Source organism: Macrobrachium rosenbergii, chromosome 19, assembly GCF_040412425.1.
Source record: "Macrobrachium rosenbergii isolate ZJJX-2024 chromosome 19, ASM4041242v1, whole genome shotgun sequence".
In the NCBI taxonomy this organism is placed as follows: domain Eukaryota; kingdom Metazoa; phylum Arthropoda; class Malacostraca; order Decapoda; family Palaemonidae; genus Macrobrachium; species Macrobrachium rosenbergii.
In genome coordinates, this window is record NC_089759.1 from 25690388 (window position 1) to 25834566 (window position 144179).

The following is a 144179-nucleotide window of genomic DNA, read 5'->3' on the forward strand; positions in this document are numbered from 1 at the left end:
TTGGATAAAGGCATCTCCAGATTTCTTTACACAAAAATTAGAAAATCTAACTGTATCCATTCCTTCTTTACAGTTAAGGTTGTCTAGAATCATCCTCACATACCTTGAACGTAAATCAGCTTTTAGTGAGAAGTGTACAAGAGTTCCGGTATCACAAGCGGTCATTGGCTTCCACAGAAATCAGGAATTTCTGTGGGAAGTTAAATGACTGAAGTAGTCGAATCTAGTCGTAAATTTTGTATATAACTCTGGACAAATATTTCTAGATCATACGCTTATAGATAACGTATAAGTGAATGTAGGTTCTTGTGTAAAGAAAATAGCCTACTTGTCTCAGAGAGCTTTCTTGGGCGTGAAGTGACCAAACAGAAATCGAGGCGAAACTTACGTTTTACTTTTGCGACAAAATGAATGCAGAGGAAAATTTCCAACAGCAAACAGGGGTGATGATGACATTATGATAATTACTTCATTTATGCCAGCGCTTGCCATTCTGTGACTGTTGAGGATATTGTTTAGCAAGTTGATGGTCAACTGGCCTTTTTGTAAGAACGGTAAAAAGGTACTTTCCAGGTTATACAGATGTTTTAATATTCTGAATAATAAGAGGTCATTTTACTCCATGTAGTTATTACTTCTCATTTTGGAACACCGTAAAGCGAAATACTACTACTGTTACTGTACAGTATCATCTGTCATCGAACCAACATCGGGCAATTTCGAAATGGAAACAGCTTTACTCGGTACGTCTTTTATGCGTTCTCCGGTTCCCATGTTTACCCATCTCCACTGCTAGTGGTAACTATCAGTTACTTTATTTATGGCTTCAAACATTTACAAGGCCAATCCTTATCAGAATAGATAAAAGGAAATAGGTTAATTATGAGTTATTCGAGAAAGCTTAGCCTTTAGAATCCTTGGAAATGGGTCGCTAAAGTTGGTGGTATTAGTGTGAATTGTGTGATTGTAGTCATGTAGTGCACTTCTCATCGTGGTGTGGCTGGATGAATCAAACTGTAAACAAACTAACCAAATAGGCCAAGCAGTGTCGGCTACCAAGCTACTGAGATGTCTATAGCCTAAGGTAAAAGGAAATAGGTTGTATGATCATTGATAGGCAAAGCCTACCTCCCTTCGGGCTTGCGGAAAATTGAACTCGTGGCTTAGTTAGGTAATTTTAGTGTAACGCAGCACGAATGTAAAACGGTGTTTTTTTCGTAGATTATGCAACGTTGACGGATTCAGCATTGGTTCAGCTCATCCCATCCTCCAAAATTAGCCTAATGAGGTACGGCCTTTGGGAACCAGTGTTTTTGAGTCGGGATTTTAAGAATGAAAGGGATAACCTGCTTCCTAACCTACCCCTTAGGCTAAGTTGGCAGAGGAGTTCCACACTTTTTTTGTGAATCAAAGCATGCCTAAAAGCAGATTAAAGGCATTTCAACAGGGGTGGAATCAAACCAACTGAATCCAGGCCTCTGCCTCAATGGCTCAAGCAAGCGCTTAGAAAGGTGCAATAAATCTGTGGTGGATGCTTTTGTCCATCGTGCTCTCACGCAATGTTCCACTTGGAAGGCACTACAAAGGAGATCGAGACGCCAACACACAAATATCTTAACAGCCTTTCAAACAAAATTTTCAAACAATAAACCAGAATTAAAACAATGGCATACCAATGAAAATAACCAACGAAGATGTTAAAAAGGGCATGAAGTATATTTCTAGAACCATATGCATGCAAAATGCCTGGAAGATGAGCAGGCAATAAAAAAGTTATTATACAACAGCTCCAACTTATTCTATAATAATTCCAGTATTAGATGTATTTAGCATAAAAAATAATTAAACTTTGTCTCAGAACATTTTTTGGGGAAATTCACCATATACAAGATATGAGTGTATATAGCGTATATAATCACCATCCTCAAAAAATTTGTTTTTGTTTACTTTAACACTGACACAGTCTGTGCTCTGATGTGAGTTTGTTTTTCTTAAAATTGCGTTGTGGTTAGTTACGTCTTAGGTCACGTGAGCATGGGAAAATCTTACAGGTGTCTGACATTTTCTCTTGTCATTTGGTGAAAGTCTTTCATGGAGTGGAGGAATGTCCAGTCTGTGTTCTTCCTGTAACTTCGAATATTTCCGGTAATTCATAATTTTCATGAAAATTAATCACAAAGCGTCAATTTTTTAAGGCAACACGGTGTGTAACCTGCAACAGAGTGATGTATAAAGTGTAGTAAGCAATATAATTTGTGCCGATTATGTTTATGATAAAAGACAGAAAAACAAGTTTAATTGTCAACATGGAAATTATTGATTTTCCTTTGCCAATTTTTAAGTGTAATTTGGAAACGTCGCCCTGAATATTTTTAATATTTCACCTTAGACAGGTGTTGATTGGAGAAGTATTTGTTGTGAGGTGACTCAGTTTTGGTACAGCAATCAGGACCCCATCAGTGGCGTTGACGTGGAAGTAGAAATAGATGAAACTCATTACTCAGAGTAGATACCATAAAGGTCGCCCTTTTACCCATTGTTGGTTGTTTGGTGGCATTGAGAGAACTCGAAAAAATTCCTTGTCGAGGCATTAATTGATCCTGGTACGGACAGTCATAAAGGTGAAACTTTAATTCGTTTAATTAATTGTTACATTAAACCAGGCTCTATTATTTATAGTGATTTAAGGCATGGTTATAGTCAAATAAGTGAGTATGGATGCACTCACTTTCTAGCTAACCACACTCACATAATTTTGTAGATCCAAATAGTCCTAACTTTCACACACAAAATATTGAACAGTTATAGCGAGATATTAAAGAGTTGATTAAAAAGTTTTCTTGAAACAATATCTTGCTAGAATTTTAATTGTTATACACTACAAAGATTCAGTTTTACACGAGTTTTTACTTCAATCTGCTAAATTATATCCACCTTTAAGTAACACTCAGCCACCATCATCACCTAGGGAATAATTTTCTGATGACAGTGGCAACGACGACGACACTGTAGAGGAGCCACAACCATCTTGTTCTGGATATAAGCCCTCAAAATGTTTTTGTCAATAATTAAGGTAAATTTATAATTTTCTTTTAAAGTGACAGCAGGAAGCATAGAAAATAAAGGGGGGGGTTTGTCCCAGGGGGAGCCCCCTGCTAAGCAACACAGCCTACAAGGTTATGTTAGGTTAGGATGGTGTCCTTTGTAATTGGTTGGTCTATCAGGGTGTTTGGGCGGGGAGACCCCCCCCCCCAGCCAAGTAACGCGGCCTACTAGGTTAGGTTAGGATGGTGTCCTTTGTAACCAGTTCGCCTATCCTGGGGGTCCGGGTCCCTCCATCCCCTGCCCAAGTAATGCATTCTACTAGTTTAGGTTAGGCTACCTTAGGGTAGGTTAGGTTAGGTTAGGTTAGGTGATGTTAGGCTACGTTGCCTAACCGTGGCATGGTGGCAAAACCCCAAATGGCCCCCAACCTTGTTGGATGTAGTAGGTGCGTATAATAACTCAAAAACAACTCGTTTCCCACATGTATTACCATCATAATTATTCAAAACACATTAAAATACATAATTACTTCAGAAAAATGGGGTTGCAACTCTTGTAAAAATTTACCAAAAAGTTTGAAGAAAATAACATTCCCAAAATAGTGTATGTGAGAGTCCAAGTGATATTTACCATAAAAATGTGAGAACCAGCCACCGCCTAGTGAAAAATAACTAGCACCCCCTGAGACAAATTTTAAAAGTAACATCAACTTGTTCACATTCCCAGTGAATGGATTCTGCAACTCAAATTAGGGCGATGACTTGCTATCAGAGCATCTGTCATGTCATCAACAGGAAGGTGACATAATTAATCACTAGAGTAGAACATAAAGAGAAGAATTGAGGGCATAAAGATTATAGACACAAAAATAGACCATCGACACCTTCACCTTCTCGAAGCCTTGCGTGTCCTTGAAAAAAAAAAAGCCCAGCATAAATACTGTTAAACAGAATTTCTCTTGATCATTAGGAGAAACCTAAGAAATTAGTAGAAGCCAAATACCACCAAGGCTGAGAGAGGGCGAGAGAGAGAGAAACAAACACATGGCTATCCTACCACCTGGTGTCAGGTAAACAATAATTAACATGGGAAAGTGGCCAGTGGTAAACACCAATGTAAGGAGAAAGTAAAGTAACCAACCAGCCCAAGAGCCAGTGAGGGAGAAAGAGAAAGCTTAAGGTGAACAAACACCCCTGCACGGGAGCAAACCGTTACACCAGTCACATCCGTGGGGGATACACCAGCAGGAGTCCCCTAACCTCCCTGATCACTACAGCCAAGTAGGCCTGAATGTCTGCAAGCATTACAGAAAAGACCCCCACTGCAATAAGTGATAAAAGCAGAATCTTGACATGTCCTTTGGATTATTATTAACCAGTCTGCTTGCTGACGAGAAGAATATAATTGAATAGAGATGACTTTACAGGCAAAATGCTCTTGAAACTGCAGTTGTTTTGATAGAATATACTGTAGGGTATTCACTAGTCAAAATATGCTTAAATAACAATATAGTATAATATCTGTTGTTTTTGTCTTGTCAGGACCAGGTCACTATGTATAACTAAAAAACAATGTCAGTATTTAAAACTTAATGTTAGTTACAGGCGGTCCCCGGTTTACGACGGGGGTTCCGTTCTTGCGCCGCGTCGTAACCCGAAAATCGTCGTAAGCCGGAACATCGTCGAAAATCGTCAAAAATCATAAGAAAACCTTACTTTTAATGCTCTGGGTGCATTGAAAACGATGTAAACTGCATTATTATTGAGTTTTACATCAAAAAAACCTTCAAATTATGATTATTCTGCCATTTTGGGGCCATATTTCTTCCGTCGGATCGCGACGACGCCGTCGTAACCCGAACATGCGTCGTAAGCCAGGAAATAATTTCTGATGAATATATTTGAAAAGCGCCGTAACCTCGAACGTCGTAAGTCGGAACCGTCGTAAACCGGGGACTGCCTGTATTTGTATGTTTCATCTGATCGAAAGACCTTTGTTTTGGGATTTTGACAGACCCAGCCCTAACCTCCATTCTCTCCCATTTTAGCAGTTGTCTTTGCCAGGTTGCATCATAACCTAATCTAACTTAGTGTGCCACTTCCTGCTTAACCAGTGGACCTACCTAATGACTTCCTATGGAAGCAGAATGCTAGTTTCAGCATTAGATTTTGTAAAAGAAAAAATTTTTAATCTTATTCACAATGAGAGGACTCTGAATCTGCATTGGAGTATTCAAGTCTCATAAATCTTTACAGTTTGAAAGTGGCAAATCATCTCCCTCTCTTCACAGTGACTTAGCAACAATGGGTTACAAATTGCAGTGTAAATTCAGACAAGTGACCGAAAAATGACTTGAAGATTTTTTTTCTTTATCCACAGCCATTCCTATTATTAGCTGACAGAATTTGAGTAAATGTAAACTTTGCTTCCCATAGCGGGGTAGGGCCATCAGTACACTTTGGCCCCTAGCTGCAACCCTCTTTCAATCCGCTTACTGTACCTCCATTCATACTCTTTCTTCCATCTTACTTTCCACCCTCTTGTAACATTGTTTGATAGTGCAACTGCAAGGTTTTCCTCATGTTAGCCTACACCTTTGTAACTTCTTATTCTCAATTTTTCCTTCAGCACTGAATGACCTCATAGGTCCCAGCGCTTGGCCTTTGGCCTAAATTTTATATTCTATCTAAACTTAACACTTTCTCCATCACTAGATTTTCCCCTCTTGCATAATGCGTAAAGTATGTGTCCGTACACTTGCTTAAGGATCCAGAAATCTTGCTTATATCCATGGACATCATATGCAAAATAGCCTAGAATATATAAGGTGTAAAGGTACTCATAATGTAATTTTTATGGACAGAACTAATCTTCATGTGATATAAGATTTGTTGCAACGCGGCAGCTCAAAATTTAAAATTTGCGGTAGCGCTCATTTGTTTAAGGTGTAGTTATACTGCCCCGCCCACTTTCAGGGAAGAATAGGTACAACACAGCTAAAGGGCTCGGTTCGTTTCTGCCGGTCAATGACTGAACTCTTGGTAATTGGCAGCTCTGATTTTTTTAATTTTCACCAGATGGTTGCTGTTACCCTTCATTTGGTGAAGTACTGCACTTGGTTCTTTTTGGGAAAGCAGTCTGTTAATTAGCTTAGCTAATTCAGACTTCTCTTTTTGTGACTTCCCAACTTTGACTTATTAATCATGTCAGATTCTAGCCTTTCTAGTACAGTATAAGGTATTGTAGTAAGGGCTGTAAGAATAGGTTGACTTCAGCCAAATACGACAATCATACTGTTTGTAGTTCGTGCAGGGAAAAGTTTGCTCTCCTGAACTTTGCTGTGACGAGTGTAAAGACTGGGATAAGGGGATGTGGAAGACACTTAATGCATACTTAGACAAATTACAGCGTGGCAGACCTAAGAAAGCTATGCTAGGGCGGAAGCGAAGGCTTCCGCTAGTCAGGCTTCCGCTAGTCAGGCTTCCGCTAGTCAGGCTTCCGCTAGTCAGGCTTTGTCTCCAGAGGTTGATGTGACTCATTTACCTATTCCTGCAACACCTGGAATCTCTTGTTTCCCTATCTCTAGTCCTCCAGCATTCCATGCAACTCCGATCCTTGGCTCTCATTCCTCCTATCCCGACGCCATTGCCAGCTTAGAAGCGCGTGTTGACAAGAAATTTTATTAGTGAACACCATTTCCCAAATTGAGAATTCTGTGTATGTCTTCATGGACACATTCAACAGTATGAGTGCAGTGTCAGTGAAGGGAGCAGCTACTCTCCCAACTGATGCTCCTAGACCAGGGTTCTGCTAAACTCCCCTTGCTCACCTGGGAGGAAGCAAACTGGCAATCCAAGGTAGGTCATTGGGGTTTTTCCATGAGTAGTCGTCACCTCATCTGAGTCTTTTGTCCGCCCATCTCAGGACTCGGAGGATTGCCGTTGGAAAGGCATCCAAATGGACATACTGTACATGCTTTATCTTCTAGTGACTTGGACTCTGGCGCTCATAAACACAGTCGGTGATTTGCCTGTTTCAAGACTGTTGAAAATGTCTGGCGCCCCAATGGATGAGGACGCTCCCTCGTCTCGTAAGTGAGAGTGTAGGATAGGGCTTGTAGTCCTCTGCCCTCCTGTAGTTTTTGGGAGTCTCCTCAAGCTTCTCACTCCCTTTCGATGGACACAGAGCACCACAAAGTGTGTAAGAAAGTGCCTGTTAGCCCAACGTATGGACATAAAGTGTCCAAACGCCCGGAGTCCGAGAGTTTAGGGCCCGATTGTGAGAAATCAGTGTCCAAGCGACATTCATTGGAGCGTCCATTGTCTGAGCTTCCAACAAGTGGACGTCCATTGTCCATGCATTCGAGAGTGATTATGTTTTGTCGGAACGTTCTGCGCTTGGACTTCAAGTGTCTGAGCATCCGTCTTTTGGATGCCCAGCTCCTGAGCATCCTCCTTTTAGGCGCATAGTGTCCAAATTGCAGACTTCTGATCTGTCCGCCAGATCAGTGAGTGGACAGCCAGGGACCAAGTGTCCAATGTTATCGGATGCCAATGTTGATGTTTGTCTGCCTTCCAGGGTTCGTCCGGCACCACAGGTGGGACTTTCGGTTTCTGGTGTGTCTTGTGCTGATCCTCTTGTGGTTCAGGATCCTTCCCTAGTCCCTATTCAACGACTCAAGCTCCTTCGGATCCTCCAATGTCCCCCATTTCCTCCTCCGAGGAACCTGTAGAGGACAACGTTTCTACATCGAACTACGCTGCTCTGTTGCAGTTCTTCCTGGTACTGCATGCTACCCGGACTTCTTTTCTTCAGCTGCTCCTCCTCCTCCAGGTTCGGTGTTTATGATGCGACAGCTGATAGGAGCGGCTAAGTTGCCGCGTATGGTTCTGTGCTCCTCCTCCAGGAAAGCGTTTGCACTTATCAATGTATGGTTGTCAGAGAAGAGAGACGTAGTTAAAGCGATAATCTGTTCGCCTCCTTCTCATCTGATATGACGGAAGTATCTGTTCTGTTCTACTGGGAAAGTTCCATCCTTGGGCGTTTCTGCCTCCTCTCAAGGGGACTTTTCCAGTCTCATTGGCGCTACTCGTCGATCAGCTTTCTCTTCCGCCAGGATTTTGTTTACCTCATTGGAGCTGGACCATGGGTGCACTAGCAAAGAAGATCGAGGACTGCGCATCACTTCAAGACAGTTTTGTCTCAGTCTGGTTGGGAGTTCTGGCCTGTGCAGATCATGCAGTGAGGGACAACGCCCATGAACTAGCCACCATTTTCACAACTGGTGTACTGAAGAAACAAGACTTATGGTGCTCATTCATCTCTAAGGGAGTCACTCCTTCTCAGTGTTCTTCTCTTCTGTTGGCTCCCTTGGACAGCAATAGCTTACTCCCTCAAGAGACTTTAGAACGGGTGGCAAGAGAGTTGCAGAAGAATTCCACCCAAGGTTTACTTGCTCAGGCCACCAAGAGGACTAGGATCTTGACTTGTCCTTCTTCCACTGCAGTTCCTTTGACCAGGACTACTTCTCCGTTCCCTCAGCAACCCTTTCGAGGAAGTAGAGGTCACGTCCAGTCCCATTCGAGAGCCAATTTGTGTCCAGTGCAACCCAACAAACAACCCTCTAACAAAACCACCTCGTGCAAGTGAGCTACCTGTCCTCCGTGCCCCAGTGGGAGCAAGACTACATTTTTGGAACAGATGGGAACCAAGAAAAGTAGGTCCTTGGGTGCTTCAAGTACTGTATTGAAAGAGGGCTACACTATCCCCTCCAGGGAGAAACCTTCCCTAGTAATCTCTCCCATCAAATTGACAGCCTACTCTGTAGGCTCAGAGAGGTTTTCAGCCCTGTCTCAAGAAGTTTCGGCTCTGCTTGAGAAACAGGCAGTGGAGGAAGTCAAAGACACGAGCACAGAGGGATTTTACAATCGCCTCTTCATAGTCCCCAAGTCATCGAGGATGGAGACCTATCCTGGACATCAGTGCTCTGAACTTCTTTGTCCAAACTACGAAGTTAAAGATGGAAACAAATCAATCGGTCCTGTCAACCATCCATGCATTGGGCTTCTGATGGGGAGCAAAGGAAGAGAAGATGGTCGTGACAGCCGGGGACAGTGCTCCAGGCTCCCAGGAGCACCCTTCAGCCCGAGTCTTTACCTCGTCTGACTTCCAACTTGCCTGGTGCCAGCTATGCCCCGAGCACCTAGGAATGCCCTCTAGCTCCCAACCAATTAGTCATCTTGTGTCCAGCTCAGCTAAGTCCACCACTTACAACCTTGGTGCCAGCCTCTGATCGTCTGGTGTCAAATCTCCCCACATCCTTGGCTCTGGGGAAGAGTAGGAAGCTCTCTTTTATGTTGAAACTTTCAGGTATTACCTGAGCAGGATTGGAAGCATAGGGGGCCATTCATAACCTATACAGCAGTGCTCTGACAAGGACCCTTTCTTTGCCCAATAAGAACGCATTGATCTTCTTCATATATAGAATTGGTTTGAGACCATTCTTAGTTTCATGAGAGCTTTGGGCCTACTTTTAAGTGAAAGCTAAAGATTTCAGAACAACTTCTACCTCATTAGCCTTCGTGCATATAGCCTATGCCCCTTACGTCCATCCTGCAATCGACCTACTGGAAGTGTAATCGATTTTTGCTTCTCACCTTTTCAGGGAAGTTTAAACAGTGTTAAAAATTTTTTTGCAGTACCTTGTGATTATTAGTAACTGGCTTGGCATCGCAGAAGGAAGCATAGGATGTTCTCCTATCTCTTCACCTTGTAGTAAGGTGCCAAGTTTTGTGAGAGCCGGGAGGTAAAATGTACCTGGAGCATCCACCACTCTCATTGGACAGGTCGTGGTCTTTATTTCACAGGTGACAGTGTTATCTGGTGGTTTATTGTGTTACTGCACCCAGGGCAAGGGCACTTTCAGAAAATTTGCTAGCCTTCAGTTAACTCCTTAGCTGCAAAGCTCCCACTTAAGTAGCAGACACTCCTGGCTATACTTCCACGTCGCTACAGGTCAAGTACCAACCAGAGGTAGTTTTTTACTGCAGGCTTTCTTAACTAATAAGGAACAACAAGCATTGTTTTCAGTGCTAGCAACTTTTTCTATTTCAAATTCATTACATGTCTTAATGTTTTGGAGTAGAGTACAGTATGTCCATGTATCCCACCACCTGTCAGTGTGGGAATCAGCTATGTAATTAATGGTAAGATGCTTATTTAAAAAGGACATTTTTATGATAAAATAAAGTTTTATATATACTTGCCAAGTAATTACATGATTGGAGCCCTCCCACCTTCCCTCCAATGGACATATGGCATAAACAGAATGAGATTGTCTGCCAAGTCGTTCCTGGTATAGTACTTTATTCCCGTTAGTGGGTGGGATCACTTGTCTGCACTGAACTTTGAAGCGTTACCCATGGATTTTTTCATTTAAACTGCCATGCAAGAGGAAGCTATAGCTATGTAATTACTTTTTAAGTATATATAAAACTTCATTTTATCATAAAAATTTCATGTTTACTACACTAGTTTTTAATTTACAGTTGTTTGATGATTTCTTATTAGCACCTACAGCTGTTGTGTGGTTTTCATGGTTTAGTAATTACTGACATTTTTATGATTGTTAAGTGCCTTCAGTGCAGAAATAGAAATTTTCCTGTGACAAAGGTCTTTGGCAGCTGGGTGAATTTCATGGTTTAGTTAGTTACTGACATTTTATGATTATTAAGTGCCTTCAATGCAGAAATAGAAATTTTCCTGTGACAAAGGTCTTTGGCAGCTGTGTGAATTTCATGGTTTAGTTAGTTACTGACATTTTTATGATTATTAAGTGCCTTCAATGCAGAAATAGAAATTTTCCTGTGACAAAGGTCTTTGGCAGCTGTGTGAATTTCATGGTTTAGTTAGTTACTGACATTTTTATGATTATTAAGTGCCTTCAATGCAGAAATAGAAATTTTCCTGTGACAAAGGTCTTTGGCAGCTGTGTGAATTTCATGGTTTAGTTAGTTACTGACATTTTTATGATTATTAAGTGCCTTCAATGCAGAAATAGAAATTTTCCTGTGACAAAGGTCTTTGGCAGCTGTGTGAATTTCATGGTTTAGTTAGTTACTGACATTTTTATGATTATTAAGTGCCTTCAATGCAGAAATAGAAATTTTCCTGTGACAAAGGTCTTTGGCAGCTGTGTGAATTTCATGGTTTAGTTAGTTACTGACATTTTTATGATAAGTGCCTTCAATGCAGAAATAGAAATTTTCCTGTGACAAAGGTCTTTGGCAGTTGTGTGAATTTCATGGTTTAGTTAGTTACTGACATTTTTATGATTATTAAAGTGCCTTCAATGCAGAAATAGAAATTTTCCTGTGACAAAGGTCTTTGGCAGCTGTGTATTGTGATCTTTTATCTTCATCATTACAGCTCTTAGTTGTCTGATTTTGCCCTTGAACTTGGAGATTTGCCACCATCTGCATAAGTATATAAGTGAATTGAAGATATCGCTGAATACTGTATATGTTAATTATGCTGAACTTCAATTCTTTTTATAATTTTGTATATCTAAGATTTGAATTCCACTTTAGATTTTAATATTAAAATTTAAGTATTCAGTAAACAAGGAGAGATAGTGCAATTGCTTTCTTTCCTACTCCTTTTTGTTGAGTTCTACATTATCATAACCTTCTTTCTCCTGTAGGAGGATGAAAAAGTCCAAGAAGACCTCTCACAAGAAGGTCTTCCAGTGAGCACTCTTCCCAGTCCCTGAAGGCGACAGTGTTCAGCCTTCCAGAGATGACCCATCCATTGTTGGCCAGGCTTGAATGGGTCTCATTCCATCCTGGTCCACTCCATCTTGGACACAAGGACTGCTCCTAATTCTTTGTTTCAATAGAAATGCCCTGAACTCTCCATCTACTGAAAAGTGTGTGTGATTGGGGGCACACTTGTGCAGCTATTTTGTCTAGTGTATTGGCTGATGGCAATACTTTTCTTCAAATTAGCATTTTGAAAAGGCAAGTGGCACTGCAAGCCTTGCAAGATTCCTAGACTGTTTGGTGAGCCACTCCATACGGTTGTTGAGAGACATTCCCATAGTGACTGACGTCAAGAAGCAGAGGGAAAGGACAGTTTCTACTCACCCATGTCAGATGGTGAAGCAGCTGCATGAGTGGATGGTTTGCCAGATACATTCTGTAATGGAGGAATGTTTTTGTAGACCAGCTCACTTACTAGAGGCATGTAGTAGAGACCTGGTGATCTTTACATTTTTGCAGGGGGTGGCTTTTTAAGCTCTCAGAATGGGCAGTTATCAACTTTTTTTGCCGTGCTACCAACGGGGAGCTCCCAGTGTTCTGTTCTCCAGTTTCATTATAATGCCTTACCAATCCAAGAATACTTAAAGCCCCTCTAAAAACACTTAGAACTGCCTATTTTGATAGTTTAAACACAAAAAAAGACCTCTAAAAATGCTTATACCGAGGTCTATTGGACAAAGACCTGTGATAGTGGAGTCCACTCACCCCTAGTGCATACCGACACCGTTATGGTGGCGATCCGGGGTAGTAACCCGGCATTATGGATAGCTTTTTCTCTGGTATATTTAGCAATAGTTATACCTAGAAATGAGTGTTATTGGAACCATTTCACTGGGTGACACAGGTCTTCCCCCAGAAATAGATTTTTCCTTTGTCAAAATCCCTTTAGTCATGTTATCACAAAAAGTGCATTTAGTCATGAAAATATGATAATACAGCAATTAGTGAATATTTCTCAGTGAAAAATACTGCGAATCGGCGAATTTTCCGCGAATAATGGGTAGATACGTTCCACAGAGAAATCCACGAATACGTGAGTCCACGAATAGTGAGACCGCGAATATGGGGGGTTTACTGTAGAATGTTTGCTCATTATTTTTCAATCATGAACTCTTGAGCACAAGTTAAAAATTCATAGATGACAATTTTTTCAGGGGATTAGGAGGATATACAAGATTTATAAAACTGAGGTGACAACTCTTACAAGAGTATTAACAAGACATTCAAGATATATAAAATAGAAACTAGTAATGTAGAGCAAAGCTAATGAAATATCTGGATCAAACTTTTTTTTTAATGAAATTATCTTGGCAAATATGAATTATTTTTTTTATAGTATTATGAAATATGAATTGAAATAATGAGGCCATAGAAATTGTGCTAACAATGTCATATTCACAGGTGACAATCCTATGAGTACAGAGGACAATCTTAGAAGGACCAAGAGGATATTCACCTTCATAAAACTGAGGTGACAGGATGGATGACAATCCAAGGTGAGGTTTAAGATTATACTAAAGTGACAATCCTGCAAGGACCAAGAGGACATTACAGCTGGTAATCTTGGACAAAGCCAATGTATGTCTGTACCCAGCCAGTTTTTTTTTTTTTATTATTTTCTGTATTATAATAGAAATTAAACTTAAAATTATTTTTATCATAGGAAATTTGCCTCTGTAGGGCCTAGTGCCATCAGTGCACCTCATGTTGTGCACCACAGGCATTACAGTGTACTTAACTTCTTTGCAGCACCCCTATGGGTCCTAGCTACCACCTCTTTCATTCATTTTTTTGTACCTCCAGGTTCATACTCTCTTTCTTCATCTGACTTACCACCTTCTGTAACAATTGTTTCACAGTGCAACTGCAAGGTTTTCCTCCTGCTACACCTTTCAAACTTTACTGTCAATTTCCATTCCAGCGCTGAATTACCTCATAGGTCCCAGTGCTTGGCCTTTGGCCAAAATTCTATAATCCAATCCAAAGGAAATTTGCTGATAATTGTCTTTATGTACAGATGATAATCCTAGGACGACCATGAAGATATTAAAAAACTGAGGTGAATTCCTGTGAGGACTAAAGATGATGTTCAAGATCCATGAAAGTTGAAGTAACAGTCCTGGAAGGGTCTGGAAGGGTCAAGAGGAAATTAAAAACTTTTGCCAAGGTGGCAATCATACAAGGGTAAGAGAGTAAGTTAAGGATTTTTTAATTGAGAGTAATATCCTAGGAGGACCAAGAGGATTTTAAAAATATATTCAGGTAATAGGACAGGGCAAGCTAATAATGAAAGTTGGGACCAAACCAATTTTTCTCTCAGAAAGTATCCAGGCAAATTTTAATTGGTATTGAAAAATAATTTTTGTACTATGATATGATAGGAATTTCTAGTTTAACACAAATTTTGCTGATAATTTTGTATTAATTGTTCATATATGGAACCAACCTTGGTCTTAACGCAAAGATAAATTATCTGGCGCTAGTCGGATATGGTTAAAAATAACACAAGGGATTGGTGGCAGCAGGCACCAGCCAGTAGGGAAGTAGGAGGAGTGTGCGTGACCTGTTTTATCCCTCCCCATGCTTTCATATTAAGAAGGTTCAGTGCCCGTCTTTCACAAGAAGCTGATTATTTCATACTTTCTGCCTGCATACGCCTATGCCGTTCTGTTTTTTTTTGTGTGTGTGTGTGTTTTACTTGCATTTCCCAAAATGCAAGCCTGCGTTGCAGCTAAGCCTCCCAGATGTCAGAGACAATGTCCTGGAGATGGTGGCAACCTTTGTTCCTGTTACTTGTCATCTTTGTTTACAGACCCACATCCTACTTGTAGTAGGTGCAGATCTAACATTTGCAGCATAAGTAACCCTTGTTCTGTGTTTTGTTTTTGGTCTCCTGAGCAATGGAAGAGATTTGCTATAAGAGGCAGTACTGTATAAGAGGAAACCAACGGCGCCATCTTAGGAAGGCTTCTCATCTCCTTTGATGGCAGGCATTCCAATTCCTTGTTGAGCATCTTCCTTACCACTCTCTCCTCTCACTGCTTATTCTTCTTTTGTTTCATCCTTAGAAGATTTAAGGGGGGAGGGTTTGGGAGGTCTTGTTTACAATGTTGCTGCCCCTGTTCTTTCGGGGGCGAGGCCCCCCCCACCATGAGGGAGGTGGCAGCTCCCTCTAATACAGTTTATTCAGGAGATAGGCAGAGAATGTCTGAGTGTTGGGCATCGCTAGGCCTATGAGGGGTACCAACTCTTTCTGGCCTTTTGTCTCGCTGCATGTCGTCTCACATCCCAGTGACTTCTGCCATGACAGTTTCCAGATCTACAGTTTCAGTGACATCATTTCAGCTTAAACAGCTCTCCCTGGGGCTGTTTCCAAGGCTAGTTTCCATGACATCATCCTATCTGTCAAGGGTTCTCTCCACTCCTATCCCTGTGCCGTTTCCTTCCAGGCAGGGTCCGTCGACATCCTCCCTTACGTCTCCTATGTCGCTTCCTCCAACTCTCATCTAGGCTCTTTTTGACAGAGTTGAACGTGTGTTTTTCAAGAAGTACAGCTGTGTTGAGCTTCCGATATCCAAGTAGAGACGTCGCAGATCGCCTTCCTTGTCTTAGTCTTCTCCTGCCTCTTCTTCATCATCCTCTTCATCTTCTCCTGCCTCTGCTTTTGTCGTCCTCCTCTTCTGTTTCACCCATCCCTGTCAGATGTTAGAGGAAGAACGATTTCATTGTCTCTCCTAAGTAGTAGTTTCACAGGCAGCCTTCGGACCATCGCTCCTCTCCTCCTTCACCCAATACTCAGTCATCCAAGCACATCCGTGTTGTTCCCGCTCCTTTTTCTTCACACAGCCATGCTGCCAGAGTAGTGCATGTACATGTCTCTCCTGCCTTAGAACCAGATTCTCGGCCTACTCGGTATACTGAACAGGAATCGATTGTTTAACAAGTCCTTAAGAAGGATGTTAATGCTTCAGTTAAGAAGTCGATTATGTAGCAACTTTCTCAGGACAGACCTTCCTCACTCTCCTGTAAGTTCATGTCCTCTCAGGAGGCATAGTGAGCAGAGCTCTCGCTCACATGGTTGTGACTCTAGGTCTCACAGCCGTGGCCATCCTTCATGTCACAACAGCCCAACACATGACCATGATCATCCATGCTCTCAATCTCTCATCGTCTGCATTCGACGTGTCAATCAAGACATTGCTCTATCAACTTATGCTCCTTCATGATTCTGTGTAAACAAGCATTCTTTGATGGCTCTTCATTCAGTCATTACAGTATTATGAAAACATCTAAATATGCAAATGATCACCAAAGCCTCTAGCTCTCTGAGACGAAGTGAAGAAAATGATGGTAAAGGGGGGCTGTGGAGGTAGTTCAAGACCCTCCTTCAGGTTTCTACAGTCGCATCTTTCCAGTTCCCAAAGCAACAGGTGATTGGAGACCAGTAATAGACCTGTCGACTCTCAGCCTTTTCATCAGAAAGATGAGAGTCAAGATGGAAACCCCAAGCACAGTCCTTGCAACTGTCTGGAAGAACAAATTTATGCTGACAATAGACCTGAAGGATGCATACTTCCAGATTCCAATCCCCCAATCATCTAGGAAGTTTCTTCGCTTCAGCCTTGGAGAGACAGTCTACCAATTCAGGGTTCTTTGCTTCGGCCTATCAACAGCCCCACAGGTGTTTACAAGAGTGTTACCCTAGTCTCAACTTGAGTTCATTCTCATGGGGTACTCATCTTGAGATGCCTCGATGACTGACTAGTCCTAGCAAGTTCTCGGGTAAAGCTAATCCAAGACAGAGATTGTCTACTCCAATTTTGTCGTGGCTTAGGCATTGTGATAAATCTGGAGAAGTCGAATCTTTTGTCCAGTCAGAGCATCCTTGACCAGGGCATGATCATAGACACGATAGCGGTGGATGTCTTTCCATCAGACAAGTGAATAGACTAGTTCAGGAGCATAGCCTGTCCTTCTTGTCCAAACAGAAGCATCCAGCTTGTCAGTGGCAGGTTATCCTAGGTTAATTGTCATTCCTAGAAAAGCTGGTTCCTCACAGTCATCTTCACCTTCTCTGTCTTCAACGGAGGCAGAAGGAATTTTGGTCTGCTTCGAGGGATTCCCCCATGCTTCTGGTTCCTCTCTCAAAACAGGTCAGGCAGGACTTAGCATGGTGGCAAGATGACAAGAACCTGACCATAGGAGTGCCCCTTCACTCTCCCCCTCAGGAAATCCTACTGTTTAGGATGCTTTGTACAAAGGTTGGGGAGCGCACTTGGAAGATTTCCTAACATCAGAACTGTGTGATCTCTGAGAGAAACTACTTCATATCAACATCCTGGAGCTAAAGGCAGCCTTCCTATCACTTCAGGAATTTAAAGAAGGGGGGAGAGGGCATTCCTTGGCCTTAATGTCTGATAACACTACAGTGGTAGTTTACGTCAACAAACTGCTAGTATCCCGTCAACTCCACGAATTGACTGTACAGTTACACCAGTGGGCAGTCTCCCATTCAGTAGATCTCTCAGCCAGATACATTCCTGGCAAGAGGAACGTTGTGGCAGAAACTGAGCCGTCAGGGTCATGTAATGGGAATGGAATGGTCTCTTCATCAAGAGGTAGCAGAAAGGCTATTCCATCTGTGGGAAGGCCTACAGTAGATCTTTTTCTAACAAGGTTCAACAGAAAGCTAAAGGTTTATGGTTCGGTTGTTCCAGATCTCTGGGCCATGGCAGACGATTCCCTTCAACATCCCTGGGACAGCCTGGAAGCTTATGCCTTTCCCTCCGTTAGCCTAATCCATCAAGTGATCAACAGTGTGATGATCTCCCAGAACCTCAGGATGACCTTAGTGGCTCCCTTTTGGCCACACGTAGAATGGTTTCCTAATCATCTAACTTTGTTGACTGAAGCTCCAAGGGAGATCCCCCCATAGCATAACCTTATTTGCCAACCACACAAAGAAGTTTCATCAATCTGTGGGGCCCTATCTTTTCACAGCTGGGGACTATCAAGCATCTCTTGCGAGTGAAAGGCTTTTCTCGCAGAGCAGCAACAGAGATGTCAGGTTACCTCAGAAGGTCATCTACAGCTGTGTATCAAGGAAAATGGCAGGCTACTGTGATTAGTGTTGTGAATGGGGTTTCTCTCCTGTTGGAACTTCTATTCAACAAGTAGTGGACTTCATCTCTCTCCACAGAGAAACTACTATCAATTTCAGCCATCAAGGGTTATAGAGCTGCTCTAGGACTGGTGGTTTGTTTAAAGGACGTGGATCTCTCTTCACCAAGGGAAGTTTCTATGCTTCTCAAGAGTTCTGAGCAGTCCTGTTTTCCAAGAGATCTCAAACCTCCAAACTGGGACCTGATCGTGGTGCTCAGCAGTCTCACTTGCCCTCTATATGAACCCTCAAGACAGTTTTCTTACTGGCATTAGCCTCTTCAAAGATTGTTGGTGAATTACATTGACTCTCTTTTAATGTTAAACATGTGAGGAGTTGGAGTTCCATAGCCTTCAAATTTGTCCTAGTATTTGTAGCCAAGACTAAAAATCCCTCTATGCATGATGACAGATTAGGATCTGAGTCTTTATCGATCCCTTCTCTCTCCAGAATTTTGTTGGTGATGACCCAGATGGATTGCTGTAATGCCCTAAAGCTATCTAAAAAGGACTCGGCCTCTCAGACCTGATAGCAGAAGACTTTTTGTTTGTTAGCACAGGCCAGAACAAGAAAGAAGTGTCCAAGAATACCGTCTCCTATTTGGTTAAGTGAAGTGATTAAACAAACTTACACCTCTCTGCTTCACATTCAGATGCTGATACAATGCATGCAAGAGCACATGATGCTAGGGGTCTAGGCCCTACTATCACTTTCAGGAACTGGTAGATTCACAGGATTTTGGAGGCAGGTACATGGCTTTGCCAGACCACCTTCACATCCATCTATCTGTGGGACATTGCCCACAGGTCCTTGGACATTTTTTTCCTTGGGTCCGTTTATGGCTGCTGAACAAGTTGTGTAGCTCATCCAGTGCCCCTGGCAGGTCAGTTTAGTATCATACCTATGGTGTTGGATGTGCGAGTGAGAGTGAACGAGATGACTGGTCTTCCTCCTTTCTCTTTCTTTATGGCAGGCAGGAGAGAGAATATTCCATCATATGCTGGAACTGGGTAGATGCAGGTGAGCGAGCTTCCATTCTATAAAGTTTTATGTTTCCTCCTACACAATACAAGTTCTTTATAGAAGCAAGTCCCATTCCTCTCTCTTACAAGGGGAGAGGGGAAATAGCAACAAACAAAATTGGTGGCTAATGTAAGTTTTGTTGTCTCCAACAGTTCTTTACCATTGCGCAAGACAATGTATAGACGTGTATTTCATAGTCTATTAGCGCAGATGTCCGACTGTTCAGTAACTTATTGCTCAACAGATCAGAGGCTTGTGACTCTTCCCTCTGTCCTTCAAGTGAACCCAGGTGGTCCAAACCTCCAGTCGGTTCTAAGACTTTATCCTCCCTCCAAGAGTAAGTCATCCTTAGATTAAAACCAAGGTTTGTTTCATATAAGAACAAATGACAAAATTTAAATCAATTTGTATTATTTGTAACACAAACCTTTGGTCTTAAATGTATAGGCCCACGTCTTCTTTCCCAGCCCGAGAAGAACCCTAAAAGAGTTCAGCCCGAGAAGAACCCTAAAAGAGTTCAGAGGTCTGGTTAAACAAATCATTTATAACTAACTAACTAAGCCACCTCTTATTTTCTCTTGGGCTAGGAGGAAATTGATATGTTGGTGTGTAGCAGGGGTAAAAAGCAGGTCATTTAGCTTCCTCCTACTCCCCTATTGGTTGACACAGGTTGCCACCAATTCCTTGTGTTATTTAACTGGACTCCGGCTAGTACTAGAGAATTTATCCTTACGTTAAGACCGAAGGTATGGTAGTTATGAAAAATAAAAAACTATTTTTAAACATATCCTAGGAGGAGCAAGATATTAATTTATAAAACCAATTTAAAAAATAGAAATCCAAGCAATTAGGATTTTGGAATTGAAAGTTTTAATTGCAAAATTTTAGCTGATAATTTTTGTTTATTACAGATAATGGCTTAGGAGAGAAGATGACAATCCTGTGAGGGCTTATGTGGGGTTTTTATAGAACAGAGGTGACAAATCCTACAAGAGAACCGAGAGATCCAAGATTTTTATAGCCCAGTAATCCAGGGCAAAGTTAGTAAAATGTCTCTGGTGGCCCAAAACAGTTCACACAATACTTGTAAAATGAATTTTTTTATCCAGACATATAGGGAGTGGAATCTACATTATTTTGTTCAATAAAAGAATCAAGCTTAAAGCTTGAGATTATAAACTTACAGGTTGACAGTACAAGGAGGCAAATTGTTTATTCATTAATAAAACAAAACTTTTATGGTAAGGTAAGAATTGGTGAAATTAGTAAAATTAATAAATATATATATTGAAAAGGTTTTTATTTGTAAAGAATTATAAAAAATATGCTGCAAATACCTTTTGATTACTACTGTATATAGGCTTAGTGAGATGGGAATTAAAGACCCATTTATGATGTTTATAGTAGTTACAAAAAAAAAAGCTAAGATATGAGAATTGAGTAGGAACCAGTAATGAGAGATATGCTAAAGACACAGTAGAAGGAATTTTTCAGCAGCAAGTAGTAATTAAAGGTATTTACAGAACTGAAGTGCAGGAGAAAAAAGAATTAGCATCTTGTCATTCACATGCAGGTTTGCTATCGTTCCTGTACTATTCAGCTTATTGCTGAAATATTGCTTGCAGTATAGAGCTCCCATCTGCTCTCGTCCCTTGCTCTTGCATTTTAGTTCTGTCTTCTCTGTAGTTGAAATATTCCTTGTACTGCCACAACTCAAGGTACTTGCTAGAAGTGGCATCTGGCCAGTCTTGCACAATCAGTCCGATAAGGAATAGATGTGGCGAAGTTTTCTGCTATAGACTTCTGCACTGCCGATGTTCTACTTAGTGTCTTCATAAAAATACAGTACAGTATTCTTTTGCACTGCTATATAATAACACTGAAGATGTTCAGCTTCATAAAAATACAGTACAGTATTCTTTTGCACTGCTATTATAACAATGCGGAAGATGTTCAACCATTTATTCCAATTTGTTGGTAGTAGCATCTCTAGTGCCGTTCAACCATTTATTCCAATTTGTTGGTCGTAGCATCTCTAGTGCCGTAGAATTAAAAGCTATGGAACAATTGCAACACCATGTCTCCTCTCATTTGCAGAATGGTGCAGTTAAAAACATCACACAACTGATGCATTGACAGGTCCTGAAAAAAAAAAAAATGTATATTCGCTGTGTGCAAAGAAACAATACTCCTGTAATAAGTTAAACCTATAATTAACAGGATACAGTACCAAATAATGAAAAGTAACATGCCATTAACATTTGTCACCAAAATTTTAATGTTTGTTGCAAGAACTTGAAAAGCTTTAGTTAAAGGTTTTATTTATTATAAAAGGTACCCTAAATACAGTTGAATGAAAACAATTTATTGTGTTTATAATCACTCTGGCAAAGTTTATGCACATTAAACAAGTTTCTGAAAAAAATAATCTGGCAAAAAATTCATAGAACAAAGTCTCTTCCTCAAAATGTCAAGAATTTGTGCAAACTGTTAAGATAATTTGTTCGTACACCTGTAGCATATATATGGTCATCCCACCAATTTAGTAGAAGAGTGATCCAAGACATACGTTGGGTGAATGAAATGACCAGTAAAGTACAGTATACGGAACCGTAAAATGCACCGACCATGGTCAAAACCACCGTGCCCTATGTAAATCACGTGTATGTGTATGTGCGACACAGACCTGAAGATATCAGAAGTATGGAATGACAAATTATCCAACAAAGAATTCAACATACAGAAAACTGTGACTCAATAAAAAGCACAGGGACCAGTGCAGACAAGACTGAATGAGTAATTAACCTTTCACAAGACAAATGACTGTTGCTTAAGTCGAGGGAAGAAGCCTTCACTTACACTAGGTAGGTTAGCAGTTCTTAATACCTGTACTGTAACCACATCAGGAACATAACCCTGAACAAAGTAGTCTCGAGAATAGAGTTGAACGGAGTTAGTAACCCTTTTAGGGAGATGGTGCACTTGACACTGTTGGTTGTAGGGATTACTTATTACTTAAGGTCCATTGCAGTGTCTCTTCAGCCCCTAGCTGCAACCTCTTTTGTTCATTTTATACCTCTATTCATATTCGCTTTCTTCCGTCTAACTTTCCAACCTCTCCTAACAGCTTTTTCAACATTATTTTCTAGGCTTAATGACCACGTTATGTATTCCAATTCCAGAATTAGTACAGTAATAAAATAAGTAAAAGAGCACGATAGGACCTCCACAAAAAATTATGATCTAGATTTATCTGAGAGACTAAAATGAAAGAAACTGACGAATCACGCCATCCCAGACATATGAAACACTTGATGGAAAAGGCTCTACAAAAGATTTAGAAAAAAAAGGATCTCGTCCTCAAAAAACCAGGACAGTAAATTGTTAAATTGCTAATACGTACCTGAAAGTTTCCAACCTCGACCATGCCAAGCCTCAGAGACTACAAAGTTATAACAGAGCAAGTCTACAAGTGCAAATTAGATAAATCCTATAATCTTTCAAATTATTGAAGACAATTATTGCTTGTTACCTATCAAAGACAAACAGTCCTGGAGATGCCAAAAATCTTTCTGAAAACACTATACATTACCAAAACATCTTCCACACATTACATTTAATGAGGTTACGGACTTCATTACCTCAAACCAGAATGCTAATGTGCACAGCACTTAATTTTTTGGTTTTCCGCTTGGGCTCTGAATTAGAGTGATACATATAAATTTTTACAGTTTTGTAGACCTCTAATCCAACTTATCTTGCTGACATACCATTTCCATTCATTGTACAGTAGCAGTTTCGCAGTTCTCAAGACCACGATGAATGCATTTAGGTTTTTGCAACTCTAATCTGAGGCATGATCCTCTGATCCACATGGTGTACTATATCTCTTAGGCGCTTGTCCAGTTCTGTATCATCTGCAATGTAGACTTTTCAGAAGTTTCAAAAGTCAATTTTTGTCTGGCAATTATTCTTCGTGTATTCAAGGAAGGGTTACGGTTTCCTGAGTGAGTGTAGTATATCATGTGTGGTTGTATATACTTAAATGCCACCAATTTTGTGCTTGAGGGGTTCTTTGGCTAATTTGATTGATAAACAATTTCTGGTGGTTTTACTCAACTATTCCTATGTTATTCGATTATTACATTGCTTTGGCAGGGCACTCGGTCCACTTTTTCTGGATTTACAGAACATATCCTCTGCCTGTCCTAAGGACTTTAGCATCTTGACAGTAAAAGACTGTTTAAGGTAGAGCAAAATTTTTTTTTAAATCCTGTCTCTCCTCCCTTTACTTTGCCTGTTACTGAAATGATATGGCTCGAAAGTTTTGATATTTAAGCCTCTAGCCTGATTGTCACATTGAGTTAGATTTTTAGTGATACAAAGAAGCAAGATTCATCTAGAAGGAATACACATCTTCGGAGGGGCCCTACCGGCGAAGGAACAAACTATTTCCTTGTAGGTAACTGCCACAGAAGTTCCCCTTACCACCAATGTCGTAAGATCATCTGTCCGAGATCACAAACAGCTCTGAGGGCGAGGTTTCAACAAAATATTTAACCTTGCTCAACCACACCGGGTTATCCAGTTCTACGTGTCCAACTCCACCTTACATCCTTACATCAAAGCCATCATATTTAGCTTCACGGCCTTGATGAAATTTGTCAAAATTAGGTTATACTGGGTGCAGGCTTTCAATAAGCAATCAAAGGATAAACTCCAGAGGTCCTGAGGTAGAAAACTCTGAAATGGATGATTTAGTATCGAAGTAGCTCTCTAGGGTATGATATACAAATAATTACTGCACATGCCCCGAATTCTGCTAATGTATTAGGCATGGTTTAATTACATAGTCGAATCTGTACATTTTTCAGTTAAGACTGAAGTGATTATACCTGTCCCGAAGTTAAGAGGTCCTTCCAAAACTGGGTGCAATGGTACCCAAATGCAATGAACTCGATATAAGACCTTGGTGAACCGGAAACATAGCATGACAGAAACCCCTTGGGCTTAGGTGCAACTTGTTCCTTTGTGACTGTAAAGTGTCTTGGGTGCAATGTGCGCTTTAAGATGAGTTGCTTTTTACTTATCTATAGATGACTCCCAAATTCTTCATAGTCTAAAAAGAACCTTATTTCCTCTCCTCACTTTTTACTGCCTTACGGATCCACCTTACCATCCAGTTGAAATGTGACTGGGATGAGTTAAACCCCTCTGGTTAAGACAACCCTGAGAAAAAAATTTAGGAACTGGAGACTACCCAAATCTCTCTCTATTGATCCTCCAAAACATACAGAAAGTTAAACACGATTAGTAAATCTCTGACGATCTACCATCTGCTGGCTGGGTGGGGTTTGGAGAGAGAGGATGGATCTGATTGCTCAAAGGTCAAATTCACGCTGAACTCTAAAGTTTGTACTGAAGAGCAAACAAATATTTGCCGACAACTTTAATCCACAATTATACCCAATGCTCATTTTAATCGAGTACAAACTAATACTGTACTACATATTTTTTTAGTAATAAGAATAACTGTGCTTACATTTTGCCACAAATACAATACGACAATTTCCAGTATTACCTGCTCATGGCAACTGGTCCCACCATGATGGTCGTAGTTCGATGTCATGAGGTAATACTTCGGGTTGCAAGAGAGAGGACTCCATGTGGTTATCGGAAGCCTTTGATGACGCTATCTGCAGACTATTTACCTCTTAAATGCGAATCTGAAATAAATTATTCAGTCATATATCTAAGGCATCTGCATACAAAAAAAAAAAAATGGTTTACCAGTTGTAATTTGCTGATGGGGTTTCACAATTGCGGCTCAAAATAGTGACTCTGAAAACTGCATCAAAACTTTAAGGCACAACAATGATTATCTCATGCAATCACCCACTTGACAGTCATTGAGCAACCTGAATGTCAAACAAACGTATCAAGTTTAGCTAGCGGTTGACATATTTAGTCTTGAATTTGTTGTAGGGTGACTATGTTCCTATAAATCAACAAACAAAATCAAACCACTTTCCTTACTTTAGCATTTACTCCTGCCACGTTTTTTGGACGTACCTGCAGGAATATAAAATGCCGGGAGAGTAAATGGGTGACTATGAATGAAACAAATCCTGAGTCCAAATGGTTATGTCACTTTATGTCGGTCTTAATTTTGATTACTAAGTCTTAATTAGGGGGAATATAGGCCCCTTTGTACTGCATCATTCATATTTACAAGCTCCTGTTTTAACATTTATTCGCTTCAAAAACGGCAACGTCTTTTATCTTTAGGTAAGAATACAGCAATTAATTCTACTTTAAGGAAAGTATTTAAAAAGAGATATTTTTAAACTCAAGTCATTCAATCGATTCAAATTAAATTATTCAGACAAATATGCATTTGTGGGGGGAGTTTCTGTTGCCTTTCTTACAAAAGTCAAAATAAAATTGCATTTGTCTTCTTAGGATCCCTTTGTGTAGAATATGCAGCTTGATTACAGGAGGAGGTAGGCTACAGATTCATCTTAGGCCATCTTTGAACCGTAATTTATAAAAGTCCCGACTTACAGCGCTGGAGACATTCTAGTCCTGTAGGAAGAAAATTAATCCTTTAGTATCTTCTCAAACACCAGCTGTAACGAAATTTTTTATAAATTAGGTGGTCAGTCGAGAGATCACTAAAATTTTTTTTTTCATTTAAGCGAGCAACATTATGCAAAATAACTTAAGGATTAAATCTCCATATTCACTGTGCTATTATGTTTTATTAACCTAAGACTTACGAGGATATTCTCAAGATCTAAAAAAAAAAAAAATAAATCAATCACTTAAGATATTACAGCAAAGTTCCCACAATATACAGTATTGCTATAGGCGGTGTTCTGCCATCCGGTTTATAGTTCGTTCCTTGATCTATCCACGGAATGAACTACGGAACACCATTTATGAGCACATTTCAGGAAGTCTTTTAATTTCTAATTAACTAAACGTCTATCTGCTATATTGGACATTTTTTTAACACAACAAAGTCCGACAGACTGACAACCTATAACGATTAGGTAACAACAATTATCTTTATCTTCCTGCCGCATCCTAACGTTGAAAATAGAATTTTCAATCTAGAGGGATGAAACCATAGAGCCATTAACTTTGAGTTTTTAATTCTTAACAATTTTGCAAGTTATTAACGATTTCTGAATAGAGAACGATCTTTTATCGTGAATATGTTCGGAGAAAAAACTTGCCTTCAACCATCTTCAGCATGGAAACTAAACTAACTGGAGTTACCTCACACAAAATTAGGGAGGCGACATTTTCTAGTTAGACAAGGTTTTTATCAAATTTATTGCTATAAGTGCCAAGAACACCCTTTTAATTAATGCCTAGCAGAACTGAGAGAGACCATTAAACCCAAGAATGAGTCCTTGACGGCACTAGTATGAAAACCAATTAACATTTTGCTCCATCAGACATGAAGATATATTAGATCTAAGCAGATTTCAGACAGTGTGCATACTCGCAGTTTCGAGAATCAGTTGAGTGTGGTGACTTCAGTTCTGCTGTTTTATTCGGATCTTGGTGTAGTTTGCCTGCAGAGATTTGAAAAAGAAAAAAGGGGCTCAGTTAAGACATTAAATTACCATTATACTGAATGAACAGTTGCAAAACTTAGTCTACAATGTCAGGCTTTGATATTCTGCATTAACCTTTCAAATATAATAGCCTACTGTAGCCACTTACGTAACCAGTTGCTTCATAACTTCACTAGATTTTAGGTTCGTATTTTTCACACCAAGGATTTATCTAAATCGAGATCGTTTTTAAGATTAACTGGTCAATACTGACCTAATAGTAGTTTATATAAAATGTTATTACTCAGCATTAACCAAAATTCCTCCCTCTATTCAGTACTGATACAACATAACCTTCCAGTAACCTTAGTGTGTGCCCACACTGCAGTAAAACACGTCGCTGACTCATCGCGCACACCACAAACAGGGTGAATACAAGTTAACGACTCGCTGGTGCAGTATTCTTACTTCATGCAATTATCCATCATTTGTCAGAGCGTCGTTCTCCAGTTACCGTCGTCAACTTGTTTTCAACTTTTCTGTGCTATATATGCGATAGGTTGAGACGTATGTATATGGCATGTTTTACTGTGGTGTGGACGCTACCTTAAGTACACACACCAAAGGTCTTCAGCTTAAGACACCAAGGACCTGTCATTTTGACCATGGTTATTTTCTGTATATTTCACTCTGCCCGAATACCTTTCGATATTAGACCATTTACTGAACTCCTAGATATTTAACCTTTCCTTCGCCCACAACAGATACCTCCTTCTTACACTGTGGCTAAACCAAGAGCAATTTTTAATGCTTAGGAAATAACTCTTGTACTTAATTACATTCAATTAATATTGTGAGAATTGTAGTAACTCCGAGATTATCAGTTTCACTCAGGAGGCTATATACATCTGTACTGAAACAAATTCTACTCTCATTCAGTCAACTGGCAGTTTGACGTAACCCAACAGAACTAATACCGTACAGTATATGTACAGAGAGAGGGTAGCTTTGTTGCAGGTAGGGCGTGTCTTTGAAGTGCTCTGTGAAAAGTGCCTGACTTGCGCGATGTTCAACGTGAATACGAAGAAGAGGAAGGAAAAAGAAAATAAATACTGTAGAAATTAAATCAAGTAAAGGGAAGATCAAACTATCATACGAACATTATCTCAATTACCGAAGTAGCACGTCAAGATGGAACACTAAAGAAAATACTGGAGAAGGATGAGTCAACCCAAACCGAGTATCAGCAACCTGCAGACATTGCTCTGGGGAAGTTGATGATGAAGGAACTTGCTGTGAAATGTGTGACGCATGGTTTCATTATGAATATGCAGGTATCGAGGTCAGATACACACCCATACTTCGTGGTGATAAGATATTGTACATCTGTAATAATTGCAAGAGGCCTGAACAAAGAGAACACAAAAAACTCATTGAAGATGAACTTGAAGAAATAAAAGAAAAGAGATATTAACAGAGTTGATTCAGGATTCGGCTCAAAAAACAAGTGATGTAATGATCAACATTGACGAAATCCAAAACAAAATTGACAATGCTGATAAAGACGTAAAGACCATGACAAACATGGAAAAAAACTTATGCTGAATCACTAGACAAAAAAAAAAGTGCTTCCCAAAACAAAATTGACAATGTTGATAACGACGCAAAGACCATGACAAACTTGGACAAAACTTATGCTGAATCACCAAAAACAAAAAAAGTGCTTCTGATCAAATCTACGAACGAAGAAAGCACAGCAGCAAATGAAAAGAGACAAATGAATAAAATAACGGCGCCAGTTGAACAGGTTAAAACAAGAGATGGACATTTATTTGTAAGATTTCCAGACAGGAAAAACTTAGAAAAGGCAAAAATGGAGGTTCAGAAAATCAGCAATATTATCAGTAAATGAGAAGGGTAAACTTAAACCAAAAATAAAAGTAGTCTATGTCCCGAAGGATGAAGATGACATTGTTGATAACAGTGTAAAGAAAAATCCATGGATAGGTAGCCTTATTTCTGAAAATGTCGACCTGAAAATTGTAAAGGAAATGATAGCCAAACATGACAAATATAAACACTATCATCAAATGCCCCCCACAAATACGAAAGGCTATCTATGATAGAGGTGACAAATTGTGCACGCTGTATAGCACTTGCAAAGTATACGACTGTTACATGCCCTATCAAGCTATAAATTCCAGGAATTTGGTCACAGCGCAACAAATTGTAAAAATGACCAAACTTGCCCTAGATGTGGCGAAAATCACGAATCAAATGAACGTGCTAGCAACATCAAGTGTAAAAATTGTGTAAAGAAAGGTCATAATGATACTAAACACATGGCAACAAGTGCACAGTATATAAAGAATGTGTGTCAAAGGTGAAAAATACGGATCATGGCTTTGACTAATAACCTTCTATGCAATTTAATAAGAAAGCAAATTTAAAAAAGAACTAAAGAATCTCCTATTCTGCAGGAGCAACGATACTGACGAGAAAACGCTGAAAGACAATTATAAAATATAAGAAGCACCTTATTTTGAAAACATACAAGGGCCCGCCAGAGAGGGAATTATCCCTGTGGAGGGCTGTACATAAAACCAAAGTAAGTCTCACTTTCCTTTCACTTTGTTTGGTTTTATGCACAGCCCTCCACAGGGATAATTCCCTCTGTGGTGGGCAAGTCAGGCACTTTTCACAGAGCACTTCAGACACGTCCTACCCGCACAAAGCTACTGCAAAATAGTGAAACAAAGTGAAGTTATTGTACTTCTGGAGAGGAACCTACTCATCAGCTTTATGTATTGTACAATAAGAATTTACATGGCCAAGTGGAATAACAATGTCTTTTTTTTTTTTTTTTTTTGAAGGAATCTACATGACAAAGTTAAAATACATTTCAGCCAAACAGGCTGTCGATTTGACTCGAATATCACTAAAAATCATACCTTCTAGATTTGACTTGTGAAAATTTAGCTATAAAGTCAAGCACAGTTTCAGCCATTCAGTTGTTAAGGCACTGAAGACCGGGCGTTGGAGTGGCTGGACAGCAAGACGGGAGAATGGAAGCAGGAATGGAGGTAAAGCAAAAGGCTAAAAAGAAAAGGTGGAAGTTAGCAGCCGAAGAGACGCTGTAAACTGCCTTTAGTCATCCCCAAGGTCTAGAATCTAGACCAGCAGTTCTCAACCGGGGTCCATATGGACCCCAGGGCCCCATGTAACATTACTGGGGGTCCACACAAAAAGAAGATAGCTGAATTGGGGGTCCATGATGATATTTTAGTGGTCCGTTGGTCCACAGAACAATTCTACTTCAGTACACTTTTTATTACTGAGAATGGATTTCTACAGCAATCTACGCCATATTAAAATACTAAAATTAGAAATATTCATGTAGCTTTGAATTGTTATGGCAATCAAGTAAAAGAAAAGACTTGACATTTTACGACGGCAAGAACAAACGGAGGTGAAAATCACCCTTCTTTTCCCAGGTAGCAGGCAGCAACCTTCGGTGTTTGTTTTCATGATGAATATCTCTCTCTCTCTCTCTCTCTCTCTCTCTCTCTCTCTCTCTCTCTCTCTCTCTCTCTCTCTCTCACATACAAAGGTCAAAGAGAGATTATAATCTATCTATTCCACCCCGAGGGTTGAAGGGGCTCAGGACCAAAAAGGTGCATTTTCTGTAGCCGTAATCGTCCCACTAATCTCCCTTGGGATTCATAAGCCTAAGGGTGAAGAGAACATGCCTTGTTTTTGCCTGGAACGCAGTTTCAATTATAGTTTCATGATGTTCACAGTTGGATTCACACCATTTTTCCTTCAGATCTTTCATCCTAACTCTGGTTATGAATATTATAAAAGAACAATGATTTTAGCCTTTTGTATTTTTTGAAATTAACAGCTAATTACTGTAATAGCTAATCTGCAAGTAAAACAGTTTGCCCTTCACTTGATGAATCTACCTTGAGACATGATGAAATTATTCTATTAGCATATGTGAGATTTACTGTATAGGTGATCAAGGATCCAGAGAGGAAATGCTCTTTACCAGAAGTCTTAGGACAGACACAAAAGGTGAAACAATTTTTAATGAAGTTGTTACTTATTTCAAGGAAAGCGATATTCCGCTCAGAAATATAGTTGCATGTGCTACTGATGGTGCACCATCCATGACTGGCAACTTAAGGTTTTATTAAACTCCTGAAAAAGGCTGTCCCCAAAGTATTTTGCATACACTGTGTGATACACCGTCAGCACTTAGTTGCAAAGCTATTGGGAGAACGTCTGCATGATGCCCTTAATGCCGTAAGGCATCGTGATCAAATTTTACCCTCTAAAATCTGAAAAAAAACTAATACGCCAATAAAACTTACCCGAGCCATCGGTCGTAACAGGAAAAGCAGTTACTACATCTCTGCTTTTGACAAAGATTCCTACAAATTATTACTTATAGGAAATCGCATCAAGTACCCTTAAAACTTTCTTAAAGGAATATTCTATTCGCATCTACCTTCTATTCCTCCCGTACCCCTCTTACACTTTCTCGCTAACTAAAGTAAGTTTTTAGAATGCTTGTGAGACTATCACTATCAAGCAAAACTGCTAACACTTCCTAAGGTAAAGTAATTTCCCAAGACAACTTCACTTTAATTATGTAATATTTACCAATACTATGAAGACAGGAATTATTTCTAATGTACAGACCCACTTTGCAGAATAAACTGAGAATTCATGGACCGGGTGCAATGCAAAAACCTACGGAGGCAACCCCGAACCATCGGCCAGCACTGTCGGCTGTTAGTTGCTCGCTCTGATTTCGTATTCAGTATTAACAGCAGTTCACTTACGGAAAATTTTATAATATGCTTAATATGAGCAATATACTTAAGCAGAAAACATACTGCGCTATGCAAGGCTTATAACAAATGTTCAGTAGAACTGAATAAGAATTTGGTGTAATTAAGTTTTCAAGGTCATCTCTTTCCCCGATAATCACTGGTTTTGTGCACATTATAAAAGTAAAAAAAAAACATTCTGCGCTGCATGGAATCAGAATGCGTAATACGTAATGTTACACATTTGCAAGTTTAGCGGAATTTTAGCAGTATCCGAGGTATTAAAATAGATCAGAAAAACTTGAAAAATCAATGTGGCGATACTTTAAGTGAACGTTACCCGTATACCAATATATATTGTTAAAATTTGCAATTCTGGTAATTATTAGCTTCCAGATCCATAGCTGTACAAATATTACCAACTAGACAAATCTCCCAAAATTAAGGTGGTGCTCTCATTAACTGACCATAATCTGGTTGTCAATTTTACTCCGGTTTGCAGTCCTCCGGCTCTAAAGGATTAACGCATAGAACGATGGCACTGACAAACATATCAAAATTCAGTATGAATGACCACAAATGTGAAGGGAAGAGAACTGCGTTTTGTAAGTAATAAAATCTAAGCTAAGAAGGGTATCTGGGGGTTATTCAAATTATGGATGACTATCGTGACAGTGACCAACGCTTTGTAAGAAAATGCTGGCACTATAGGCCAGCTTATGTTTAGGTTTCGTCACTTTCCCGCTTCATCTGTTTCCTTTGGGCACTAGCTATCCAGCTATTCAACTTAAAGCAGCATTTTCCCCACTCAAGAAAAGGTATACGAAAACTATTATTGTAAACCATTGCTTAAGAATGGAGAACTGAATTAGAGATACAAAAAATATCTGGTATAATTTCAATGTGAAAATTATCAGACTTGCTAGCCAATACCGAATTAGCATGGATTTTATCTTAGAAACTAAGACCAGGACAAATCGCAAATTTTTGAGGTTTCAAAGTCATCTGAAGAAAGAACCATGCTGTAAAGAATTTCCAAGATTTAGATTTTTAATCTCGTAGCCAACTGAGAAAATCATGTTTAACACCATACTTCAGCTATAGAGGTAGCCAACTGAGAAAATCATGTTTAACACCATACGTCAGCTATAGAAGTGAAATTCTGACGTTCTTCCGCTACGAAGACATTCATGCAAGCGTTATTTTTCACCATGTTTAAATAAGGCAAATTTTAAATGGGATTTAAATTAACATGTAGATATGAAGTTGAGCGTGGCAAACTATTCCCTAGTATGAAACTGATGGCCAGAACTGACAATGTCCAACGATTAACAATGTAGGAGGAAACTCACTTAAGCAGACCGCAGATAAGTGAAATTTATTACCCGATTTAAGCATAGAGACCAAACAACGTAACAATACGCAAGCCGTCCGTCATGGCGTGAAGGTTTAAATAAGTTAAATACTTAGTAAATTATTATTACAAGCAGGACCCATTTAGTTCAGCTAATTCAAAGATGCTACAGTTTTCCCAAGTTTGAGAAAAAATCTCTCAAATGCCCCTGTTTTCACATTCAATACTAAGCGCTGCGTTTTCATTGGTATTTTTTAAAATCTTACTTAAAAATGTTCAGTATACAATAGGCCTATAGTCTCCGTCACAATACTACATGAAACCTCCAATAACAATGTCCCTCAAATTGTTTTCAGTACATCACTTTAAGCCTATCTTAAATTTGCGTTTTTTTTTCTTTACATATGTTCATCATACAACATTTACCTTGTATTTAATAATTTTCTTAAGTCTGGTTCTCTAATTTGCACCGGTTCCTTAAATTATTTGAGCATGCTCCCAGTATTTCTACTGGTGCATTTACTTTGTCTTGATATTTCTGGTTTTTCAATCTTTCAAACTCCGAAGTGGGTCAATACTTAGCTAATTTGATAAATAAACCCAGCAGTCTATATGGCAAACTTCGTATTCATTTTATTATGAAGGCTACATTTCTCGGGTGACAATTTCCTATTTAATGGCAATTTCAGTTTCACCTCATTTTGGGTTTCATAGATTATAACGTCGATTTAATATTCACATTAACTCTAAATTAAGCTTGCGTTTTACCCAACAGTTTTCCTTTCACTCAAGTTAGTATTAAACCTACACTTCACTTCTCGTCCTTATAATACGTCCAGAAACTGTAACCATAACCGCAAATTACCCAAAAATCAAGGTCTAGCGGATCATATTGTACAAGAGACATGCTTTAAAGCCGATCTTTACGAATCAGGGATTCATTCAAGGTCCGTTCACAGGCTTTTGGTATTTAACAAAGCATCACTAGGAACAAAAATGTTCCTGCAGAAACAAGTTAATTGGTCATTTAAGTCTTCCTTTCATGGAAAAATTGCTATAGTGAGAAACAGGTTTAATAGCAACAAAATATTCCTTTCTTAAAGGACAAACAGCTGCACTCCTCAAGTTAACTTGTATTTATATTACACATTGCAATTAACGTCAAAATTCCAATTCAACGCTACATCATCCTAAAAATTCCGCGAGCCTTGCAAAACTTGGAAAAATGTACTAACTAACCTCTTGACTTCTTGGGACAAGAAGGTGCTATGTGGTAAGCAAGACTGTAATGAAGTAACCAAACCCAATATCTCACACTTTCGTTGACTACTACAAGAATGGAGTAAAAAAAAAAGTAAATCTGACTTACGTTCCTAGACCTTGCTTTGGTGTCCTTGTAAAGCCAGTGGCGCCATCTACGGGCAAGTTTCGTTGTCGTCGCTACTTTTTGACTTTGGCGAATTATTTCTAAAAATTAACAGATTACAGAACATTGGTACTTAGAAAATAAATATATCAATTTACAGCTTATTGAACTTAAGTTTGTAACTGCCAGTTAGAAACACAACGTAAATTGTAAATGCACCATAAGGAGTTATTGAAGATCTATTTCAGTATATTTTTAAAAAATACTCAAAAGTAATTAGACGTGAGTAAGTTCCAGAAAAGCTGACGTCTTGAAAACAGGCAACTAAAGACTTATGACATGACTATGACATCATATTGTCAAGATACCAGAAGAGATAAACCTTGAATCTTGTGTTATCATATCAGTTAAAAACGTATTTCGTCTCAAATTTGGCCAAATTAAATAGTTTGGAGTGTTAATCTCAATTCTGATTGCAAAACTTCAATTTGTTTGTAACATAATGACACGGCTCATCCCATTGGGTGTTTATGTGGCATAATGGCTTTGTTTTTAAATTGGATAAAATTACGTTTTTACTAAGGTCGAAAATGGAAGTTTTAGTAGTAAATCGCAATGTCACGGGTAGAACTTTCAATCCTTGCAAGTTACGCCCAAGCAGAAAGGGGAGCCTCAGTAAGATTTTTGGTCCTCTCCCTCTCCTTCCTGGCTGCCTCCCCCCGTTTTTTCAAATCATTGGCAAAATGGGGTGTTGGTGTATGAAATCGGTGCTGCCCTCCATCATTCAAATGATGTCCGGAATGTGCTTTATTCTTGCACTTACATTTATGCAGTGTATCCAACAATCTGCAAAATAAGGATGACAGCAGGGACAACGGAAATGTAATTAAAGTTACTGGTATGTTTGAAAGTGAGCTAATCTTCGTGAATGGGCAAATACTAAAAAATCATTTACTTGGGAGGATAATTGTAGGACTAATCTCCACCAATATGAAAAATTTATATTTTATACTGTTTAATTTTGCTTGTTCCAATCATTGATCATCAGACTGTCCACTCGAAAAACACATGCATTTAATTTTCCTTCTCTTCTTTGATAAAGTGCTTCACACTAGGTGTCTCCAGTGTTAGTGGCAGCTCCTTCCCGTAAAACAGTACTGTTGCAGGGTCTTACATGGTACGCTGTAAGCCATACTAAGGGCTCTATGGATTATACTTTGATGGAGGGAAGATTGCTATAATTTAGTTATAAAATGTTTAAAAGCCAAAAAATGGGGTAACAAGGCCATTCAACACTTCTCAGTTCAAGTTTTTAACTTCAATAAATACAAGTTTTGTTTTAAACCTTGACAATATCCTGTTAAAGTGAACGAATGTGAAAATTGGGCAATGTCAATAAAAAAAAAAAAGTGCTAAGACCCTACTGACCTTACAAAGAGGCATTACTATTTATCATGTGGGGCTGTACTTTCCAACCCTACCATTCGCGGACCTGACATTAAATGAAGTAGCCTTACTCTTTGTTGTTTTTTGTAAATTGATGCAGATTTAGCCGTCCTCAAGCAAACACAGGTGCTTGGTCTTAAAGCAGCCCAAACTTATCCATAAAGTCTAATAAAAATTGCTATTGGAAAAAAACTTCGATTGATATTTTGCCATTCAAATGAATAGTGGGAGACGTTGCCTGTTACAGAAATTTTTTCTCAATGTCACTCCAATCACACAGCTCTACTTGAAAAATCATTAAGCAAATACAAACTCTTCTAGATTAGTTTTTCTGATAGCATTTATACCATCAGTTAACTTTCAATGAATGACAATTTTGGCCACAAAGCAAGACCAATTACTGAGGCTTCCACTGAGCATTGCAGACTAAGCTTCAATTTTTGCAGCATCCCCTTTCAACTTAGTAGTGTCATCTGTTCATTTAGTGTCTCTTTTCCCCTCTACTACAGTATAAAGTTTCTCATTTTCTCATGCTATTAATTCTCATTTTAGAATGCCGCCTTCTGGCCAGACATATCACAGCAGAGAAATGTGACTGCAGTCTTTTTCTACAATACTGTAGTTCATAATTATAGCAAGAAAATTGTCTTTTACAACTCCCCAAGCATTTTACAAGTTACTTAAAGTGCAATATTCAGTGCTGGAACACTGTCAACTTGACCATTTTACTGTAGTGTAATCCCAACAACATAAAAACTGTGTGAAATGCATTTAATAAAATATTTTTTTGTATTTTTAAATAATTTTTCATACTTCATATATTATAGCATGATAATTGGAAGTTTAGACTGAGCCCTAATTGTGGATTCCTTTTACTTACCCTTCGCTGCTGATAAAGAATTCAAGAAATTAATTCAAGAACCCAAATAAACTTATTTTGGTTTCTTATAGATGCAAAAAAGCTGAGTAAAGTGATGACCTACTCTGAACATATTAAAATCTAAAGATACCTGGTATAATGTTTTGGGGATGACAATCACCAGAGAGGGGAAAAATACGATTATCTTATACAGAAAATATCTTCAAAATAGTACCCATACTGTTCCCTAAAAGAATCAGGACTGGCATGTCATACATGATACAATATTCATACAAATATGCATGAACATGAAGCTAATTAGTTCAGCTAAATAGTTTTCAAGTCTGACAGTGCAAAAAAGCTTAACATATATACAATACCGTACACAGTTTAACCAAAGAAACCTTCACATATTGCAGACATTTCATCTGTACAACTGTCCCTTAATACAAAACTATTCAACTCAGAAAAATTAAGCATGACCTAAGGTTAAAGTAAAAACCAACTTTCTGTTATCCTTTATTCTGGAATGATTTTACATATGAAAGCAGATTTTCTTTAATAGTATGGACAACTTGAACTCGAATGACAAGCAGTGCAGTGACCTGGCTTTTTAACAAAGACCGTACAAAAAATAATGCAAGACATGCAGCCCATTATAATTTGTGTGTACATATATATATGAATATATATATGTGTATATATATACATATACATATATACAAAATACATTAATTTCTAAATAACCTATCACATACCGAATCATGAAAGACCCACTGACCCAGTTACTTTGAAGAGCATGCCGCCGACCCAGTGACAAAATGTATTGTTGCATGTAGTTGTCCAATTTTTTTTCTTGTAACAATAAACATACTGTGACACACAGAACAACAAAGTGTAGTGTCAATTTTTTACATTCTTAAAAAAAAAAAATAAAACAAAAAATTAAGTCTGCTTCATCTGCCCAGTCGTAATTTGATATGCCAGCAATGAATTACACATACGAAGGTTGAAGAATGAGAGGAATGTGGTAACAAAAGACAAAAAACAGGTCAAAATATAAACTTTAAATATTTTCTCAAACTTTACCATAAAAATCCTTTACAAAAATGACTGCCTACAATTCAGTAGCTACTCTACTTCAGGACATTTTTCCATCACTGACTTATGTATACACATTAATAAAACATTCTATTTGCCACTCATCTACTGCACATTAATGAGGCCAAAAGTCGTGCATGTCAAGTGGCCCCTCAAACTCAATATATCTTCCAAGAAGGGGGTTGGGAGAGGGTATGTAACAAGCAGAAATGAGCTAGCACGTAATTATATTGAATCAATAGCAGTCACAATCCAGTACTGATTACTAATTCTCCTTCTGTCTTTAATTAATTATATATATGAGAACCCAGTAATTATATATATATATATATATATATATATATATATATATATATATATATATATATATATAGAATTATACATATATATGTATATATAATCAAATTAAGTTAGCTTTGGTATAACAAAACATAGAATGCTGATGTGTTTTCCCCAGTATCAAATGATAAGTGTATGCATGTTTTCAATGGTGTGAGAGTGTGACGTGTAATCACAATACCGGCTACCTAGGGAAGCAGCAGGCAGAATAGGCATGGCAGTTTGAGTGGCCAAACCTTTGACCTGAAACACACCAACCTAGAGAGCCAGTCAGTTACATGTGGGAAGGAGGAAAGGAGTGTACAGGGCACCTTACAGTTCTTCATCACCCAAATTGTGCTTCACCTTAGAGAAATCAAAGTCCTCGCCAGTGCCACGACGGTAGATAGATAAAACATCCAAGCACGTTGTCTCAAAGTGAGATGTGGCATCATATGATTCAGATATAAAAATTTGATTCTCCTGACCATCATCAAGTGGTTTATATATTGGTGAAACAGTCACAAACCTGAAATATGAATAAATTACACATGAGACTAAATGAATGACACAATTTTCTGATATTTGAAATTATGGTGCTATGCCAATTAATTTGTACATTTCTGAGTGTGGATCAAGTTCCTAAAAAATTATCTTAACATCCTAAATAAACAGTCTTTCAAATCATCATTACACTACATTACTTTAAATTAGATAAACCAGAGAGTGTGACATTTTTGGACTCTTGAAGGGCTACTCTGAAGGATCAGATCTAAAATGAAATTTAAATTAATACTGTACATAGTAAAGTTAAATTGGACAGCCTGGATGGAATGGTGCAAAAAATTTTATAATGTATAGTACACCATGCATGACACAATAACACCTCTACTGCAGAACAGATTCATTACATAGACTATGGTTAAAAATAAATTAACAAAAATGATAAAAAAGTTGTAATTTGATGAGTAAAGGCTGAAAAAATTTGTATCAAAATAATAATTTCATTTTGTAACAATATCCAATTTTTAATTCTAATCCCCTTAATTAATGAAAAAAATCTAACACTGGTTCAAGTGTACCTGCTGAACTAGGATTAAACCAAAGATCATAAAACGAGAAAATTGTGGAAGTTATTTTATGATCTCTCTTTCCTGCTACCCCACCCTGGGGTTGGGGAAGAGTTGTTTTGGCATTTTTAACCCTATACATTAATGTACAGTACAAAAAATAAACTGTACTGTAATTACAGTATACTGTAGGGTAACTCCAGTAAAAAGAAAACAGATAAAATGGCCAATTCCTACAAAATTTAAGTGTTTTTTTTAACACGGGTGGCGTGAAAGGTTTGTTATCAATACTACTAGACTGGCCATGCTAGTTTCGAGGACATTGTAATTAGATATAGATTATGAGAATGAAATAAAGAGGGGAAAAGCAGTATTGGATTTTGGCCTGAGTCAAGGTTTGAATTTGCTGAACACACTCTTAAATAGCAAAGAGAAAAATAGATAACATACAACAGACAGTCAGAAAAGCAATGAAAGGGGTTGCAGCTAGGGTTCGAGGGGATGCTGCAAAGAACCTCAAGTAATACCAACCACCCTAGGGGGGATAACATACAACGAATGGCATCAAAGAACTTGACTGACTGATAAGATCTGGCTGTCAAGCCAAGCACGAGGGGACTGCATTGTTACACCAAATGTGGACTGCTTAACACAAAATAGATTACTGTGAGGTAAATCAATCAGTAGCGAAAAGATGAAAACAAAGAACCAGTGGAAACAATGTGTCAACTTGAGAGTGAAGTTAAAAAGCAGTATCAAAAAACTGAAAAATAACATGGCATCAGAAAATGGTTCGTCGAAATTGCAGAAAGGTGGCTTACAAAAAAAAAAAAAAAGCAGTTAGCAAGGAGAGAGAGAGAGAGAGAGAGAGAGAGAGAGAGAGAGAGAGAGAGAGAGAGAGAGAGAGAGAGAGAGAGAGAGAGAGAGAGAGTGTTGGAAGCATGACGTCCAAAGGGCAACTGATTCTGGAAGAGGACAAGCATGGAATAAGGTACAGAGATATATACAAGGAAAAGAGAAAGGAGGCTAAACAGCATGGGGCAAAGGTAAAGACGGGAGTTGGAAGCAATGGAATGAAGAGTGGTAAGAGCAAATATATTAAAAGGTGTAAAATAGACAAAGTAGAGGAAAAATGAAAATGGAGAAAATGAACTTGAAAATAAAGAATGTTGACATAACAGGGAATCACATAGAGAGCTAACATAGCTGAAGTGGTAAAAAAGGCCATCAGAAAGATGAAAAATGGGTAAGACCAAGGACCATCCAGAATACAAGTGACTTGATAAAAGCAGCACGAGACCTGGCCACCCATGAGCATACAAGAATATAAGAAAACCTGGTTAGGAGAGAAGACAGGACAAAAACAAAAGGAAAAGTCAAGTACTGGTATGCAACACCAAAGGGGATGCACTGCACAGAGGAAATTACAGAGGAATAAGACTACTTGAGCATACCAGTAGTAGTACTGGGAGAAAAGTAGACAGACATTGTTATAAAAATTATATACTTTTTAAAACATGCTTTTATGCACTTTGAAGTAAAAAATAATTTTTTGAGGCACACGAGGATTTTCTTACAATTATCATGCCTACAAAAATAAAAGTGTGGGCACCAAACATGGAAGGAAATGCTACAAGAAATATATATTTTTTTTTTATTTCTTGTTGCATTTCCTTCCATGTTTGGCACCCACTCTTTCATTTTTGTTGACATGATTAATTGTACGAAAAACCTGGTGTCTCCAAAAATTATTTTTTACTTTATAGTGCATTTTAAATAAGTGTTTTAAAAATTTTTTTTAAACTTTTTTTTATTTATACTTATTAGTTTTGAGAGATATTGCAAGGGATTTATGATTGTAGCTAATGAAAATTGAACATGATATCCTGTCGAGCCAAAGAAGGTTTGAAAAATCTGTAGTTATTAACTTATATTCTACCGAGTCCAAGGTGGTATGAAAAATCCGAAGATTTTCGTACAAATCCTGAGATACTGGGAGAGGTCACTGATGACCTACTGATCACGTAAGGTTGTATTGTCCCCAGGACTGAGTAACCATGCAAAATTTCAAGTCCATTGGATGAAGGGAACAGCACAAAAACTGTGTTACAAGATTTGACCCAAGCAGAAGTCAAGTTGAATAAAAACATGTAAAAACCAATGCTGTTAGTTTAGCTTCATCCCAAAGATAAAAAACGGAAAGTGTTCACAAATGATAAATGGACATTTCAAAGCCAAGTGGTCACCAGAAAATCAAGTTCTTCATGTTACTCTACCATACAACTCGATCTGGAGTGAAGACAGTAGCAGGCATTCCAGAAGAATGTGATATAAACATTTGTGGCCATCAAAGATCAGTGCCGAGCCCTTTGCTGCTTATCATAGTAATGAAATAAGCTATAAAAAGGGGCTTCCATGAGCTGCTTTATGCAGATTATCTAGAAGAGCAAAATTTTGGAAGAGGTTGTGGAATGGCTGAAAAGTGGCCATGTACTTGTTGAAGGAAAGGTGTGAACAGCATGTAACTCATTATACCACTAGTGATGCTCGGGATTTCAAAATATACTTAAGAGTAGTACAGGATTTTCAACACCCGAAATGCATTGCAAGAGCATATGGGAAAGAGTAAAATTGAGAACGATCATATGATAGATGAGTAGGTCTTAGAACAAGTAAAGTATGGTATATCGTATGCAGCATGGATAAAACATAAAGCAATAGACTGACTACTGGTAAATAAAAAATATCCTATTGGCATTGAGAACAGACCAACAGTGGGTACATAAAGCCTGTATTATGTTATACATAACATGGAAAATGGAGTTAATTTTGAAAAGGTGTAATCTTAGAATGTAAAGATTCATGGCCTGAGTATGGAGGAAAGATCACATCATGAGTATGGAGGAAAGATCACATCATAAACAATAAATGGGTGAGATGTGGTATCAAGACTGAGGATGATCTGGACACGTAATGAGAAGGGATGAGGAACAATCATTCAGGAAAACAGCAGATATAAAAAGTAACACGACAAAGACCTGTAGGTGGTCCCAGGAAAAAAAAAAAAAAAAAAAAAAAAAAAAAAAAAAAAAAAAAAAAGATAGATGAAGATCTAGACTTAACAGGAATTCAAGAAGAAAGAACACGAGAGGTGTAATGTTCATTAAAATCTAGTATTCATCATAAATTTTTTCACATCTACTTTTCCCTTCATGGGGACAGATGTGAACTGTATTCTCTCGATTCTCTTCTATCCCTTGTGCTCTCTTTCTGAACTCCTATCATGTCTAGGTCTCCATTTAATCCACTTGCTCCATGACTTCCTGGGTCTTCACACATGTTTTGGTCCTGCTACTTCCACATCTGCCAGTTTTCTACTAATGTTCCTTGTCCCTTCTTTTCATGGGTCCAAACCATCTTAGATCTCTTGATATATCTCTTCAATTACTCATTTTTAATATAATCTTACCACTGTCTCTAGCCATGAATCTAATATTCATACCTTTTCATATTCTCCACCATTTTCCTTGTTAGTGAACAAGTTTCTGCTGTTTAGCGCTATAAAAGCCTACGTACCTATCAAGTTCAGACTGTCCCAAGGCCATAGAGATGACCTACTCTTCTACAACCTGCTCATCTATTTCAACAGGAGTCTGTATTCACTGGTCTTGTAATGCACTTCAGGAATAAAAATCTCTAACTATATATATTTGTAATCCTGAGCACCATGTGACACCATCTATTACATTTGGTACACAGTAAAGAACTCATCACTTCACAATTCCCACAAATACATGGTCACTTCCCTATTGTTCTTTTTCATTTGCTTCCTTTCAAACTGCCATAATCTTATGTAGCCAATGTTAACTTTCAGTCTTCATTCCATTACTCCTTGTAATAATTTTCACTACCCTTTCTACAGACTCTAATGCTGTAACTAGGTCATTTGCATACAGCAGCTCTCTAATGCTGTAACTAGGTCATTTGCATACAGCAGCTCTCTGGGACACCCTTTCACATACTCCTTGTAGCTTCTTCCACTGTATTTGATAAACGGCAAAAGGGTCAGTGATGATTCTTGATGGACAGGAACATTTACCATTCTTAGGGGAGTAGCATCAGTAACTTGATGAATTTTTCTGGCACCTCATACCTTAATATTGCCCACTTAATTAATAAGTCTAGGTATCCAGCCAAATGCCCTTTCAAGATTCACAAGTAGGTGGTATAATCTCTTCCCATTTGCACATTATTTCTCCCATAACTGCCTCATTATAGCGACTGTTTTGTTAATCTCTCTCGGGCATGAAGCCAAACTAACAATCATTCATTTCTACAACTTTTACAACCCTCTTTTCCCAGTCCTGGTTCAATTTCTTCCTTTAACAGGCTTTCATATATTCCCTGATGACCATGGATGGCAAGCTCTCCTGCTGCTTTTATGAACTGCTTGTTATTTTGGATGCTCCTGGGTTTTAATTTTTCATCTTCCAGAAGCAACTTTTAACCTCTCCTGCTGTTCTGCTCTAGCCCAGTTACACCTGTGTCTTCCAACTCTCTTCATTTTAAAGATTTTCAAAATACTGCCTCCAGTGTTCCACTATTTCTTTATTTTAAACTTTTTCTCATTTCCTTATTATTTTTCCTTAACTACATTTATGCAATAAAAACTTATTGGAAAATATTATTGGAAATCTGACCACATGATGCATTCACAGTGGGCTGTAGTTAGTTAGTTATAAATGATTTGTTTAACCAGACCTCTGAACTCTTTTAGGGTTCTAAAATCAGGACTTTCATTTTAGTAAAATTTGGTTATAAACATTTAAATTTTTCTAAACCATACCACGAAAAGTTGGAATTCTCATGGGTAATTTCAGTGTTTTGAATTCAGAACATTCAAAATATTCTGCATATACGAACTTCAGCAAACTTTTTTTTCTTATTTTACAATTGAGTACATGAATACAACATTCCCAACACATGCTTTTGTAAAACAATAAGACGGTCATATTTGTAATACAACTGACAGTAATATTTAATATTTCTTAAACAACATTATTTCCATCATATGACAGTTTTTTTGCATACAGTATTTGTATTCGTCACTGGAGGCTAAAAAAAAAAAAAAAGTCAACAAATTGTTCTAATCAAATAAATACAACCCATCAGAAAAATGTTTGATGATCAAGATTAAATACAAAATTAATAAAAATCAAAAGGATACTGAGAGCCATGTACTATTTTTGACACTACTTACTTCTGCTTTATGGGTCCCAGAAGGTTAAGCCCTGGAAGAATTTCAGCTTCAGGATTGTCAGTTTCAACTGTGGTGCTGACCATTGCTATAAACCATCCCTTTGCTGCTACTTGATGGGTGTAAGACACCAAAGATACGTAAATATCTGAAATAAATAAAAATCCTATAAAAAATACTGTAATGGATTTTTCCCAGTAAAGAGAAATAAGAACATTAACATCATACATATGATCGAACAATTACCATTCACTTGGGAATGGCCAACAGTGAATTTATGATACCGTTGGTATGCTTTAACAATCAATTCACAATTCTGCTAGCTTTCCTTAAAAGGAACTTAACACCTATATTTTTCACTGAATAACATGTACGTGACTGGAAATATCACTGGAATTTTGGTGGGAATATCTTTCCCCTTTATCTAAAAAATTCTTTTTAGTTATTACATTCTAGTTGCAGATACATAAAATGGAATAACAAGACACTACCTTTATTCCATTGACAGAAAATTTTTCCACAATATAGAACCATTCATTGCAAAAATAAAAATAATAATATATTTCCATATCCAACAATTTTCAATGCCAACAACTGTCAAAACAAGAGGGTCACTGTAAACTCCCAAAACACTTGTACAGTGATACCTGTGCACACAAGCATGATTGGTTGGAAGGAAGAGCTCGTGCTTTTTCCCATAAGGAATAATGGGAAAGGATTACAGTAATTGGTTTTCCAGCCCCAAAATACCCCCATAAAAAACATTTTTAAGCACAATAATTGAGCTTTTGGTGACAATGTAAGTAGTATTGATTGAGAAACACCGTATAAGTCGGCATATTAGATGCACATTTTAAATTTTTAAATGTACGTATCAAAAAACTGCCTTGCATCCAATGTGGACGTATTACGGATGTTAGACCGAGTGTTGTAGGCCAGGCTACGCCTAGCCTATGGCGAGCATACTGGGTAGGCACAAAAATTGTTGCTAATAATGAAACATTGAAAAACAAGCCTAATTATTACAGTAAATTGTTACTGGAATAAAGTATGAAATCACATATAAAATTTACACTCACATTCAAAGGAAAACTATATTAAACTTACCAAAAATAAACAACGTTATTTACATCCACTCATTGCAAATGGCTGCTAACTGCCGACATATCGTAAGCACTTTTTCGTAAGTCTGTGATAACAGACTGATAGTTCGACTCGTGGCCCCAATCATTGCTTATCAGCACAATGACATTTTATTAAATAAAAATACTTATACCTACAGTTACTCGTGGCCCCATACGCTTATAGATACAGGTTCCACTGTACTTTCAGCTTGAAGTCACCAAATTACAAAATTATTTATGTTCTATTTAAGTAGTGTAACTTATAAAATAAGTTAGGAACAAAATGGCGGCGTGAATGCACATTCACTGCTCATGACCAATAAATCATCTGGTGTAATGAAAGTATAACCTAGTTCTCAATATTTACAGCAATGGCACTTCTAGTTAGAGCTCTCCCACATCTCTCCTTATTAGGAACTTAAATGACCATTTTAACCTTTTTTATAAGAAATGATTACATATCACTGCTTGACACATTAAAATACTAATCAATAAGCAATATCTAAGATCTCAAGCTATAAATGAGATGAAGCACAAGGATTTACAGAGAAACCAAGTGAAAACCTCAGCTGCATTAAGAAGTAATAATAAAAAGAGATTGGACAGCAAGATGGAAAACAGAAGTCAAAATCGAGGTAAAGCAAAAGACTAAAATGGGGGTGCAGCTAGGGACTGTAGGGGCACTCTTTAGCAATGCCTACAGTACACCGAGGTTCTGTGACCATTTTACCCGTGGACAAAATATCTGGTTTACAATTCTTGGCTACTGTCTTTTTTCCAAGCAATGTAAACAGCCTACTGCTCTTTAGTGCATTGTCCTCCCATATATTCGCTTTGGCTCTTTAGCTTTATTTCCTCCCTATATTCTCAACATGAGATGTCCATGGGGTTATTAAATCCAAGACGACCAAAGCCATACCAGCACAACTCCTCAGGAAACAGACTTGTGCTTACGTATCTTTCAAATTCTTCCATTTCTTTCTTTCAACATAAAGTCTGAAACATTTAGCAGCCTTTAAGAGAATGTGATTAAAAAAAAGCATTACATGAACAAAAGGAAATAAGAGCATTAGGGTGTTGAATTTACCAATGGCATGCATCATAAACTGCATACCAAATACAATAAAAGTAAATAATACAGTAAGAGAACAGTTAGGAAGTTCAGCAGATTTTAATGATACTGGTTTAATCTTTACTTTGGGTTGGGGAGAGAGGCTCAATGACCAATACAAGATATCAGAATTTTAAAAATATTTAAGAGTTGGGCCAGGAACAAACTGGAGAAATTATAAGCCTAAAAAAAAGGGGTGTAGGTAAATGGTTAAGTGGAAAGAAAGTAAAGGGTTATATGGAGAAAAAAATAATTATAAACGGAACCAGAGCAAATGCCCAAGAATATTTTCTAAAACTGAAGGAAGGACTGTGTTAATTATGAGAACTCAAGTGTACATGTTGACAAACAAATATATCTCACCAGAACTCCTATTAACTTGCTTCTGCGGGATGATTATCTGAGTGGAAAGGGCATCCTTTGTATTGCTGATTGGATGATCCAACAAACAAATAGCACGTACTACCTGACCAACCTGAAATTTCACAGTGAATTCATTACAGTATTCAAAGTTTATAAACAAAAAATTTTTTTTTCGGTGAATGGTGCAAATAAACGGCTTTATACAAGCATACCAAGGTCTCCTACATTAACTAATGAATGTTATGTTGTAATATGTTAAAATAAACATTCCTAAACCATAAAATACACACTTGTAATTCTATAAGATACCTTCTCTCTCTCATTAAGCTTATCCAATTACCAGGGACTCTCAAATAACTCTTAGTAAAGTGCATCAAATTAACAGTGAGAGAGAGAGAGAGAGAGAGAGAGAGAGAGAGAGAGAGAGAGAGAGAGAGAGAGAGAGAGAGAGAGAGAGAGAGAGAGAGAGAGAGTGAGTGAGTTTGTGTTTTATTTAACCAGGCAACAAATTATATTTCCCAAACCTCATAGGTCTGGCCACTTACCTCAAGTGACCCAGAGCCAAGCAAACATGTCCTGTAACTAAGTTACTGATAACACCATTAACAGGTAACATAAGTATTAACTTCTGGACTTTGATATGTGGTTACTACAAAGTTTTTGGTCTATAAATTTACAATATGATTTGAGAAGTTTGTTATGAAGGGTGTTTGTACTGACTAAAAATTCTGCGGAGGCAACATCAGCAGTGTGCCACACCCATGTGTATGTTCTGATTTGACTTGTAATGACTGATATACAGCAAGGTAGATAATTCCAAGGGGTAAAGGCTGAGTACAAATGATGAAGTATAAAAAGTATCTGCTGGATTATGATACATAGTACTAGTTAGAGGGACAAAGCATTTAGGACTGATGGAACTGTAGTGCAAAAGTTTAGTTTTAATGGGTGCAGTAGTAGATTAGGTAGAGCTGTGCATTCATGTTTACTGAAGGCAATGGCACTAGTAGCATCCAGTATGCTACTTAGTTCCATTGCCTTCCATCAAGCACAAGAGCAATGTTGAGCAAGTTACCAACCTATTTGTGAAATTAGGTGGCTTGGATAATTCTCTACTAGTTGGTACTAAAGTTTTTATCTGAGCTTGATGCACAGTATGAAGTGATGAACTTTTTTCAACAGCCTGGAATAAGATTAATGGGGTCTATTTGGTTATCCAGTTCTGATTACTTACTCTCGTTAATTAGCTGTCACATACATTGTGCAACTCCACCAGTATAAAACATGCCAGTTAATACGGGAAAAAATAGCTATCGGTCAGATGTTTGACGACTGCTTTATTAATTTTTCAAATTTAATTAATAGGTGGGATGTAAGCGATGTAGAACTATATCATCCCAGGAGATAGCACTTAATGTTTAGTTTTCATGATGGATTAACTGACTGAATGCACAAGTTTCGTAATGTAAATTACTTGTCAGTGATTTTTGCCAAAGGAAATTGATGGGTTTCCACAATTTTCATTTGCATGATTTAACAGCAATGCCTGGAAGTGGCCTGGTCTCACTGCAGAGTTTATTCTACTTAATGTTGAATTCCTTTTGAAAGCAGAATACTGAAGTTAGGCCAAAGGCCAAGTGCCGGGACCTATGAGGTCATTCAGCATTGAAAGGGAAATTGACAGTAGGAAGGTTTGAACCGTGTAACAGGAGGAAAACCTCGCAATTGCACTCTGAAACAAGTGACAGCGAAGGTGGGCAGTCAGATGGAAGAAAGAAAATAAGAACAGAGGTACAGTAAAAAAAAAAAAAAAGTAAAAAAAAAATGTAAGAGATTGCAACTAGGGACCGAAGGGATGTTGCAAAGACCCTTAAGTAATGCTTACAGTGCACCACGTGAGGTGCACTCACAGAAGTAGCCCCCTTACGGCGAGAATTCTTTTGGAATTTTTTCTCTCGTAAGGTCACTTTATAGCAGCCTTGGAAGACTGTTGCAACTTAAGTCAAAGAATGTGGTTGAATCCTCTATCTTGTTGTTTGGGTCTAAGGCTGAATATAAGTACTGCCCTGATAGCAGGCAAAAATCTATTCGGATGATGTGATAACAGATCTACTTATTTTAAGAAGACAAAATCCAGTCAAACTTTTTAATGTGTGTTCAAGTCATGAACTACACAGGGTTATTTTGTATGTTCTATGCCACCTTCATTTCCTAAACTTGGTTTTTGGATGTGAGAAAATTTATTTCACCTGCAGCGTTTCAGCTGTTATTCCAAGGGCTTGGCTTGAATTTGGTAGTGTTGATAGTTTTTAGCTTACCAACTTCACTGCTGAGTTATGAATATTTTGTCCTGCCAGGGAGATTCCCTACATCTACAACAGAATTTGTTCAATACTTTGTACATCCATAATATAATAAATCTGAATAATCTCTGTATTGAGTTGTTCCTTAGTAATTCATAAAACATGATCCACAAAAAAACACTTGATTTCTACCAACTCTGTCTTGTGAATGTGAAGAGTTCATAGTGATGTTCAGTTGAACATTACAAGCAGTCACACATTTTGTTTCGCTCAGGAAGAGATGAGTGTGGGTGTGTCTTTTATTGGTTAAACTGTTTAGCAACACACCACCTTGTAATAGGTCACCTACCACTGATCTCTGTATTGCATTGAAAAACTAAAAACCAGTCATTTATCACCGATTTGTGTGAGCCCAATAAGTAATTACTGATGCTATATTTAGGAAATGATACAGATTACCCTGCCAATACCTTGGTAGGGGGAAATAAATGAGGATGGCAAGGTTTACCTCAATCACATGAAAGTTTTTCTAGATGTAAGATATCTCCTTCCTTTGTCAGAGAGAGAGACACAGAGAGAGAGAGGAATACAAAATTCTGGCCAAAGGCAAGCCGCTGGGAACTATGAGTTCATTCAGCACCGAAAGGGCAATTGTAACAGAAGGAAAACCTTGCACTTGCACTATGAAACCATTGTCAGGAGAGGGTGGATAGCAAAGGAGGTGCAGTACAAAGAAGGTGCAATTGGCAGCACTACCACCCTAAGAGAGAGAGAGAGAGAGAGAGAGAGAGAGAGAGAGAGAGAGAGAGAGAGAGAGAGAGAGAGAGAGAGAAATGAATCACTACTCAAAACAAGGCACTCTCTCTCACTACACTAATTTACTGTAACAAACCGCCCCGCCCCAATCCTCAAGAATTTTACCCTACTGTACAGTAATGAAGCAACTCTCACGTGACCTTCTGTGGTTAAGGAAGAGGCCACCTGCATCCTTAAACTTGCAGGAATGAGAATTTTTTTTCTTCTTTTATGAAAACTATTGTACCTAAGCAAATTCTTCCCCACTAACTTTCATATTGGCTTCTAAAATGAAACCATAACATAAGTCACATGCTGTCTGCAGTGACACTGAACAGCATTCATCATTTGCCCACAAGCACTCATTAAATCTTTATTTTAATTATATGAAAAAATTGTTTTAAGCCTTACCTGCTGTACTCTATCAGGAACATATGTTGGATCACAATAAACTTGCTTGCATTTAGCAGTTTCTCCACCTGAACGCACGCCAACAACCTTATTACCCTCCATTACTATCTCATCAATGGGTTTGTCCAACATGTAAGTACCACCATAAATGGCCGACAACCTGAAAAAAAAATTAATGCTGATCAGTTGAACAGAACAATAAACAGTAATGCAAGAAAAGCAAGTTATCACTTAATAACCTATTATCAATGAATACAGGTAATGTCCAAAATTTTTTGCAAAAGAACCATTCTGGCCCTTAACATTTTTTAAAAAGATGAACATCCACTTGATCTAAGTGAATGAATGAGAGACAAACTGATAGTCCAGTTTCATACAATGAACTCACATCACAACAACGATTAAATATGAAAACACACTACTAATCTGCCAATAATGATTTATTTCAAAATTTCTCAGAATTTATTTATTAATTCATAAAAATTATGTGGATTTGGACTTCACTCTCTCCCTTCTGTTCTAAACGTAACTTCTCCAAAAACAGAACATCCTAGGAAGCTTTATAAATTAAGCTCTACTTCCAATCTTCTAGCTTGTATTCACTGTTTTTGACTTTAGTCCATTCACTGGTCTTTCAGTGAGAGTTATTTCATCAGGAATGGTAAACACTTCAATGATTTTCAATCCCAGAGAGTAGCATCAATAACTGCTGAACATGTATGAGGCACTGACACACTTCATGTTACCCTGGACAAGTGGCTGAAGCAGAGAAGTCATATTTGGTGACAAAAATAACACATGAGCATTTCTGTTTTTAATGCTGACTGTGAATGGCCATGAGAATTACCTATTGATAAAATCTTGAACAGCAATCCTTTCTTCTCCAAGTACTTTTTTGCTTAAGGGATAAAATCCCAGTGGAGCCAGTATGTGAATAAGACAAACCATGACCAATACCTTGGAGGTGTTGCCAGAATAGGGGTATATAGCTTGTTTTTATGTGCAAGTATTTTTGCAAGTTAAGAAACACCAGGCCTAACCCTATGGCCCTCCACACCACCACATACTAACAATGTTAATTTTTCCTTCCTCGCTTTAAGGCCTGGTGCCTGTTTTCCCTTTTGTGAATGAAGTCAAGCGTCTTTTTCAATCTGTCCTCTTTGGTGCAATTCAACACTTGCTTAGGATGGTAGTCTCCCTCCTCAATTATTCTCTTTAACTCCTAGAAACATGGTTTTCAGACAAATGGAACATTCACAAGGATTCAATAAGGTCTATGCTACGCCAGCCCTTGTTAACTAGGAAGCCACTTAATACTTTACCAACATTCCATCCTGAAATTGTGAGTTGGTCTTTTATATAACATTAAGTTGATACTTGGGACATTTATCTAATCAATGTTCCTATAACAACTTACCTAGCAAACCCTTGAGGTAGTTCTCCTAAACCATATAGAGGGTAAAGGTAAGGAGACTTGCCATATCTTGCAAGGGAATCACTGTAGAGCTTTATTCTTTTTAAAGTATCCCCAGCTGGGGTTCCCAAATAGTCATCATCCCTGAAAAGAGAGAAAAGATGTTAATAAAACAATACCTTTTGCCTGGCATTACTGGTAATCTGTTATGGAAAGAGGCAAATGAATGTGCAAGGTCTATTAGTTCTAACTGAACAATATGAACAATATACAGGACAAAGTAATGACTGTACAGATTAAAATTTTTCACTATAGCAGCCAGACACAATTTGAACCCTTATTCTTGCGTTATTTTTGTTGCCAATTTCACTGTTTCTAATTAAAAAAACTTGTGAACAGAAATACATTAAGAATATTATGGTACTTTACTTTACATGTTAATTGGTAATAAATACAACATGTGAGGTGCTCTGACTGCATCATCCCCCTATAGGGTGTAAAAAGTGTTAATGATGATATGAAAAAGGGAACAAAAAACAGCAACCAAATACCCTACCAGTTAACATAGACACTAACTCCTCAGGACTCATGTGTTTACTGTGTAACTACATGAACTGAAGGACACCAGTGCATGAGATCATATGAAACATGACAGTGGCCCATGAAAAGCACTACTACAAATGCCTTATATACAGGCAGGTATATTAGTTACCAGGGGGTTGCGCACATCTGATGCAGTAAACGTGTAACCTGCCCTACAGGTGGTTCATTTAAATTTTGAGCCACAATACTAGTGTTTTCCATGGCAATAGCAAAACAGTGCATCTTACTATTCTACAAGATAGGTCCACCACATAGTGTAGCAGAACTACGTTAAAAGGAAATCTCCTATTCATGCTTCCCAAGATAGTCAATTTCTGTTTTTGCTTTCCATTATCAGCCATGAAATTTGCCTGACGACAATGCAAGGCATCATTTCTATATTTTAATACTTTTAAACCCAATTTTGAGGGGTAAGAGTTTATTAGCAGAGTCACATTAATTTTTTCATCAACGCTGCATATCCATCTTATCTTATACAAATTTTATGCATATTTGACATATACCTCATACATAGGGGACTTGATCCTTTCCTTAACAATCCTTTCCAACAACAATTAACTTAATAAAATTCTTTCTCCTTGGCAAGAGCAGCCACGATACCTGTAGTATACATTAATTTTTTCTTGAATTATCAGTTGGAAGACTTTCTTCCCTAAAACACCTTTGCATATAACTAACACCAACAGTTTTTGACAAAGATCAATGGCCTAAAAATTATTAACCCTTAAAGTATTTCAGAAAAAAAACACATGTGGAAAGACGAAGATATGCGAATGCACAGGGTGTAGAAAAATAATTCTAAAAATTTTCCCCTACCTTCCACAGGAAATTGAAAGTGACTATTTACAACCCTGTGTGGGGCCTCTTTTACAAGACACTCGTAAAAATATGTTAATTTTACCAAGTTATGCATGTTTTTTCTGATAATTTTGTAAAATAATTACAGCTCACACAATACCATAACAGATAAAGAACTAAAATCAATAACAAATCCTGCGTATACTTGTAAAATATTTATGAGATTTACTGAGAAGGGGAGATGCAGTAACTTTTTTGAGGTATTTAAGTTATTTCTAATATTTCTTTGCACTTTTCTTTGCAAAATTAGCTGACATACTATCATCAAAGATAAGAACTACAACCAACAGCAATCCCTGGATATATTTATGAACAAATAAATAAAAGACATCCTGGAGCTGCAGAGAGGCAGCTATGAAATCTCAAGGCATACTGATCTACTGTATGTCTCTCCTGTGCTTGGCACAGGAGAGACAGTTGCCATAAGTCATTTTTGGCCCATTGATGTGCTATGAACATCTTTCCCGCTAAATTAATTCAAACAGTATGGCGCAAAATATGATTACAGTGTTCATATGAGGATTCCCGTCCATCACCCAAAACCTGTTACAGATACTCATATGAGGAACCCCGCCAATCCATTAAGGGTTAAAGTGACTCGTTTACCTTAAAACCAAAGTAGTGCGACACTTCTCCAATTTGTTTTCACATTTCTAAAACCTTCAAACTTTAAAATAATTACGGTTAGCCCTACTCATAACTCATTACTTCCTTCCTTTCTCATCTTACACTTGCTCTGAGATAATAGTTTTCTTCGCTCGTCCTACTGATCTTCAATTTCCTTTCTTAAATTTGGCCATGATAAAATTTACAGGGTATTGGCTAACGACTTTAAAGCACTAACACAATCATGGAAGGAGTTGCTAAATATTCTGCAATCCTTTTATTATAATACCTACTAGGATCTTGAAATAGTTGTAAAAAATTGTTACAGTTTTCATAGGATACTTTTCTCTTGCTTTGATATAGGAAAAATCTATTTTATGACAAATCCTGAAATAAACATTGCACCAAGCTCACCTGTACAGTGCCAAAGCATGTCCGGTGAAATCAATAGTATTTTTGTCCAAATTGAAATGGGCAAAAACAGCACTCATTGTTGTAGTTTTAGGATCAAACCCAGGCATGGCTTTCCAGGTATTAGGGTCATCCTCCTTGTAGTCCTGAGCAAAGACTAGGAAATTCTTGAACCTCCTCTTTTCAAACATGCCCATCAGATCTGACAAAGAAAGTTATTGATTTAATAAGCTATCACTCTTCGGGTACTGGGTTAAGTATTAAATGCAGAACAGAATAAAACTTAAAAGTTGCCACAAAAACATTCCAAAAGAACGAATGAGTAGAAAAGTGAGTGCTACAGCTACAGAAACAAATAAATGCTTAAATTTGGCAAAGCACGATCAATTACCATGACTAGATGAAATGACATTTATAAACCTTATAGCTTAAAACCATCATAAAGTGACAATGGACTAGTTAATACCACACATACAACTAAAATTTAACCAGATGAGCTTCATTTTTTATTCAAATTCAAAACATCAAAATTCACTGCCACTTTCATTATTGGCTCTACAAGCCCTTGAGACATTCAAACTTTTACCTTTTGATTTACACCAACTATATTGGCAGTTATTTTAATACAAAATGTCTTGATACTAGTAATTACCTGAAGTAAGTGCCTCCTTCTCATCAGCTGGTACCTTGGAAATTTTATTGCCTTTATACACATAACTACCCTCTACAGACTTGAACTCCAGATATCTAGTTACACCAGTGTGAATGAGCAGTTTCACCAGCTGACCATTGGCCATCAAAAATTTAGGAATGAGATCAACATTCCAGTCCCTGTAAAAGATATTTGAAGAGCATGATAATATTTTAAAAACACAGTATTACAGAAAACAAAAGCAAAAACAAGTCTCAGTGTTTCCTGGACAAATGTTTAAAAAGTATGACCTTGTATATACAGTAACATAGCCTACTGTAACAAAATAATCCCTGTATATGACAATACCTAGTTCTGCCATAAGCTTCCTCTGGTGGTGGAAGGCCAAACTTAGTAAAGAGATCTTCTAAAGGTGTAATGGAAGCACTTTCACCTCCATAATATTTATTTCTATCCATATGCAGCACCTTCTTCCCAGACACCGACAGCATTCCTGATATGATGCATTCCTGAAAGAAAGTTTCTCTTTAAATTTACTATAAATGATGGTTAAAAAGAAAATGTATACATTTTTTGTTAGGAGGATTTAAGAGCTGCTAAAAACATTTGCAATTAAATGAAAGAGAGCACATACAAGTTACTTCAGATTCTTTCTTCCCCCAAGTGTAGGAAATATCCCAGATACCCTTGTCTGCATCTCCTAAAGCGATGCTTTTATAAAAAATAAAAAATTATCATGAAATGGCTATGAGTGAGAAATACCCAAAGAGAAATAAAAATTATACTCCTCCCTATGATCACCACATATTTTCTACTCTGTATCGTCCCTCATCCTGTTATGACTAATGAATGCAACTGGAGGTTGGAAAGAGCAAAGTACCTTCATGATTAATAGGTCTGTTGTGTTGAAAAAGGTTTCTGTTCATATGAACATGCCTCGCCCACTACAACTCAAGTCATAAGAAGGATGAGCGTCTCCTCCTTCAAAGCCCAAAACTAATACATAAAAACAGCAGTAGAAAGTTTGTGGTGTTCCTTCACAGTAGGAGGGCACATCTGGGAATTCAGAGTCCAGTTCTTGAAGGAATATGAGGAATGGTCTGAGTTTGGCAGAGGCAAAGGGTGCCTGTCAGCCTGAGAACTCAACAACGGCAGGGTGTAATGGTCCAATTCTTCAGTGCCTTGTGCAAAGATGAAGACTGAAGGAGATAAAGTTGTATAATCTGTACTGAATCTATTACAGGCAGTCCTCTTGATTCAACTTCCGACTTTTGTCGTAAATACGAACATCGTGAGGGAATAGTTTGAGCGTGGCAGGAAAATATGTTGTCACTGGGCACTGCACTGAGGCTGATGCTTTGTTTACATTCCGCTCTCACACCGTTTCAGTTCCTTGAACTCTGTGTTGCATGGTTTCTACTGCATTTTTGCAACTCGTGCCCTTAATCATGTCTCCCAAGCACAAAGGTGACTCTTCTGATGGCAGTACTTGTAAGAAAAGGAAAGCCATCACTATGACAGTGAATTTAATTTCATTATTTACATTACAGTACTGTATTTTATATTTATGTCCTTCATGCGTTTTTCTTAGTTCATACATGTTATAGTAATGTTGTATTTTGATGTCCTAAATGATGACTTTACCACTGCATTAGTAAGGTGGGTGACGTAGGTGCTTATTTAGGTACGTTCCGACTTATGTTGAAAATCAAGTTATCAGGAAGGAATCACCGTCTAATCTAACCTGAGGAATGCCTATATTTAGTACAATCTGACCCATAATTGGTCATAATAAAAACATCCAAGTTTATGTATAACATCTCTTAGGTAGAGCTTGAAAATGCACTGGCACCTTCCAATCACCAATCGAATAATGTTCCAAAATTACATTTGAAAACTACAGACGTGGACACCATTCTGATTTCTTCATTTTTACCTTTATCTGTGACATATCCTACTCTGAAGTGAAGATGAAAGCTCTTAATACTGCACGTCCGATCCAAAAGAATACTTTATTTGGCAGAATTTTTCCTGACTGTCACGGAATAACCTTAAGGAGGGGGGGGGGGAAGAATGGAAAAATCTGGACTTTTGAAGATAATGGAGGTTGTGATGTCTCTTGTCCTTCCCATTTGCTGCAATTTGGGGCAAAGAATGGTCCTAATGATGACCAGGTCTTGCAGTATAACACTTTCAGACAAGGTGTGAAGTGCACTGATCATCTTCAAGGATATAAGAGCTCCCAGGAAAACAGTTTTCACGTTCAAATCCAAGATGGGAACCTCCTATAAGGGTTGTTTCAGAAGCCTCTTCCATAGGGAGAAAAACTCCAGATGGTCCAGGAACCACACCTGCTGTACATAGAAGCAGTGAGAGTCATGCAAGTATGTGGATTTACACAGCTTCCCCAGTACTTGATAACACAGGCTGAAGGGGAAATGCATATACTTCCAGTCCATCCCACATACAGGCATGACATCTGTGGTCCAAGAGGTTGGGCCTGATTGTGCAGAGCAGCGCACTGGTAGCTTGGACTTTTGTCGTAAAAAAGTACAAAAGTAAAATTAGCTGGGTTGTCCACAGGTGACAAAATTGCCTAAAGCATGTCTGAGCTGAGGAACCATTATAACCAGAGGATCTGGAGTTTCTTGCTCAGGGAGTTGGTAATGATGATCCATGCCACTGAAACGAATCTTGGGACAAAAATAATCCTATGCTCCTCTGCAGAGAGGAAGACTTACACTGTTAGGCAGCACAAACCCCCCAAATGAAGACTGTCCTGGTTCTTTAGGTACGTAAGTGATTTTGGTCATGTAACTGCAAATAATTTTGACACATCAGCCATCTAAGGAAATCTCAAAATGCTTGAAGGCCTACAAAAAGGAAATAGAGTCCAGCATGATGTACCATAGTTGTTCCTCTCCTGTCCACAGGTTCCCTCATTCTAAAACCCAGCATGTGCACTTCCCAATCAAATGAAGCCTTACACTACAGGGAGTAACTCCAGATCTGGCAGGGTAAGATGGAAGCCTTTTTGCCAATTCTCTTCTCTCCACCACTGAGGATCAGTCATGACTTTCTCTGTGAATGGCACAAGCAAACTGTTTGATGATGAAGACACCATCCTGCACTTAGCCAACAGAAGTTGCAGGGATGATGGCTGAGGCCACGCCTATTTAGTTACCCAGGGTTCCGGTGAAGATCTGTGTTTCGTCATTAAGCTGAAACAGGCCAGTGAACTTTAGACCCTCCCGAATCTGACAACTTTTAATTAACTTCTTGACAACAGATGAATATGAACATGAAAGTAAGAGGCCTAACACTAGGTGGTCCCTCTCCATATGAACTGTCACACTAGTGCTGTTTCTGTTTTCAAGGTGGTCAGCCAAAAGTATTTGTCCATGTGACTCAGGTCTATGACAAGTCTCCATCCTCCTGCACCTTTAAGAATATGAAAGGAGCTGTAGAAAATTGGACACCTGACTATTTTCTTCTATGGCTTCCTTCTTCAGAATGGATCAACTCCTTTGCCCAAGGCTCTGAGTTCTGAGGGGCTGAGGGTGTAAGTCTAATTCCACTTGAATGCTTGACATTAGGGGTGGGGTGGGGGAGAGTTCTCCTGGGAAGAAATCTCGGTTACCCTGCCTTAGGGTCCATGCTACCCATGGCTCAGTTTTGATTTTCAGCCAAGACTTCCCAGTCTTCCTCAGACAACAACCCCCAACAGAGTAGCGGGAGGGGAGAGAAGAATTTTACCTTTTTCTGCTGCCACTCCACAGAGACAAAGTTGTTCTGTCAAGACATAAGGTCAATACAGGGAGAAGAGTACTGTTGCTAGAGTCTATTTGCTGGATAAGGTGAGTTGGAATGCCTCTAATGCGAAGGCAACTTTCTTTGCTGGTGGGCGTATCTAGATGCCAAAAAAGACCAGAGACTACTGTATATGTAAGTATAAAGCTTCATTTTCACCATCATTTGTCGTACAGGGAGTTCCCAATACAGCAAAACAATGTAGGGCCTGTGATGCTGACAATACAGTAGTGGACTTTAGAACTGTTTGATCTCTTGTCATCTGCCCTGGATCTTCCTTTATCAATCACTCTCCTTATTCAATTCATATTCTCCCTCGTCTAGGCTACCAACAACAATATATAATTGTATGGTGTAGACCTATTCACAAAAGAAAACATTCCTACACTTTTAATTTCTTCAAAAATGTTCTTTGTTACAAGAGTTTTACCATCATCCACGACCAAAATATAAAACGGTACACAAACAAAGATCATAACTGGCCATACACACATTTACTCTATAATATGAACATGCTCAATTTTAATTAGAATTGGCAAATTGTCTCTTTACGCTTTTGCTAAAAACAAAATTGAAGATCTCACAAGTCTCCATATTGATTGAACTGCAGGAAGCAATTGTTTACAAATGGATGAGTGTCACTATGACAGGTGGCTAATTAGATCACACAATACCTGTCAGTTAAGAGGAGTATTTACAAGCGTAATGGAATTTTGGTAAATGTTTGTGCCATGAAATCATCCAATTTCTTTTCTTCTCCTTTTCTGAGTTTGTATGAAAAACAGTCAATTTATATAGTAACGTCCTTTGTACAATTTTTAGCCCAAGTTTAATCGTTTGACTAAACTGTGGTCTTAGATACAATGCCATCTAGAACTTTCAAGGATATATTAAAAAATTTTTTTGTCACTGTACAGTTGCAACATCCTAGCCAAAGAAAGCACAAGGGCATTAGTCTAAGCTAATTACAGATGCAACCATTGAATATCCTGAATAAAATGCCAAAACCTACTCTCAAGTCTAACTCATGTCTTCTACCTAACAGGATACATCCATGGTCTCTTGCATAACTTTTCGGTGCTAGTTCCATACTTTGCAGCTATCTTACACATTTCTATAGGCAAAAGGAAAACTTTATTTGATAAAATTAAAAGGAAAAATCTCATATCTTAGACATTTCAATTGATAAAAGAAAAACTTTGCTTTAAAAAGAAAATAAAAGGAAAAATCTCATATGAGCAAAAATATATAAAAAAAAACTAGCAAATACTCCCAACAAAATAATGACAGCTGCAGATGCAAAAGCTGGCTACTTATTTCATCCACTTCATATCCTGAATTTTGCGTTACCCAGAAATTAGAATTTGCCACCAGCACAAGCGACCCACTCAAGTACAAGGCAGAAGGGAGCATCATCACCTGCAGATGGTATGCTTGGCACACTAACACTTGGCTTAGTACATAGCAGGGGTGAGGATAACAAATCCAGTTAGGCCTAGACTGTCTGAAAGCATATGGTACATAGGCTAACTGGAAATATGGTTCTACCAAGGGGGATGGGGTCTGCTTCCTAGCCAAAAAGTAACTCCCGAAGGCAGGTTTTGAAAGGCACTGCATCGTTAGAGGTGTCTCATAGTTGGGTACGATTTGGCCAAAAGCATTTTTTTTTTTTTTTTGGCTAACCTAGGACTTATGTAACGTTTGCTACAGTAACCTCAGCCTTTTGGTTGGCTATGGTGATTCTCAGGTCCATTTTTAGAGAATGGAAGATGCATGGACCACAATATGGATCTAATATTCAATAAGAAAAATCAGGAAAATACATTAAATCCTGTTAAGTCACTATGCACTGCTGTGCATGTGCAGTATTAAAGAACTTGTTCTAAAAATTCTTTTCTTCATTTAATGTAATGTTCTTTGCTCGTGTGCTATGTGGTGGCATTATGTTGTTTCCATTTCATTTAGATAAGCAGTTATATTTGGTTAAATCTGCGAACAACTGTTAGTATCTCGTTGTCCCCAAAGCTATGAAATGACAAAACATATCTAGTCATGATTAAGTTAATGATTTTTAACACTGGCATTCATTCTAAACCTATCAAAATATGGTTTTTCATATTAGTTTCAAGTGAATTTCTTATTAATTTTCTTAAAAAATCTTTGGTTTGATTAACTGCATAACTATGCTATTCATTAATCATAAGTCCTTGGACCCCACCCAAAAAACTTGGTTTTCCACTGAGTTTAGATTTATGTTTCCCACGGGGAGGCTCTATTACCATTACATAGCAGAGGCTGCGACACATACCCAGTGATTTAACTCGCTGCCTTACATGACTACTTTGGCCCTTAGAATTCTGATGCCAGTTTATCAAATCAGAATCCTTTTATTACATCTCCATTTCATAGACTTGCCAGGAACTTCAATGATTTATTCTGATTATTAGTCTAACTGTAGAAGAGACTTTGCAATGACTCCTAAAAAACTAGGCCAGGCTCGGACATCACTTTGTTAGGTTATATCATCTAAAGACAGTGAAAATCAATAACATCACAGTATGGATAAAAGTTTATTAACTCACAATGTCAAACAACGGTTGTAACAAAATCACAAAACTCCAAGGTAGGATAAGAAAATGCATTCATGATTAGAATGGACTCTTGGAATTTAGGCTAAAAAAAAAAAAGCCAAGCACTGGAGCAACTTCACCCATGCAGTACCTAGGGAAAGTGGAAAGAAGGGGTTGGAGTGGCTGGACAGTAATACAGACTTAGAAAATAAATGAGATGAAGTACAAGGCTCTTGAGGTGGAGCTGGAAGAAAACCCAACCACTGCACCAAGTAATAGTCAGAGAGGGGCATCAAGATGGAAAGGTAGCAGAATAGAGGGACAATAAGTCTGTCTAAAAAGAGGGTGCAGCTTGGCTCCAAACGGAAGCTGTAAACACCCTTTAATGATGTCTACATAGTGCTACGTGAGGTTCACTGAGGGCACTGCCCCTCTTCAGGGTACATTCATGATTAAGTTTTGGAGCTCTGATACCAGTTTGCTTCAGTGTGACTGATCATTATATTATACTGAATGCTTATCTCACTTCGTTGCTTGAGGGGTACCATTAAAAGGTCACCCCCATTTTTCAAATTTGATCTCAGCATACTTGCTCATGTTATTTTGATACAAATCAAACAACATTTTAGAAATATTTACTGGTATTATGCACGAAAAATCCACACTCATATTTCATGGAAACAATTAGCAATAAGGCTATTTGTATAAATATGCCATCGGGGTGCCATGGACACACCACAGCTGGCATCTAGCGAGTACACTACAATCATTAACATTCATGGATTTAATAACAGTAATCATGTTACTGGTATTCAACTTTAGCGCAATTTAACTTGTTTTAGTAGTTATTGTGTATATTAACTTTCATCAAGTTACTGTCTGATTGAGGGCAATTTGGTTTAAGACTCCAAATATTTATCACAAAATATGCTATACACGATCTTCATCTGTTGTCACAACATATGATAGGTGGATTACACTTATGAAAAGCTAGCCTACTCATGACTGTAGCATCATAATCAGATAAATACAATATTGCTAAAATTAACCTAAGGTTGGTACATGACACATAGCCTAATATAGCTTAAGCTTACCTGTCTCCATATGTCTTTCATATGCGTATATCTCATAAACATGCCGCACATTTTTTTTCTTTTGTGCTCTGCATTTCATTCTCTAGCTCTAATTCATTCTGGAAATTTCTGTCTGGAAGCCCCTTTCCATAACAATAGTACTGTACTTTGCAACCTTACTTACAGACGCAGTTTTCTCTCTTTCTGTTTGTTAATACTGTACCATGTGAAATCCATGAACCAGAAAAAAAAAAACAATGAAAAACCACAAAATTTCAAGAATTTCCATTTCACTTGGAACACCCTCGTCACTACCGTAGTTTTCAGTAAAATTATTAGTTCTAATTCATCCTTAAAGTTGGGAAATCTTATAAAGAATACCTGTAGTAAAGCTAAAAAGAAGAACAAACGGGGGCCATATCATTTCAATCTCTTTCTAGAACACCACATATACAGTATTTTCATCTAATAACTTCAGGAAAATGTAAATCACCATTGGCGGACAAATGACAAACAAGAGCAACAAATTCATTCATTGGGAAATGGGGTAAAAATCATTAAAAAAAAAAAAGCCATTAAATGAAATTATAGTCTACCAAACTTGAGAATCTTCTGCAGTTCCTGCAATGACTAATTTATTTAGGTAATCACATTAATAGTCATTTAAGAGTACAAAAATGATAACCGATTTTGTGTGACCTTCAATTTCAATTCCGGCTTCAGCTCAAAATATTCTTTATTAGCAAAAACCTACAACACATCAAACAAATTATGAGAGAAAAACCAAATCAGCTTTTGTGGCCTCCTGACACCAATAAAACCTTGATTTCTGACAACACTGACATTTTTGCAATGCAAAAAAAAAAAATGGTTCTGAAAATCACTTGAACTGCTTTCTCCAGTGCATGTTGAGTTGGCAAAATGTGGTGGATACTGTAAAAGCATCACAACCTAAGCTTTTAGAATTAATTCATTTTGGACCATCATGCTTGATGCATAGGCTAGGTAAATAATGGATTCCATGCTTGGTATTAATTTATATAACCTAACCAATAAGGTGATTTTAATGGGGTAAATGTAAAAGAGAAGGCAACATGAAGATATCCTTTACTAACATTTTTTTACTAAACGATATAGAAAATGGTTTACATAATGCAGTACAGGCGAGATAATTTGAGAAAATTGCAAAGATAATAAGAAAGCTGCCTTCTTTTGCCTATGTTTCTATGTTAGTCTCCGAGTGGCCGATACTAAACATGGAGGACGCTCTGCAGGATGCCGTGTTTAGTACCAGCCCCTTAGGGATAAAAGTTAACCTAGAAAAATATGGTTAATTTCGCATTATCTCAGTAAATTTCTCATTTTATCTAGTCTGTATTGCATTATACACAATATTTTCTACACTAGAGGAAAAATTATTTTGCAAAATATATTCTTGCGGTCGTCTCCTTTACATTTACCTTGTAATGGTAATTATATACAACACCACCTGAAACTGTGAAGGGATAGTTGGTCAGCACTCAAGCAGGTTCTGCACAAGAGACAGGCTATGTTTGACTATCCTCCACTCTTTGTAAACTGATCTTTCTAGGCCCCAGATTACGATCTGGACTCTATCCTAATCCAACATAAATCAATTTAAAAATGGATCCCAATGGGAAGTAAGGTTTTTAGATGGCTCTGGTGATTTCTTTAGTGAATACTACTAATTCTGATGTCGAATCACGATGGTAGGTTGAAATTTGATATGAAAGTCTACCAAAATCTAAAGCAATGGCCTACAAATTTTCATGTGCTGGGTTCACCAAGCATTTCTGGTGTACTTGGACATCCGAGCTGTCAGAATCATTACACACTAAACTATCATGATAACTACATTCCATCAGTTATAGAATGAACAATATGAACGATTATTCCCCCTATTTCCATGGTCCAATGACTACGCTCCCCTACATGAATTTGACCTTAATACACGTCACTCTTCAAACATAAGTAGGCCGTGCGATTTTTCAGTTATATACGGTGGAACTTGGGCTTTTCGTAGGCGCAGGAAATTTTGAGGTAGGTCTGGCATATACCCCTAACCACCTTGCCGAACCAAGGGTCACGTTACGTGTACAACAACAGGCCTGGATTCAACATAGCAACCGATACAGGACTAAGGAGGGCCTCTTGTCATAAGAGGAGGGCGGGACACAACATAGCATACTGTCGAAAAATACCCAAAATCCCAACGGATCTCCAGGATCACATCAACCCCACCGTAAATTAGGGTACTGGTCGAGATAACAGCTGAGAGAGAGAACTCGCTCGCTCGCTTTGGTTACCCTGCCACATTCTAATGAATAATGACAACCTACAGAGACCTACCCAATTCTAACCGTTCTCAGCTTTCGTGGGGGATCCGCTCACGGGTAATCGACGGCCAAGACGCACGTATACAATTCAACATTTAAAATACATCGCCACGACGAGGTTATTTGGAAAACATCAGCGCCTTTGCTCCCAACCATAGTTAATGCAGGGCTCGGGGACGCATCACCCGATCGAATCTCCAACATTTTGTCGGAGATTCTCGATTAAACAACGAATTACAAGCTTCCTTTCCACATACCTTGAGGCCGGTTCCAAGTACAATGCAGTCATATTCTTCATCCATGGCGAATTATTAAAAAACGAGACAAATTTTTAAAGAATTATGTACAACTGTTTCGCCACCGGCCGATTTCTTCCACTTGGAGGTTGTCACCGCCGACCGCGTTACAGTTTAGACATGGAACTACTGCGCTAGATAAAGTAGTTCCTCTCGAAACTGGAATTTTGAGAGTGTATGTTCAAGTCATCTGGTGTGCTACAAACACAGTATTAATAATTTGTAAATCTGTACAAAATATCATGAATGTGATTGTATTTGATCACTCTGTTCAAAGGCGTAGTAATATCAATCTTTGTAGACGTCAACAGATGGCAGTGTGCGAGCATTTACTGTAAGTGGGGTGTGTGTCGTCTGCAGTGCATGACAATGATACTCTCTCATAACTGACATTATTGAAAACATTGTCTCTTTTTCAGCGCAACCAGCTTAGATTGATAATTAAATTTTAAAAAGATTTTATGCATTCAAAATGGAAACGATTCCTCATATAAAAACATTGCTGGCAGATAGATTTTATGGGCGGTTCCCTGCTAAAGTACCACCTTCTGTCAGAATGACAATTGCTATTTAGAGCAGATGCTGGGTTCGTATTCTTGACAAAGTTCAATCGGAAATTTTCGAATAATTGTCTCTACGAACTGTCGGCCGCAATTTCACATTTATAGAAAGCCATGCATATTGAACGGTGAAACATAATCACGTGAATACGATTTTTTTCAGGGAAACATGAAATATAGGACAAAGGGTGAGCTGTCAAACAACAACAATAACAAACACAGCAAAACAAACATACAAATAATAATAATAATATTAATAATAATAATAATAATATTATTATTATTATTATTATTATTATTATTATTATTATTATTATTATTATTATTATTATTACGCTGTGCATTCCCGTGGAAATGCTGTTATCTAAACATGGCCTCAATTTTTTTGTTTCTTCGGTTATAGCTCATGTGACGAAAAGTGGGAAAACGGGATTCTTCAAGTTTCCATGATTTTAGATCCATTTCCCTACCAAAAGCTATACTTTCTCTCGTTGCGCAAGCTTTCACTCAGGAACATACCGTAACTTGCCTCAAATTGTTTAGATTTCTTAATATGCCTGTAACAGTTAACGAGCTATACAAATTGGTTTGTGAATGACAATTTCATTTATTGGTTTGATCCAATAGAGCATTTGTCTGCATAGCATTTTACATGCAACCTTGAATGTAAGATTTTCTTGAGCATATACTGTAGGTTTACGATGCAACATTTAAAAACGAAGAAAATAATGCTGTAGAACTTAACATGATTGAATTCTGCTTTAAATGGCCTTACTGAAAACTCAATGCTTTTTTTTTTTTGCCCTTCTCTTCGAATGATGTAAGAAACCAGTGACTCACTCATCTAGCAACGTGAGTGTAAAGAGACCGTGTCATGTAAAGCTGCAGTCAAGTGCACGTAATGGTGAACGCGACAAAAGTTGCCTATCATGGACCCAAACCGTAACTAAGACTATGAGGAAATGACGATAAAATATAAAATCTACTTAGAAAAAAAATATGGACTAAAGATTTGCCTGTCATGTGACACCACACTAAGTTATTTCTTAACTATTTCAGTGGTCATCTAAAGTAAAAAGCGTCTGCCGAGAAGACATCAGTATGCCAAACAATTAACTGCAATAGCCTGGCGAGTGGTGAGGGCTGTTATTGTGATGAAAAAGAAAGGAATGTGAGATCGCTGTCTCGGGTGGTGTGGTGGCCAGCAGGTGATGAAGCGAGACGGCTCCTCCCAAGATAGCGCTTAGTCTAACGCGGGACTGTAACGTTGTCACTCATGTGAGCTGTGAGATAATTTCACATGTTTGTAGTGTCTAATTATGTGAGTCACAAAATTTATTTGTTTCGCCGATAAGGGGACGGAATTTGACCCACCGTACTACCAAAATTTATTATTCCCAGTAATAACAGACTAGGTACATTGGATAAATTGGGTTACCACAAAATTAGCTTATAATAATTTCTTATGTTACTTCCATCTCAGTACTTCGAAATTAACCTAAAATACAGTCCGAATACTTCTCTTTCTCGTTTAATACATCGCATTGAGCATTATAGTACGTGGTTTGACACACAGAATTGTGTAAAATGCCGATTTCAGCACACGAGTAACCCAGTTATTCGTTCAACCAAGTATAGGTAATATTCATCCCTCTCAAAATGATCTTCGTTCAATTCGATCGTAAGAACTTCCAGATTCTTTTGAAAAAACGCCGTTCTTAATTTCTACTTGGGTGTTATTGAATATTATTTAGTTTGGTTAAGCCTTGCAAATCTGATAGTGTTTTTTTCCACATTATTGATGGCCTTTATAGCCTTCTTACGTTTCACGGTTTCTCAGTTACGTTTTCTGTTATGGCTGTTATTATAATTCCCGCTTTATTACTCATCTCCTCTGAAGGTCAACGGCTGTGAGGACGTATGTTCCTGAGGTGTTCATTGTCTTCTTTGCCTTTTCTTATTATATTATGATTTTGCCAGTTCCTGTCATGTTATCTGTCCATTATTATTATTATTATTATTATTATTATTATTATTATTATTATTATTATTAAGCAGTGGTGTACATTCTTTACTGCCTGATTTTTTGTGAATATTATTCAGTAACGTTAGCTTAACCCATCGCTGCTATTTCGAATATTCAGCTTATTATTATTATTATTATTATTATTATTATTATTATTATTATTATTATTATTGGTAGTAGTATTAGTAGTAGTAGTAGTAGTAGTAGTAGTAGCAGTAATTTCTCTTTATATGTAGTAAGATATCTCGGTGTTTGTACTCTGCAGATTCTCCAGGCTACATAAAGGATTAAATATTTGTAAAAAAAAAAAAAAAGTTCCACTTATCGTTATTCGTATTCCTTATATTCGCTGATGCATTGAATTGTACACTTTTTCCAAGACTGATTTAAAATAGTTTTACTTTTTATGGTTCACGGGGAAAGCTCACAAATATTCTGTATGTTTGGCTCACAAATATTCTGTATGTTTGGTTTTTATGAGGTTATTAACTTGTTTTGGGTTTATGATAGACAGGCAAGGTATTCATCAAATCTGCGGATGATTGTAGCAGTTAAAAAAAAAAAAACTGCGGAGAGAGTAAAGAACTTTAAATCTCTCTTTTCTAGAAATACTTTAAAGATGGTTTGATGACAAAATTTGACCACAGCTGCTGTCCTGGTTTATCTCTTGTTGCTAAAGATTATGAAGTTATATTTGAGGTTACATATTTTTCTAATGCATTTCAAATAGATTTGCCTGTAAAAATTAGTTTGTGATGCATCTCAGTAAGAAATGGTGATTTCACAGCTTATGCAGTGCCTGATGGAACAACGAAACCTATTGTATTTGCTTCGAGGCTACCGTGATAAGGCTGAACACAAAAGCTGTATTGGCACAAGTATATATTGTGCATTTGTAAGATAGATTTTTTTAAACAAAACGTTAAACTTTGTTGGCCATTTAATCTTGAAACCAATTTGCCTTCTTAAACTGGCCGTGAGGCTTTAAAGGTAAGGCATTACTTTAGTGGCCTAAACTAAATAATTGTAGACCTACACCTGAAATGGGAAACACAAGTACCTTGTTTAGACGTATACCTAAAACTTTGGAAACAAAAATACTTGTTTATTCTCCCAGTCAATGACATACCAGGTGAACACGATCCTAGTATTCTCCCACTAGACTAATGGGACTTATCATTTATATAGAAGTTGCAAAACTTGCATATTGGCATGAAGCGGTCCTATGCAATACTTTAAGATTTGCTAGATGTTGAAGTGTACATTTGTTCATAAAGGTTTTTGACTAAACAAGGAAGTTTGTTCTGAAGAGTTAAAAAGTGTGGAGGTCTATATGACTGACTAGATCTTATATATTCGACGGCCAGGCGTAGAGAAAGTGTTGACCTTAATGTTAAGAGCCATGACTCAAAACCACTCAAATTCAGTACGCTTGTATCCACGGGAATGTCTGATCTATGCATAGCTAAGTCTTCTTATCGATTTTGAAGTTTGTTCTTGCGCTGTTTCTTTTGAAAGTTGTCAATGAATATGCCTTTAAGCAACTCACTACACTAAAGACATCTTGACCAGGTTACGCTGTCCTGACACACAGTTCGGTGACAGCAAAATGTATTTGTGTTGTAGTGGAGGAAGTTTGCAATTATCGATTTACTTGTGGTAATGCCAACTTCATTCACAAATTCTCTATCGATAATAACATGCTCTGACTCATATTTGTTTTATTTATTTATTTACATTTGTTTTTATTTATTTATTTTTAATCATTTTTATTTATTTATTTTCATTATTTATTTGGTTATTTTTATTTATCTATTTATATTTTGTAACCTACGAACTGCTAGAATGATGGTTGCTAATTGTTTTGTACACTGAAGTTTGCAGTATATTTAGAGTTAATGGGATTCCTAATTTGTGTTCCTGCCTCATTATCATGTGCTTATTAAAATAGGAGAAAAGTTTGAAAAATTTTTCAGGTATAATGAGAAATGTGTAGACCACCAGTTTTATATAACTGAAAGAATCCTAGTACAGTATGCAGGAGCATTAATGACTCTGGAGGTGCTTTTATAGGTCTACAGCCTGTATCTGATGAAGGAAATTGCTCCCTAATATTGTAAGCTAAAGGAAAGCCCCTTGGCTGGTACGATTCACGGTAACAATGGTACTAACGAAGATTGTGGCCTAAAATTACTATTGAATGAGGAAAGACAGGTTACGCACTTCCAGGTACTGATAAATTAGCGTAAGATAATAACTGATTTGAATTGTCATATAATAAACATAAAGAATGTGTTTTTAATTCTCAAGTAAGAATTTATATTTGCGTGTGTGTGTATAGGGACAAGGAAAAGTTATTCCTTTCAGCTTCTTAGATGTGACTTTAAAAATCTCCTAGACAGTGATCAAAACCATGCATTGACCAATTTACCCTGTTGGGCCTGCCAGCCTTCGAAGTCTAAACCACAGGTATATCAAGCCAGAAGTGTCTAATATACAAACTGAACCGTGGGAAATCGTCCATCCTCTAGTATGTTGAAAACAGACTGGTTTAGGCGCATACTTTCTGACCTGAGGTTTTCAGTTGAACGGAAAATCACCTCGCCTCGTAAGTCGATATTCGGCTCTGGTATTTGTGCTTTGAATGAATGTGAACAAATCCTTAATACAAATTTTACCCTTTGAAGATAAAAGCATTAACCCATCAACTAGACCAATGGTCTCGCTTGATAATGGGGTCTACAGTGGTCTTATTTCAGCCACTTTACTTCGCGAGATCCCAGGAACACTCAGCTTAAAGCCTATCAAGAAACTCAGGAAGGATTTACTTTATTGAAAAAATTTTACCGGAAGGGTGAAGGATTCCGGCTAACTCAAAAGATCCTGATAAATTAGGAAAGGTTGGAGAGAGGTAAACAATCCTTTCCCATAAAAAGTACCAGTGATACAGAAATCTTGAAAGAAGTACAGTGAATAACCTTGACCACATGCCTTGTAGTAGGAATGAAATAAATGCTTTTTTGAAAATGAGAAGACTTCAGGGCCGAGGTTCCCTATGTTTTTCCAAAGTGAACTTGGTAGAAATAGTGTAAACTACAGACAGCACCTTTGTAGGAAGTGGGATGCCCAGAAGTAGGCAGTTGCAAATACAGGAAAGTATATTACGATGGTAGAAGTTGTGAAAGGCACATGCAAAGACTATGTTTCTCTGTCAGCAAGAACGTGAAAGAGTATAAAGATATATTGTAAGCTACCCAGCTTTGCTTCCAAACCCAGGTTCGGCAGCCTCTAACAAAGCATTTTCATAGCCATGAGCCCATAAGTCCCAGTCTTCATATAAGTACCATATGGCCATCTCAGATCTTTGATGAGAAGACATCTCATTTGGGAACATGTGGTGAACACATCTCTGCAACCCCAGCACTGGCTGCCTGCACCCTGTGTTGCTGATGGCCCTCATCCATAATATCGCCTGCTTCTATGTGAGAACCACAGCAAAGTTGATGACACAGGAATTCATCCCGAAATCATACACAAAACACTGCCTAAAGTGCTGAAGAAGTAAAATAAGCCAGCACACGGGATCTGGCATTGCTGATTTTCTTCAGCCTAAACATTTTGGTTCCTTACACGTTGACATCTTGAGATCATTACCCACCTTCGACAGATGCAGATACATCTTCACAGCTTTGGAAAGATCTACAAGCAATACCGATGTCACAAGTGAGTGCACTTGCCTTGGCTAAGGCAATGGTTGGGTCAGCTTTGGTGTTCCCAACGATGTAACATCTGGCATTGTCTATGAGGTATGGACCTCCCTAGCCAAATTAATGGGGGAAAATATTAACCACACTACTGCCTACAACCTGACTGTCAACAGCTTGGCAAAGAGGATCCGGTGATCCCAGAGGGCTACCCTTAATACCAGGTGCAATGGACCAACTGAAATTCGGACTTATCCTAAGTCCTCCCTGGGTTATGTACAGCGTCCAAAGAAGGAATCAGTGCCTATTCCATGGAAGTTGTATTTGGAGAGACCATCTGAGTGCCTGGGAATTTTTCCTCATCAATAACACCGGCCAACAAATAGAAGCAAACAAACAGTTAATATTTCTGAGAAACATTGCCAACAAATCCCTCTGACTTCCCCCCCCCCATAAAAAGATCCCTACCCTGTCCCAAATGAACATATAAAATAAAGCATTCAAAGTACAGATGCACTGGCTTAAGGACTTGGTTGAAATTGACAAGTGAAACCAGCTTACCTCAAAGATGATGAAACCCCACCCCTGTCAACCTATCTAAGTCTGGCTGTCAAACCCAGCCACTAAGAAAACTCGATCTGTAACAGAACTGAAATTATGAAAGCAACCTAGTACCTTATTAGCATCCAAAAAAGTCAACAACTAAGTAAGGATGTGGAATAGTTGTCTGTTTATCTATCATATTGACTTATTTGTACAATATTTCATCTAACTGCATTCCAAACAGTATTTTACTGACTAGGAATGTGGAACAGTTGTGCTATTTACACCATTAACCTACGTATGTTTATGTTACATTCTTATTTGTATATAATTTTATCATTCTTTATGACCTAGTATCTTCTCGGAATTCTGAAAGGCGCAGCCGAATAATGTAATGGAGCAGTCATGTTTTCCATTGTAAAAAAAACAACTGCCTATCACATGTATAAATCTGATATTTGAGCATGTGTATATTTTTCTGATTTTTGTCTCTTTTTTTTCTGGTGTGGGAGCCTTGAATACCTCCCAGTTTTGATGCCAAACCAAGACTTAGCCCAACATTTGGCAACCTCTGACAAAGCTTTCACAGCTATGTGCTCATACGTCACCTGCATCGCCACCATGAGACCTTCAGACCATAAACAATGTTCGGATATTTGTCTCTCAAACCACACCATATCTGAGACTTGGAATTCAAAATACAATAGAGCTGGTGTTTATTTTTATTAATAAATGACATTATAAGGGGCGCTAAACCCCTTATAAGGCCAGTACAAAAACTAACTAAAATTTGTACAACCTTATGAGTATTATTGGTAATATATTAAGGCAAGGGTTATCATGAAAAATCAGCTTGTTACTCTGCCACCACTGCTGTAGCACTATTCACTAGTCATTGAGGTTTTTCTTATCATGATTCTTTGTGATTGATGAATCAGTCAGATCAAGGGTACAAAGTAAAACAAATAGAATAGCTCACATCGTCGAAATGAATATTCATTTCTGAGATGGAAGAAAAACTTATAATATTCATGATTTGAAGGTTCTACATCACTACGGGCAGAAATATATTGGTAATTGTTAAGAGGAGTGCAATATCCTTGAAAAATCTAGGTTTGTATCAGAGTAAGATTCCAGTTGAAGGTTTTGCAGTTTGTATTATATCATAATGAATTTAACTATCTCTGACTACTATACTGTTATGTATTATTCTTATTCATAACAAGAGATTTGCATATTATAGCCTGGGAAGCTGAGGTCATTCAACAAAGAGACAGACAACTGCATAGATAGTTATGTGCTATCCAGTGAAATGGTGTTTTGTTGAATTTTGGATCACAGATAATCACCAAAGTTAGTTACATCAGAAAGTTTTAAGAACAGAAAATATCTATAACAATGATCACATTTCTAGTGTCAACAAACTACATGGCATTTTTTGCTGCAGGCAACTGAATAACATTATTTTTGCAAACAAATATGAAAATGTCCACTTTTTCATCATTCCTGTTACCAGCTTATGGTAAACATACCGGAGGGTTAGCAAACGCAAAATTCCCGTCAGCGGGATGACGGTCAAGGCAGGATGTATGGGAGGTTCTACAAGGGCGAAAGGCACCTGGGTCAGGATGATTCTTTACTCGCCAGTGCTGAGCGTGACGCAAGTTCTCAATACCTCCATGCTCCCTTGCTGAAGCTCCTGGATTTGCCATCACCGAAACTCTGTACCCACCATAGTTTATCCAGGTGCTGATATTCCTGTAAATCTCAGGCAAAGTGAGATGTGACAGTGGCTTTCTGCAGACCATGTCAATGAAAAAGGATTTGCACTGGATGACGAGTTGTGTCTGGGTGTTGGACAGTCGCAAGTGGCAATTGGCACCATTCTCTTTCAGGAAAGAGTCCATGGACTGCCATATGCTTTTCTCTCGGCAGTCATAATATATATCTTGATCAAAGTCCCAAGGCAAGTAACTTCCAAGCTTAATGGCACCTAAAAGGGAGCCGTGATGTAACTCATATTTAATGTCATGTTCTTGGCTGAACTTATCCACGAGGTCTATTCCTTTCATGATTATTTCTCTGCAACAGGGAGGAATCATGAACCACGATATCTTCTTCTGGAGGTCATCGCAGTCTAAATGGACATCAGTGCAGGAAAATTTATAGTGGTTTCCATCGTATGAATCTATAGAAACAACTGACCATCTTCTTCCATACTCTTTCCAGTCTTCTTCCTCCATGACTGGATTTTCGTCAATGAAGAACATTGCATCTGGACACACCATGACAGAGTATCCAGCATTAACAACAGTAGTGAACCAGTCGTGATAGATCACTGCCTTGCTCACTTCTTCGCTGAAAGGTTCTTCAGTGAGAAGGTTGGTGTTAGCCACAAAGGGACCAATCACATCATCACAATACATACACTCCTGGTGTGAGTATTCGTAACCGTGAATGAACGTCGCGTGGTAGTTAGTTATGGATTTCTGAATGCACCCATGACGCCATTGACCATGGACATCGCGGTAACCACCCCCGACAACAGCGACTGACGGTTGTTGATCCATAACTTGAATTAGCCTCGTTAAAGATGCATGGTCTTCAGAGTAAAAATCTAGATTCTCTCCTATCAGAACAAACGGCGTTCCTACCATAGACACTGCATCATTGAGGACCTTGCCTTCACTGACGCTTTTGTCGTAAGTGAGCAAAATGGTAACGTTCATCTTCGGAGGCGGGACGCTGTTATCAATGATGAGAATTATATTCATCTTGGGATGTTCGTAGAGGCCTCCAAGAACCTTTGCGACTCTTTCCAGAGTCCAGCTCCTTGCTGGCAGGATAACGCTGAGCAGCTCGGAGGTTTTGACAGCGTTTTTGCAGGGTTCTCTGACGAATTTTCCATCCTCGAATTTTTCGGGACAGACCCGTGTAGGAGCTTTCCGATCAAATAGATTCACCCTCGGGTCCAGTGCTCCCGCTATGAGATCCAATTCAGATGCCCACTGCCCGCTCATAGTTGTTGAACCTGTTTAGGAAATAGGTAAGATTAGTAGAGGTGCAGCATTGAGGCAAAATATATAAATGTGGAAGAAGGGTTGGGCACATAATACTCATCTAAATCCAACGCCCGTAAAATTTCTATAAGACGATAGCATAGATAATGTATTTAAGATAAGTAAAGGAAGAAATGATATGATTCCAAAGAAAAAAATACAATATAAATATAAGATAAACAACCACAGTAAAAATTAAAAAAAAAGAAAAAAAAAGGCCTTTGGATGTCATAAAACTGAAACACGTATTCGTTTTATTTTGTTATCTCTGCACTTGGTATTTTCTCTCTTTTCCCCCTTAGCTTAAAGTATGGCAGATTAGAAAAGATATTTTCATGTATTTCAAAGACTTAGTCTGATTACAAACCCAGAGTTTCAAACTCTTTCAACAAAAGATTTGCAAACCGTTTATTTGAATATCAAAGCAGCAAAAGCATCAGGCATAAAAATAATATTCCACCACTCATGAAAATATTTCAGTCATGCATCACGCAGCGCAGTTACATTTCTTGTAGTAACATTTATCTATCACTTGATAGAAATTTTTTTCCACTTACGCAAGTACAGACTAAATTAGTAGAGTAGATAAAGAAAACACTGCCGTGTCATTAATCAGTGCGAAATATATAAACATTTCATGGGCAGTATATAGAAAAAAATTTTTACCATTTCACCAACTGACCTCACAAAAATAAATCCCCGTAAGCATCTCCTGCAATTTTACTCTGCAATTTTTCCCGCAATTTCTGGCCGCTAAAGTAATGAGTCTTAACGAACGATAGTGAGAACAGATATAAGCCGCTTAAATATTTTCATTTCCTGTGACTAAAGCAAAATGAAAATAACATTGAAACAATCTTCTTTAATGGTAAAAAAAAAAGTCTTAAATCGTGGCATTTCACTGGAAAATGCAATAAAGGTGATAAAGAATTCCATGTGTGTTCGGAATATTATATAGGAGATTGACGAGACACTTATTTGATTCAAATCTGGCTCTGAATCTTGTTCATCATGGCAAGGCGTGTTAGTGTTATAGTCATTAACAATTATATTATAGGTATCTAGTCTCTGACATTCCATTTTCCGCATTACATACCGCTTGTAAAAGCAGTCAAGAATAAAATAAAAATATGCTTATTTATTAAGTATAATGTTTCACGCATCCACATGTGAATCTAGTTCTGGAGCTCTCTGTGATACTGGTGCATAGAATTGTGATGTGTATAAATGTATTAATTTTTTCTGTAAACAACAGAAAAAATGATACCTTCAGATTGAAGGTACCTTGGTCTTTTAATGTATTAGCACTTTAGTAATTTAATCATTTAACAGACCGACATCATTCTAGGCATCGCCCAAAGGACACAATGCAACTGTTTCCAGCTTGTGAAGTTGAGAAGGGGTAACTAGTATACAAGAAAATGTTTGTTTTTCTTGTGGCCGTACCCAAACACAGTTCCTCGTGTACACGCAGAGAAATTTTCTTTGCGTCGGCAAGAAATTCCTCCTGCCTAATCAAACTGAGTGGTGAGTTCTCCATGCAAACAAAAGTTTGAGGATCGAGTGAAACCAAAGCAATCAGAAATACCAGCAGCTCAACTTTTTATTTTTTTATTTTCTCCTTTAGGGTGGGCAAGTCTTTTGGAAGGAGGACGATACCCGCATGTCCAACTAAACCCTGGCTGCGACTCACCACAGTCGACTAGCTACCAGGTATATAATTAACCAATAAGGTCGGGATTCAAATTTGGGTCTTCTCATTGGTGAGGTGAATATTCTAACCACTGAATTAAGCGAAACGGTCTCAGGTTTGGCAAGTGCCTGGATGTGTAAACACCAAGTAATGCAAGAAACCACTGCGCTTAAACCCCTTAGGTATCTGTGGGACAGGGCATGTGGCTAGCAACCTCATCCCAAAAACTTTTCCAAGAACCAAGAGGCCATCAACTCTTGGCTAAAGCCGCATGGTCTCTTAAAGGATAGATTGTTCTGACAGTCTGGGAAAGCAAAGGAAGGAAGAGAATTCTTTAACTTTCCAGCAGAGAAGGATATGTTACTCCTCTGTGTAAATTGATTCAGGGTACAAAGGTAACCTGGCGAAGAAGTCCCGGAAACAAAATTACCTTAGTATAAAGCTACTAAATGAAAGCTAGTTAAAGAAACAACCTAACTGTGAAGAGAGCATAGCTCTTCTTCTTTAAATACTGATGGAATGGGGCTAGCCTAGCCATAATGTAGGCTGGATGAATAATGAAGATTAAAAAACAAAGAGGATAAAATCGGACCTTCGAAAATATGGCATCCTGAAGCAGTGGAGAGAGACCAGACCTTAAGACAGCATTAAGCCTAATTCGAAGATATACTAATTGTGCAGACAGGAAATACAAGGAACAAGAGGGAAGCTCCTCTAGTTTGCGAGAAAGTTTAACTTTGCTTTGCTTTCAAAGTGATTTTTAAAATCTAATTTTATGTTTTTTTAAATACAAACCATTGCCTTGCCTGAGCCTTTTACTTTGGAATGATGAGGACAAATGGTGATGCCTTTACCAAAAAGGTTTTTTCCTCATGCGGTATAAGGATTCCACATTGAGGTAAGATCCGACATCTTACACCTGTATTCAATTTGAAACTTCAGCCCTGAACTGACAGGTCTGTGTCAAATTAGGGGGTGGAAGAAGGAGTCTTGGTATAATAAAAGAGTTTACATGTATGAAACGTGAAATTTAATGAAATAATTATGTATTAGTGCAAAGTACAAACCAATGTCTTACTAGAGCCAAATACCTTATCTTTACAAATTCAAAGGTCATAAGACGGGCAGCTTAACGCCCTTATTTAACCTGGCACGAAGAAGACTAAGGACAAGGGGAAAAGAGTGAAGCTTAAACCCAAGGGAATCAACAGATCTGCCTCTTAAAGGATTAAGACTAACAGGAGTCAGTGAAAATATAGACAGGAAGAGAATCCTAAGTCGTACCAGTAGAGGGAAAGAAACGGTAACATTACTGGTTTCTACAGTGTAAATTTGGGTAGAAGTTACCTGACGGGTATTATGAGGGTATCTAAGAGGAGGTGGAAATTCTCTATGGGAGCTCACGCGGAGGGCCATAATAGTAGCAATAGAAAAGACAGAGATTCAACATTACAGAAGAAAAAGGAAGGTGAGAGTAATAGCAGGGTCCTTGGCCCGTCAAGGCGTTTTTGTTTCACCCCTATAGAGGAGAGACACAAAAGATGGCGCTTTATAAATATGAAGGCAATATTACTCTCAGGGATGAAGGGGACAGGACGAAGCAAAGAGCTTGTTTCCTCTAAAAAAATTTCCTAAAGATTTTGAAGCAGTATCAGCTAAACCATATTCTGAGCACCCGAAATATTGACCGAAGTGGGAGGTTAAATCAACTTACACAACAGTCAGCAAATTGACTGGAAGTATAACCACAGAAATAACCTTAGTCTTTGAAGCACTGATATTAACTAATAATTAGTTGATAGATGATGAAGCAATTTGAGATTCGGAGGGAGAAAAAAAAGAATCCTTGAAAGTATGAATAGGAGGAGCGGTAAATTGAACAGTGTTACTGAGAAATGGAATGCCACTAGACATTGGGTAAGGAAGAGTTGCATCTTAAATAACATAATTAAAGCACTGGGACTGGAAGTAAAGGTGTAAAACTTGAAGCAGGAAACTGTTTGATTTGGAAACTTTGCAGCAATTAATCTGCCCAACTTGAGGATGAGGAGGGAGTTAAGGGTTTATAATCGCGTAAAATGCCATCTCAGATACTACTGACTCACCAGCAAGTCCCAAAACTCAGAAAAACTTCCTTAGCTGTACTGAATCACAGAATGAGTAAGGAAGATAAGATGACAAGGTTGAGGAGAGGCTGTTGGGAGAGAAAAGAGTTTCCTAACCCAAAATTAACTCAAGAAGGAATCAAGTGACACTTCCCCTGAGTAAGCTAGAGAGTGACAATATTCGTAGATATGGAGATACGAAAAAGTAGAGAAAAGTGCTCCCTGGAGTTTGAACATGTTGGACGTACAGAAAAGTTAAGTATACCTTAGTTTTACCAGACCACTGAGCTGATTAACAGCTCTCCTAGGGCTGGCCCGAAGGATTAGACTTATTTTACGTGCAGAGCGGCGAAGGTGCCTGTATGATGTAGGTTCTATCCAAGAGAAGTAAACAATGAATCCAGATGGTCTATACATGTGTGCTAAAAGGCCAGAGAAAAGGGCATTACTTAGGTGAGATGAGGAAGGCCTAACATTAGTTTCCTGACAGAACATTGACAAGATTCAGGCCAAGGGGCCGAGATCACGAAAAGACAGAAATTATGGGAGATGTGGACACAGTAATGAAGTGACAGGCAATTGGTAGAAGGGAATCACTAACACTAAAGGAGTAAGTAAGAGTAGGGACACTAAAACCTTAATGAGCAGAAAAGAAAAAATTAAGCATATATAATTAAAATAATTGACAGAAATACAAGACCACAGGGTTATGCAGAACGGTTGTACAAAGATGTGATATTATTGTCTCTGACGGGGATTCGGTTCCCCTGTGGGATGATTAAAACATTATTGTTGCCTTTAACAACAGAAAGAGGAAAAGCCTTCAGAATTATTGCCGAAACAGCCCATTTCTTTGGTAAATCGCCTCGGTCAAGTGAAAGACAAAACAAGAGTTAATAAGAATTGACGGAATTTACTCATCATGCTGTAGGGTAAGACTTTCCTAGCGTCGCTTAAAACTGAAGGGTTGGTGGTCAGCAGAAAAAACAGTAAATATAAACAAACCGAATATATATATATATATATATATATATATATATATATATATATATATAAAATCATAGGGCATTTAAGCTTATTGCTATAGCCGGCCGGTGCTAAGACAATCTGCGGTGAACAAAGAGAATCTTATTTGCTGGATAGTCTTCTGGAAGTCGTTTGCAATCCTGCTGGGGTGTTTACATTGGGCTGAAGATTTTGTTAGTTTTGGAATTTCACCAACAAAAATGCAGATATTTTTAAGAGTTAGGTTGCTCACTTGATACTCATCAAGGGCCAGCCTTTCTTTACAGATGCATAATTTGTCAGTTGGCAAAAGCATAAGTGTTCTACATGATCTCCTGACCTTAGTCTTTTGCAGATCATAGCTTAATGAGTTGCACAGATCGGCACATAAGGCACTAAAGATATTTAGTACATGTTACCATTACGAGCCACGATGTTCCTCTGCAGCTTCAACACTCGTCGAGCCAACAGCTTTCTCATTTCTGCAGTCAGGTCCCCAAAGGCAGGCTTCAGAGGTGCCGGTTCTGTGAAACAGTCCACTTTGTTAGTAAGAATATCAACTCCGAGAAATGAAATCAGTTTTTGCATAAATCAACTGAGATTTGTCTGATGAATTATTGAATCAGTTATGGGTATCTATCTTCGGTCAACTCTACGACATTAAGATCTGAGGGCAATTATGTGAATGCTGAACACATTAAATAGAGTAATAAATATAAAACCACAGAAATGTCTATTTCATTACTGTCATAATAATTCTGACTGATTATTTAAGCTACTTATCAGGATGACAAAAATTCATCCAAATGGATTGGGCTCTCATTATGCATTGTTCCAAAGATTCACATCGAGAGATTAAACCTATGCTATGTTAGACTGAGCTTTCTCAGCAACTGAAAATAAGGATTTCTACTTACCAGGCTTTAACCACTCTCCAGCTGGCTGTAGCAATTCTGGTCGACCTAATGTTACTGCAGTCCACAGGAAAGTCACTACACCAACCCCAATACAAGCCCAGACCACGAGAGTTGGTACACCTGTGGAAAGACAAAGTTATGGAAAATCAGTGTTCATAATACTAAAGAATATAATCGCAGAGATGCAATGATCAGAATTAGGCTGATTTGAGAGACTTGGCGGAAAACCCAAAGGAAATTAACTGTCCTGGTAAAAAACAGGGTGGCAGATCTAAACACTTCTTCCTTTAGTTTGAAATACAGTCAGTTATTAGCAACTGTTAAAGCGTGTATTGTCCATTTAGCAAATGTGGTTAACGTTAGCAATACGGAAAATTAGTTGATCCAGCTCCTTGTCCTCAAATATGAAAAGTAGCATTGCCTGCTAAAACTGGCTATAAGCAAATACTGTCCGAAAGCGAAAAGAAAACCACTTTCATTAATGTTTCCTTGTAGGCGGATGTTACGGCAGTAATAATGGCACTTCACTCACCCTGAAGAGTGGCATCAAAATCACGGGTGTTAACGTGAAAGGGACAAGACAATGATAAGTTCCAGTAAGGTAAGATATTGCTCTTACTGATCTTAGTTTGATTGTTTGGTGTCTGATCTGAAAATTGATGTATGTGCCAGTGCTCAGATAAGAAGTTTGTACAGTGGGGAGCGGCTCTTAGGTCTTGGCTCTCTGTGAACAACCTGTTTCCTCGAGTAGGAAAGGCCCTGCTTTGGGCCTTCTGTATTTTATCTTCACGAAATACTTGAATATGGCTTCCTACTATTGCAACTGTATTTAAGGGATGGTGGTATTGTGGCTGGGATACCTAAAATTTGTATATTACGTTGGTCATTAGTATTTTTTCTTAGTATAAGCTGCTGCTGATTCCAATGGGGCGACATCCGGCTGAGGCACCAGACGATCTCAGGTTTCTACTGGTGGTGAATCCTACCAGGATTATCAAACATAAAACCTTGCATTCTCGCTTTACGGTCATTCCATAAGCCATCCAACTGCAGACGAAATTAGTCCCTCGCTTGTTCTCGTTGTTTGCAGCAGTAAAGTTGCTGAGTTAGGCTACTCCTTTTCCCTAGATACGCTTTTGTATCGTTCAGTGCTGCTATCAACGACTGTCGGAGGGATTGACGATACAAATTGGATGCTTGTGGAACAGACCCCAAAAGTACATATAAAGATAACAATGGTAATGAAGGCAACAACATAAGTTATCAGTGAACATGATAACACTGTAGATAAAGATGAACAACAATGCCATCGACGAATGCTGATATTAATACCCTTTGTTAGCCTGTTTCCCAGTGACAAAACTGGGTATGAGATGTTATGTATATAAATATATATATATATATATATATATATATATATATATATATATATATATATATATATATATATATATATATATATATATATATATATATATATATATATATATATATACACATGCACACACACACACACACACACACACACACACACATATATATATATATATATATATATATATATATATATATATACATATATATATATATATATATATATACATATATATATATATATATATATATATATATATATATATATATATATATATATATATATATATCTTCACGGACGCGAAGAAATAATTGTGCACAATCACTCCACGTGAAGGAAAGCTCAGTTAATCCCGACTGTTTCGTTCTCCACCGGACCTTGACGAGGGCGATTTATTAGCAAAAGTTTTCCAAAGTGCGAGTGCAAACCTTTGTACTTTGGAAACCGTTTAATGTTAAATTGCCCTCGTCAAGGTCCGGCGGAGGGTGAAACACTCGCCTAAATTGAACTTCATCGTTTTTCTGCAGACTTTCCTTCAAGTGGATTGAGTATGAGTGCATATATATATATATATATATATATATATATATATATATATATATATATATATATATATATATATATATATATATATATATATATATATATATATATTTGTTTGTGTGTGAATGTGTAATGAAACTAACCAGTTTGTCGGTTCTCTGGTCATATTTCAAGCGTGGGAAAACAATGAATGAAAAGGAATAAGGCAGTGTTTTTTTTCAGGCTTTTAAGAAAGAATGAAATACACAGAGTACTAGAGAAGGCTGGACAACGGATACAACATATTTGCTATGCGAAGACTGTGGTCTTTGACATTTATTATGACAAAAGTATCGTACAAAGATAAGCAGCTTCCCTTTATGCAGATTGATGCTCAATATTCAGTGAGAGATGAAAGTTTAGCTACATCTTTGTTAAAGTATTATTGTAAGTTTTCTACTGCTGTTGATGACGTAATGATAGCAGACACAAGACCACCACAATTGATGATACCATTGATGGCATTCTAACGATGACATCGATGAAGATAATGAACACGGAAGTATTCATCAAAGGTGAACCCGCCATTAATCTATATAAAATTTTACAGTGATTTCACTCCAACAAATTACGATCTAAGTTTTGAATGGATTTGAAATAAAGTAACAGTATCTAGTATGCATTTTTTTATCAGTTGCTGGAATCGTTATATCCAAGTAATGAAGAATCTCTCTAACATTTTTTTCTTGGAATATTATCCATAGTCAGATGATACACATGAGATTTAAAGGCGGTTCCAATAATTTTTGCCATGTTCGAAAAAGTCGGCTCGTAGTTTTTTTTAGTAAAGTTCTTTTGCTTTTCGTGATAATAATAATAATAATAATAATAATAATAATAATAATAATAATAATAATAATAATAATAATAATAACTTCCCGTAATACTGGGATGACGAGAAACATTACCAAGAATTTTATTCATCAATATTAACAAAACAATTAAAACGCAGTGTTAAAGCATGTGCTATTTCTTAGACGAACTCTTAGCAGAAATTAAACGAGAAGAACTCTTAAACTGCAGTATAAAACGAAAAACAATTAAACGATGATTTAAAAACAAAAGCCCAAGTAACCTTAGCGTTTAATGTGTTATTGTTTTAATAAGGAAGGTTTCCATCCAGTTTAATCTTATGTACCGTCAGGCTCTCTCGCTTCATCTAGCTTCTTCTTCTTCTCCTCCTCCTCCTCCTCTTCCTTCTTCTTCTTCTTCTTCTTCTACTTCTCCTCCTCTTTCTTCTTCTCCTCCTTCTCCTCCTTCTTCTTCCTCCTCCTCCTCCCCGTTTGTCTTCTTCCTCCTCCTCCTCCTCGTTCTTCTTCTTCCTCCTTCTCCTCCTCGTTCTTCTTCTTCCTCCTCCTCCTTCTTCTTCTTCCTCTCCCCCTCCCCCTCCTCCTTCTTCTTCTTTAGATTCTGTTTTTCTCACCGCGATATAAACTAGTTACGAGGACCCCCCCACTCTCTCCTTACACACCCGGTCCCTGTCTGCATCACGCGGGGAGCGGCCCATGCGGCACTGGGACACTGCAGGAGTTATGTTCAGTATTGATGGTAAATGTCAGAGAAAATCAATGTCGGGAATGACCGAAGAAGTACCGTAGCTTATTCCAGGCTATAAATGAAAGTATGACTCTGCAATATATCATTATCATCGAATTTTTCGCGGTGATTATCAGTATTACTGCTTTTTCCGGTTACTATCATTATTATTACTTTAATGTCGCTTTTGTTACCATTGTTATCATTCTATGACTGCCAGGAGGTTATTTTGCATATTAATTTGAAGTCAATGCTTATGTTGAACAGATGAATTTTCGCACACAGGTTTCAGGTTGAAATGATATTGGCAAGAGGGTCTGCTCCTTACTTTTCAAGTTCATCTCCATCATCACGAGCTCTTCAGTCCCCTTATAATTTTATAAGTTTTTGGAAATGTATGTCATGGGTTAAACGCCACTCCATAATTTGATGGTCCAGTAGCCAGTTATAATTATGATATCCTGACTCATAATTAATATTAAAAAATGACTACTCGAGCAGAAACAGGTTAATATGAAAGGTACTTGAAATACCTTATGCTATTCAAAGCGAGTTAAAATGCTTAGTAATGATATTCATAACTATGTCGGCGTCTCTTATTGCCAGAATCAGTTTATGTCTTTGATAAGTTTAGATACTTAGTAAAGATGCACATTACTAAAAACAAGTCAATATCATTATCAATGATATTTATGCATTAGCGGACCCCGGGGGAGCCGCACCTGGCCACGTGGCCCCCATGAAAAATAATGACAAAATAATAAAAATAAAGATTCAGATAATGATAACAAATGAGAAATATAGAAATGGGAAAAAATCTATAATAGAAATTATATAAATATAAATATATATATATATATATATATATATATATATATATATATATATATATATATATATATATATATATATATATATATAAATGTGAAAATTGGTGTCCTCCCATGAAATTTTTCTGGATCCGCTGGTATATTTATGTCATAGCTACAGTATTTATATAATAACAGGTACGAAAGTTATTAATGTTAAATCTGAAAAGAAAATTATATTAATGATAAGAGTGAATAATAAAAAATGAACCGGAAAAATGTGCTTCATTAACTTTAGTGTAAGTCAAAATGTAGTCTAACAACCGCATACAACGCAAGGAAGTCTGTTATAAACACAACCACCATCAGTTTTCACAACCAGCTATTAACCTGTTTGTCTATCCAGTCCCTCACAAGCATCGCTGACAAAAGCAACTTCTCCCGCCGGAGGTAACGAAGGCCACAGCAATGAGGATTAGGCTGCGGTGCTGCATTTCGCTCAATACTTAGCACTCTAGCGACACTCACCCGCCATGCAGCACCTTAGCGGAAGCTCTGGAGTCGTTACTCACCTGGAGGTCGTCCTCGGAGGTTGTACGGAGCCGCTGCTTTGAGGTGAAGTCGTCTGCTTGAATGGATTATTGTGCGAGGTTAATAAGAGGAGGTGCTCAGCCTCTGAAGAGTTTTTTTTTTATATTTGAATGGTTTGTAACTTAGGGTTAGAACAGCGTACTTATGCTATGAGACACATGCGTTTTATTACATCGTCCACGTTCTTGTCTCCTGTCACTAGCGTTACGTGAAGCCTAAAGAGTGAATTTTGTTTTCCTTATGTGCATCGTAGTCCTCTAGATAGCTGTGGTACTTTTTCAGACTGATCAATTCTAACGAAAATGTTCTGGTAATTAACTTCAATCAAGTTTGACCTTTAAAATTCAAACTTCAAGGTCACGAAACAGGTGCTGTACGCGCTTTATTTATTTATTTATTTACGATTCGTTTCCTGCCGGAAATTTTTTGTTCCGAAAACTATGATAGCTAAAAAAAAAAAGAATAATTACAAAGTGAATTTTCCTTATACCTGCGTAACGATTTCTTGTTACTATGCGAATGACAGAGCGAAATTAGACGGTGACAAGATAATAATATGGACCCAGTTAGAAATATCCAACTTGATCAATTTTAGGCTGTGCGACAGTCCACAGAGATATCAGCTGGTAGTTTGTAGAGCAGGAAAAAGTAATGAAAACTTGTCAGTTGCTATTCAATTCGATAATTAAACTAAACATAAACAAGGAAAGGAATTCTTGGGAATGAATTAGTTTCAAAAATGCTTAAAATATCACCATCCTAATTAATTTTTAAGTTTTTTGGCGTAGCAGCTGCCATTTTTTCTTGTTCAAACTTAACAGCGGTTTCACACATGAAGTTTTATCACGTTGTAGGCACCGATATTCAAATCATAACCATCTAAAAATTTCGCTGACTTTCACACCCGAGAAATCTTCAAATCCCCTTTACCGATAACGGTAATCTCTCTCTCTCTCTTTTACTTTCGCCGTGAAAATTAGCCCAGCACGGCATCCAAGGTACTACAGTATTATCTATCATAATAAAATGACACAAAACTTGTAAGTTTTTCGTCCAAAAACTCTAGTTTTTGCTCTGCACCGCTCTTTTTGAAATAGTATAATCTGGAATATACCGAAGTTGATTGGTTATTCGGCCAGATATTCAAAGCTTACCGATTGTTTTACATAAGCCTTGAGCGAATTCCAACTGTTTTACGATAAGCAATATGTGTACTCTTCATAAAAGACCTGTATATATATATATATATATATATATATATATATATATATATATATATATATATATATATATATATATAATATATATATATATATATATATATATATATATATATATATATATATATATATATATATAATATATATATATATATATATATATATATATATATATATATATATATATATATACATATACATATACACACACACACTCAGGTATAGAGGTGGTTTTAGAAGGTGTCTTTCTTTCTTTTTTAAAGCTAGGATTTGGGACTGTGATTGCCAGCCCTAAGCCGCTAATCCTCGCACTAAGTCATGAAAGCTTAACCTGATGACAGTGTTTGACAATACTTGTGAGTCAACGTTATACTGAGCGTATTAATACCTTCTCAGAGCAAAGCAAAATCCTTAATAATCCAGTGAAAGGAAAGCGGATATATTGTCCAATCTGCAATACTATTTTTAAGCATAGGTAGCGTGACAGAACTGTCTGTAAGGACTTACGGCCAACAGTCAAAATTTAGAAAACTGGACGGTCATCTCACTTGTCTTAGGGTTTCTCGCAAGTGCAAGAGCCCGTGCGAGTACGAGGACTGTTTAATCGAACAACAACATAAACAAAAACACCATTACATTCCGGATAGATTGTGAAAGTGACAGGGACCATTCGGATAAATTCCTTGGTGCAACATTGAATCTACAGGGCACAGGGATATCCTTATTTTCCTGACGGTTCGGTAATTTCGCAGACAAGAAGCTGCACTGATTTCTCCAAGACTGAAGTAGTTCAGACTTCTTATAAAAGAAGGAGATGAACAGTTAGAAAAATGGGTAAATATAGAAAAGGCAGGATGAAGACCATTAGCAAAACCCATAAAATCCTGGAAACAGGGGAAGGTTGAAGGCCTAGACCAGATGGGCCTTCAGGCAGGAAGCGCTCAATGCGGAAGACTGGAGAGAAATGAATAAAAGTACCAATTCAGACTTTTGTCGTCAATGTTTGACTTTTTTTTTTATGGACTCATTACTTTCGTAAACCGAAATAAATACAGTAAAACTCTTAAGACGTGATGGCGGTGGAAGATGATAATAAGAGGTAACGCTTGTGACAAAATATGTCACTTGTCCTTCATGTGTATGTAACTCAAATTACTAGACTTGGGGATACACAAGATATTGAAAAATGACTAATTTATTATGTTGTGATGCTTAATCTATATATCTACTTGCACGCACACACACACACACACACACACACACACACACACACACACACACATATATATATATATATATATATATATATATATATACATATACATATGCGTGTATGTACGCATGTACGTACGTTTGTAAAAACTACATTCACCTCTTAACTTCTTGATTTCCTTACACTTTATGGATACGTTTATCACTACAAACGTTACACCCAGATGGGGAACAAATGAGAACGCTACCTCCCACAGTGAGATTCAATCCACAAATGGTAGGTTAGAGTGAAGTTTACCTATACTAAGGATTTGCAGATGTTTTTCCTATACTGTTTCTTTGTCTCTTATCATTCCTGCAATGGTTCTTCGTTCAGTCAGTTATAGTTTTTCTATAGACTTCATCTTTACTATCAATGTATAGCAAACGCCTTGCATACGTTATCTTTCAGGTATGTGTTAAGTAGCCAATTACTCTAGTTTTTACAAAGCAAACAATTCACATTCTTTTTGCATGACTGCTAATGCTGTTACGGCAATCCCACCTAAACTTCCGCTTTCATAGATATTTGCATTTCAAAAGATGAACCTGACTCGAGTTTCTAACGCCAGATTTTTCGTTGACGCTCTGAGAAGCGCAAGGCTATTCAAGGCTCTGCATAAAAGCTTCATTCTTAATTAGGAAGGTTCAGTTTGGATGAAAGACCGCTCCTCCCCCCTTTTCTCTTTCTCTCTTTCTTTTACTCACTACACTTATTAAGCGAACACTTATGTGTAGTAATTAAATAACGGAATAAGTAGTGACTTTTCATAAGCTATGGTTGCCAAAAAAACCTCTGCCTATCAGTCCCACGAGGTTTTGAGAAACGACTGGATCCGGTTCCTAAAAAATTCAGTGTGAGTCTGTTGACCTGAGCAGTGAATTATGTACCCGGTGGTTAGCTGACTGTGTGGGTTACAGCCAAGTTGGACTGAGCCTCGTGGAGACCCTACCGCCCACCTTCTGAAGGTGACGTGACTGAGTGGTGCAGTGCTTAGATCCCATTCGCTGGGTCCTTGGATTACTCCTGGCTTACTGCCCAGTAGTCCACCCAACTGAAAATGGGTACCAGTCTGCTGGAGTAAGAAAAAAGTCACTGGGCCTAGCAACCTCGCCCCTAAGGACTTGCCGAGAAAACAGGAAGGCAGTACGCACATATATGTGTGCGTATACATATATATGTATATATGTGTAAATACACACACACACACACACACACATATACATATATATATATATATATATATATATATATATATATATATATATATATATATATATTTACACACATAAATCAATTATAATTCCTCTTGGGTGTAAGTTATTCCCGAGGCCTAGTGAATTGGATATTAAATGACTTTTGTGCCTTAATACTTGTTAATATAAAAAAAAATGTCACGGCATATATGACAAAAATTCATAATTGGACACGTGTCACAAACTTACCCACCAATCAGCTACCAAGGTTGAGGTTGGTTGATAAAGTAAAAAACAAAAAACTGAATTTAACAGGCATATGTACAAGCAGAGTCGATATCAACTCTTCATGGCTCAGTGGTCCAGGAGTCACTGCACGTTGTTGTTTCCCTACCAGGCGGCAGTTCGATTCCTACTGGTGACGAGGAACCAGTAATTTATAAATCCCTCTAGGAATAGTTACTCTGAAGTGTAGTGAATTAAATAGATATGAAACTACACTTTTGGCTTAAAACTGTGTGTATATATATATATATGTGTATATATATATATATATATACACGAGTATATATATATATATATATATATATATATATATATATATATATATATATATATATATACATTTATGCATGTGTGTGCGTGTGTGTTTGTATAGTGTATATATATATATATATATATATATATATATACATATATGCATATATCCATGTATGTATGCATATATGCAAAGCCGGAGTTTGCTTCTATGAATGAGCTCCAAAGCAATGCACACGCAATCCGTTAATCTGTCTCTCGCGTGATCATAACTGCTCGATACCAGACGCTCATTTTTCGTCGCGAGCCAAGGCAACGTCTTGTTATGGTGCTTGGTACTCGGCAGTAGTTAGTTAGTTCTAATTCGCCTAATTTATTCAGTACTCAGAAGCAAAAGTCACCAAAGAAACAACACCAGTTGGAGAGAAACTGAGAGTATAATACAACAAAGTTGCTGGAATAGGAAATCGAACCTATAGAGAGATAGATATCGAGTAGACGGCGTTGCGGGAAATGAAGTGAAATGTTTACGGTAAAAAAAGAGACAGATTGAGAGCAGAAAAGTTAAGAAATGTCACTCACGTTGAAGTATATTCTGTCGCATGGCGGGCTGGAAGGACGTAAATCCTTGCGATAACCCAAAGACGCCCCTGGAAGGAAGAACGTATCCTTCCTTCCTTCCACACACTGCACCAACCAGCCACACACTCACTATGATGCAGCGGGCCTTCCTACCCCATTCCCCTCACTCGTCCCTCTTCCCCCTTCCCCTTTCGTTCTCCTCGCTCTTCCCCTCTCGTGTTGCCCCCATTTCCCCCCCCTCTACTCCCTTCCCCTTCCCCCTTCCCATCCTCCTTCTCCTACATGCAACGAATGAAGACATATCACAGACCACTGGATATAGAGTAAATGCTTGTAACTGTGATCTGAATACTTCCTTGAAAAATTTAATTAAGATTTCCAATAACTTTTCGAAGAATGATCATTGATGGAATGATGACCGTTTGGTAATGACCGTGATGCAGTAACGCATAGGTAATGATCAGGATGACGCAAGCAAAAGGAATCTATTAATTTTAACGTGAGAATCTCTTTGTAACGTTTCGTTTATAGTACTGTGATAAATCTATTAAAACATATTATAAACCTGAATAAAAATAAGATAAAAATAAGAGAGAAAATAGCAATATGAACACGATAAAAGGTACTGAAGTCGATTTTGCTGACGTTTGAAGTGTCAAATCAATTCTGCTGATGGCCGGTCTGCTGATTTTCATAACTCCACACGAGCATTTTTCAGTCCGATTCCTAACATCTTCTTTTCCGGACCGGACAAAATGACATCCAGCATTTTCTTGCTTCCGGAAGCTTTTGTTGCTGTTTTCCGATGTGTATTTTATCATTCTCTTATAAAGTAATGTTTCTCAGTTAACGTAATATAAAACACAAATCTTAAGGATAATCTTTTTCATTTCAAACAATGACCCGTTTTACTTTCGAGGGGATAGACGGAGAGAAAATAAAAAGAAGCAGGTGCCGCAACATTCACCACCAAACTGCTAAATCAGCCTAATCAGCAGTACGTTGATTCTCTTACATGTGCTTAATAATCCTTCTCAGACTTACATTAACCCCTTAATCTCTCAGATCATTCGGTTCAGGCGCTCTTCTGTCATGCACAAGACGCTCAAGAAACCTAAAAATAATCTGTCTTTGGGCGCATGACCTCATTCTCCTCAGAACTGTATAATTTGCATCAAACTTTCCTCACCGTTCTATTTTTCACTTGTATTTCTCTTCCTCGCGGTCTTTTCTTTCTTGCTTAAGCGTTGTAAGGCGTGAAAGGACGGAAGAGGCCTGATGTGGACGTCTGGAATCTGACCAGCCTTCAAAGAAGCCGGAAGTTTATTATTGTTTAAGATTCAGTTGGCCTTGTGCCAGCTCGGGTTCTTGTGCTTAATCTAGAGCTCTGTTTCTGAATGGCGTGGGTACCTGGTAGGCATTCCAGACTTGCCAAGGCTCTCTCTCTCTCTCTCTCTCTCTCTCTCTCTCTCTCTCTCTCTCTCTCTCTCTCTCTCTCTGCATCTTTTATCTTAAGGCACAGAATTTAATTTCTTTTGTTTCTTCTTCTGCTACTTGCCTTGCACATTTGTGCCTTTTTTGTTTGCTCTTTAAAAATGTATAGGCATCTTTAATAATAATAATAATAATAATAATAATAATAATAATAATAATAATAATAATAATAATAATGATAATAATAATAATAATAATAATAATAATAATAATAATAATCAGTAATGTAGCCGAGATTGTTTAACGGGCTGATAATAACCGTTTAAAATGTACTTGAAAACATCATTAATCCTTGTGCATATCTACATTAGTACAGGATACCCATGTTCTATATGCCATAATCTCTACAAAACAAACGAATTAACAACTAATTCTCTTTGGTGGATTGTCCGAATTTTCCCAAAATGATTAGGTATTATTTCCTTTTACTGATACAATTATTCAGAACTTTTACAAGTGTCTGCAGAGTATACGACAGCGAGGAGAGTGAAACATCGGATTTCAAGATATTTCGCCTTCCCACTAAAACATTTTCGCGCAAGCTCAGTTAGTTTGAGAATGCGTTAGAATAAAAGCGATGTATCTTTTTCTACTTTTCTGTTTTCTATTTAAAAACCTTGCTGTAGTCGTACATTAATTATTCCATCAAAATCAAAAAAGCTTCCTCACTGGATGGCTCATGAACATGACGTAAAAGCAATTAGATGCTGATGACTGAAAACTTTCATAAATCGCTCGGTAGTTTTGAATTTCTTCTGCTCTAAATTTTTCAGGTATTTAGACCTATAGAAGGGTACCACTTACAGTGAGTCTTGCTTGGCGCACTGTAGATAGTACTGAAGGTGCTTTGCAGCGTCTCCCTTAGCACCCGGCTTTTCTGATTTATGCCTTTTCCTTTTCATCCTGTCCTTCAAGTCTCTTCTCACCTAGCTGGCCAACTCCCTTAACATTACCTTGCGCTGATTTTCACCTAATATTGAAAAGCAATCCTTCGGATGAATCCTTTTAGAACTTGTTCGGTACACTCAGACTACTATTACTACTACTTCAACTAATAATGATGATAATGATAATAATATTACTACTACTTCAACTAATAATGATGATAATAATGATAATAATAACCAGAAATTTCAGAGTCATAACGATGCCATGACAGCTTCCGCCTGATTGGTTCACGACAGATTCAGAACCAATGAGGGATGAGCACACCGATCTTAACACACACCTATATTCACCGGGTAAGGACGTTTCCCAAATAACTGCAAGATACAAAATGTTAAATATATATAACTTAATTTAACTTTAAACATAAACAAAATAATCTTTGAGAGTAACGATTAAATGAAGTACTTATCTCTCATATCTTGTTCTTAGAACCTTCAGGAGAAACAACAAATGAAGATAACCCGATAAGAAGCAACAAAAACAAGTTTTGCTGAAGCGAGAATTCTGTTGAACAAAGCTTAGACTTTGCAAAACTGGTGTGAGGCGGAGAAACTGAAGGGAGAGTACTCATTAAATCAGTGTTTTACTTTCGTGTATAGAAGGAGTCAGAGAAAGCTGAGACGTACATACACACACACACACACACACACACACACACACACACACACACACACACACATATATATATATATATATATATATATATATATATATATATGTGTGTGTGTGTGTGTGTGTGTGTGTGTAAGATAAATTAAATAAGACGTTTCTTGAGAGGAAATAAGGAAAGAGAAGTGTTGTAAAGCAAATCATAACATTGGTTATGTAATTTCTTAACGTGCGTTGATACCCTTATTGAAGCAGTGAGGATAGGAGGAAATTGAAGAAATCTAAAATATGTCTATATATATATATATATATATATATATATATATATATATATATATATATATATATATATATATGTATATATATCATATATATAATTATATATATAATATATATATATTATATGTGTGTGTCTGTGTGTTTGTGTACGTATGTCTATAAATAGACATATTTTATCTTTTTGCAATTTCCTCGTATCTTCACTGCTTTAATAAGAATATTAATGCATGTTAAGAAACTACATCACTAATAGTTATGATTCACTTTGTAACACTCTCCACTCAACAAACGCCTTATTATCTTATATATATACTGTACACGTATGTGTATACGTGTACACACACACACACACACACACACATATATATATATATATATATATATATATATATATATATATATATATATATATATATATATATACAGTATATATATATATATATATATATATATATATATATATATATAAATACATATACAGTATATTAGTTTATTGACCAGCGAATGTTAGAAAGCAAAACCGGCCGTGAGGTCAAGTAACGATGTAAAAGGCAAGCGGACGCAGTTCAATAAGTTTCAGTTGCTGGTTTCATCAATATCGCATGAGGGCCCTCTACAGAACATTACGATAGAGGAATCTGAGGTAGTAATTATGACAACAGCAAAAACATTGATTAATCGAGCAATTAATGAACTTCCAAGGGCACTGACATCGATTAACCAGTGTGTATGTATGTGTACGAACACACACACAAACACACACACACATATATATATATATATATATATATATATATATATATATATATATATATATATATATATATATAAAAGAGAGAGGGGGAGGGCGTCAGTCAGTAGTTTGGGCTAAACTGAGTTGTTCATGATGGAAAGATTTGACGTCAAAAAAAAAAAAAAAAAAAAAACGCTCAGGTGAGCAAAGTTAGAATATAATATAAATACTTACGATTAAGATATATGACAAAAAAATCGTAAGTTATTTAACAGCAGAAGAAAAATGAAGGAAAAATTGTCTTGAGTTATCCTGTCACAACGACGCGAGCAATGTCAGCGACGGTGCACAGCAAAACGAAAAGCCTATTTTTAAGCTACACAGCAGCCACATTCTTGGACATCATGAATAAGTAGACGAGCTGACAAACTCGGGAATCGTACCGGTTTTATGGGCAATGTTAGAAATGGAGTAGGTCACACCTGAACTCTGCAACGAGTCAAGAGGACTTTTCATTTTTTCAGCACTTCAGTACGTAGTTCCGATCGTTGGGTTTTCAAAACATTTAGTTTCCAACGCTAAGGTTCAACAGGAGTTGTGGGCGAGGGACTGGCAACAAGAGACCTCCCACTACGCCAGCAGGTTTGATCTGGAGACAAAGTCTCTCTGGTAAGCCATGGAGTGGTCGATTACATTTGTTAATAACAAGGTTGGAGAGCCGACCGTGGCTTTTGCGAACGATGCCGAAGAGAGGAAGGAACGGTCCGAACGGATTGTTTTGGTTGGAGTCATCACTTTAGTGGTGGTACGTATCATCACATGCTGGTTCAAACTTGCGGGGAGGGAATACCCCACATTCTGGAGAGCTGGGTTACTGGGTGCGAAGCTAGGAAAACTTTGAGTACATCTGCACATTGAAGCAGAACTTTGTTTAAATATCAACATCGACTGAAAGATGTGTATTTATGTGTGCTTGTACATACGATGTATGTATGCTTACATCATTATACAAATGTTCATTTTAATTTAATAGTTGTACTAATATGTAACACAGCTTCAATTACATGCTTGCGTCATTTGTCCTTGATCATGGTTCTACATGCAATATGAAAAAATCCGGTAAGTGTTAAGAAGTTGAAATCTAAATGTTGCCACTGTTCCGTTTCAAATTAAAAATCTTTAGGAATATAGTCATTTGATGTATCAAGTGGAAGGTTTTAAGTGAATCGTAAAAATGTTAAAACTCGTCCCCTTATGGGCAAGTGAGCCATTGAGGTCTAGATATTATTTTTTTAAGATTGTTATACCTGTAATAGTGAACTGGTACTTACAGACGAAACAGGCTTTTTGGTTGTACTACTGTGTAAGACTAGTTCATTTGGTGTTAGCATAGCGCTAACTTCATAGTACATTGGAAGAATGTCGAAAACGCAAGGGAGTTGTTCCTTGTAATTATCGTCATTAAATTTTGTAATCTTTTCCAGGTCCTTTTTATCTCCACGTTCATAACCGTCGGCTTTTTCGTCTCTCGTGACTTATGGGAACCTTTATCAGCTACTCTAGACAATGGGATGTCCGTAAGTATCAATAAATAACTTTAAAAGCAATATCTATGACTGAAGTGCTTTGTTCAGCATTATGTAATTTGTGACACCATGAAATGTGAACTCCATTTTATTCATATAACTAAATATCTAATGAAAGTGATTTTTTCTGTCCCATAATATAGGTATATAAACCACGAACGTTTTCGAAACTCTCAGTTTATGACGCCAAATCTGAAGTATTTGTGAAAACTAGTGAGGACAGTAATGGACAAGAAAAAGGAACGACCGAACTGAGGCCCGAGTTTCCACCTGCCGACAAAGCAAAGGCAGATTTTCATCGACCAAACGTAGCGGGACTGAGACTTTTCCCTGTCTATGAACTTGTTAAGGACGACTCTCTTGTCCAAAGAGCACGAAAGATGGGAAGTTTACATCGACCAAATGTAGTGGAACATAAACTTCCGCTTGTAACTCGTCAGCCTGTACCTCGTCGTCGTCCACTCCATGAACGCATTAAGTTCGTTACAATCGAAAAGGGGAGGTTTGCACTGAGCAAATAGTGGCTTGACTTAGACCAAACACAGTATATAATGCTGTTCGTACAGTGTTAGCGAAAAGATATTTACATAGACAATATGCACTAGAACTTAAACCTCTACCTATCTACAGAGACGTTAAGGACACTACTTCAAATATTAACTTTGTTTAAGCAAATAGCTCAGACACCTGTCTGTTATTTACATAAGCATATTGTACACTACTGTGTTAACGCGTTTTGTAATGTTATTGAGGGGAGGGAATAAAGGTGTTAAAGATCTAGTGAGAACTATTATATAAGCCCTTCACTCGCTAAAATCTCATTTGCTCCTTTTCTAGTTTCGAGATGCTCAACAAAAAGTTCATTTACTGTTTAATAATGCCATATATATTTTTAGAAATTAATAATGACTGGGAATGCGAAGTTTTATCCTATGATAAAAACTAGGGTAAATCTAGCTCATGAATGTCATCAGTAAAAGGTATACTGATGAGCTACAGAGAAACCACGAGATTTTTTCTTTTTTTTGAGATTTAGATACTCATGAAATTTGTGAACATTTACATTATACAATTACAGTAAATTTGAGTTCCTTAGGGGCTTTGATACCATCTGTAATATTGAACCCGAGGTTCAGCTAAAAATGAACTCCACTGATGGGTTGCACAACGTTTGTTCAGTATGCTCTGTACCATGGACGATCATAGTTGATCTGGCTAGGTATGTTATTGAAGTTTGATTTCTAGATGAATTGTCTTGGCTCGGCTAAAGTCTCATCATCTTAGGGCTCCTGGCTTGTAGGCATCAGAGCCTCGCCTTGCGTATCGCCTGTATCTGGGAAATCACCCCTGCCCCGCGGGGTAGGCTGGACTTGAGAACCTGACTGCCTCTTCGCAAAGCCACAGTAGGTATTTTGCAGGCAAAAAGACGGATCGTCCTCTCATCCTCTTGGTCACCTCAGCATTAGTAATCCTTTACAGGGGCAATATTTGAATGTACATCTTAGGAAAATATTCTAAAATTCTGTCTAGTTTCAACCCCCAATTTTAGACTGATGATAGTGGTCATTGTATCCCCATAGTGGACTGCCTCACGGTGGCTCGGTAGTGTAAGATTCTTACGCCGGGCCATTAAATCAGTATGTGTACTGAAAGATAAGACAAACCATAAATCAACAAAATGGCAATTAAGTTTTAAGCAATATATTTTATGGTCTACATAGCTATAGTTTGCCCAGAATTGCAGTTCAAAATGCTACCACTTTAGATTTTTTTTTTTACATAGCCAACACCTTTTCTACTGACTCTGAGACAACGTTCATACCAATTTTTTTTTTTTTTTTGTATCAACTGAACGATCTGCCCAAAATCACATTTATCCTCTGCACTGTTCAGAGGTTTTCTTATTTATGTATATATATATATATATATATATATATATATATATATATATATATATATATATATATATATATATATATATATATATATACACACACACACACACACACACACACACACACACATATATATATATATATATATATATATATATATATATATATATATATATATATATATATATATATATATATATATATATATATATTTCTGTTATATGGTCTGAATTACTTTCTTCTCAGCCTGATGATGCGAGAAAATGTTACGGATTTAGGCACAAGTCCGCGTAAAAAGAGGATATCACATTTGCCATCATCCATCTTTAACAATAGAGATGTGCTAAAGAGCTTAGTACATTTTTGATAGAATCTGATTGTTTATATGTTGACTAATTATCCGGTAGAGCTTTAACAGTCTTGTGAAAAGCTTGTTACAAGAATCATGCAAACCATCATTCTGTATATGAATGAGTGATTCTAAACTCAGGTTTTGAGCGAATTGCTCCAATTGCCATAACAGGCCTTCTGCAGAAATTTTCCATTAAATTGTTAAAAGGTCATCATTTAATATTAAAATTGCAATGAATTCAATAATATATTATATTATGGGGCTAACATATTACCTGTATATTCTACTGTATACCTATATGTATAAAGTGCAAGTTTCGGCAAATGTTAACGATTTCCTAATAAATATGAGTTGTACGAGTTTTAATGCGAGTCTTCTGTGCAAGGAATCTCAAGATTTTGTGGGACTGACACGCTTTCCAATTTCCACAACTATCGGAAGTTGCTGTGAGGAAAATGACTCTTGCTAATACAGAGTAGATTACTTAGGCAAGATGAGCTTGAGGAAAAGGGATTGTTCCCGTAGGACGTTAGTGCCATCAGTGCATCTCACGCGGTGCATTGTAGGCATTACTTAAGGAACTTTGCAGCGTTCCTTCGCCCTCTAGCTGCACCCCCTTTCATTCCTTTTACTGTACTTCCGTTCATATTCTCTGTCTTCCATCCTACTGTCCACCCCTCTTCTAACAATTGTTTCATGGTGCAGCTGCGAGGTTTTCCTCCTTTTACACCTTTAAACCCTTTTGCTCTCAATTTCCCTTTCAGCGCTGAATGGCCTCATAGGTCACAGTGCTTGGCCTTTTGGCCTATATTCTATATTTCAATTCCAAATAAAATCACCGGAGCGAATAGTGAGGTTGCTGATCACTTTCAGTTTTAGTTTTCTGTCAAAGAAGACTGTTGAGATGGATATTTGTCTGTCCGTCCGCACTTTTTCTGTCCGCCCTCAGATCTCAAAAACTACTGAGGCTAGATGGCTGCAAATTGGTATGTTGATCATCCACCCTCCAATCATCAAACATGCCAAATTGTAGCCCTCTAGCCTCTAAAGTTTTTATTCTATTTTATTTAAGGTTAAAGTTAGCCATGATCGTAGTTCTGGCACCGCTGTAGGTGCCAACAACACATGCCACCACTGGGCTGTGGCTGAAAGTTTCATGGGCCGTGGCTGAGAGTTTAACACCCAGCATTATACGCTGTACAGAAAACTCGACTACGTCGAAGAAACTTCGGCGCATTTTTTACCAGATCACCCTTTATTGGCAATGATGTTGTTAATAGCAATGCCATTAGAGGAAGCTGCAGAAACGATGCAGACACAAACATACACATCGGAAAAATATGACCGGCAATGTCTGTAGCAAGAAGGACGGCGATGTGGTTGATATATTAGAAGACGGAGAATCTGTTATCTACAGTCGGTCTCCTAAGGTAAAAATGATACGCCTGTTATTCAAGGAACCTGTCCACTTCATTCTAAAATGTGGTCCTGAAGTTCGAAGGGCTTTTTGTGATAATGGTGATAAAAGTTATGGTGTGATGGGGTACGTATGACGTACTTAACAGATACCAGACCCTGACTTGTTTTCATTCTCAGAGATATGGTCGCACTGGACACAACGAGAACATTCATCTGAATCTTCTCTAGCTTAATTGTCTGGGTTATTTTGGATATTTTGTGGGGCGCTTTTCTTTCGCTGGAAGCAAATCTGACGAGAAGTGAATCAGGATGAAAGGTTGAAGTGTTCGATGACGCAGCTCTATTTTATCCTTATATAGTAGGTTATAATTAAAGAGAATAGGACGTTATTTTATATAATAATTCAAAAATGGAGCTAAAACTTAGGCCTAGTAATTTGCTATAGCTTGGTTTCCTAATTATTGTTAGAATTTTCTGTTGAGAAGTTTGTAAACTTCATTTCTCAAAGCCATTAAAGGCTAATCGTAAGCATCAGTTATCAGTAATTTTAGCTCTGTCTTTGTCTTCTAGTCTTAAGGGTTAATTTCAGATTCTTTCCCATCAGCAGTTTCTTCTTATAAGAATGCAACGATTCTGTGTGACCATCCACGTTAAATATCACCAGTGCTTCGAAATTCACTGGCTGCTTTCATTTTATATGTTGTGATAAAGATACAGAGGAGTTACTTTGGCTTGTTATCTACGCGTCACCTCCGAGGTGCTAGTACCAAACATGGCGGAAGCTCAATGGGACGCCGTGTTTAGTACTAGCACCTAGGGGAACAAAGATATCGTTTATTAATATAATTTGTCGACCACACAATATAGAATGGATGTATATAATACTTCACCGAGGGGCTAGTACTAAACACGGCATCCCATTGAGCTTCCGCCATGCTTAGTACTAGCACCTCGGAGGTGACGCATAGAGATAAACAAGTCAAGGTAGCATCGATTCAAGTACTCAGGGAGAGGAGACGATAATATTATAAAGGCGCGCTTCTTGAATATGGCACTGACTAACATTATGGGTAAGCTGAACAATTCTATGCTCCGTTTGAGATGACTGTCTACAGTGAGGAGAATGAGGTATCTATAGACCCAAGTGTTTTCAATTCTCTTGACCTCCTTTCCGGATTATGGAATTTTCACGTCAAGCTTATTCACTGTTGCCAAGTCAGAAATATGCCATTACTGAATAAAGTAAGGGCAATGTTTCTGCTGCTTTTATAAAATTGAAAAAAAGGGAGGTCATTCAACTTTTGTCCCATTTCTTACAGAGATATGACCTAAAGACAGTCACCTTATCTTAGGGATATATGGTTGTAACAAAGGATAATGTACGGATGTACTAAAGAATGTCGAAGCTGTAACTTCACATTGATGTCCATTGCTTTTGCTAAGATTTGTTTGTTGCATCCTTTTACGTTTTCTTCAAGCAGAGTGACAGGCTCTCATGATTTTCTTTGAAGTGATTCTTAGTGCTACCAGAGTATAAATAACCTTATATATAAAGCTATGTACTTTGTGGAAACAATATTTTGATTTATCCGAAATCAGGAGTGCAGCCATTATCTTTGATGTCAGATAATTATTAATTCTATATTGATGACCTCTCAGTTATCCACGTCATTTACTGTTGTTAATTGTGCTTCAGGATCAACTTTCCACATTTGGAGTAGTCCAAGACTCGATATACTGCTTCCAGTGTGCTTGTGCGTCTTAACCGTGAAAGATAGCCTTCCTAATAATTACATGGTTAGCACCGAACTGTAATTCATCCCCAGCCTTCTGTTCATCTGGCATTAGCCTAACAAGACAATAATTGTAAATCTATCTAAAAAAAAAAAGTATATTTTACTGGACTATTTTCAGTATGCTAATGCACTGTTCCGTGTAACGTGGGTTCAACAACATTCGAAGTTCTGTGCTAGTTTTAGTTATCCAACTTAACTATTGAAAGGTGTTTAGCATTCCTCTTCAATGCTCATTTCTTGCTGTATAAGTAGGCTGATCTACTTTAAGAAACAGTTTGAAAACGTTTATGGTTTTTTTTTATATTTGATTTGCAACCTCGTACACAAAAGTTCCAGGGAACAATTAATTTCAGAAGTTTCGAAATTCGGTACCTTAGGGTGGGCACTGATTGCCTGCTCAGTCTGGTTCACAAACTTATTTGTGATTTGCAGACGTCAAGCAAGCATGGCAGGTAATGTACCTAACTTGGTGCCCTGTTGCTCTCTAGGGGAAAATCATACTCACATAAAAAAAAGCTACGGGGAAAGCATTGTGAAGATGATACCAGATGCCAGATCTTAAAGATTTTTAACAGAGAGAGTTGATGTGAGTAGAGACGAGTATGCTGTCTGTACTTAGCATGATTTTAATGTTTTGGATTGATTACAGACATCAGAGGAATCAAAAAACTATTTCCTAAAGGTTATTCTTAGAGGATACATGGTCTCATAATTAAAAGTTCTACTGCACACTGCTTGGCACACTGAAGATAAGGCGATTTTAAGTTAGTAAGACTAATCTTTCATATGCCCCAAGAGGCAAGCTTCTGTTATTGCATTGTTAGATTGTAGATAATGAGCCAATCTTGCTTGATTCATTACAATTGACCTGAGATTTCACTCAAGTGCTAACAGAAGAAGTGACCACTTAAGGCTCTTTATGCATGATTGGAGCCCAAGTTATAGACTACAAAATTTCTATTATGATTCCGGGCTAGAAGACCAGTTTGTATAACAATGGCAAATATTCACATTTCAATCCTTTCGTAGGCCTGATCAAAGAAAATGTACTGGAAAAGTGCAGTTGTAGTTATGGCCAGGAATTTCGTATGGGACAATTTATGTATGGACACCAGCTACTATTTATACTGAACTAATCACTTTAAAAGATACAAATTGAGTTCATCAAGTCCGCTTTGTTTTTGTTCTTTGGTGATACTGATTTAGACCGATACTGCTCCAGGAAACTGAGTGAAGAAACTGACTGCATACTGTGTCTGAACTTTGAGATAAAAGCTATATCTACTCTATGTTAATGTGAAAGCATAATCAGTTCCCCCCTACCTGCCTCTTCTCCACTCTCTCTTTTATGACAGATCGCTTATCAATTATGAACTCCCCTTCGGTATATTATTCCGAGGTTGGGTGAATTTAACATTAAACGACATTTGTACCTTTATGTTTGTGAATATACACATACATTGTATATATATAATATGAAATATACATTTTTCGTGGGTTTTACTAAGTCTATAAGTGTATATACTTATTATAGAGAGATAACCTTCTACGATTTATGTTTGGTAACTCCATTTTCAAACATTTTCTTGCATTCAAGTGTCGATCTGAGTTGGGGAGATAGACTTAATTTCCAGAATGATGCAGCATAATGTGCTACCTGAGTCCTACCAGAACTTCGGAATGACGTACAGCATTGCAGTACAGTAATATGACACACGCTAAACTACAAGAGTATTGTTGAAGGATAATAAAGCACAATATGGTGATAATGTATGATGTTGTATCTACATAATACAATACATCTTAGTCACAAAGTGAGGATCACAGTACAACAACATAACTTCAAATAAGAATCCAAAAGCAGAATTACGATAAAAATGGTGATGAACATTTTCATAACTGGCGGGACGTCACGTCCCACTTTATCACTGATAAAGGACTTCAGCAAGATCTGAAGTCATCTCGAGAGCAGAATGAGCCTAATGCAAGTTCCTTCTAAGATCCAACTGAAACTCGAACTTGGAATTTGATTAATCTATTCAGCTTCAGTCCCCCTCCCCCTCCCCTCCTCGCCACATTCCCTCCCCCTCCTGCTCCTCACTCGTAGATGATAACAATAATGATAATAACGATGACGCTGGAGCGAACGTGGAATTTAGAGACGTTGGGGTCATCACGATTATCATTACCAGAGAGCAAGTGCGTTTTGATATTTGACAACGAATAACATCGATGGAGAAGTCGAGATTTGTTAGTGTTTGTAATCGAGCAAGAATGTCATTTATGAAGGGAAACTCTACCTGAGGTAAGGTTCTCTACTTTGTTTACGGCTTTCTCGTGAGACAAATGCACCGGCGTTTGAGAAGAAGCGGATTTCATTCGCGAGATGAGTCACGCACTTTCGAAATTTTTCCCGAATTGCCATTGGCCAGATCAGCATGGATAGTATAAAGAGTGTTGATTGAAGGCACTAGCACGCGAGGCGTGCAAAGGCGTATGCAGTGAATAAGGCGTTTGCACGAGTGCGAAAAACCACGAAACGAGAACCATGACAGCTCTTCATCTTCTTCTTCTACTTCTTCTTCTTCTTCTTCTTCTGTTTCCTGATTAGGTGACCGATTCAGAAAGATGGTTCCGCGGACTGAAGTCTCAACCTTACGTCAAGTAGGTTTGCTCAAAGTTTGATGGCATTCATTGCGCTCCCTGGCGCTTCTTCTGCAGCTGCTGCGTAGGACGGGGCACTGACGCTGTCCGAACTCCCTGAACGCATTCCCTGTCAGTGTATGTGCGTATGTATGTGTGTGTGCATTTGTACGCCTTCGAAATTACAAGTATTATGGATGTCGACAATAAATAATTGAATAACCGGCACCGAGAAACGATTAGAGAAAATGAATTTGAATTTGCTGGGAATAAATCAACTCATGTGCACGCACACACACATGCTTACCCTGAACCAATGTACATTATATATATATATATATATATATATATATATATATATATATATATATATATATATATATTTTTCTGCATTCGCCCATGTAGACTTGCGTGTGCATTGCTGTACACATGCTTATTCACCCACATTTTAAAAGACAATACGACCTTGCACAAAGACGAAATGACTGATGTTTCCGACCAGACGAGATTAGAAAGTCACTCTTTTCTTCATGACCCAAAATTCCAGCGGATTTTATCCAGGTTATGTGTATGCCTTCCTCTGTTGTACTGTTTGTATGCGTACACGCATCAGAATAACGGTCGTATTGCATACACACGACTGAACGCACTCAGCCTATTTGTGAAAGGCCTTCATTGTCTTTCTCGAATGATGGTCTGGGCCCACGCGCTCAGTTAGAATTAAGAACGTTATTCAACTCATTCTGAATCAATCTTCATGTAGTGAACGACCTTCTTTTTCCAAAAAAAAAAAAAAAAAAAAAAAAAAAAAAAAAGAATAATGACTTTGTAAGCGGGGTTTATGTACTATAAGAACCATGACTTCCATTCGCATCAAGTTTGTCTCGAATAAGCTTTACTCAGGAGATAATAGTCATTACAACGGTAACAATACTACGACTAAATTGGCTTGCCAACACATCACGGATCGCTTAATCAATAAATATTATATTCGGTGTTTCCTTCCTTCCTGCAATCACTCCGTACCAGCTTTCGTGGGTTGCTCCCCCTTGGCTCCTACCTACGCTCCTCCTCTCTCCTCCATCTGATGAATTTTGATCTCTTGTTCTTCAGTGACTCTCTTACTGGACCGACCGGCGCGAAGGGACGCCCGCGTCAGTGGTTTCAGGCAGGAATCTTTCAAGAAGATCGCCTGAAAGACGGGACAACGTCCTTCGAGTAGCTTCTATCTAATTCTTCTCCTTCTTCTTCTTCTTATCGTGCTTCTCTGCTGTCCTAATAGTGGTCATTATCCTAAAACACCTTTCTGAATAGGAGGCGACAGTCTAACACAAACGCTTCTGCTAAAAGCAGCATCTTCACGACGTGGATATGGCAAAGAGATTTGGCGCTTGGCTTAGTAAGCAGCGGCAGTGATTCTGGACTCTAAGTGCAGTTGAAAAAGATCAGATTATCCAGTACAAGGGTGGAACTGTTTTACTCTAGCCAGTTTTTTATATTCCTCAGGTCATTCCCAAGTCTCATGCGCTAATATATTAAGTAAGAAATGTAACAAGTTAAATGCATGTTTGCGTCAGAATGCCTTCCACGAAATGCAATGAGTTATAGGCAAGATATGTCAGCATGTCTTCTTGAAATGCAAAGGTTAAATGCATGTTTATGTCCCAAAGTCTCCCACGAAACATAATGAGTTAAATGTGTAAGTCACGATGTCTCCCACGATATGTAATGAGTTGAATGTGAAAATTAGTTACTATACATTCATACACGTTCGTATATGCACGCTCATGTTTTTGTTTTCTTTATGTGTGTGTGTGTGTTTTAAAGGATCATCTTGTGATGTGCTCTCTCTCTCTCTCTCTCTCTCTCTCTCTCTCTCTCTCTCTCTCTCTCTCTCTCTCTCTCTCTCTCTCTCACATTGTATGCAGGTACGCTGTCATGTTATCTTATACTCAGTAGCTTAGGAATGACCCAAAGAGAGAGAATGAATTCAAGCACCAATAGCATAATAATAATAATAATAATAATAATAATAATAATAATAATAATAATAATAATAATAATAATAATATCCTACGATAATAATAGCAATTACAGTAGTAATAATAATAATAATAATAATAAAATCGACAACATTAATAAATGCATCAGTATTAGAAAAATAGTAATAACAATGCTAATGATAATAAAAGCAATGACTAATGAACTGCAACAATAATAGTAACACTTGGGCTAAGTCAAAGAAACGAACTCTGAGACTAAACGCTATAAAGACAATAATGAGCTTAATATTTACGTCTTACTCAGCAGAAACTGAAACGTTTATCATATATTTAAGATTCCATAACTAGCTGTAAAGATAAAAACCTACTTCCTAAATTGTAATAATACTGGACTACTTCACGTCCATTGGTTTCTACAAATACTGCGTCATATGTACACATGCATAACACTTAATTAACATGTCAAATTGTTGCTTCCTTAAAACGAAGCCAATATTAGGGCGTTCATCACCATCTTCATCACAGGACCATTATAGCATAGGACGAGAGGAATTTCTTTTTCATCTTATGTACAAGAAGTGAAGTTCTGCAGCGGAGAGGGGAAACGAAAAGAGAGAGAGAGCAGTTGAGTGGCGGCCGTCGTCCCTCGAATTAGCGATAAGTATTATGAAGTCACATCGAGAATCAATGAAGAAAATGACACACTTCTAAGCGACTTGGTTTTTTTTATTATTATTATTTTTTTTTTGTTTATTTATTTATCAGTGAGGATTGATTATTATTATTATTATGCCTCCTGCGGATGGATCGTCGGGTAACGTCGGATCGATCCCGTGGCTGGTCGTAATCAGTGTCACCTTGTTTATCAATAAAGCTAACCTACAAAATAGTCTTTTCATTACTACGATTAAAAGAAGGAAAATACTGATATTGTTTAGATATAATGACTCTTATAAATGCTATTTATGTATCAATAATATAAAGATAAATATTATCAGCATTATAACAGTAATAATAATGATTTCATCATAGCGCCCTTATTATTACCATTAGTAATGTCACTATTAAGAAATATTCCTGTACTAATTATTATTATTATTTCTATTATTATTATAATTATTATTATTATTATTATTATTATTATTATTATTATTATTATTATTATCATCGAATCTCTTGCTTCTCTTATTCTAATTATTTACAAGCCTTTATCATCTCTTGATAGCATTGCTTTTATATATATTTTTAATCATCTTCGTGAAATGGTAACAACAACTAAAATCATAATAATAATAATAATAACAACAACAGCAACACCTGCAACAAAGGAAAAAGCAAAAACAACAGCAGCAACAACAACAACAACTACAACGACAACAACAACAACAGAAATGATAATCATAATAATAACTGTTATGACAATGGAAAAAATAAACAGAGGAATGTTCCTAATAATAATAATAATAATAATAATAATAATAATAATAATAATAATAATAATATAATAATAATATAATAATAATAATAATAATAATAATGTTGATAATAATAACAATAATAATAATAATAATGATAGGATTAATAATAATAATAATAATAATAATAATAATAATAATAATAATAATAATAATAATAATAATAATGAGTATTACTATTATTATTACAGTAATAATGTCATGATAGTACAAAGCATTTAGTACAATATACATTAAAGTTATTGAACCCTTTGATTATATATTTGATCTACAATAGTTTTTGAACCTGCCAATGGTAATAAGGTACACACTATGAGGTGGAAGAATAATACCTGTTCTGCATCTGGGAATGTAAGTTAATGCATATATACTTGGTCTTACACAATAATAATAATAATAATAATAATAATAATAATAATAATAATAATAATAATAATAATAATAATAATACATCAAATCGTTTAAGAGTTATAAAAACCAGGGTTTGTAATCATAATAAAAAAACATTACTATTACTATCATTAATGCTACAAATACCATTACTAATATTTTTGCTACTAAACGAATAATAATAATAATAATAATAATAATAATAATAATAATAATAATAATAATAAACAGTAGCAGTGATTTTGTTATTAGTAGCAATAAGAACAGCAATGGTAGTGAATGCAAAAGTAATAATAATAATAATAATAATAATAACATTAATAACAACAATAATTTAATTCTTTGCAGACAATTACTATTAGAGGTATTATCCTTGATTAATCACCGATATACATTCAGTTTTGAAAAAAAATAATATAACGATAAACTTTAGATATATCTACAATAATGAGAAAGTTCAGCAATGCCGTGCACAGCAGGATCTGTGCCTATGCGTGTCTTCTGAGAACAAGATCTAGCGTTGACGAGATTATTATTATTTTTTTTATTTTTGATATTCTTAAGCAACGAAGGAAAAGGAAATCAAGAAACGGAGGGGAAACGATTCGCAGAAGATGAGGAGATGAGAGGGGAAAGAGATGTAACGTGAGGGAAAGAGGAAAAAGTTTAGGGAAGGAGAAATAGTGTGAGGAAGGAAGAGCTAAGTGAAATAGCTTTTGGCCACTAAACCAAAAACGGAAGAAGAATAAGAAGATCCAAGAATAAGTGATGAAGGATTTGAATGATGGGTTCATATGGATGCGAAGAAAACCACTGAAAGAATAGAATGTCATATACTTACAAAAATATATTAAATGAGATTCACGTTTCCACTTAGGGAAATATTATGCCTTAGCAATGAGTTTTCGTAACGACCGAATGCGACTAATTTAGGTTTACAAACACACTCATATGCTGCCTTAGGTATAGACTCACAAGCTTCATATATATATATATATATATATATATATATATATATATATATATATATATATATATATATATATATATATATATATGCGTATGTGAGATAAATAGCTACTTAAAATTTTAATTACTTAATAAGATATTCCAATGGCATAAAAACTGATGTTGAAAATGGTTTTACACGCGACAGCAGACTGAGAGAGAAAGAGAGAGAGAACCTTTATTGCCTTTTGTTATTGATACTCTCATCGTTCATTATCCTTCACCATAACACCAGAGAGATTAGAAACGAAGAATGATAATTAAACAGACGTGAAGGATTCATCTTCTGCTCAAATGAAAGGAAGTGAGTAGGAAGTGCAGGCGCGGGAGAGAAGTGTGTTTCTTGAGAAGTCGTCAGTGGAGCGGGTGAGGTCGTGTACTCAGCCCGTCGCTGCTGTTGGTTCGCAGAAAGTCAAGAATCAAGGCTATAAAGCTTTCTCCCTTCGCTTGCAAGTGACTGTACTGAGATTACCTGAAGGGGAAACATTGTGCCACACCAGATATAAATCTGGAGGGACAATGGGCTGGAGGGGGGCAACTAGATGGTGATCAGATGCACTTTTAAGTTGGACAGAGGGCGGCTTGTGGGAATAAAATTGTTCAGCAATTAAACTTGTTTCTTTTTTCCCCCCTCTTTCATGGTGAGGAGGAGGGGAGGTGGGAGGGGAGAAGGATTGGCTGCGAGGCTGCTAAGCTCGTCTATTTCCCCTCAAAACGGCTAATGTAGGTCCCCCTTGTCGTGTACGTTCTACTGCGATGCAAAACAAAAGGAATGCAGCCATTCTGGCGGGATATAGGAAGCGCAGCTTCTTCTTCTTGTCAGCCGACTGAGTACGCCAACAGCGAGGGCACTGGGCGGCTGCTTGTGATTTTCATTTCTAACTCGTTACATTTTCTTATTTCAAGCTGACACTTTTTCTCCTCTTTTTCTAAAGCTTTAAACCCTGATGCTCTTTCTGCAAATCAGCATTCTTTTAGTGGTCAAAGCAAATTAAGTTAACGTGAGAGCCACGCCTAGGGAGACAGTGGCTATTTGAAACTAAAACGAAGAGAGAGAGAGAGAGAGAGAGAGAGAGAGAGAGAGAGAGAGAGAGAGAGAGAGAGAGAGAGAGAGAGAGAGAATGCTTATCCTTGTTTTCCATATACAAAATGATGGGAAAAGGCCGTGCGTTTACCTGAAGATAAATGATCCTTGTTTCTTGATATTTTTAATATAATGCTTTTTTTACTGGGAAAATTTTTGGTTTTTAACACACACACACTATATGTACATGCATATTTATACGACATACGCAAATATATATATATATATATGTATATATATACATACTGTATGTTTATAAAAAAAAACATGTACGTGTGTGACCCTTATTTATACACATACCAATACTGCAATGCACAAACATAATTATGTAATGTATAGCTAAAGATATAAACATTTCATAATCCCAAAAAACTGATTACTCTCTGAGTGTACAATACACAAAAGTAGACATGTCTCAGACATTGTTACAGCAATGCTACAGCATATTACCAGTACTTTTTTCTTCCAATATTCAATACTTTTTATCTCAATTCTTTTTGGTGAGGGAATCCTTCAGCAATTGAATGATGTCACAAGATCAATAATTACCAAAGAGAGCGTTCATTCCGCTTGTTTTCTCATTTAGCCAAAGAATGAATACATCAGTTTCGACCAGACACAATCCCAAGGTCAGTGACGGTTGCCACAGGGGAAAAGATTTCGTCCTTGTTGCTGTTTTGCTTCTTTAACCCAGACCTAAATAAGCACAGAATGTTTAGCCACCCCCAGAGACCCCATCAATCAAACTCCCCCTTTCCCTCCCTCCCTCCTCCCCACCCCTGAAGTAGAAGGCCTATTGACTACCCGAACACCCGGTTCTCTCATCCCTTGTTAATGATAAGAAATAGAAACGATAAGTTAACTGTAAATTCTGTCATCTGCAGATTACTTGTTTTAAGCTCTAATCTATGCTTAATCTGGATCGTGTCATCAACACTGCTACTTGTCAGCGGCGTCTATTATTATTATTAGTATTAGCACATAGCGGGCGAGATATAGTAGCATCCTTTCTAACATAGCACTCTGAATTTATCTAAAGAACGGACTCCTTCCTGTATGTGTGTGAGGGAAGCCATTCAATATTATTATTATTATTATTATTATTATTATTAATTATTATTATTATTATTATTAATTATGATTAACTTTATCGTTATTATTATCATATTATCATTATTATTATGATTATTGTTACTTTTATTATCATCATTATTAAACATACTAAACGGCAACAAACAGCAACACTTGTCATGGTAGAATCATTGTCTTCAACAAAGCTAAGCTTATGCGTCAAGCGGCGACTTCTTCTAACACTCGGTCTTGTTTTTGGCGTCGCTGTCCCGTCCCCGCCCCTAGACTACTACTGTTCGTTCTTTCATTCATCATCATAACAATCGTCAGAAAATCTCCCTCTCACCCGATTTCTTCTTCTTCTTTTCTTCTTCTTCTTCTTCTTCTTCTTCTTCTTCTTCTTCTTCTACCTCCTCATCTTTCTCCTCTTTACCCCACTTGAAAACCTCCTCTCAGTTAGAAAGCTTTTTTCTCTGACCTCTACCAATATCAACAGCTATTTTGTAAATACTCGTCTACTATCGCTTCCAAAACAGCTCTTCCACAGACTTGTTGGGTTCCTCAAATGACTATCGATGTAGCTGTCTCGAGGACGTCGTTATAATTGTTCTTCTTGTTGTTGTAGTTGTTGTTGTTGTTGATGATGATGATGTTTTCGCTGCTTTGTTGTTGGTGTTGACATAGAGGTAGGCGATGGAACCTCTCAGGGTCGCTTGATAGGGGAGTATAGGAGCAGGAGAAGGGCGGTGAGGAGAGGCAGCCACATTGTGAACCAGCCGCTCATGGTTCCTCCTCGGATGCCTGTGGCCCACACCCTTATGATAGCGCTGCCGCCCGCCGTGCTTGGGCATTGTTCTGGTCCTTTGTTACGCACGTTCCCTGCAATCAGAGACAAGCAGTTAGTCGAATGCACTCGTGGGGGATGCTCAATTCATGTTGAAAAATGGAGCTCTCTCATACGACCCATCTGTTCATTAAAAAGCTAAATCAGTTCAAGTGCCGACGGAAGATGCGAAAAACACATTTGCACTTTAAAAGCTCAATCATTCACTTGAACTTACAAGCTATTGCATATTACGCATATGCACATATAATATCTATATAAGCTAGACAAATTTAGTAATGAATGTGAAACCATAAAATGTGTACATGTGTGTGTGCACTTACCAGCATAAAATATTGTCAACCCTTTCAGACTCCAATAACTCGAAAGTATATTATCGCTTTCCCTAAACCCTGAGGTTCCCCTGGCCTCTGCAGAAAGCCCTGAAAGAGTGGCCCCTCAGTCATACATTGGCCCCTAGGTTTCCCAGACAAGCCTGAAAGAGACCTAGGCTGGCCTGAGAATAACAAGAAGGCTCCTCTGCTTGAATGGGAATCCAAGGTATCTGAATTAGTCTAATATTGAAACAGGCGCATAACCCAGCTACTTTATGTAGTATCATGAAGACACTGGCTCAGCTAAAAATTCTGACCCGAGATCATTTTGGATATCTTTTCCCCTCAGTTTCTAGGATATGATCGGACGGCTGGCAGAATGAATTTAATGCATTTAAAGACTATCAGGATATTAGAGCAGAGTTGAGTGCCTTTTCCCAATATTAAAGCAATTCAAAATCAATATCATAGCTACTCCTCCAGAGATTCCAGAGGGAGCCTAGGGCACAGAGACCCTCTTCTGTTGCTTCCCAAGGGAGCCTGGAGGCCACTCTCTTTTCAGGCTTAGCTTGGAGCCTCTGAGACTCCCGCAGAAGCCAGTCGCAGAATCTTACAGTTCGGGAAAGCGATGATGTACTTTTATGTCACCAGAATCCAGAAGAGTTAATGTGTGTAGTAGCTGTGCCACAAAGATAGAGTTTAACATTCAGTTCAGTCTTGCTGAAAACCTTCACACGGTATAACTGAACAGGATGCTAAAACTGACAGTGTCGTAGCTTAAACCTCAAAAGCCGGGTGGTCCACTACCGATGCCAGTTTTAACACAGGGTGGCTAAGCCAGATGGTCAAAGGGTGCACCATTAAGTATTAATGAAGACTTGGTCATTAGGCCTAAAGCAGTTAGTTTCAGCAGAGTCTAACTAAAGTTTTTACTCTTCATTGAATTATTTTCTCATCAGAATTTATTTAAATCAATGAAGACCGGAATTATGAAAATAAGATAATTTTTCTGGTTAGAAAAATATAAAAGAACTTGATTTTACATCCCTGTAGGGACACTCTTGTTTCAATATCGTGTCCAATAGTCTTGATTAACATATAAATAAAACAAAACATTCCAAATGGAGTTATAAAATGAAGATTAGGAAGCCCACAAAGGACAATTTTTGAGAGCTCTAAAGTTTATTTACAAATATTCTCTTTGCTTTCGTGAATTTTTTTATTAAAAGAAGTGACTTTTGGGAAATAAATCTCTTTTTATATGTTCTAAGAGCGTCAGCAATCACATTAATTAGACTGGTTGGGGGCGGGGGGTGATTAATACATTCACACATACATAAACACGTGAATGCGTTTTTACGTGTTTGTTCACAACCACAGCCACCACATATACACTGGGAATCTCCCTAATCAAAAGAACTCTTAATCTCAAAAATGTTCAATAAAGCCACAAGGGTTTCTTTTGCGAAGTTCTTTTTAACTACCGAGAAATGTATCACGGCCTCTGCACAGTCTGTTTCTCGATCTTAATCCAAGCTATGTGCTGCAATTTTCATTTTACGAAGACCCATGGGAAAACTGACTTGATAATTTTTTCTAAACTAAAATACTTTTTGTTATCCTGCTTCACCATAGAACTGATGTAAACACATCTTACAAGATGCTTAGGTAATTTAAGAAAGGCTAACGGTACAAATCTATCAAAGTACGAGGGGGACCAACCCCAAAATCTGAGGTAGGAGTGACTGAAATACTGATCAGTCTGTGAGGTCAAGTTCAAACTTCTGTCAAACTACTCAAGGGCCTTTGATAATGAATGAAGATATCATTTTTACAATTTCAGGACAGTTAAGATTAATTAAGATTTAAGCAATTCCAATTAGCCAACACAACACTTAACGAAGAACCCACGGATATGAATATTTTTTAGAAGTTACACTGCCAACAATAAAACTTATATTGTTAACGCAAAATTTAAGCAGTCCTAAAAACAGGAATAAAAGTATATTGATCTTTCTTCTTGTGAAGATACCCTAAAAATAAACACACTATCAGATTCTGCATTCTACCCCAAAAATTGCAGGCCAGAGGTAACTGGAGAAACAACGCTCCTCAATAACAATTTATTATCAAGTTTACCCATTCTCTTTAGTTTGATTGAGGATTAGCAAAAATGGATAAAATTGGTCTTAGTGGAGAGATAGCTTCGCAAACTTTTGGGTACTTCTTTGAAATTTGGTAAGGGTTTGAATTATTATAATTTTACTTTTAATCTTGCTCAATAGTGTTACAGCTGGAACACTTTTAAGATATTCCAAGGCGTTAAAATAATTCAGTATTGAACTACGCAACATATCTTCGTTAAACTAACTCCGAGGATATTTAATTCTTAAACCTCTCATGGCAGATGGTAGATGGAGTTACTATAATACATGCAACGGAAGAAAATTAAACTTCAAGAATGTTTCGCCTCACCACTTTCATGAAAAGTCGTTTCCTATAAAGGATATATATGGTCATCCATATCTTTGTGTATCCCAGTACCGTGATATCGTTTGCAGTCAATCATTTACAAGGTCTGTGATTAAAAAAGCCGGTGAAACAGTTATAGGTCTTTGCGGGTGGTTAGTGGAACATAAGCAGGACTGTTGATGAAGTTCCAACAGAAGTCAGTGAGCAACACATATCTTAGAATTAGAACATGTCATACACTGTTCAGTAGATCTGAGTACAAATGTATAGTACGAGAAGCTCTTATGAATTTATTGAACGCTTTTGAAAATAACAAGTTCCTTTCTTTAACCAGATTGTTTCATGAATGTCACTGTTTGTTTACCAGCCGAAATATTTACTCTATTGACTGCTCCTCTTGCTTGGGTACCTGTTGTTCTTTTGCACAGGTATTAGTACAGGGATCATATCAACTTTAGGAAACACAAACACCAAACAATCACAAAAACAACAACTGAGGAAGCTCAGGGCCCTTCAAGATCAACAAGTAATTCACCGGCCTCAGGAATATACTGTAACATTCAACAATTGCCAATAGATGACATTACAATTCTGGAATTACTAGATGAAAGCAAGAATTCCAGTTATCTAATTTTTGGTTTCTAATTACTTTTAGCACAGATTTCATTTCAACATTTGTTAAAAAATCTGTTTAGTACCAAAGAGGAGGCCAACTGATCAAGCTGGCAAAAGCTTCCTTGTGCAAGAGCTAATATATTTTGACAAAAGGAGAGAAATTCTGTGAAGATGTGCTCAGTAAAGAACATTGACGTTGGAAATTCTTGATTTAAAAAGAGAAAGGCTTTTCCATATACCAAGGAGAGTAGAAATGATGAGGAACTTGGTTTGTTAGATACAGATTAACAGAGAGTAACTGGAGTAGTATGTTGATGAATGTCATGGTAACAAGAGGAAAAATAGAAGTATCCCTGACAGAAGCAACAAGGAAAATAGAAGATGAAGTTGGAGTAACACATTGGGAAAGACTGGATCAACAATCCAGAAGGAGTAAATTCAAATGGGGTAGTTGAGAGGTTCGGTAGTGCATCCCTACAGGCATTAGGGAGTATTCGTGATCAAAGAGAGGAATCATAGAAGCTGATGGTGATAAAGTGAGGCAACGGACTCTAAAAGAGATCTGAAGCACAGAGAAGGATGTGAGGCAGAATGGGGAGCGTAAAAATAAAAGAATGGAAAGAAATCAATAAAACCTTACTACACGAATGAATCTTGGTGTAATGAGGCGGACAGAAAAACGTCTTCTGTAGAGAATGTAGTCTTTTGTTTTTGAAACATTTCGAAAGGTTGTTAAACGTACGTGGTGGAAGAGAGGCACAAATGAAGGGTACAAAACGCACAATGGAACTCGGGAAAGGCACCAGAAAATTTTGGGATTACTAGAAAGATGCTCCATTATGGTGGTAAAAAGGTAACTGGGAATATGGCTACGGTGAGTATGGTATGTCTTGTCGGAGGAAAGGCGCTACAAAAATGGATGATAGGAATTAATAAAGCTTGGAAACAGAATGGGAATAGCAGAGTGCAAGAAATATAAAACATGACATTGCTTTTTATGCCTGGCAAGGTGTACTGAAAGAATTTCTTTTGGTTGAGAAAGTGAGACAAATGACAAAATGCCCGATACAGAAAGGTAGAAGTTGGGTGACCTAGTAGATGTTATGAAACAGTTGCTTGAAAAATAAAATTAGAGTTGTAAATGAAATAGCGGAGATTATTATGGATTGGGGCTGTTTACGGTGGTATGACCTTGTAAGACAGTACAAATACGAATCAAGGGACTCTTGTACTGTACGTCCAGGTTGTTTTATGTGTCCATGTCTACTTGATTTATGTGATATGAATGAGAGAAATCACAACAAGAAATAACGCAGATGCAAGCGTATGAGATAACAAAAAGGGTTGTGAACACAACGTAGGATGGCTGACATCTCACAAGACAGAAACATTTATAAGTGCCAATTTCGAGAAACTGCAAATAGTCGTGACAGAAACTGATAGTATTTAAATGAGATAAATGTTGAAAGTGAATGTTAACAGAGGCAGTGACATGGAGGTGAAATAAAACTATAGAGATGAAAAAGTTGAAGAGTTAAATGTTAGAAACATAAAGCTAGACAAATGCTACAATGGTTAGGGTGGTAAGCGCATGACGCCGTAACAGTTCCTATGAGTAATGTGTAAACTGACACTAACTTAAAATATGAGGAAACGAATCCTGTGATTAAATAGGAGTGATTCGGGCTTTTAAGTGTGAGTGAGAAATGTTACTGATTACATTTTGATTTAGTTTTGTCACGGAGGGCAGTAAAACAAGGATTCGGAGCTGCTTAAAAAGAATTAATTGTCGCTTCATGAAACTGAGCCCAAACTCTTTTCTGAGCAAACCGCTCGGCGTGTAATGTGTTCTTTCAGTAGGTCGATGCAAGAGATGAATAAAGTGCTAATTGAGACACTTAATTTTGAAAAATGTTACGAAAATGTTGGAGAAAGCTAGAGTGAGGAATGAGAAATATATTCTAATTGTCAGAAGTGAACTGAAAGAATTTCAACCAGCTAACACCAGATGTCACTTAGATCCACAATAATCATGTCTGACAAACAGTTTAAAAATCAACACAAGCTTCTGATGGCGGTTGGGAGGAAGATGAGAAATGTCATGAAACTGAGAATAAATGTTTGTGGTCAATGATGGAGCAGCATTCCACCGTCTAAATCCATCACAAATCATTTTTGATGTTTCTAGAGGAGATAAACTACATAAGCGAAGAAAGAAATCGGTGAAAGGAATACAAACGTAGACATCAATGAAAAGATTCTGGTGCAACATTAATCAACCATTCAGTAGGCTACGTGTGTCTACTTTAACACAGGCGTGCTTGATATTTTTGTGGCTTAAACAAGAAGAGTGATTGTATTTTGTGTAAAAGGATCAAGGGAGTAGTAGGTAACACCTGCCTTTAAATGAAATTTAGAGGGAAATTGAAGCCAAGTGAGACACCACTTTTTTATCAGTAAAAATAAACTGTCGCGTCCGAATATTATACTTTATGATTCTTCATGTGATGAACAAAACAGGATGGATTTGGCTGATTAAAACCCAAGTGAAACAAACAAATAATCATGGAAAATGAATGAACCGGAAAAATGTTTGAGAATGACCACAAAAGCATTAGGGTAATTCAAAACTATTTTCTCTTCAGCTATTGTGATGGGTCCCAGAGGCGAACGCGTTTGTAAATAATGAGTAAAATGAAAACTTTAAAAACGACTTAATCGAGATTCTTCTTATATAGAATTCTATGAAAAAGAATGAGGCCAAGATTCAGTTAGGGAAACTTCAGGTCATTCATTAATGTAGTCAATATTAAAGGCATCTACGGAACGATCTTATCAATGCCATGTCTCTCTCTCTCTCTCTCTCTCTCTCTCTCTCTCTCTCTCTCTCTCTCTCTCTCTCTCGATATTACTCTATACAACAATGGACAATTATACTTAGGTGTTTCATGTACCGAAAACTACACTATACATACATACGAATATTTCCGAACATCAACCCACAAGCACCCCGTTCTGATCGAATTCACTGTACTTGAAGAATAACTAACACCAAAAGGCAATCATATATAAATACACCCACCCTGACCGGGATTCGAACCTTGCCTCTTTGGGATGGTACATGAGTGACAGGAGACGTAACGCATCCAGTCTAAGACGAACATTCATACGTATGTATATGAATGCATATTTATAATTAGGCATTTCCTCCAAAAGGAAAAAATAGCCCCTCCTTAGCCACTTAATGATGGCATCGAGGGAGGCTAAATGCATCTCTATAAAAATCAAAGGGTCATTCCAATTGGATATCTCAAACTGCGAAGCAGAAACCGACGACTTTGCTACGGTCAAAAATGATTTTGACTCTAAGTGGTTCCTTTCTTCATTAAATCTGTTTTCCATAAAATACTCGTTTCATTATCCACACATAAAAACCATGTTTATATATAAAGTCAGATAATTTCCTTGCATCAAGTCTATTGTCACTCTTATCGAGATGTTTACATATTAAGTAGACAAATGACTACTTACGTTGTTTAGCTATTTAATAATTCAAACTACCCAAATAAAAGTAGCACAGTGTACGAATAATGAGAACTGACACGGCGAAGCAATTATCTTAACTGAATGACAAATAATTGTTCGTATATTGGCAATCAGAAATTGTACATTGACATCTGCATCAGACGTTGACTTATTGGCAATATTACATTACCGAACAATGAAAGTTGTTTCAGAATTCTAGCGCTTGCCAGGTTCTTATCACATATTTGTTCCCTGTTAGCGTGTAAGTGAGATATTTGTTACTGCCACCGTCATTTACCGCATAAGCAAATGGTTTCATTGATGTTAAATACCGGTTTTGATTTCATTATTTTAAAGTGGAAAATGAAATATTGGTACGTGCCAAATGAAATGATTTGATTGTTACACAGAACTGTATCCTGACAATATCGTTACCCCGATGTCACTAAACAGCAAGTGAATGTCACTATCCTGACCTACTGTCCAACTGTCACTGTGATTTGTAATGTGCAACTGTCTAATAACAAGTCCAATTGTCATTTATATATCGAAACGACACAAAGTCAGCAACAAAACGCTATACTGCGTTAACTTTTACGTGATTGTGGTACTGATTGCAAATTTTGTATACCAAAGATTGGGGGGGGGGAGAAACAAGCTACACAAAGGCAACGGCCTTGCGGTACCATAAACTACTTGTGTAAACCAGCAAGTTTCAAACGGACGCTTTCGAGTTTCCATTTCAAACACACAATCGCCAGGGTTCTGAGATGTTCTCAAGCGTTAATTATTATTATCATTCATCACAGAGGCAAGGTTCTAGTAACTAGCAAACCTAAAAGCTCATTTACACAGCCGAGATCATTTCTCTACCACTTGGCATAATGCTAGTCCTTTACTAGTTTGACATTCATAAAATACACATAAAAAGAAAGACCGCCGAGTTAAGATCGTTCAGCGACAAAACAACAAAAGGAGCGACTGACAGACTAGCTTCTGACACCTTAAGGATTATCTATACCAAGGAAAGCCTAGAGCATAAACATCAATTACCTCATGTTGCGGGAGAGAAGAAAGATCGTGTCGCTTGATTTTGCATGAAACCATTTATCATCACCAAAAATAACGATAACATAAGTAACAAGACCTCAACTACCTAGGAATGTTGCCTACGTCGGTGGAACTTGCAATAAGAACTGAATCTAATACCACTCTTCTGGGCGTTTTAGATGTAGGCAAATCCAGCGGGATAACGAGGAAAGACAAAAGCTGCCAAAGACATTCAAGTCTGGCGTGGGTGACAGTATCTGGCACAGTGACGAGGACAATTGTGATGCAGTTTTCAGTAACAGAAGAAAAAAAACTGATCAGAAACCAGTCACTTAAACAAGGACAAACACGATACCCAGCTTTTGGTGACAGGCATTGCCTGGAACAGGGTTTCTCTGTAGTTGTACAATGAACTCAGAGATTGTGCTTCCAAAATCTATTGGATGGGAACATTGTATATTAGTTCCGAACAAGAAGGAGCTTATCAATTTAAGGCTATAAAATTGATGGTGGTATTCGCCTTTATATCTTAACCAGTTCTGACTGCAATCATTTGTTATATACATAAAAAAAGTATATAGAACAAATTTATTCCTATACTTGTGAGAATACTTTTTTCTAGTGGCAGGTTTTGATACATAATTTCTTTTGTTGTTTACCTCAAATATGTTTTGTGCTTGTGAGATTTCAGTTTTACAAAACAGCAAAACTGCCTATAAAATCACAAATAACTCCATCTAAAGCATTTGGCGAATTGCAGTATGCCATAGCAGCTCATATTAGAATATCAATTTGTGCTGAATCAAGAGGTCTGCCATGTAGCTGATATGACCTTCTCAGAAGTGGAGGGTTTTGCAGGTAAATCTGACAGAGATGAAAAGATGAAAACGAAGTTAACCACGTATGAAACAGGAAGTGTCCGCCATTTAGATGCTTTCCGGCAGGGGCTGTAAGTCAATCTTCTCGTGATGGTAATACGAAAGGAACCGGGAGAGCCGTAGAGGCCTTCAACCTCACCCCTTCAATCTACCATCACATAAACATATTCTCACTTCCTGGAGATTCTATGTTAAGGGGAGAGTACGGATAATAGCTGTTAACATACATACATCACACAAAACCTAAGAGCTATTTAGACTTATAACAAGCCACAGAAATCAGGTATGAACGGCAATGGAAGTAATGAGGCCTGAAGGAAGTGAGTGCAAATGCCTGTCACAAAAACACTAAACATCGACCACGTTTGTTTGAAGCGAATCAGAGACAGGGCAAGGTAAAAGTATACTAGGAGTCATGTCGGTAGCAGTGCCGCTGAAAGAGACAACGACTCCAATATAACGATGATATAACCTAGTTCAGTAAGACGAGAACCAAACGAATGTTCTGGGAAGTAGCCTGCCATCGGAAATAGGACGTAAGTTATTTCTTCACACACACAAAAAAAAAAACAGGGAAACTGCTGTGTAAATTAGCCCCAGAAGGGTAATTTGGGGGATGAGGGCAAAATGATCAGTCAATAATAAAAATATTAATTTCATAACTACCACTACTAGTACTACTACTACTATACAACAGCTACAACTACTTCTATAACTATTAACAATGATACCAAGAAAAAAAAAAAACGGGATGAGAGGGAGGTTAATGGTACAGTGATGATAATAACATCAACCAAAACAAGTGGAATAAATAAAATATCAATTATCATAATAATGGCAAAGAAATGATAATGATAATAACAGTAAAGAAACCCTAGATCAAACAAATAACATAGCCAGGGTACGGAGACATCATTGAGAAAAATTCGTACAACAGTACTGTATGTCCTTGTGCATTGCAGTTCAAAAGATACAGTTAATTTCTGGTGGTCTTTTTTTTTTTAAATGTATTTCACTGTATTTTTTTCCATCCTGTTAGCAGACGGATGTCGTTTCTTAGTGGAAATACGTAGCATTACTTAACATTACTTAATAAGAACAAAGCTAACTTGGTGTCTGTCTACACAATCAGATTCTGAATACATCAAAAAAGAAATGGAAACATTGTCTTGAAAAGGCATCTCAAGAAAGTTCTTCTTGATCTTGACATTAAGATAGTTTTCAAGGAAGAAAAGTCTGTAGATTTGTAAAGGACAGAAAGAGACACACATTTCACACATGCACGTGTAGACTAAGACAGAGACTCACACACATACACAAATGTAGAAGTACATGTGAAATATACATGTGTGTTTTTGTATCTTTTTATCCTTTTATTTGAAAAAGTCGACACCTGTGTCTCTCTCTACCTCTTTGTGTCTGTGCGCGTGACGGTGGCGAATTTTTTTTTTTCTTTTTTTTACATCACATCGGATGATCGACAGATATGAAACAAGAAATATCACTGTAGTCACACATAACTATGAGAGGGGGTGACGATATTTTGGGGGGGTTGGGGGGTGTGCTTTGAGGGCAAACTTTCAAGTCTGAAGGATGACCTGTGGCTCGGTTGTGTTTGATTTTGGGGAGAGAGGGGACGGGCATGGGTATGGTATGATGGCACTTGGGATTACCTTACTGGAAATCTTCTTAATTAAATGGGCCCCGTTGATGGGGAATGTGGCAGGTACCATCCTTGGTCGAGTCCTCATGATAGCGACATGCGCACTCACCTCCCTCCCCTGTCAGAATTGAACCTCAGCCTCAGTTCCACTCAATTACAAGCATTATTACCTTCAAGTCTTACTTTACAGCATGAAATGAACTGAATGAAACATCACAATACCGTAATCCTAAAGCGGTGCATGGCATGGCATGGCAACAACTAGATTCACCTCTGGATTTTACAGCCTCTCACTCCTCCTCACTAACTCTCATCTCGTCAGAGCATAAATGTTAAAATCTAGCTTTTGGAAACGACAAAACGCTGTCATTCTCGCAAATGCAACTAAGCTGAAAGCTATTTTGTAGACTGCTGCTGTTCGTCTGTTGATTTAAAAGGGATTTAAATTTAAAAGGTATGAAATGATGTGACGGTTATGGGCGTTGAGCCCTGACCGATAAAAGGGAGCAACACCTGGCCTTGTTGAATGCTGTCTAAGAAATGGCAATTCTCCCCTAATGACAATGATGATGGATATCCTAAAAATCTATCTGTTTGACTGGAGTCTGGAATAAAAAAAAAAAAAAGCTCCTAAAATAGTATATGATTATGTGTGTGCGTGTGTGTGTCATGTACAAACTCATCTCAGCGCATGCATGCGCTTCGCAAATGGGAAATTTTGTCTTGGTCAATTACCAGGAACAAAATAATAGTGATAATATCAGTATTACGACCATCTTATACATATATGATCTAATTTGTAAAGAGGACGAGGTGGACTACGGTGGAATAAAGAAGAAAAGAAAATTTTTGTCTAAGAGTAGAAAATCTATATGAGACTTAACCCCAAAACTCATCAAGAGATATAATGAACAAATTTCTGTGTTGTTTTATCTCTCGGAACGTGGATATTGGTACAGGATGTGATGTCAGCAGTTTCTTGATAACCTAAAACATATGTTAAATAAGTTAGCTGACTACGAGAGTGCAACATCAGTCAGGAGTATTTTTATAGGGAGGGTACGAAAGAAGATTAGTTATGTTGATAAAGAACTGGAGACTGAGAAGTAATCTGAAGGATGAATGAGCAGAATTCCTGGGCAATAATAAAAGAGGGAGAATTTTTTCAATTAGGAAACTATGATATAAAGTGTGGTTATTCTGTATAATTGATCAACTCATAATGCAACGACCACCCACAATAAGATTATTGGAAACGTCTAAGCAGAAATGCACTTTTGCTGCAAAGGCTTCTTTGTTCTCGAGGGCAGCAAGGAAGAAGTGGTAATATGTTTTTAGAGCTAAAATAATTTCTTACAGGGAATTTATCAATAGTATAGTAAAAAATTTCGCAAGCAAACATTGGACTTGAAAAAAATGACAAGAAAATAAACAAATAATGAAGGAGTTCGAACAGTATCTAAAATGACTCGACGTCGATGGCCATAACCGTTATGACGCCAGTTTGCGTGGATCAGTCAGTCAATCATTCTAAAATTATCAGGAAAATATACTACCGCCATAAAAAATGGCCTTCATTGAATTTATATTGCAATAAAAAAAAATTACTACTACTACTAATAATAATATTAAAAAATAATATTATTGCTAAATTTATCACGAATATAATTTACTAACTCGTTCAAGGAATTTTCCCTTAATTTTTCTATGTCAACAGAAACGATGCTCTACTCTAGAAAAAGAAAATGGAAGCAGTGGCACCGCTAAAGCCACAGTATTCTTTTCTGAAAAACTGGATCCACTTCTTTGATAAACGTTGCTATGCACAAAAGTAACTAAAGAACATCAAACTTTTATTTCTCTTGTTTAGTGTAATCCTCGTTATTTCAGTAAGTAGAAGACACACGAGAGAATAGTTGCTTACAATGAAGATCAAAATAGAAAGAAAAAAAAAAGAGAAATGTGCCATGAGAAAAAAACTACGAGTAAAAGAGTTTCCTTTGTCTGAATTGAACTGTCAGCTAGAATAAGCCCCATGCTAATGCTTACAAAGATATTCATTGTTCGCATGATTCATCGTTATATGATCATCAAATTAATCTGGAAACAACTTGGCCTCTGAAGTCTTTAGATCCTCCGCAAAAGGCAATTTAAGGAGAAGACATTGCTCGTGAATTTTCTTTTTATCCTTGTAGGAAGATTTAGAATTACAGTCAAGAATTTCTACTGATCTGGATAACATTTCTTGGCGAGACAGGCGAAATTTAGCTCACTGGAATGGTTCAAATAAATTTAGCTCACTGGAATGGTTCAAATAACATTTTTCTACCTAAGTCTTTGTCTCATACGTTTTCCTTCAAAATAATGTTTTGAGAGTTTGGGGACTGAACTCCATCGAAATCTCGAACTTCTGGGATTACATAGAATTCATAACACATTTCGGAGAGTCACATTATGGGGCAGCTTTAATTGACAGGAACGCGTGATGTTTATAAGCAAGGTACCATGTGAAAATAATCTCACGAAAGCTACGATCAAAGTTGGCTCATCTTGTTTAAACATTTTCTATTTCCTTTGAAAGGGTCTAAATCAGACGAAACCAGCCATGATCATACATACCTTGAAGTGATTTTACACATGCACACATACACACACACGCGTATACAGACATATAGTCTACTGGTCATTTTTCACAAATTATATTTGTATTTTATAGCCACGGGAGTGAAAGGCAAAGAACAAGGCAATGCTCGCTTACATTTCTTCCCTTCGCAAGCATTATTTACTGACCTAACATGTCGCCACTTTTAACTCGTATCTTAATAGTATTTTCAGATCAAGCTATGTCAGGTTCCTGTCTCTGAAAAGGCTGACAGGACGTTAAGTCTGGAAAATATCTGTCGCCACTTCTACAAAGAATTTAATCGCAAATGTTCTTTTCATAACTTAAAATATGTTTTAACTAGCATGTTGCTACTAAGTATCAGCTCAAACTGCTCGCCAGATAGGTTAAAATTCCACTCCTATTGTTTAATGTCCTTTTGATCATGTTGTCGGATTGTTCCAATACGGTAATTGCAGAAAACTCGACTCTACCTTGGAATTGCAAGTAAAGGAAGAAAAAGTTAAAAGAAAAATAAAGGAAAGTTGTAAGTGAATCCTATGAACGCAGTATAATAGCAAAAGGACTATGATATTCCATCGTATACGAAAAAGGGAAGTTCAGACTAGTCAATTTTGCTCTCACATTTTTTTTTTTGTTTAGTCTATGAAGAATGAGGCTTAGCATCTACCACAAAGATGAAAAAATAGTGGTGCAGTCGAAACTATCAAAAGCAATGACGTAAGAAGTACCTATGAGAGGTAAAATAAAGAAAACTGAACACTGGATATGAAGATATGTAGTCAACCCAAGCTGAAAATAAGGATTATGTTACTGGTGGTGGAAGATTCTCAATTCTTTTAAACTGGTTTTTTTAATTGAGCATCTCATCTTCCCTTTCGCAAGGGCGGCTGCTGCTCTGCACGGGCTAGAAATAATGGTGGGTTGAGGATAAAAAAAAAAAAAACCCTAAGGGAGAATCTTCTGTTGCCATCAGAGGGTAGGTTTTATCTTCGGATTTTTCCATTTATTGCTCCATTTCTTCTCTGAAGACTGATATTGGGAGGAAGATCATTGTTTATAACAGTGTTGGCACAGCATTCCTCCGATATTTTCTTTATACAATCTTCAGTTTTCTAGTCTTGATACCTGCTATTGAACAATAGTTACCTGACGCAGTTGAATTCCTTGTTGACTCCAACCATTGCACTGGGTAAAATCTGTTTATGTCGCAAGACATAACCAATGCTTGTTTGGGTCCATGCATGCTCTCTTCTTATCCTCATAAGTAATGTTCATCAGCTTTCAGCAAGTTGAAGTCTCGAATTGCCTTTCATTGTCATGCATGATTAGCCCAGTCAGTGATGAAATCAGTTTTCAGCGATATTCATTCAAAAACGACTCATTGGCAACACTGAATTGACATAGTTTTCTGGAATCGTTGTTAACGTGATATCAATAAACTCACTAGGTAATAACAGCGTGGCTCTTAATAAAAAGCACAATATATGATGACTTTTGGAACAAAGTGGGCCAACTGGAATAGTTGGCTTCGTGGCTCCTTGTATCCTCGTTACAGTGATCTGGGCCATAATGAACTCTGACATGAGGAATGTGAATGTTTTCCCAAGTAGTGCTTCCTTCATCTACTAACTTGTTTACGTTTTTTTTTTCAGTTCATTGTTTGGACTTCTACAAAACGATAGAACTTCAGTGAATTATTAAATTTTTAGTCTTCTCAAAATATCATTAGGAAACAAAACTTTTCATAAAACCCTCTGGTTGCTGTCCAAATATGTCGACCATCTCTTCCACTAAGACATGGAAATGCGCACGATTCCTTCACCTCAGAGGCTGAGCAAATGACCAATAAGGATCTTAGTCTCTCATGTCTCTTAGTATCAAGGCAGAGTTTTCTCACTAGGTTTAGTGAAGACCAAGGTTGAGGGAAATCCTGCTATACTTTCATCAGAGTTATATAAATGATCATTCCTGATGGTATACCGCCATCTACGGGAAGTTTCTTAACATGCCTTATCTTTCCCTCATTTTCTCTTCCTTATTCTTTAACTTTTAACATTCGCTGTCTTTATGCCTGGTTCCCAAAAGCAAAGGTCATTCCAACTCTTATCCTGGGTATTCATCTCAGGTCACACCGTTGAATATTCTGGGAATATAACTTTTAATCTGAAACCATCTTTTATGATAGTCAATGCTATTTGTGTATTTTTGGTAGTAATGGCATATAGTTATTTCCCCATCCTTCTTTGACTTTGTCACTGGAAGTGATACATTAGATAAAAAAAAAAGACTAGAGTTTTAATGCAACAAAAAGACAGAATTATGGGACTTGACACTGAAATATGAATTTCACAGTAGCAAATGTATGATCTGGATATAGTGTTCGCATGCCCATTGTTTTTGTCAAGGCTGGTCAGGGAAGCAGAGTTGACCGGATCTCATACTGAAGTCTTTACGTCATCTTTTAAGGCATTTTCAAATAGTAGAGCATCATTGTTAGTATTTCTGTCGCCATCTTATCGTTTAATTCATTATTGTTAGGGTGTTTTAGCCCTTTGTTGGCCGAACCGGTTGAGCTTCAGACTGTCATTCGATGGGCCGGAGTTCAATTCCCGGGGCCGGCTAATGAAGAGTTAGAGGAATTTATTTCTGGTGATAGAAATTCATTTCTCGCTATAATGTGGTTCGGATTCCACAATAAGCTGTAGGTCCCGTTGCTAAGTAACCAATTGGTTCTTAGCCACGTAAAATAAGTCTAATCCTTCGGGCCAGCCCTAGGAGAGCTGTTAACCAGCTCAGTGGTCTGGTAAAACTAAGGTATACTGAAATTAGTTAGGGTGTTTTATGTCCCCTGAATGCTCTTGACTCTGTTAGCCCTGGGTGCAAAGAGACATAGTCAAAGAATAGTTGTGTAAGACAAGTCTGTGGTTTCTGTGGTACAGTAAAACTCACTAGAAGGTGGGAGTAGTGTGACCTGCATAGCTGGGTTAAAGGGATTCACAAATCCACTCTGAACATGCAAATTTATATGTTGTATTTGTCACCTTCCAAACTGTAATAAATGGTTTCATGCTGGAATAACAGGAACACTTTTGTAGCTGGTGGGTGAATACTTCCAACCAATCCTTCAGTGCTTCTCTGAGGTTTGTTCCATATGCCACTTACATTAGGTGACAAATCCACTCGTGCCGGTTTCTTATTATTTTTGTATTTGTGTCGGGTTGAAGTTTTGCAGTTTCTTCCATATCCATTCTTCTGTCTTCCAGTTAAAACTTGGTAAATCGCCTACTTGCGCGATTTGTCACTTTTTCCTCAGGCATGCACACATTTGTGGACTTGCACTATACTGAAATCTGACTATCTATTATTTCATATATGAGAGATTAGACATGAGATAACTGAAATAGTTGAAATGAGTATGAATAAAGTTTTATAAAACGACACATTTTAGTCTGGGTCACAACACAGAAACTGAATGGCAAAGCCACAGGGCTTATGAAATAAGTATTATATACCCCAGGAATGGTACCTCTCTGAATGACAGAAAAAGTCAGCATTAGTATAAAAAATGGAAGGTTAAAATTAACATTGCATCGAATGAAGGGACCATGCAAATGATTTTTTTATATATGTTTAGGATATAAGTAAGTTTTATACTAAAAAGAACAAAGAAACCAAAAACAGGATTAATCAGTTGTTCAGTGGAGGGCAAAACAGTTGGACGGAGAGCATTTCCGTATGTAAATTGTAACTACCTGTTCTCATTAAAAATAAAAACTTCTTAATCCTTGAGATAAAGAAGGAAAGGTTCTTACCCTCCTCTTCACTGCCTTTCTAACCTTGCTAATGCCCGTCTTCCCTTCTTGGTAACCAGCACACCTTTTGACCCTTTTAATATTTATCTTATTTCCTTCTTAAGAAGATTCAGATGCTGCTGCCCATCCCTGCTTGCCTCTCACCTTCGTGAATGGTAACCTCCATAATCTTGTTGGAAAATAGTCAGGAAATGCATCTAGTATCTTATAGCTAGCAGTAGTCTTGCGAATCACCTGCTGCTTTGGAAAGATTATTTTTCTCCTTTCCACCTGCAAGTAATCATATAGTCCTCTACATTTAAAAAAAAAAAAGTACTCCTCATTTTTCACTGTGGATTTTTGACTAGCTTAGATCTCTACCATTCTTCCCACTTCTTAAAAAATACTCTGAAAATTTAAGATGGTAACCCAAATTGATTTGAAACTGCACTTTGCATCTTGATGTTTATTTGAGAAACCATAAGTAGATGAAAGAGAAAAACCAGTAATGCATTTTCTTTGTTAAGCTATGATACTAAGATTCACATGAACTGGCTGGAAGAAATACCTGTAGCCATTGTCAGATGTCACTCCTACTGCTCTGCATTCCATAAGCTAAACTGATAGTCCAGTAGACATATTAAGTATCTGAATTGTTTTCTTCTTATATGCAAATGAGCCAGGCTTTCAAAGTCTACCTAATCAACCTTTAGTTCTGTATACTCTTTTCTGCATTTGTTATTAAACTGGGTGTTCATGATGAGGGATGTGCTAACTATATTCTCCCTGCAGAATTATCAGCTTCCTCTCTATTTTACGTTATAGAAATTTCAATGAATATGGAATACTTTTTCAGCTGGAGGACCTTAGCCCCTTTCCTGTCATTTCACAAAAATGTTAAAGAATAACTGAACAAAATCTCAGTTTAGAAAGAGTGGCTTTGGCTAGAGTGTGAAATATTTACCTAATATATGCAAAGAACATAAAAAATAGAAGCTTCAGGTTATAAATAAGTGTATCTCATTAGAAAGAAAAAAGTGAAACAGTGAGAAAGGTCGAAATTTGAAATATAATCGACATGGATGCTGAAACTGTTGCATCAACAAGTGGTGAAAACTGTACTTGTCTGTCAGTAGAAAGAAAATGAGAAAGTTAGTAGGAAAAGGTTGATAAATATTAGTTTTGTTGTGAAACCAAGGTAATCATTTGTTGCTATGACTGCTGAATGCAGATATTCAGAGGGTAAGCTCTTTAAAAGACAAGACAGCAATTAGAATGTATGTTGCAGGGTAGTGTGAGAAGGTAAACAGATTATTATGGTACAGGATGGTGCATAACTCCCTTAAGAAATGCTAGAAGAATCAAAGAACATAAACGTTTCTCAGTCTTACAGGATTCTAAACAAACGCTGCCTTGACTTAAAAAAAAGTGGTATAAAAGATTTTAAAAATGTATAAAAGAATCAGTAACTACTTACAAGAAAAAAAATGGGTAAGGCAAGGTAACGTATTATCTGGAAAGGAATGGTGACAGAAAAATGTAAATCACGAGCAAAGGAACTGGGGTAAAACCCCGAGCAGTCGATTTGAGAAATACGATGTAAAACAAGAACACCATAGTATCGACAAGGCACAGAGCAAATTAGGATGCTGCGGCTCTGGGTGGACGTGTATTTGGGGTTGTGGTGGTGAGGGCTGGTGAAGGAATATCTGCGGTGTCACACTGACATTCCGTTTTTAAAATGCGTAGAATATTTTGGATGCCCGAAATGTCCAGTACTGTTTTAAAGGAGACAAATAACCATCTAATCATTTAATCAACTGACATATGGAGCAGAGGATGGCTGAATTTTGTGGACCAACACTTGCATTTCACTTCAGAGAATCCTGATATAAATCTTTATCACTATAAAACCTGGGCATGTGTGAGGTGATTCCTCAGACACCTGGAAATGGCCAAATTCTTCCCTGTGGGACAAGAATGGAGGAACTGATTCTATAAAACCTGGACATGGGTAAAAACAACTGACTAAAATCTGAATATGAGTGAACCAATCTCTATTGAATGTGGATATAGTTGAAATGACTCGATAAAAACTGCATATGGATGTACTGCTCTTTATAAAACCTGGATATTGGTGAGCTTATCCCTGTAAAACTTGGACAAGTGAAATGATCATGACAAAAAATATGCTTTGGTGAAACGATATAGGTAGAACCTGGGCACAGGTGAACTATCTCTGTAAACAGGATGTGTAGGAATTGATCTCAATGAAATCTGGATGGTAGTGAACTGTTCCCATGGAATCTGGATATGAGTAAGCTGATCACAATTATGCCTGTAGACTAGTGAAGTAATCTTGATAAAATCTGAGTGAAGGTGATCAATACAAAGCCTTGGAGATGTGTGAACCAGTCTTTTAAATACATGAATGTCGGTGATCTGATTTCTAGATCTCTATAAATCATGGACATTGGTGAATCACTCCCAATAACACCTGGACATGAACAAACTGATCCCTTCTAAAACCTTGACCTACATGTGGGTAATATGATCTCACTGAAACCTGGACATAGGTGAAATGATCCCCATAAAACTCAGATAAAAGTTCACTAGATATAAGTGAGCCTATTCCAATAAAGCTTAGACATGGGTAGACTGTGCCCCATCCAGCCTGCACATGGGTGAGCTCAACACTTTAAAACCTGGTAATGAATGAACTGATCAAAGTAAATCTTAACGTGGGGGAGAAAGATACTGATAAAACCTGGTTACTGGTGGACTGATCCTTGATAAAGACTGGGTGCTGGGAAACTGATCCCTTCAAGCCCAGGACAGAGGTGAACTGATCCAAGTATAAATTTGATGTGGGTAAAATGATCCCAATAAAACCTTGACTGTGTGAACTATTCCCTATAAAAATCTGGACAGGGGAACAATTCACTGCAGAATTTGGAAATGGATATGTGATTCTTATTAAGTGTGGGCACGGGTGAACTGGTCCTAATAACACCTGGACATGGGTGGCTGCTACCAATAAAACTTGGATATGGGTGAATTGAACACTATAAAACCTGGATATGGGTTAGAATACCTCTAAAACATTGACAGAGATAAAGAGATCCTAATTAAACCTTGCCAGGTAAAAACTGTACACGAGAAAACTTATCTTCATAAAATCTAAATAGGCTGAACTGATTACAAGAAAACCTTGATGTAGGTGAACTGATCCCTATGAAACCTTCACTTGGGGGAATTGATCCCCCAAAAAATCCTAGATATGAGTCAGCTGATTCTAATAAAGCTCTAATGTAGGTGAAACGATCTCGGCAAAACTTGAACATTGGTGAACCGATGTCAACTGAGGCCTTGACATGGTGAACTTGTCTCACTAGAACCCTGTTGTGAGTGCACTGATCCCTAAAAAAAACTGTTCAATAATGAACTGATAAAACCTGAACAAGGATGAACTGATCTTAAATAAACCTGAGCGTGGTTGAGCCATTCTCATAAAAACCTGGATGTTGGGGAACTGATCCATATAAATAAATTAAATAAGTGTATTGATATCAATGACACCTTGACATGGATGAACAGTCCTTACAATACCTAGACACAGGTGGACTGATGTCAATAAAACCTGGGCATAGGTGAACTGATCTCTATAGAACCTGAATGTGGTTGAAATGGTCCCTATAAAACCTGGACAAGGGTGAATTGACTACTATAACGCTGGAAACGAGTAAAATCATCCAAATAAATTATTGACATTGGGGAACTGATCAGTCCAAATAACTGATGTGGATAAACTGATCGTTAATGAATTCTGACATGAGTGACCTGACCTTAGTAAAACTTTGACGTTGGTGGTATGATCCATGTGAAACCCTGACATTGGTGAACTGATCACATAAGAGCCTAGGTGAGGGTGAACTGATTTCAGTAAAACCTGAACATGGGTAAAATGATCTCACTAGAACCTTGGTGAGGATGAACTAATTCCTATAAAACCTAAACATGTATAAAGCGATCTTGACAGACTTGGCACGGGTGAACTGCTTCTTATGAAACCTTGGCATGGCCCAAATGATCCTAACAAATCACTAACATTTGCAAACTGATTGCTATAAAACTTTGATCATGTGAATCAGGCTAATTGATCCATACAAAACCTGGACTAGGGTGAAATGATCCCAATAAACCTTGATGTCTGTGAACTGATCCCAGTAAAACTTAGACCTGAGTGAATTGATCTCAAATCCTTGATGCAGGTGAACTGATCTCAGTAAAACACTGACACAAGTAAACAGATCTCAGTGGAACCTTGAAAAGGTAAAACTGATCCCTTTCAAACCTGGACAAGGGTGAAATGATCTCTATAAAACCTAAACATAAGTGACCTGACCTTAACTGAACCTTGACTTGGGGAATGAACCCTGACATGGACAAAAGTGATTTCAGTGTGTATAACACCTACACATGAACTGATCCATATGAAATCTGGATTATAGTGAAAAAACCCCAATAGTGCCTGGATGTTGGTGAACTGACCCTAATAAAACCTTGAGTGGGTGGACTGATCTCAATAAGACATTGACGTGGGTGAACCGATGTTACTGATCTGAATAAAACCTGAACTTGGGTAAACCGATTCCAATAAAACCTCGGCACAGGTTAACTGATCCCTCTAAAAACATAATTTCGGTGTACATGGGTGAAACGATGCCTATAAAATCCAGAAATGAGCGAAATGATAAATGATAATCGATCAAAAGCGTAATCCACGATATTGTTAATGTGTACATAAACTGGTCCCTGGATGAGTATATAAAATGAAAGTACCGTAATCCCTGGGGTCTTGATTTCCCGTTTAGCCGTCTCTTAACAGTGGAAGGACGATTTTGCAATAAAAGTGGAATGTTCCCAGTTAAGGATTATTAGGGCAAAATCTACATCACGGCTCTTCTCTTCAAAACAAAATTCAGTGGCTCAGAGCAAAGCTGACTTTTGGTAAAGCTTTAGAAAATAATACACTAAAACAAAGCAAAATTTTAGATAGTCGAAATTGAAGATTATGTACCCAAAAGCTAGGCTCCCTTACCAGAAAAAATCATTGGTCTGAGATAAAATTTTCTACGCAAAAATTTCTGTTTCTAAAAAGTGTTTCCCTGAAGTTTGGCTATAATACAAAAGCATATATTGCTACATCATATATATCTATAGAAAGTTGAATGTATAGCTAAGAATAGACATTTTATAGAAGCACGATAGTGATGAAAATTCTTTATCTACTACTTCTGTCTGGCTTCAAAAATGCACCTTTTTTGGTTACGTTTATTGGGAACTGATAAAGCTTCACAAAAATATCACAGTATTTGAGTAAAAACGCACAAACATCAACTCGGTCAGTCTGAAAATATCCCAAGTATCTCACTCGTTCATATTGAAGTAAACCACTCCAATAAAGAAAAAAAATCACAGTCTATAAATAGCGCTGCAAGTGTCGTATGTCAATTACGTAGCATTCGGGAAAAAAAAAATCCGTCTTTTTCTTTGAAGTAAACTGATATTGTCTTACCAAAGGCAAGCTTCATAAAGATATCTAGTGAATAAACTGCAACCATTTCGATTTTAAACGAAGCCTAAAAACTTCATTTTGATAAGCATACATACATACATTATTTACATAAACACATGTACGTGCGCGTACATACAAATACACACACACACACACACATATATATATATATATACATATACAGTATTTATATATAATATATATATATAAATATTATATACACATATATATACTGTATATATATATATGTGTATATATATACAGTATATGTATATATATATATATATATATATATATATATATAGTTGTTAACAAGACCTGCTGCAACCTCACCACCCAGAAACACTGTAGTATGTTCACGCGATCTAATTCGCCTGGGATATTTGTTTAAATTGGGCCCAAATTTCTTGTTGCATAAGTGGTTCTCGAATGATTTTCTTCACCAGTTTTGGAAACTCAGTCAGCTTGATACACGCGTATCAAAGACAATGGCGAATGTTTTTTCATTTAAGAAAAAATATCGTGGAAATGTGATAAAAGATTTCATTGGTTATAACTTACATGATTAAAAATCTAAAAAAAAAAAAAATATAAGAAATGCAAGTAGGAATCCATAAAAAACAAATAAACAGGTGAAGTCCACATATTTTGGCTACTGCCTCAGCCTTGACACCGCTAAAAGTCGAGGAAAGTGGGTGAACAAAATAGTCATATGACTGATCTGACCTCACTTTCATTATCATGCATCTGGCATGCACTGGGGATGTCTGGCGGGCAGAACCAATTTATCCTTTACTTTTAACAACTATAACTTAACCAGTTACTGATTTTAGGGAGAACAGTGTATTAATATTAATCACTAGGCGCCTAGGCCTAGGTTCCAGAGCCTACCTATAGAAATTTCAGTTCTGTGTTTTATTGACAGTTGTGGATTCCAGAATCTTCTTCTTGTACGGAAACATATCGTGCAAAACAATGCGACCACAATCAAAGTCTTATCGTTATTTGAATCTGTAGTATATGTAAGTGTCCCTGAGCACGTTATTCGGAAGGCTTGCGCACCACATACCCCTAAATTCTCCCAAAAATCAAGGCCTTGACTTCTTTTCTTCACATCGTTATGACCCACCTCTATCAGCCACGTAATGACCAATTTTCAACTATCTCTGTATTCACCAGCATTAAGGGCTGAAGCACAAGCCGAAATACGGGGTTCTCTTGTCCATTTGACTTTAATGAGACCCATCATGCAATTTACCTGTCAGATTACTGTAAGGAGGTAGTCATGATTAAGAAAGCTGATTTTTAAGGCTATCTTTCTTTCAAGAATCTTACTGGACGAGAACTGGTAACTGAAGACAGAGAGAGAATAATTAATCTGGCCTCAGTTATATGTGAACAACACAATTTTAAATGTGAAAGGGAATAATGATGAACTCATGTAAAAATGGAAAAATGAGTGATAGATGGGGTTTTACCATGACATTCAAACTTCGAAAAAGTAAAAGATGAGACCAAAACTAGACGCATAACCTAAATTTTACGTCGCGTATTTTAAAGAACATTGGTGATCATAAGCTGATCTGATTTGATCTTTGGAGAGGAGAATGCACAAGAAAAGTGAAAGAGAGCTATCATTTCTGGTGAATCTGTCTGAGTTGAAAAGTATAAGTAAATATTCAAGTCCTCAAGTAAATGCCTGTTAAACTTGATATCGATCTGAGACAACTTTAGTTTGTTGATGACGCGGAATCTATACACATTACCTGACATGAGATTTCTCTGAATGGCTTTATTCCCAACATTCATTGGAAGACTTGATGGTGTATGAAACGGTTAATTTTGGGGATGTTCTACCTTACAGAAGGTTCATCCATGATTCGTAAGTTAGAGTATGAATGTGGGTGTAACCGCTGGTTTTTTTTTTTATGGGACCAACCCTTGTCAGAGTAAATGGCTTATGTTTAAAAAAAAACTATAACAAGACATTTCTTTGAATAAATGAACACAGCAAAATTCATCGAAAGATTTTAGGAATGCAATAAAAGAATCATGAGGAAGATTGCAAGAAGTGTCTTAATGAGGTCACGATGTTTTCAGGCTCAAATGAAAAATGAGTGAATTTCGAAGGAGGAATGTTGAATGGAGTAACGCCTTTCATACGTCATATTTCCCAGATGAGAATGATTTCATTTTGTGAAACAGATCCCCTGGAAAAACCAAACATGCTGCAGAGCCAAAGAAGCACTCTCTCAGCCACATATTTGTCGAGCCTACCTTGAGCGGAGGGGCTCGGCACAGCATGGGGTCACTTTATACGGGGTGGGGTTGTTGGGGGGGCAAGTCAGACGGGCTCCTCACGAAACTCCTACTGCACACAGGTATTCGAACAGTCAACAGAATTATTCAGTATGCAATATAGGCAAAACATATCCATGATCAGCATGTTGATGAGACGTCATGCAAAATGTGAGTGTATGGTTCGTGTGTGTGTGGCGAAGGCCGGTGAGGAATGAAGAATGCCAGCCTGCAGGTATAGGCCGAGGGAGGCAGGCGGTGACAACACACACGCACACTTCGGCACCTGTCCCGATTCCGCCAACCAGCCAGGCGTTGGCGACGTCGACATATTGCGGTTTGCGTTTCGGCAGGCTAAAGAGAGGCGATGGTTCTCGTCTAGTGTGAACACCGGAAGCTAGGGGTGAAAAGCAGTGCCGCTGAGTGTGACAGGAGGGGAGGACAGACAGATGCACGGGAAGGTGGACAGGAGAGGAGAGACTGACGGACAGACAGTTGAAGAGCGGAGGTCTCTTTTTTTTTTTTTTTTTTGGCAAGGAAATGTGTTCATTTCTTGTTCACTGAATACTAGTAATCTCTATAAGATAGACAGATAAGTGGCTAGATAGATGGATAGACAGATAGATAAATAGATAGATAGAGAAGCTGTCTGTTTTCAGAGAAGCAAGAGCAAGGAATTAATCTACTACCAAATGTTCTAAGAGAGGCATAGATTATGTGTCAACGCCGCTGAACATAAATGTGAAAGATCTATGACGAGTGTTCTCGTGCAAAGACCTACCTTTTCCATATATATATATATATATATATATATATATATATATATATATATATATATATATATATATATATATATATATATATATATATATTTATATATATATTATACATATATATATTTATATATTTGTAAATATATATCTATATATATTATGCATATATTTATATATATATATAGATATAAATTTATATATGTGTGTGTGTTTGTGTGTGTGTATGTGTGTTCGTGCGTAGTGAGCTTTCGTGGCTGTGTATGTAAACAATACCTAAGTGTATATTTGCCTATGCGTGTAATTCTATTCAACAAATGCAGCTCTTTTGCAGGCAGTGGAATAAGCAGTATTTAGATCACAGCATAAGTAGCAGCCTTTCCTTTGCGTTATGTAATAATAATAATAATAATAATAATAATAATAATAATAATAATAATAATAATAATAATAATAATAATAATAATAATAATAATCAAGATGAATAAAAACAATGATCATAATAAGAATAACCGTCATTATTACTATTGTGTATGATTACTACTAGAACTATAATTACTACTATTACTCCTAAACTTACTATTGCTACTATTATCACTACTTCTACAACTATAAACACTAATACTATATTTTATTGGTGGTACACTCGTAGTACAACTGCTAATAATCCAGCAACAAAAGTAATAATAATAATATTAAATAATAATAATAATAATAATAATAATAATAATAATAATAATAATAATAATAATAATAATAATAATAATAATAATAATAATATCATTATTATTATTATTGCTACAGTGTTTGCTGCGCCTACTTCTACTTCAAACAGTACCACCATGATCACCACTACATGAAATAATAAAACTATTTCTGCCTCTAATTCTTGTACACGTAGTAATAATAATAATAATAATAAATAAATAATTATAAAAATAATAATCATGATGAAAAACCAATAATAATAATAATGTTCATCACTAATGACATTATTATTAGATCTGCTGAGACGTGTGGCGAGCGTCTTTGCTTAAAAGTAATCAGTCAGAATATGACAACAGCAGCCGGGGCATTCTGAGGCCGTCCCTTCAAGCTTTCTCTGAGGTGGGGTAATGGGCAGCAGCGAGACGAGCAAGAAGCCAAGAGGCGGTTGTTACTTACCAGATGTTATTTTGTGTTGCAGCCGGCAATTGCCATTAAATACCGAGGGGAGAAGAGGGCAAGTATTATTCAGTTGCAAAAATGGTATTCAGAGATTCATTGACAGAAAAAAAAAATCACCTGACTCTTTTTGTTTTTGTCATCATTCATCATCATCATCATCGTCATCATCATCATCATCATCAGCATCATCATCATCATCCTATACTTGAGAGTTTCGGAGCATCATTTCTGTGTTTCTCTCTCTCTCTGGCTTTGACCACACTCAGTGTTATCAATGTAAATCTTATGTAGAACAGGTCATTTTTTTAATCCCTAATAAGAAACCACAAAAACATGCATTTTCAAAAAACTATCCAAGGTTGAATTGTTGGTTTGGATTCAGCTCTTCAACAACAGCAAATACATTTCCAAGAAAGAGCATTATGAAGAGCTTATCTTGTCTATGCAAAAAATGAGTGTCAGTTATGTAACTATCTCTGGAAAATTTATGCTATTTTGTCAAAATGCCCTCTCTACAAAAAATATGTAACTTGTGTCACTACCTGTGTAAAGTACCTTTAAGATTTCCAGAACTGTATCATGAGGAATACACACTGGTGTACGGAAGCAGAACTGGTCATACTGCTTTGCAAAGATTATTTTTTATGACACATAAGACAATACTTCTACGCTTATGAACACAAAGGCATACACATGCGAACCTGCTCTTTAAGTTAGAGTGGGACATAAATTTTATAAAGGGAGAGACATGCACAAATTAAAGAAAAAAAAAGAGACAGAATAGTTCCCCCTTGACTACCACTGCGCATCTTTAAGATTTACGTCCAAAAACACAGAACCCTAGGAAAGACTTAAGTAAGCACATTTAGGCCGCCACAAACACTTCATCTCGCAATCCGCTTACCGCTGCCAAAGTGAGTGACCTTTCATTCCATAACTCCAAACACGTCATTCTAGAAATCCTCCTAAAACTAGCACCCTCTTAGCCCTACGTGGATGTGAGAGAACAGCGAACGTAACGGCAGGTAAACCAAACCAATAAAAAAAAGGGGGAAAGAGAAATTGGAAGCATCTGATAAGTTCCGAAATCGTGTGTAATTTCTTACTCTTTAGTGAAATGATTGACTCATTACTGGATTTTAAACGAGGTATCTGGCTGTAATTGGACTATTGTAGGTCTGGGTAGAGGGTGATGGACAATGGACATGAGGCTGTTAGAAGCTTTATTCGAAAATACTCGGTCTGAGGCCATAGATGCCCTGTCAAAGATATATGACTTCAAACTCTGGATACCAGAGAATAATGTCGTGTTACATAACTTGGCATAGGTCAAATTTTGACAGAGGATCGTTTGGGCGAAAGGAAAAAGAATTTGGCGGACCAGATGATGATTAACGGTGCATATTACTAGCCTAACTGTAGTAATGAGACTGTTGCGTACATCCAGAATCATATAATTTAAATTACTGACAAGCTGTGCTCACTTCAAATCGTGTGACCTGAACGAATTTAGGAAATTTACAGAAGGCGCCAATTCAAAAGAACTGAATGTACCATTACTTGCATTTTGTATTTAAGCTTCTCAGTGACAATTCAAATTATTGATGATAGGTCTTTGTCAGTTCGGATAAGTACATTACTATATCATATACTGAAATATACGAACAATTATACTGCTTCACATCTAAATATTAATGCTTTCATCGTCCCAGTGGTAAGTCCTGATTGGAATCGGTCGAAGAGCCATTAATCTTTCTTTGCACGGTATTAACATGTAAAATCGTGCTCTTGCGCTGGTTCTCCGGCCGCATTGTGGCTCATTTCTACTATAACCTGACCTTTGAGCTTTGCACGACTGGTAAGTTTGAGCTTAGATATTTTAGATAATTTGCGAATACGATTATTAAAGAAGTATTGCAACAACATGTAGAAGTATAGAATATCTACTTCTAGTGAGACATCTACAGATCGGATGGACATTTCTCAAAATACCAAATCTAAAGACATTGCCAGATATCATCGCTCGATAGACTGGTAGAATATCTTTCAAAATAAAACATTTTAATGACGTTGCTAGACATCATCGCTTTTCTGTGGAAATACACTAAGAAAAGTTCAAATTCGAGAATCTAGATACATTTCTGGAGTCCGTCAAATTCTTGACAGTTTAGTGTCAAAATTAGTCCTGTCAGATAATTTACTTTCAGAAATACTTTAATGCGAACAGAATCACGGGTAGAAATTAATTAGGCATTTCATTTTGACGTAAGAAGGATTATTTGCCTCCAAGAAATTTATAGATGTTCATAGACTTAGCCTCGAGACAAACACGTTTCAGTGCTGAAATTAATTTCTCTAAAATCATAAGCATACTCCACAATCCAGTAAATGTGGATCTAATTCATCATTCACTATTGAATTATCTGAATTATATTTTTTTCATTCATTACACGTTTTTAACATGGGGGAAGGGAGAACTCCGTGCATGGAATGCTAAAATGGCAACATTCCTATGTGGTAAATTGCGCAAAAAAAAACAAAATAAAGCCTCTTTATAGAAAGGATAAATAAAACTGGAGTTAAAAGTAATTAGAAGAATTAAATGTGCCTAAACACCCACTTATATACCAATTAGCACTCACAGCCTAAATTTTCTCTCTCTCTCTCTCTCTCTCTCTCTCTCTCTCTCTCTCTCTCTCTCTCTCTCTCTCTCTCTCATACACGTAAGCTATTTTTCTTTGTGTTCATAGCGCATGCATGTGTTATCTTTTAGCAAGTATTGTATTGTTATTTCCTTGCATGTTTTCTCCAGGCGTCACTGAAATGCGAGATATCGCAACTCGATATATTTTCCTGAAAGAGAAATCCATTAGAATGACACCTGTGATTATCCTATCGAATGAAGGTCATGATCACATTTACGTTCAACTTTTCCTTATTTTATCTTAAGAAGAAACAAAAAAAAAAATGGGTAGGCAAAGCAGTAGCTTGAAATAATCACCCTTTCGCTCACCTGCAGCATTTATGAAATGTCATTTGCAAGTAACAGTTATTTGAGAATGATGGTTCTTGGAAATGCAATTTAATTCCAAGTAGCATTGCCAGTAATAGTTTAAATGTTCTTATTTCTCTACCATTAACCCACTAACGGCTGATCTGCTGAAACGGCCCTTGTGCATGGCAATGGAGTATACACACAGACGGTGCCGGAGGATAGTCAGCCATCTAGTCACGTGTACTGACACTTGAAGTGGCCACAGGTGTAGCACTTAGTAAATAATCTAAAACAATTTCAGTGCACTTATCTATCAAATATAACAAATCACACACACACACATATATATATATTATATATTATATATACATATATATATATATGTATATTATATGTATATGTATGTATAAGTGAATCACGAAAACGTGGACCGTGATGAATATATATAAATAAAGGCAACGCCACGAAGCAAAGTGAAACGACGGAGTGGTGGTAGGCCTTTCGATTTACTCTCCTTTACTTGGCACTGCCCTTATTTGTATGTGCGTATGTATGTATTTATGTATGAATAAACTTTAGAAGTTAGATGCACACCAATTTGATCGTTTTCCGCTCCTTATATTTTTATTTGCAGGTATACATTCATAAAAACGCAAGGATTTCTATTTTCTCACATAAAATGGTCCATCGACCTCACAAAATTCTGACAAACGATTTGAAATGAGATGAAAGGTCAAATGTTAAAGAAGGAGAACAGTTTTCCAAGGTGCGAAAGTTTTTGCCCCAAGTCTGAGCCGTCCGAACACTTATGAGTGGCTTCATTTCGATCGAGAAGAAACGAAAGCGAACTCTTTTGAAAGGAGGTGGCAGGAAAATAGAAATCCGAGACGGCTTTTGAAGCTTTGATAATGCGTTTTCCTTTTTCCTCTTTGTTTTTCTCCACTTAGTCGAGGGCAAAGGAAGAGAGCCTTTGTGCAGTATTTTTCGGCGGGGGGAGTTCGGGAAGAATATGAAATTTTCTTTCATCGGCCTCATGAGGTTTTCACTTGATGAAAATCGCAATTCCATGAGAGACTGCAGATTTCCTTCTTTTTCGCGATTTCATTGCCATTTCCAGCAAGCAAGAAGCCTGCGAACAGATGACTATCTCATTCCGGCCAAGGTGATTACTCAAGCGTCCAGACCATCTTCATTTCTTTCCCTTGGGTTTCGGAAGGTTAGTTAAGGAAATGCTCCTCTGGGAGACACGTAGACCAACAAAATTATACACTCAAAACGTTGACAGACTATTGAATTTTAAAAATGAACCAATTTTAAAATCTGGTTTAAACGAAACAGTATGATGAGCCACAAACTTTACTCTGCAATGCTTTCAACTCCTTTACCTACGGATTCTCTTATTCAAGATTTACAGTGAACAGAAGTTTGTTAAAATTCTGCTTTGCAATGTGAAAATTTTGAGTTTTTATTATATTAACTCTGTTGGTCAAACTGTCATCATATGGTGGGATCACGCACTGTATCAGCATTAGTTCCTTCTATGTTGCATTCCAAAATCTGTTAGTCTCCTATATATCCAAATTCTAAGGAATTCCTTGTGGGGACTACTTCATGGCAGCAGAATAAACACTACCTTGTATAACTCAACATATGTGTACTTAAGAAACCGGCTTGAATATATTTAACATTATTTGAGGGTTAAATGAAAAGTTATGTTTCCCGAGAAAAGAGTTTATCTCTGGCAACATTGAATTTCTTTTTTCAGATAAAACCCTATTTCTTTGCATATGGCAGTTTCACTTTTTCTAAAAGGCACGTGAGGGTGTCTGAAAGTATTGAGGTTTAATAAAACTGGCGCTGCACAAAGTGATTAATATTGACATTTGTGTTCTAGTATATTAATAGGGTTGTAAGTAGAGCGTGAACCACCGTGAGGTTCTCTGCTCTAGGTTACGTTAGGATATGTAGACCCATATCCCTTATACCACTATTATAACCCTTGTAGAGAGGTGGTTTTATTCATACCTAAGTGGTTAGAATTCTCCAGTTTTCAAGAAAACATCTGACTATAAATGTGGAATGTAGAAATTTAATCATTTATTTAGAAAAATCTTTGGTCTGCAACAAAGTTGTTTGCCTTAATATACACAAGAATGTAAATAGAGAGTATTAAGCGATGCACAAGGGACCACATTCAGCATCAGCTCCACTGAAATAGATGGTTTTATTTTCTTGGTGGCAATTGTGATTTTGGATGTTATTCACGATATTCCTGCGGGTAAGTCTTTCGTTATATTAATTCGCTTACTCGGCTTTTAAGGAAATGTTCCCAAAAATCTTTCAGCAACGGAGTAATCGAATGACAGTGTATTGAGACTAGTCTTCATAAAATGCTCGTCGAACTCACAAAGGGTGATTTGAAAGCTTCTCTTCCCTAGAAAACAATGATCTTTCTACTCCATTAGATTTAAGACTATTACAAAAGACTCCAAGTCTCTCCTTTCTTCTTCCAGTACCTTACCTGTCAAATGCAAA

The 144179-nt window shown here is 37.3% G+C and overlaps 3 protein-coding genes and 3 long non-coding RNA genes across 30 annotated transcripts in view; 2 read left to right on the top strand and 4 right to left on the bottom strand.

Annotated features, from left to right (window-relative positions):
* Window positions 1–575: 575 nt before the first annotated feature.
* Window positions 576–20341, top strand: LOC136848754 (uncharacterized). 9 transcript variants are annotated; one of them, XR_010856121.1, is made up of 5 exons: window positions 576–743; window positions 11747–12284; window positions 13266–13442; window positions 13882–14048; window positions 19959–20341. It is a non-coding gene; the product is annotated as an uncharacterized lncRNA (long non-coding RNA). The 9 variants fall into 9 exon arrangements; XR_010856120.1 differs by having other exon boundaries at window positions 730–798; XR_010856117.1 differs by lacking the exon at window positions 576–743 and adding an exon at window positions 853–1084.
* LOC136848753 (uncharacterized) lies at window positions 19930–34162 on the bottom strand. 4 transcript variants are annotated; one of them, XR_010856115.1, is made up of 6 exons: window positions 34047–34161; window positions 26561–26633; window positions 25476–25632; window positions 25084–25119; window positions 24629–24773; window positions 19930–21189 (listed from the first exon to the last, which is right to left on the bottom strand). It is a non-coding gene; the product is annotated as an uncharacterized lncRNA (long non-coding RNA). The 4 variants fall into 4 exon arrangements; XR_010856114.1 differs by lacking the exon at window positions 25084–25119 and having other exon boundaries at window positions 25120–25632; window positions 34047–34162; XR_010856113.1 differs by having other exon boundaries at window positions 25084–25632; window positions 34047–34162.
* A 2822-nt stretch (window positions 34163–36984) lies between these two features.
* Gdi (GDP dissociation inhibitor) lies at window positions 36985–65100 on the bottom strand. The gene is made up of 9 exons (XM_067121328.1): window positions 64943–65100; window positions 55224–55384; window positions 54876–55054; window positions 54227–54425; window positions 51749–51889; window positions 50332–50491; window positions 46823–46934; window positions 44228–44372; window positions 36985–38426 (listed from the first exon to the last, which is right to left on the bottom strand). Exons 1-9 carry the CDS (start codon window positions 64985–64987, stop codon window positions 38231–38233), a joined length of 1338 nt encoding a protein of 445 aa, XP_066977429.1. The 5' UTR covers window positions 64988–65100; the 3' UTR covers window positions 36985–38230.
* Window positions 65101–72520: 7420 nt separating this feature from the next.
* LOC136848757 (uncharacterized) lies at window positions 72521–90436 on the bottom strand. Its single transcript, XM_067121329.1, has 4 exons — window positions 90274–90436; window positions 80594–80713; window positions 80096–80200; window positions 72521–74845 (listed from the first exon to the last, which is right to left on the bottom strand). Exons 1-4 carry the CDS (start codon window positions 90293–90295, stop codon window positions 73332–73334), a joined length of 1761 nt encoding a protein of 586 aa, XP_066977430.1. The 5' UTR covers window positions 90296–90436; the 3' UTR covers window positions 72521–73331.
* Window positions 90437–94927: 4491 nt separating this feature from the next.
* LOC136848758 (uncharacterized) lies at window positions 94928–96702 on the top strand. The gene is made up of 3 exons (XR_010856127.1): window positions 94928–95141; window positions 95821–95913; window positions 96066–96702. It is a non-coding gene; the product is annotated as an uncharacterized lncRNA (long non-coding RNA).
* A 14748-nt stretch (window positions 96703–111450) lies between these two features.
* The window catches only part of LOC136848759 (acetylcholinesterase-like), a 219232-nt gene continuing 186503 nt past the window's right edge, over window positions 111451–144179 (bottom strand). For 7 of the 14 annotated variants that reach the window (XM_067121335.1, XM_067121342.1, XM_067121340.1 and 4 more), the window contains 2 exons: window positions 144166–144179; window positions 111451–111919 (listed from right to left, as the gene is read on the bottom strand). The exon at window positions 144166–144179 is cut by the window's right edge and continues 162 nt beyond it. In XM_067121335.1, coding sequence (XP_066977436.1) covers window positions 111762–111919; window positions 144166–144179 — 172 coding nt within the window. In that variant the 3' untranslated portion in view covers window positions 111451–111761. Of the gene's footprint in view, window positions 111938–144165 lie in introns of all 14 variants that reach the window. The other 7 variants (XM_067121330.1, XM_067121337.1, XM_067121333.1 and 4 more) reach the window with 1 other exon arrangement.

Bases quoted from the DNA above. Each gene is read 5' to 3' on its own strand.
- LOC136848757 (XM_067121329.1), bottom strand. From the start codon at position 90,295: ATGCGACAGAATATACTTCAAC. The intron at 80,201-80,593 runs GTAAGTAGAAAT...ACTGTTTCACAG, and splicing joins TGGAGAGTGGTTAAAGCCTG to AACCGGCACCTCTGAAGCCT. The intron at 74,846-80,095 runs GTAACATGTACT...TTTCCTAAACAG, and splicing joins GAACATCGTGGCTCGTAATG to GTTCAACAACTATGAGCGGG.
- Gdi (XM_067121328.1), bottom strand. From the start codon at position 64,987: ATGGATGAAGAATATGACTGCATTGTACTTGGAACCGGCCTCAAG. The intron at 55,385-64,942 runs GTATGTGGAAAG...ACTTTCTTTCAG, and splicing joins TACTTGGAACCGGCCTCAAG to GAATGCATCATATCAGGAAT. The intron at 50,492-51,748 runs GTAAGTTGTTAT...TTTTTTTTTCAG, and splicing joins CTACCTCAAGGGTTTGCTAG to GTTGTCGGCCATTTATGGTG.